Below are 107,474 nucleotides of genomic sequence, written 5' to 3'. Positions count from 1 at the left end.
CAAATATGTAACTGTTCCATTACTGCCTAACAGCACTTCAGGCTTATATAAACTCTCCAGTCTCTCCTGGTTCTGCATCTTTTCCTTTCTGGAAGCATGTGTATGTTTTTACAGCTAACCAGCTTGGCACTGAACCTGCATCATGACCAAAAGCTTCAGTATCTCCAAAGGCCTGTGCTGACAGGTTCACTCCTATAGCTGTCTGTGGAGCTGACTGTCCACAATTTCTCCTAGAAGGCGGTGCCATCTGTTTCTTCTTTTGTTTTACTATATCTGCTTAGCAGTGACAAGAATTACACAGGAGACTGGAAGCGAAGTTTCAGTTTGCTTCTCTGCCTGGAAGGTTTAAACCTACATGTGGTGCCTGGCTGAGTGTGCCAGGCCGTTCCTGACACACTGTGCCCACTTTGCAGCACTGCTGCTGCAGTAGCACTGCTGTTGCAGAAAGGAATGGAGAGGCAGTGGTTTGGTCTGCAGAACCCTGGTGAGTGCTGGCACGCTGCAGCAGCCCGGTGCTGTGTTAAGACATGCTGGAGGCTCCTTGTCGCTCACCGACCGCTTCTGGGTAGCTCCCCTAGGTGCAGTGAGCAGCACTCCCTTCTGTGCTGGCACTCCAGGATCCCTGTGAGGTGGCTGGTAATCCCACTGCTGTTCGGGGTGTTTGTGTACCTCCTGCTGTGTTCTCAATGCCCCGCTGCTGTTTGCTGCAAATCTGGACACCTTGTAGGACTGGGAAAGGAACAGAACTGTCTTGGGTCTTTTATCAGCGCCTACAATGCATTCAGAGTTTTTTGCAGGCTTCAGGAAAGTGTTTTTTCCCTACAGTGTTCCTCGTCTTGCACTTGTCAGTGAATGCAATTTAGCCATAGTAAAGGTTACAAGGGAAATAAATTTTTCAAAGGGTAATTTTGTGGTCAGAACACGGTCAGACTCAACAGATAAGATGTGTATTTATTTTTTTTTTAATATGAATTTTTAAAGCAGTTGATAGTTTTCCATTAAAGAATTGTTTTTCAGATCCCTGTCTGTATACATGACATGGCAGCTCTGAGTAATGGCAAGTACTGTGTAAAAAGCTGCATGGTATTTAATAGCTGAGCTAGCATTGAGACAAGATGCAGCACTGAATACTGCCATTTCACACTTTAGTACTGCTTTCAAGTTGCTAAATAGATACTTAAGCATGTAGGGGCAGGGAGTGGATACAGGAGCATAGAGGTCAGTATGTAATAGGTAGGTCCCAAAGGTGCTTACAGCTGTGTTTTTCAAACAGGCTTAGGAGCAATGGACTCGATGGGACTGTTTTCCCTTGAGTATTAAATGTATCTTGTTCATCACCATTGTGAGATGTAGTTAGGGTAGGAATAAAACAGGAGTACTGGAAGGTCTTTGTGAACACACGAGACTTGGGATGTCATCTTGTGGTTGTTCAAAGAAATGCAAGAACAGCTTGTAAGTGTGCCTGAGTTTACTGCCTCTTTACAATGGGCTGGTATAGGTGCAAGTTTCTCCAAATATTTGATCCTGAATTACACGGTGGCTCTTTCTTTGTAAAGTACGTGACAGTAGTTGTTAACTTCCTTACAGCCCATGCCAGTAGTCAGGGTTTGGGGTGACTACAGTGGGAGGAAGTCATATGCTGCTTGGATGCCTGAGTGCATCAAAGAGTGCAGCCACTGGTGTTTGAACCTATGTGACGGCAGAGGCAGGAGGACTCTGACATACTGCTGCTAGTTACCCATTTTTTCTTATAAGTACCTTCAGTTTAGCTTTAGACTTTCCCTGGCTGTTCCAGCTGACTGGCAAAACAAGCTCATAGGAGGAAGAATTCCCGGGGTTAAGTAATTTCCTGCAATAAGGAGGAGTGGTATCAGGCACATCTACATTCTGCCCTCTTTTCTGTGGCCTCACAGGCCATTTGCCTCAGCTGCTGGCAACTGGAGTGGTTCAGAGCTGGACTGGCCAAAGTGAACATCCCAGTCATCGGTGCACAGTGGGAGCAGCACCAGGTTGCTCCTGACACAGGGCTAAACCTCTGGTAACTGTTCCAGCTAGACAAAAACCTGTTGCATATTGGAGTCATGCACAGCAGCTGTACCAGGGCTTACAGATTTGACTAGCATTGTATGGAAATAGAAATTATTACCTTTTCTTTCTTGTGAAGATGTGCTGTTTTTTGTTTGTTACTAGGGCAGGCTGGCAGACAGAATGGCTTCTCAGACTTTCAGTTATGTTTTTAATAGCACTGCCTAATTGAAGTGAAACGATCAAGCCTATGCATGCTTGAACAAAAAGGCATCTGGAAGAGGGTGAACTCCACTCAGAAGGGCAGTACCTGCCACTCTTCAAATGTTCTGTGAACAGGCTTGCTTGGATGTCTGCTCTTTGCTCTTTGAAGTTAAATGCTTTCTAATTACAACCCTTAGAAGCAACACACTTTCTTGTCTTGCATGAAAATAAGTTCGCTGTGATTTTTACCGTTTGTCAGATTTATGGCATTGATTGAGACAGATTTTAATAGTGGATGATCAAACATTAGCTCATGCAAATTGCTGGTTATTTCTGGAGTGCTATTTCATCATTAGTGGAGGGACAATCCATCTGGATGGTGATTAGTTCCAGCTCTAAGCTCTCACTCAAGGCTCAAGATGCTTGAGAGTTTCTCGACAACAAAAAAACTAAGGGTGGTGTTATGTTTTTGACAGGGTGACTGCTGCTTGCTCCACTCTAGCCACTGGAACTTCACATGATGGAAGTTATTTAATGTTAGACCTTTACCCTAACTCCTCCAACAGAATAAGGTTACTTATTTTGCCTGACAAGTACATGCTTTTTATTTTACAGTACTGTGTTATAAGAAAGTGTATAGTATTTAACTGAATACAATGAAAGAAGTTTTTAAATACTAATTAAATTTTGTAGTTATTTTTGACATCTTTAAAAGGCATCTGAAGTCTTTATCTATTCAAAAATGTGACAATCACACCAAATGCTGATTTCAGGTTTTGCTGCAGATTTCCTTTATTTCAAGGACCAAAGGATGTCCAGAGGTGCTTCTGCATCAGCCCTCCGTAAAAGTGAGATAGAATCACAGAACATAACCTGATTTTAAGTGCAGGTCATATTTTATTCTGTCTTGGGGGAAGAGATTGAAGCAAAATTAGGTACTTCCCATGTGCAGATCAAACAAGGGTTGATTCACAAGGGTCTCCTGTGTTTTGACTGATAATCATCTCTAAATACAAGGAGTATAGTGAAAATAGTCAATATATTTCTTTATTAATTTTCTAATTAATGAATAGATTAATGAGAACTTTGTGCAGAAGTATTTCCTTGTTCTTCACTGTGCAAATAACAGTAAAATACCTTAAATTCCAGGTATGTGACATTACATCTTCTGATAGATCTTACACAAGTCCTAATACACTGTAGTTTTGTAATAGTTGAAGAAAACTGGAAACTTGCATTTTACTTGTGGATATGTTTATTTAAAATTTTGTAATTATGCTAAAAAAACAATGTATAATTAATTACTATGTTTGTTAACTTGTCAGGATACATATATAGTGTTGTCAAGTCTACAGCATGGCAAATAAGAATTTTAATTCAGCATGATGATGAAAATTTGGAACTAGAAACAATGTATGACCCTTTAGTTCCACTGTGATGTTTCTGTGGTAGACATAAGGAATGTTTGTTTTCCTTTAATTTAAAATGCAGGGTTTCAAAGTGTGCCCAACGAAAAGGATTCTCAAAAGGAAGTATATGTTAAAAACCAGAGACAGCAATAGCTGGCAGCCTCTGAGTGAGGCTTTCTTTAAAAGCAAAGTCAGAGCTTCACCATAGATACCACTGAAGTAAAAAAAAATGGGGGTTGTGGGTTATTCCTTGTTTTTAAAAAACACCTTCCATGACCTCTTGAACCTTGGCTAACCTTATTGAGAGTCTTAATTATCTATTTTACCATTCTAAATACAAGCAGATACAAAGGATGGAGAGCCTTGCTGATTTTGGTCCACAGCCTGGGGCAAAATTTCAGCACTATTTAAAAACACGAGGTAAAAAATCTTCCTTATATTGGTTTCACAATCTTCATAGACAAATAATTCTGTTGGGAGAGGAGGAAGGAAACAAGAGAGGTAAAATGATGTAGACAAAATACTTCAGTGTAGTTTTGAAAAAGACATTTCAAATATTAAAATGGATCAAAATGTATTTAGGGTGTGGTGATTCAGTTAAAATACAGTGAAAAGAGGTAGTTTTTTTTCAGACTAATGTCAACTCTAGGCCAACTATTAGTTAGTTTAATTGTGCAGGTTATTAACTCTTCTAAAGCAGTTCCTTGTTCCATCTTTAGTTAATAGGTTAGTTTTAACCTAAATTTTAATTTTTTCTCAATAAAAAACAGTTTAATTTTTTTATAGCTATAAGGATATAATCCCTATCTTCTTCTAAAACAGAGATGATAAACTCTGAGTCAGGAGTGTATCCTGTTGACGACTCCTGGTTGATAAGCTCAACCCACAGCTGAGGAACAGTAAAATTCAGAAATTCTTACCGGCAGGGAATAGAGGAGCACTGCTACAAACAGGAAGAGGATCAGCAAGATGATAAGGCCTATGAAGAGCCATTTAAACCTGCGCCACACGATAAATTTCATGGTCTTGCAGGGATTTGTAAACCAAAGGAAGGAAGTATCTGGCCGGCTGTATTTTGAAAGAAGTAAGTATTATTTATACTCTAAAACCATGGAATATTTAAGCGTGAGATTATATCACTTTAATACATGCTGGTCTGGAGGTTGAAGAAAACAGATAGGTTTGAAATGCAAGATAGCAGCAGTACTGAAACCACCTTGCATTTTATCTTAACGCTTACAGGAGGAAACAAGATTGGATTTTATAAACGGAGTTTTGCAAAGGATAACTGATGACTAATATATTACTGCATGCATCAGAGTAGCTAGATATTGGGTATTTCTAAAGGTAGTGGGATAAAAATATCTTACTTTGGTAGATCTAGTTTGGGGTTCATGTTGGGTTCATCTCTTCCTTTACCAGCTGGCCTTTCCTCAGCTTCTTTTTCATTGACAACTTCCAATGTCATTTCAACTTTACCCTTCAGAACAAAGTAGTGGCACGAGACAAGCATCTTATTGAAATTGCACTAATAGGACTTGCTTGGTTTTTATACAGAATAGCTGGGATCAGCTCATGGGGTACATGTGTGTTTCTGATTTCCTCCTTGAAATATACTGATTTGTGTACTATGATGGTGTCACAACACAGTATCAGGAAAAGACGTAGAAAAACTAAATCACTGGACATAAAATTGTTCTGCTAAAACATCTTTAGTTCTAAGCTGTAACTTTTTTTTCCAATTTAGCAAAACAAAGCCAGTTCTTCTTTTCTTTCAAGAGTAACCCAAGGACTGCATATTTTCCAAATGATCATGCATCTAATTTTTCATATTGCTGTGGCTTATGAATGCTTCTGAATTTTTTTTCCTCACTGCAAATTATAAATATACATTTATATTCTTTGTAGAACAAGTTAGAATGTTTTTGGTCTTCTGATTGCATACATAATCACAAAGCTACTCTGGATTCTCAGTAGAGAGATTATGTTTGCTGTGTACAAAACTCCTTTGTATTTAAACATTCTCCTTTCATCTTTAGTGCATTTGGGATGTCTCTGATGTTCTTCTGAGCAATAATGTGATAAAGAATCACACAATCATTTAGGTTGGAAAAGACTTCTAAGATCACCAAATCCATCTTGTCAACTAGACCATGGCACTAAGTGCCACATCCAGTCCTTTCCTGAACACCTCCAGGGATGGTGACTCCACCACCTCCCTGTGCAGTCATTCCACTTCTTAATACCCCTTTCTGTGAAGAAATTTTTCTTGATGTCCAAGCCAAATCTCCCCTGGCACAGCTTGAGGCTATGCATTCATTCACAGGACTTCATCAGCTGCTGATTCATCATCAGTTGATGATGAATGCTTTGCTTCATCATCAACGCAACCTGGCACCACAGTCTTTCAAGTTAAACGAAGTAAGCAAGAAACTACATAAATGAAGTATTAAACTCACATTATAAAACAAAAAAATTGTTGCTGCACCAATTTCCTGGACTTGTGCATGGAATGTCCTATTTACCCCTCCTCTGTCTATCCACTGAAAGCTAACAGCTAAGTGGGAGTCTTCCTTTGAAATTTGAAAAGTAAGGTGAGCACGTTTAAAGTACTTTTAAAAGAAGTAATAACCTTACCGCTAAAATGCGGGAGCCATCCTTTTCAACATAACACGGCCACCATCCTTTCATGGATTTCTGTTCAAAGAGAGAGGCAGTTCTGGGAGCCTTCTGAACACTGTCTGCCTTGTATTCTGGAATCATGTCTATATTACACTTCTCAGGAACTTTTGCTGGAATGATTGTTTTGTGTAAATCAAGTTCCACAAAGCCTAGGAGGATAAAACAAACACTGCGTAACACAACCAACCATACAGCACAGCAGCTCAACATCAACCCTTACTATCTCTAAACATAGACATAGAGGAACTACAGGAAAGGCAATCAACAGACACATTATATTCTTGCTTGTCTAAAGATGTTGTGAGGTAGGGAAGTGGGACACATTGTGTTTAAGCCCCTCTTGCTGGTGTTGATAAATTGGATTCAGCAAGATGGACTCCCCCTTCTTTAATGCAAAACTGTTGGATTTTTTTAATAGAAGGGTTTTTTATCCCCACACATTTAAATGGAAGATGCCCAAATACAGCAATGTAATAAGTAATTTCTGACAGTTAAATGCATAATTTAGCAAACTTTAATAGTGGTTATAAATCAACTACTTGTTTTCAGATTTTGAGACCTATATAGTTTGTATGCAAGCTAAAGACTTTGGAGCAGTTCTTAATGCAGGGCAGAGAATCTCATGCAGAGCAGTATCTCTAGAAAAGGTAGGGATTAAGAACAATGTGAAGTAGATGCTTAAACCTAAATTATGTGCTACTGTCAATACTCTTATTTAGGACTTGTGAAGTGGCCTTGTTTAAGTATTTTTACTTAAAGAAAGAAGCAAAGTAAATTTTCATGCATGCTAACATTTCATATGCTTTGTGAGAGGGTTTACCTGAATAAAAAGTATCTTGGTTTACCTGCCAGTAGGCCTTTACTGAGTGAATACTTATTCATTCAGTAAGCCTGTACTGTGAAGGAAAGCTGGAGTATATTTCCACACTCATTGTCTCACTGTAAATGCAATCCTTATGTGATAATTTAAAATGGTTCACTTTGATATCCTGCTTTGAGACAATAGTAACTATTTTCATTCAAAATCTTACCCAGATAGTCATCCAAGGAGAACTTATCATTATCCCATATTTGAATGATCAGTTTGGGTGGGATTCTGAATTCTGTCTTGTCAAGACTCCAAAAGTGTTCCTAAAATTTTTAAAAACAAATACCAAGCACTTTTAAAAATTATTTACAGAAATTCAAATCTGGGAGTTAGTACTTGTAGTACTGGGATCTAGTACAAGCCACTTGTGAATTCTGGGGCTGGTGGAAGTATTAAAAGATTTAATCTTGCCCTGCTAAAAGCAGACTGCTCTTGTTGCCAGCGTGTTGTTCCAAAATGAATCTGTTCACAACAGCAGTGTGAGAAAGTATATGGAACTGAGCCATATTGTCTCTTTCAATATGTAGGTACAAATTACCAGGCTAGAATCTGTATTCTAAGCATTGGAATCTTTAGAAATACTTACCTTTTTGGAAACTAAACAGAGTTGCTCTGCTGGGAGATAGTCAAAAGGAAAAACAAATCTCCAGTTAAAGTTCCCTTCGCCATCTAATGATCGGTAGTGAACATCAGTTTTCTGTTTATTTTCTTCATTACCAGGCATCCATCTGAAAATATGGAGAGATGTGTCTGGTATTTGCAGTGAGACAGCACTGGTGCCTGTTTGTACTGGAACTGTGTCATTAAAGGGTTGCACACAAGCTGTAAGACTTGCTCACAGAGGGCTGTGGAGTTTTTCACGCCCCATTGCAGTTTGGTTCCAATTTGGCACTGTAAATAGGAACATCTGAACTGAATTTCTGATCTAAGACCCGTTGCTGTATCAGCGCAGGTCTTTTTTAGTAAGTTCTTTTTTAGTGAGAAATTAGGTCTGCCTGGTAGTATATTTCTCTGATTTCTATTGGGTTTTTTTGTATTAAGACTAGTGAATGTAAAAATTAAGAATTCAAGCTATGCTGCACCAAAGCTAACCCTCTGCCTTTTCAATTGCTGTCCATCTCAAAAGATTAAATTCTGGGATCTTTCACCACACATTAACTGGTTGTGCTTTATCTCATAACACTTCTGTACTTCTCTGAGGTTAGCATTTGACTTGGTTGAACCAAATAATATTTGAAACCCATGGTCAAGGTATTCCCAGGACATTCTGAATGCTGTTAACTTTAAGTGTTACATGAGAGAATGCTCTTACCCCTTCACATAAATGTCACTCATTTCTTCTCCTGTGATGCTCTTTTCATCCAGAAGGACATCCTTGGTGTTCCAGATGATCACACGCAAGATATACCTAAGAGAGAAGTTTTGGGCAAGAGATTTGGAGTGCTTTGTCAAGGCTGCCAGAGGGTATGTAGTATGTGGGGATACTCACTTCTTGGCTTTTCGGGGAGTGATGTTGAACGGAGGGCCTGGCGGACCTAAGCTTTTGGGGAAAACATCCACCCACATCTGCAGCTTTCCCTGCAGCAGTGAAGAAGATAGATGAGGGATTGTTTGCTGTATATAGGTTTGTCACAGCCCCTTAATTTTTCAGATAAGTTTTCTTGTTTCTACAGAAACTTTCTTTAAAAAGCTGTTTTTTGTTATGTTTCTAGACCAACCTGCTTTACATTTTAAGCCAAGCATTAATGATTTGTAGCCCTCTTCCCCTGGAGAGATACCACACCATTAACAATATGACATGAATTCCAGAATGCTCCATTTCTGCTTTCAAGAAACCATAACCAAGCCAGTTCACAGTACCTGGGAGATGTTGGGCTGGAAAGTGCTATATAAGGTTCTTGTTTCCACATGTTCGGGTACCAAACCCTGGGTTCTGAGGATATGAAGGGCTAACCGCTCTTCACACGGACCAAGATGCTGATGCAAGATTTTGTTAGCTTCTGAAATAGAAGACATGGGAAAAAAGCAGGGGCCTATGAACTAGAATTTGCATTTGAACTTAAAGAAATAATTAAAACCAGATGTTTAAAATTGAGCGTAAAAGTGTGTTCAGCTTGGAGAAAAATCAAAGATATTTTTCTAGTACTCCATAAACAAATGGAAAGTTTTATATTTTATTAATTTAAGACATACAAATAAAATATAAAAACATATGAAATAAGTGAATCAACTCACCAGCTTCCTCCAAAGTATAGTCTTGACCCCCGTAGTTAATCTTTCTGCCATTCTCAGAGAGGACAGGAGGAGCATAGCCTTTAAACCTGGCTACATTTTGCAGTAACTGGGTGGGTTTTAGTTGATCACGCCAGGTATTCACACCTGAACTTTTATGAAAGCAAAAGAAACATACCCTAAAATTATTCACCATTCAGGGCATTTACACATCATGTAAAATGTATTCATTAAACTAGCTCAGAAAGAGCAGCACTGTAACTGCCTAGATTGAGGGCTCTGGAGTTTGATACAGTGACATAATTTTGTATCAGCTCAATTACCTTCCAAGACAGAGTGTTTTTTTCTTTAGTTATCAAAATAATTTACACTCACAGATGCTTTCATATTTAATTGCAACGGTAGGTCAGAAAATTATGTTAAGCATGAGTACTCTGGACAGAAATAACATACATTACTGTATTAAGAAAATATTAAAATATTTGATGCCATGGTTTTGGGTAAAGGCTGTTCTGAAGTTTTACAGCTTCACTTGGAATTTAGATGTTAGAACAAGCACAAAAAATATCCTTGAGAAGCCACAGCATTGTTTTTTAACCATAGAATTAAGGTTTTTTTAGAGATTGAGTACTAGGTCTTACAGATAAAAATTTTCAACAGACAAAATTACTTACATCCAGTACTGCTGGGGGATGCCACAGTGAGATCCATAACGAGAAAGGAATCTGTTTTCCAGATCAATTATGGTTTCACCTACTTTTTCATCACGAGTCAATGTGTCATAATCATAGACTGAAATTTTCAGATCCTTTTCTTGAGGCAAGAAGCAGCTGAGTTCATACATTCTAAACATAAAATTTCCCCATTAAGGCTATTGCTCTATTGAGAAATGCTACTTATTTTCAAACTTAAAAATACAAATTGAAAAAAGCACTTACTAATTTATTTTTGAGCAATAGCCTTTAGAAGGTATTAAAAGGATGCTTCCAGTGCTGGTAAATCTAGCAGCAGTTCTTATCTTTTATGCTCCAATTTCTCTTTGCACTTATAAATAATTTCATTTTTACTCTTCTGGTTATAACCTCCTTCCTTTCTGCACAATGTATTACTTAGATATTTTCTGTGCATCAGCATGAATTGGGACTGAGGAAGGAAGTTACTCTGTCTGTAATCATGTATTTTTGCTGTCTATTTCTTTGCATAATCTGAACAATTGAAAAACTGTAGCACATCATTGTAAATTATGCTTTTCGAACCCTTTACAATCCTTCTACTCCTCCTCTCTGAACCTCCTAAGTTATCAAAATCCTCGTACAACTCTAAACCAGACCATAATTTCATAGTAATTATGCAGATGATGTAACTTTTCATTCCTAACTAGTATTATTTTCATGTATTTCAGTGGTGTCATTAACTTCTGATGGAAAGACCAGTGTACTGGGAATGTATGCTAAGCTGATTACTTCTGAGATCCATCTAGTTTTCAGAGTTAAAACTTTTTCCATATTCCATAAGCATATTTTGTTGTTCTTATATGCCTAACACAGGCTGGTTTTCAGATATATACATTGTTTTACTTTGTGCAGTTTACCCACATGACAAAGAAAATCTATGGATTAGCCAAACATCTGTTTTTTCCAATGATTTTAAGGAAAACACCTTATGCAATTTTACTCACAATTAACTGTCAGTATATAACTGAATAGAGCACTGGATATTTCAAGTAATGGTTTACCTTGAAAAATAGGAAAACATTCTAAAATGCAGTAAATTGAAAATACAGAAAAATATGTTACCTGCCAAAGATTGGGTTGAGGGTATTAGGCACATAATGATCTCTGTCTTCAATTACTTTTTTGCTTAGAGATATTTTTATATAAGGATCACACTATTTAAAATAAGAAAGAAGAATATTGTTAAGAAATAGTTATCAAGACTAACTTTATTTGAAGTATAGGAGAGCAGTTAGCTGTCAGACAAAAGCAAACAGCCTCACCAGCCCGTTGTTGTCCTGGGGCTGGAGCTGCAGGGCTCGGATGATGTAGATTCTCACGATGCACTCCTGGGGCCCGCTGTCCGGCAGCTCTCGGAACTGCCGCGGAGGAGCTGGAATAGCCGGATCGTCAGGCAGTGCATAGATCTTAAATGATCCCTAAAACACAGTATGAAGTCTTGGTCAAGATAAATGTAGAGAAATCACTCTGCTAAATCTGGTTTTTCTTATTTATCCTGCACGTACACACTCCGTTTTACATAGGAATAGCAGAATTATAGCCTAATCCACAGTGACTTAGAATTGTTTTGTTTTATTTTGGTGGGTTTTGGTTGATAAGACTAAAAAGACAAGGTTATATCCTTTGCCAATTTAACTCAATTCAGGTTTTTGATGTCAACACAATTACTCAGTTTTGCTCTGGCTAAGAATATGTAACAGATACTTTGTATTTGTTTCTCTCTCCAAAAATATAATTTAAAGTTTGAAGATTTTTTGAGTGGTTGGTTGGTTTTATGTACATTAGCATTATTTTAATCTATAAAAGTCACAGAAACAGAAACACAGAAATAGTACAAAATATCTTTTCAAAATCATTCTAAAAATGTACTTTTTGGAATTTTAGTCCTGTTTGAGAGGTTATCTGGGAAGGTTCTGTCCCATGGTTACTGGGGAAGATTACACTAGCAGGAATTATATTTATTTTCAATTAACATGTAGCATATCTAGTGTGAGCAATGTGTAGTACTTTCCTTGAAAAAGATGGGCCTGTAGCTAAGTACTTATGAATATCTGTTGCCCCTACTAATGTACACGTCTATATTTAAATTGAAATGCTTGCATGTAGATCTACTTCAATAACCACTTACATACAAAACAAAAATGCAACTAGCATTTATTTGCTGCAAATCATTTGAAATTTACCTTGAATTCCCCGACCACTGATGGATCATCACTCTCCTCAGATTTCCCTCTGTATAGTTTAAATGTATCACAGAAGTCTGTTAAGTTATTGAATTCAGGTACTTTTTCCAATTCACAGTCATACACCTTGAAAAAATTAAAAAGGAAGGTTTAGAAATTATCAAATATATCGGCTCCACCATAGTGGCACTGCAAAGTATTTTATGTTTGATGGAATATTTTAGGGAACCAAACCTTTTGGAACTATTTTTATATCAAAGTAGAGCAAATGCAGTGTTTTGGAGAACATGTGATAAAGCTTCATTTAGGCTTGGTTAAAACCAAAGTAAGTAGCATGTCATAAACTTATCTTTACTTTCTTTGTTAGCTGTATTAGATAAGAAATGAAAGGAGTCTCACTTTAAATTTTAGACAACAGTAAAAGTACTTATTCTCTGTGCTCCTACTTTCTTAATGTGTATGTTTAGGACCTGCCTGGCACACAAAGAAGTCAAGAGTAAAATTCCCTTTGACTGAAAGTGAACCTTTATAGAAAATCACGTATAGTTAAATTTTGAAGAGCATTAAAAAAAAAAAGGGGGGACAGTTTTGATCAGGTCTTGGGCCTATAAACTCTGAAATATGTTAACTTATTTTTTCCTGAGTAATACCTTTAAAGTGTCATATCCTTTTTTAATGTACTGTCCACATTTCTCGTATTCTCCTATTGAAGCATAAAATTTGCTCCACCAGTCAACAATTTCTTCCTCCTTAAAGAAAAACAAATTAAAAAAGCTTTTATTGGGATATAAAGACTCTCTCCTGTTATACCACACAGCAGAAATAATGAAAAATTAAGAATAGTAACAAATAATATACTCTAAAACTTATTATCAGATAGGTAATATTAAAGCTTAATCTGAAAGAAAATTAGAATATAATAATTAAGGCAGTTGCAGATCTACCTCATTGTTAATCAAATGCAGTTGAAAAGTAGTTCACTCTTGCTTCTTAAAAATAGTACTTCAATGAATCTCATGTCATCTAGATACTAGCAATCTATACATTCTACTAATACAGTATTTCTATGGGGTTTTTTTATTTTTATTTATTTAAGTCTGATAATCACTCTTTAAGAAGGTGCTATTTTCTGTATTCTCAGGGATTGTATAATATAATTATTTTCCCCTGAAAACAAACTTCCACTGGTAATAAATAGCATTCATTCTCTATGAATAAACAGAATAAATATGTTCATCCATATTTTTTTTTAAGATTGTTTGGACTTATAGAAAATCTTAAAAATCATAATCTTAATTAATCTTAAAATATTATGAAGATCATTAATGGTGAGGGTTTGTTTGGGCTGTTTTGGGTTTGTTGGGGTGTTTTTTTATATATAGGGCTTCCTATTTCAGTCTTGCATATTTTTCTAAATTTACCATGTTACAATGGTAATATAGGTTTTTATATCAAACACTTTCAGAGATTACTGTTCTCACCCACATGCTTAAAATACTGCTGATTTGTAGGCAGTATTGAGATACCGATTTTCAGTTGGAGAAAGCAATGTGTAGATTTTTTAAAAGTAGTGTACGTTACCTTTTCTGTGAGCTGCTCGAGAGGACCAAGTCATAAAAAAAGAGCAAAATAAAAGCAATGGTAAGGATATGATTTGTAAAATTTTATACAGCTAAATAGGCTTTAAATGTTTAGGAGTTTGTATATGTAAGTGTGCAAAGTAAGTTACTAACATTAATAATTTAGAAATGCTTTTGAAGAATATTGAGACACCATGTGTTTTATTTGATTTTTTTTTTTTTTTTTTTTGGGTTGTCAGAAAAGTAGAATGTTCTAGATATTGAACTGGAGCATGCATATATGTATATACACATATATATATATATACATACATATACATACATATATATGTGTGTGTATATATATTCATATATTTATATATATTTACACACATTTTAGAAAGTGGGTTTTCTGGACTGTAAGACCTGTGCTTTGTTCTTCACATAAAAAAAAAAAAAAAAAGAATGGTGTCTATAGACTTATCCATGTAAGTGTAAAAACAACGTGCACAATCCAAAATGCTTCAGCTGTTAAATCACAGACACCATAATTTCAACCCACTAGTTCATATAAGAGCAAGCATCATGCATCCCATCTGGAAGCCATGATTAGCAAGTGTCATTTCTGCTACTTCTGATACATTATACCTTATGTTTTCATTTAAAAGCATTAGCAATGAATTTTTGTGCAAAGCAGAAGAAAAATGTAAAACATTTTATTAATACAAGCCAAATGCATCAATAGGTCAGGACATCACTCTGCTATATCATTCTCATTTATTCCCATTGCTGTTCTGTTAAGTAATTATTTTGCTGGGATGTTCAGGTCTGTCATATTATACTTGTCTTTTCTACCTTCAAATCATAAATACAGCATATTCTTACCAGATTAGCATGGGACTGTCATTTTCTAAAGACAGTTGGAGTGATTTTTTTGTGGAAACGACATCATTAGTGATTTGGAAAACTTACTGGCAGAATTCGTGAGGTAATTTCAAATAGTTTGCCATATTTTAATATCACTGTATTTAAATACTGGTTTGTAATGTTGACAATGCAAAGGTTAGCTTGCATAATTATGCAATCATAATTAAAGACCAAATTTAAAACCTTTTAACAAAATATACTGTGTAGAACTCTGAATCTTTCATCATAAAGATTTCATCTTTCATTTCAGCATAATGTTGGAAGAGTTTAAGTCAGATGTTATGTTTTGGGTTTGTATTTTTTTTCCCTTGATAGACCTTCATATGTCTCTTCAAATAATGCACTTGGTAGTTTTGGGAAGAAGTAGTTAAGGAAAAAAAGAAATCAAAAACTTGAGATCTTCTTTAAAAATTCCCAGAGCAAATAATAGTCTTCAATATTCAGATATTATTGTTACTAAAAGTTGTAATCAGGATGTGCTCACAGAATGCCAAAACACAGAATAAAATGCCATATGATAAATTAGAGATTTTGGAGTGAAATATTCTCATGGTAAAACAATGTAATGTTACTCTCCTTTTTAAAATGTACCCAGTAAATTCACTGTAGATTGTTTTACATGAATCTATCTAGACATTAACATTGTTAATGGAAAAATCTGGAATTACGGACAAAAATCTAAGATACAGTGGATCCCTAGAAAAGTCTGAGTTAGAATTTTTTAAATTTAATTTGTAATTTTATTTTCCAGCCTTCTAAACAAAGTTTAAATATTAATAGCAATAATTCCTGTTCCTTATTTTTTTGCTTTTATCACACAGATTCTAGGTAAGCTGACACACAAAAGAAGTTTTTAGTAGTTCATACATATTGTATATGCATAGTAAGATTTTCAGAACAAGGATACCTTAATATAACTAATCCTACTGGACTTGTGAGCATCATCTCCTCCAAAATCTCTCTCTGGTAGAATTTCCAAGTACCCCCTCAAGGCCCCATAGGTTAATGTTCCTCCCCATCCAACCCATCCTGTTCACCTGCATGCATCAGTTTGGTACATACATGCACTGTTGTTGGAGAAGCCATTTTGCTGAGTGCTGTTGACATACTGCTTAAACACTGGAAATTGGAATGTAATTGATGAAATTTTTGGCATTTTGTGTCCCCAGGGTGTTGTCTGCATATCACTTACTTACACTTTCCACAGTTTTACTTATTTGAATTCAGATTGTTCTGAGTTTTCATTCCTCATGGATGCTTTCACTGTATCTTAATGTTATATTTGACTTGGGTGATGTCAGGCAAAAAGAAGTTGTGTTTTTGCTTATGTAATATTTAAAATTTTCCCTTTTTAGTTGAAATAAACTACATAAATATAATCAATTTTACCAGTGACTTTGAAGTGCTAAGTCTCCTTTATTTTCTAAATATTTCCTTATAATTTTTAAAGAAAATTACAGTTCTCTGTTCCAGCTTTATATTAGAAGAGAAAACCTATTTCAGATAAAAGTTAGAAACTTCTAAATTAAGTATTAATAAGAATTTGCATGCCTGAAAAATTACTATATATTAAAGGGCATAACTTCTCTACTTCCTTTAATGTAACATCCATCAGAAATCTATGAAAACACCTTTTAGGCAAAGGGAAGGTTTTACAGTCATAAAATAATTAACAATTTTTCCTTAAAAATGTACTGCTTGGAATCTATCTTCAGTCATGTTTCAGCTCAAGAGTAAAATTTTGTAAGCAGAATTACTTTTTACCTGGAAAGTAAAACTGTATTGTGGTGGTTCCAAAAGAATCAAAACAGTAAAGAGACAAGGCACAACAGAAAAGGAAAAGAAGTATTAGTGCAGAAAAGAATTGTTTCAGTGGTATTGGGTTGGGTGGCTCCAAGGTAAGAGAGGCCAAGCCGTGATTGTGATAAAATGGAGGGCTGAAGGACCAGAGCATACACCTACTTCTAACTCCTTTATCTAGAACTGGTCAGTCTGTACAAAATCAGTCTGCTCTAAACACCATCAGTGGGAACTGGTGATGTTCTATCACGTGTTTTCAGTAGCTATTGAATAAGTGAATTAATCCTTAAGCTACTGGTGAATTTGACCAAGGACTAAGTGCTATAGTTTGGTGTTTACTATATGAAAACAAAGATTAAAATTATTAACAAATTTCCTTTGCTTTCCTTTCACCAAGTAACTTTCTCCCATCTGGCTTTCCAGAGAGTTGCATATGTTTCTGTCAATTTTGCTGTCTAGGTAGTTCCTTAGAAATCAGAGATCTTAAGAACAAAGTCAAGCATCAAATTTCAAAGATTACCTGAGCTGTTAGCAGAGGCTGTGTGTCTTCCATATCAATTACTGTATCCTGGCGAGGTGCAGCAGAGAGCAGACTAACTGTAAGCCAAAGGTTTTATTAAGGCAATATGGTGTAGAAAAAATAATCTTACTAAACAGTTTCATCAGATTTAAGTCCAGACAGTTATAGAAGATGTAAAATAATTCATTTGCTATATGCTTGATCCTCTAAAGAAAGCAATTCCTTGCCACTTTTTGCTGGAAACAAAATACTTTTGTGTAGGATATGCAAACATTTCTCAAATATATAGAAATAAAATTAAGAGTAAAACTCAAAAAAATGTAGAGGAAACATCACCATTGTATCCAGACCATATTTGCTGGAATACTGGATGATTTCTTTGACACTAGTGCTGAGGTGATCTGCAGGTAGTTAACTTCCAAGTTGGTACTAAGGAGGAGCTTCAAGGAATGAGCACAAGTCCAAGAGTGGACTCGCCTTTACGTTATGCCCTCTTAGGCTTCACAGATTGTTACACTAATTAATACTCTGTTAGATGTTTTTCCTTTCAGATAATATTATTTCCACCTAAGTGCACAACTCAAGATGGCTGTTCATCAGTACAGCATGCAGAGTAAATGGGCAGGTAATTCTAGCATTTCACAAGAAAGTAGAACTTTTCATTTTCCAGCTTTCTACCTTTCAGTTGTGGTGCAATGTCGTGTTTAGTAGTGTAGGGGTCACAGCGAAAGCTTTCCAGTAAATCAATAGTACATTGTCCCACGATGGGCTTCCGTCCAAATGGTCTGTGGTCTATTACTTTGATAACAAGAGATGGACTATATAACTCCTCTTTTGGTAAAAGCTAAAAATAGAAAGTTAGAGGGTTTTTTACAGTGCAAACAGAAGAAAAAGAAAGAATAAAAATTTCCCCTCTGAACTAGAGCTGTTACTTCATTTATTTAATATTGAACTACTATGTTCTATGGCTGTATGGTGAATGCAAATTTCTAATCTTCTCAGTCAATAAAAGTCCATAAGAATAATTGCCCCAAATCTTGAATATTCTTGACTCTTGCACAGCACCCATCCTAGCAATAGGAAAGTAGCCAGTCATCTATAGGTAAATTGATGCCTTTTCAAATAAAAAATAACATATACTGCACTAGATAGTGCATATAAAACTGTGCAACCTACCAGTGACTGTACAGACATATTTACATGATATTTATTACAGTTTTCAGGCTCATAAATTGCTTATGGTAAATGAAAAAAGGATGTGAGTTTTTCTACTCAGAACAAATCCTTGACTTTTTAAGCTATGGAGGAACTTATTTCGCTAAGATAGCTGGCATGTAGGTTTTTATAACTTACAACTTTCATGAAGAGAACAGAAGATGGAAAATTCGGTGTCTTTTTGAGGTTTTTGATCACCACAGATTCCACCATTTCACCCCCACATTCCACAATTAGACTTGGAGACATAACAGGTGCCAGTTGGTAGTTTTTCATGTTTCGCAACCCCCAGGCCAGAATCTGTAAAATAAAATCCAATATAAGCAGAAGTGGGAAAGGATATCAATATGCTTAATACAATACTCAGAAAGTAGGAAAGAAGAACTGAAACATTTTCAGTAATAACATTTGTCTGGAAAAATATTTCAAGATTCTAATTCTAGGAAAGTTAACAAAAACAGTGAGCTCCACAAACACTTAGGGAAAAGAGTATTTCTCACTATGAATTTTTTTTTTGTCTTCTGTATGTAAATACACAAACTTTTTGTCTAGAGGATGGGAAGACTGCACTTGTATGCTGTTAGTTTAAGAGTAACCATACCTCAACAGCAGTGAGTTGAACTACTGGTCTGATTCCTTGAGGGACCATGTAAAGCTTTGGTGCCCTTTGTGATGGAAGAATTGGAAGGTTGGTACCACTCTGTTAAGACACAAGCATAAGTACTAGTTTCTCTCATCTTTCTTAGATGAAATATCTTGCAAGCACTAATACAGTTCTTCCAGTAATGTCTCACCATGAAAGAATATATTTTGCATCTTATTATATTACACATAGACATACACATTATTATATACACATACAAAAAAGAAATACATACCTTGTCTCTCAAAATAAGCTCTGCAGCAAAAAGAATGTCTCCACTAGCTTTGCCATTATTTGTTACAGGATACCAGAGCAGTTTTGGTGTGATGTCATCTTCTGGGATTAACTTGACCATGGGGGAACAAACACTTCTTCCAAGGAATTCATCTTTACCCTGCAACCAAAAATAGCAAAAATAACAATTAATGTACTGTCAACTAATATAAATAAATAAAAAAGCAATCAGGGTAAAAGGGTTTCACCTACCACTTGGTCACTGTCAAAAAGTTCAATAACAACATTAGGTGGATTTTGGGCAATTGACTGTGGGTCCCCATAGATCTCAATTTCATTAAATATGAGAGTTTGGTCCCATGTAGGATTTAGAGTTGAATGAATGATCTCAGTTGTTTTGCTTTGATGGAGGAAAGAAACATGAGCATACGGATCTGAAATATCATACAAAGATTGAAAGCACAGAGTTACAGACAAATAAAAGCACATCAAGCCATAAGGCACACGAGCACATATTTTATCAAATATGTTGTTTTTCTACTGTTACCAGTTCTATAAGCCATTCTATGTAAAACAAAAATGAACACATATACATAATTTACATTTAATAGAGCAATTTCCATTTGATTACTAAATCACTTTCTTCATAAAGGGCTTGATTAACAGAGTAATAAATGAAAATGATAAAATATCTTGCAAAGCAGAAAAAGAACCAGAAATCTAAAATGAAACACTGTGTATACTAATCTTGTCTTAAATCTTGTCTGTCAAAACTCTTCTTTGTTTTCTCCATTGATATACAACAGTACAGCCTCATAAATAATAGAAAGAAATAATTCAAGTTCTGACTAGTTGCCAAACAACAAATTCTCCCAGGGTATATTGCTCAGATCATGGTTAGGTTTCAAACATGCTTATTTATAGCAACCTCTTCTTGTGAAATAGCTGAATGATTGAAGTGGTCTAGGCCCAGTATTTGGCAGGCCTTTAAATCATCAAGAGCTCTGTAGAAGGTATCTGATGATGGCCATTAATGTTTCCTGTACAAATTGCAATTACTAAAGACTAAAGGCAATTTTAAAGTTATCTTTAGGTCAGTTTCAATAGATTCTGAAAAGGTACATGATCAGCACTTTACAAAATTTGGCCAATTCTTCAAACTAATTTTAGAGGAAAATAAAATGTAGATGAGCTAATTTATGTATGACTGTATCTGAGATGCCTGTCCTGAATTATCCATACACAATTCAAAGGCATTTGTAATTGTTTCGTTGCTTTGCTTTTAAGTGCTGCATATTGAAATAAGACCAAATTGACAGGCAGCCATACAAAACCCTCCTCATTTTAGAAAATATCACTAAATTTGCAAAGCACTATATCAGCACTGTAACAGAGGCATTACACTTACTCAATTACAGGGAGAAAAGGAAGGATACAAATGGAGGGTAATGGAGAAAGAAAATTCATTTTAGCTTTGTCTTTTGCTGAACTTCCTTAAAGGAAGTGTAAAGTCATATTCTTACTGAATATAAATTCAATTTGCTCTGTGACTTTCCAGTGAAATTTTGATTTGAGTTAGGAAAACTTGAGAACTGGGTATTATCCTGACTACAAAGATGCCAGATGGACACAACATTGCTGGAATACCTAAGAGCAGGAAATAAACATGTATAAACAAATAAGAGACATGCTTATTGGTAAGGCACAGTGTAGCTTTCTGCAAGTTCATTTCTGTAATGAATTAATATAAAACACTGAACACTGTTAGGCACTTGGTGACATAACCAATGAAGAAACCATCCAGCTTTCTTCATCCTTGCTTTTGTGCAAGCTTCCTGCTGGACAAAATTGCATGTAGGCTTTGATTAGAAAGAGAGTCCAAGGCAAAAGGAAGGACCTGGTCATGTGATATTCAGACCTCATCTGAAATCCAATTCCCTCACTGAGAATTCACTGGCAGAAGCTGGTACAGGACATATAGAGCACTTTGCTTGCAGCAGCCTCTGGGTCACTAGTAACCAAATTCAGATAATATGTAACAAACCTGAGACTTCCTTTACAGCATAGTTTCAGTAGCTGGGACCTACACACAGACCTTAAGGAGTTAATATATTCTACAGCCAAATAAATCAAGATACAAATTCATGGCAAAAGTGCGTTTTCTGCACCTTTGAAAAGATTTTTCCATACCTGAAAAACTGTCTTTGTCTAAAGCCATGAGGTTTCTTGCCTGGTAGATGTAACAGCGAAGGTGGTAAGTATATACTCCTGTATCAAATAAATAAAACCAGTTCAACTGCATTATACAGGCTTCTTTTCTGTGATGAAGGTATTTTGAGTTTATACAAATGCCTTACACATTTCAACACAAGCACTGTAGTAACATTTTTGCTTTTCATGTGATGAGTGTATTAATACCGATGAGCTAGTACCTGAGACCATTTGTTCCAACACAAAGCAGAAATGCAAAAAAAAAATCACTAATGGTATTTGGGCTTTTTTCACCATACAATTATCTAAAAATCCTTCTATTCAAAAATTTCTGTTCGAAACAGTGTGATAATCTAGCTCATCCAAAGAGAATCAAGAACTGGGCACTCCTTTGCTTAATTTAAGCATTCACTACAGCACTTCCAAGGTCCGGGGTGTTTCATATTTTTAGCTTTTAGCCAAGAAAGTTATTCTAATTGCAACTCTGTTACTTTGATTAGAAGTTTCAAAAAAAATAAACCACTACATGTTAGGTGGAATAACTTAAAAAAAAAGACAGATGTGAGTGGCCCAAACCCAGGACTGTGTGGGGCTAATTTACTACAGCTTTTCTTTAAAAGATGTCAGGTGTAAGTCTTTCAGCTCTTGAAAAAATCTGAGCACTATATAGTCTCATTGGGCTGAAACCTCTGACCCCTGTCAAGAAAAAGTGCCAATTTCTTCCAGCTATGGTCATTATTAAAAAGAAGCTTCAACAATGTTTCCCAAGTTCTGAAATATTTAAGATTTAGACACCCATTCTCAGCAGGTTGAGCAAGTTCTGCAGAGCTCAAATAAAGACCATTGCTCAGTCAGAGGTCGTCAAAACGGATGTTAAGTCCCAGGATTGGCCTCTGTTCCTGTTAACTAGCACTGGTGGCTCCTATCTCAACATCCCTGCTTTTGTGATTCACATTACAGTGATTACAAAGAATTTAAAACCCATCCAGGTTGGCAAAGTTACAGTTTTGTTCACTTTGCCAACTCAAGTACATGGTACTGCTTCCTCTGGGCCAGGCGCTGTCTGATCCTGCACTGAGCTGGTCAAGTGACCTGAACCAACAAAAAAGTTAAATTTAGCATTGAAATTCCTGTCCCATACAGGTTTTAAAAATATGTGTGTGACAGTGGACTGAAATACTGAAATTCCTAACTATAATTTTTCTTGAATAACTTAAATAGGATCCAATCAAGGGTCTGATAGTAATTACTACAGAAGCTAGCTACATAAAGCTGGATGTAAACCACGAAGATTTATGATTCTGTTTGAGACCAAAATGAAACAGACATGACTTTTGAGAAAGGAATTGTTAAAGAACCTACTGTCAAAATAGCAGGAAACCATTGGTGTATTGGCACCAAACACCATTGTAGCTGACTCCTTGGTTCTGTCTGAACTCTTCCCTTCTCCATCATCAACACTATTGTCTGCTCCCTGAAATTACATATAGAGAAAAGTTATTGAGTATTTACAAACATAGAAGGAACTTGATAGAAATGGACTATGTGGGGGAATTTATGGGTTTCAATCTCTCTTCCAGCACAAGGAGAAATCTACTTCTGTGAGTAAATGTACTTTACAAGATGTTTGCTCATGTCCAGAGGTCATTTCCAGTTGCCAATTGGAGCTATGCAGAAATCGTTTGCAGTCATTTCATCTTACTTCCAGAATGTCTTATCTCTGGAGATATCTAGCTACCTATCAGCTCATAGTGGAGGAAAGGTCACAGGTCTCCTGCACTGTGCTGTGCCAGAGAACTGCTCTAAGGCTTTAGCCCAGCCCAGGAATTATAGCAGTTAGTGAAACCAAAATAGGAATTATTGAACTCAGAGCAACCAGATTAACTGGAGAAAGAAAATTCTATCAGAGAATCCTTTGTAAAAAGATTTGATGCAAAAAAGAGAAACAAACCGAGAAAAAAGTGCAAAGTTTTGTTAATGCTATACACTCTGAATTATTATATATTTTGTAAAATCAAAGGAGCCTTCTCACATGACTTGCTACAGTTTGTATTTTGGTAAATACTGGTTATTTGTGAAGCTGTGTTAACCTCCAAACTTGAGGAATAACTGCATCCTGCTCATCTGTCTGTGTCATATGAAATTCTGGTTTCTCCAACATTTTGTTTTCTTTTCTTGTGTTTTTTTTTTTTACTATCTTCTCTTGTGTTTGGTTGTTTATACAAACAAATATTCATCGGGGCAGCTTTTTCCAAGCCTGTTGTCTTTTGTGCTGATGTTAAAACATAACAAATATAAATTACATGCATGAAAATCTTGAGCTATCTTTTCACTTTACTTTCAGGAGGCTCATCTAGTAATCTAGCCTTTTGAGCTAAACCTCTGATAATACAAAAATAAAAATAATTGGAAAATAAAGTAATAAATAATATTTAAAAATAGAAAACAAATAATATACAATGTGATCTATAATACTGCATATGTAATAAAAATATAAAAAATAAGTAATAATACAAGAATCTCTACCCCAACTTTAATGGCCCTTTCCACCTAAATGATTTAAACAATGTACACTGTATTAGCTTCTCAATTATATACTAGTTTAACAATTCAGGGGCTAGAATGTCTGATATATTTGCTTATTTACTGCAAATTAACAGGTTGACCTTTGAAAGATGTTTTTCACAGTGTCCCTTACCAAAGCACCTTCAAGTTTAAAGATAGCTGCAGCACCATGTGTCTCTGAGGGAGCCATTTTTCGTCTCCATCGTCTTCGACGGAAAGTATCAGAGCTGCGTTGCTCCCAGTGGAATTTCCAGCCAATCAAGGAAGCATATTCCCATCCCTCTTGATCTTCATATGATGACCTTCCCTTGAAGATATAAATTGCTGTTATCCACAGTGTAGTGAAAAAGAGCAGTGTTTCCTCTGGCAGGCTCCCTTATAAACCTCTTCAAAAACCAAAGCTAGAAACATCAATGTACAAAAAGATAAAAAAAGGGAATATAATGAAAACATAAAAGGTTGTTCTAAATTTTTTTTGGTTGGTATTACATTTTTTTCTTCATTCAGGTAATGAGTAATCTCATGCAGATTTAAAAAAACAAAAACCAAAAACCAAAAACCTCAAACTGTTGCAATGTGCAGGTCCCTGACTGGATCTCTCTTTACTTACCCTTCCTGCTGTCACTCCTTCAGACAGTTCCCTCCTACGTTTCCGCACCAATCTTCGCCGTCGATGTGTGTGGTACATTTTCTCTGCAGCAACCCATGACTTGGGTTTAGTGTCTGGAGGAATAGTAATTCCATATTCCCACCCTAAAACAGAATTGATGAGTTGTTATATTTTCAGAAATACAAGCAAGATACAAAGAAGAAAAACATGGGGAGTAGAGTGACTGTACCTACAGTCAGTGAAGCTTTATCACACAAGACTATTCAGCACTGCAGACTCTTGCAGCCCAATAGTCAGGGGGCCACTGATGACGTTTTATAATGATGCTGTGTAGTAATATATGTGACAATAAAAATCTCAACATTAAAATAGATACAATAAATTTCAAGCTCTTTTCTTTCCATTTTTGTTTCCTCAGATGCTGATATCACATTTTCACCACTGCAGGAAAATCTAACCCTTAATTTTAAACAAGAGTCGAATGTTCTGTGCACTCTTGTGACTCCAGCAGCTTTTCATTGATCAGAGTTCACATGAACTCTGATAATAAAACTTTAAGAACTGATAAGCCTGTTACTGTATTTTTGGTCTATGTATAATTCAGTTGCCGAGCATCTAAGACTCAGAATTTAATTTAAATTAATCTCATATAAAACTTACTGCAGACTCTTACCAGAAATTCTAATTAAGACACGTGTCAGTACTCTAGATAAATATAAGGTTTTTTTTCTACTCTAATAGCTAGCTATTTTTTTTATTTAGAAGCAGTAACTATTTGAGAGTTTTTGTTTTGTTTAGAACAAAACAAAAATTTCTTATCATATATTCTTGGTGCAATTACAGAGGTTTCAGGTCTCAGGTTTCTAACTTCTCTAAAAACCCCTCAATTGCTGCTACTAAACCATTAAAATGGAAATAGAAACAGATGCAGACAGTGAACACTTTCTCAATGTCGTATTATCTGATTCCTTAAGCAGCTTTATCCAAATATTTCCTTGGTATTTTTCCATAGGGCAGCCAATATCACACCCAGAACGTTGCTACAGTTTTGACATGTGTCCTCCTTCATTATGAATTACAGCAGATTGTCCTAATATCAGCAGATAAACAGTAAATCTTACCATGTTCATCCACTGCTCGATTTAAGTCGGATTTCCAAGCATCATCTTCCCACACCCATCCAAAAGGACATGTGAATTCACGTGGAGGTGGGGCTTTTTCTCCATTCTTTTATATAAGGGAGATACAACAGTTTTCTGCATTAGTAGGGTAAATACACTGTGTAGCAAAACATAGTACTCCTTCTCTTAAACATTTACTTATCCATTGAAAAATTTAACTCTCACCACATCTGTGAAACTTTCCTCAGCTGCTTTCCATTCCCCTCCAGGATAGCGACTCTCATTTTCATACACTTCATCAGTAAACTCAGTATGACCAGCATCAGCTTCAGTCAATAGACTGCACATCAAAATAAAATACAGTAATAAATACTTAGTTCACCACAGAAAACATATAGAAACATAGTACAGGATGTGCACACATGGGGTATTCTGGATTGTCCAGCTACACAAAGGAAACTTAGAGGAAAACACTGAAGAAACTCCAGTAGTAGTAAGCAATAGGAGGAACATTACTCATAAATATGAGTGACTAGCAACAATGTTTAACTGCTGTTTTATTCAGGATCTGCTTTCAATGCATTCTCTTGGAAAAAAATACCACTAATTTTAGTATAGGGGACACAGACTGTGTATGAATTACATGCATCTCTAAAGCACATGCATCTATGAATACACTAAAATTTGACAATGTACTTAATTTTATTTCCATTTGCTGACATTTTGTTTCCAGTTCGACATGACATATGTTTCCAGTTATGTTGACAAGGCAAGCAATCAGTTGGCTAATATTTTTCTAATTTGCAAGTAAAAGAAATAGGAGCACATTAAATAAGATAAAAGCCTTTTGCTATCCCTTGGTGGTTCCCTGTGGTTCAGAAGGCACCAAAGTGTGTTCCACACTGCCATTTGCTGGCCAAATTGAGCCACAGATCATCTCCCAGTGGAAGCAGATGCATGGCAGAAATATGCATTTCAACAGGATCTGATGCATTATCTTCATGTCATGTAATTCATAAAAACTACTGATTTAATATAAACGAAACCTCATCCATTCATACCTATAACTGAGAAAATTTTAAAATGGATCAAATAATAGCGCATATTTTTCTCACACAGTTTTTCTATAGCAACAGTTCTGTATCTTTTTCACCATCAGAACACAAGAATTTAAAATGGACAAAATATTTTCTTCTGGGAAGAAAGAAAACAGTCTGATTCTCATACTGATTTTTGTTTATGAAACAAATAATGTTTCCAGTCTGTTTTAAAGTGTGGCAACACAGTTGGACTGGCACAACTCCAGAACTGAAAACCTCCGGCAGAGCAAGAGTGAACCTGTCAGAGCTGAGCAAGGACTGACACTTCATGAATTTTGTCTGCCAGGGGAGGAGCTGCCACATGGCACCACAACCTTCTGCTGAAAACAATGCCTGCCTTCAGCCAGTTTGAGAAATAACCTGTATCAGTAGTTTAGCAATGGAACTTTTCACCATTTAATGAAATAAACACAAAAAACCATCCAGTGCTAGTGAATGCCCATGCAAATGCTGTAATGGTGTTGCTGCAGCATGAACTGCAGGTTTGTACTGGATGCCAGAGTTAAGTTTCTATCCAGGGAAGATCCACCAATCCAAGGGTCTTCTCTGAAACCATCACAGCAGGATCTGTGGATCTCACACAGACATGTGTAAGCCTCATAGTAGCTTCTGAGGCATGACATGCTAGTATTATCCCTTTTAAAAAGGTGAAGCACTGAGACCCAGAGAATATAAGCAATCTAGCCATCGTAACATGGGGACTGCAAAAACCATAAGCTAGTTCTTAGAAATGGATGTTTTCTTTCTGTTGCCTGTTTTGTTATACTTTTGAAAAAGGTAATGTTAATTTTAGCACTATTAACTAGCTTTGACTCTTGGCTGGTTTTTGCGGTGCTGGAATATTCAGCTTAAAATCCCTTTCTCATCCAAGAAAACAGAGAGAAGCTTTTACTCAACACCACAAATGCCTTTATTCCTACCTGCATAAAATTAAAAAAAATCTGACCTTCTTTCAGGATCAACCATCCATTCTCCTTCCCAGTCCCAGCCCTTTGGGGGTAGAAAGTACTCTCTTTTCAGTTTGATTTTTCCTGTAACATCAGAAAACTTGTGGCGACCAACAAGTCCTGAGGTACCCCACTTTCCAAAAAGGAGAGCTTGATTTTCATACTGTGTGGGAAGAAAGCAAAAATCCCATTATTATTTAGGAATAATAAACAGCTTTTGGGAGAAAAAAAAAATTATGTGACTATCACTGAAACTCTTTACTATAAATTTACTTCCACTGAAATTAAGTACTCCCTTTCCACATTACTCTGCAATGTCATCATCAATTTCTTTCTTTTATTTTCTTCTGTGTTGCCTGATAAACAATCTTAATGTAATGCCTCCCTACAACTACAACTACAATTACAGTAAAATTTTCTCAGAATTAAAGCTCTGTTAAATAAAATTTGGTTACATTACTCAAAGAAGTTCCTCCTCTTCCCTAAAAGCATTATTCTGTCATTCTTTTCCATCTCAAATCTCCTCCTATTTAAAATCTTCACTTTTGTAATGTGTCAGACTGAATCAAAAGCTAATCATAGTAGCTACCAGGGGTGTGAGTTTGATGTCAGCCCAGTCTATTTCCCCTCCTGGGATTATTTGTAGTTTATGGTGGTCTTGAGTTTTCTGCCCTTATTCCTGTAAAGCTGTTGGATTGTTGAAGACCAACAAATGAGACATTCAATAGTCTCTTAAACTGTATACTTAAATAACGGCTTTGGACACCCATTGCTTTAAGTGACTTAGTATAGCACTACCAAATATTTAAGCATAGGTGCAACAGTGACATCACTGTAAAAATGTATTTTCATTAGCTATTTGACTGATACTTTTACTGATCACATTAGGTGATGTGGCATATAAAACACACCTACTACCGTTACCATTCAAAACCTCTATTATATGCTGTGGGACTATTTCAAGCATTTGTACTTGGAATTTGTTAACTCTTCTCATTGAAATGTTATCATATTACAGCATTTTGTCAGCAATGGTAAATTTTCCACTGCTACAAAAGAACCATTATTAAGCAAAACCACTCATATTAAAGTATAATTTGTAGAAGTGAAGAAGCAATTAAAAAAAAAATAGGTTATTCACATGCCAAAACATAATAGTTTAGATCTCAATCTTAATTACACTGAAAAAAATCTAAAATAAACGTATTTGAAATCACTGGAGTTAACCAGATTTGTACCTGACTAACCAGTTCAGAATCTGGTCTGCTGAAGTTCATCTGGTAGGCACAATGGACTTGATTATTAATTGCCTTGAATGGGTTCTACTTGTTTCCTTATAATAAACACTTCTCTCTCTCTGTCTGGCATGCAAGGAAATTCAATAGAGCTCCAACTGCATTGAGTTGAATTGCATTGAATGAATTCCCAACACTCACATCCAAGTTTAAAGCAAGAAAGCAATGATGGACATACCATTTCTGCATAAACACTGAATGTTCCCTCAGCAAAGCTATTAAACTTCTTTTCAACAGCACTGAGGCCCAGCCAAATGTTAATTCGCAACTCTGCAGGCATTTTGACATCTTTAGTCTTGTCCTGTGGGTACTGGCACACAAACAAAAATGTTATTATTTCTTATGTTATGCAGGTATCATAGCTTTCAGTAAATTATATATAATAACAAAGAGATATAAGTAACAATACATATTTATTTATCTCTTCCTGTACTGCTTTTTCTCAAAAGCCAGTAATAAGTAGTTCAGGACGAAAACATTCTTTAAATGATACCTGCCTAGGGCATGTAAAAACCAAACACACTAACAGTAGTATTATCCCTGTTCCTGTATATTCTCTCCCAAGTTTCATTCAGCAATGAGGTTTTGGCAATAACTTAAAACTTCAGTGTTGATATTTGAGTTTCTTGTTGGGAGACTGGAAAAGCAGAGGTGAGCAGGGATGGTTCAGTAAAGCCGAATCAATAGGGGTTTGAATAAAACCATGAAGATACGGTCTTGTCTGCATTGAGGCATTTATGAATATAATTACTAGTAAAATGACAAACTCTGTCATTGCTATTGTTTTACTGTCAGATTGCTTCTTTCTGGTTTATTTCAATTGAACACAATGCCAGCTTGGATGGAGAAAGACATTCCCATTCAAGAGTAAGACTCAATTCAGAGAGACAGCTTTTGGGTGTAGACATGATTTATTGCTTACAGAAAACCTTCCAAAATTTTGTATAGGTTTTTGGAACTTCTCAGACTTACACTTATTATTCCCTCTGAAAGTTTCAATTCATGTCCAATCCCCAAATACCAACTCCAGTAACACTTTAAAAGTTCTATCACAATTTTGAGCTCTTTTAGAAAGGTCTTAGATAGGGGACAATACTGGTTCTAACTGGCTTATGATAAACTTAAAAATTCTCTGATATTTTGAAGTAACTATATGCAGTTGGCTTCTAATCTGTCCTGAGTTGGACACCTCATTGCTCATAGCCCTTTTGCATGTCTCACACTCATGTCAGATGGCATCTCAATTTAGGGAGTTAATTATTTCTTAAGGAGAAAAAAAATAGTACCTTTAAGAAGATTGTTTGGGTCTTTCCACAATATTTACCAGATGATTCAGGGCTTGCTGTGGAGTACAGCACTTGGTGTGCAGGAACACGAGCATAGGCCAGTCTTTTCTCCCCTCGGATCATCCATATGATTACATCAGGCATACTGTTTTGTGGCTGAGGATTATTGGTGGGGAAAGTAGAGTTAAGAGTAATTAATAGAAAAATGAACTAATCTAGAGTTTAGAAAAGAGAAACACAAATAAGGAATTATGTCAAAGGATTTATCATTTAGAATCATGAATCATGACATACTTATGAATAATAGAGGGAATTGTTTTGCTTTGCAAGTAAGCCAATATACTGAAAGAAACATAGATGATACCATTGGGAATTTTGGAAAGCAAAATAAGTTTTATTAAAAAAAACAATCCTTACATATTTTGTAAATTTTTCTAAAGACAGTTTGTATCTCGATTCCCTTATGGTGATGATAATGGCTGGATGCCATATGCTGGTGCTTTGGACAGACCTGCTACATATTAAAGTGCTTGTGATGCTTCCACATTAAGGGTATGTCATTGTAAGACTTTTAGCAGAAGACCTTTTTGGAGTTCTGTGTCCACCTTTGTGAGCTAGCTGCAAGTCTGCCCAATTAATTGTTCTTTTTTTTTTTCTAATCAGTAGCTCTAGAGATCAGAAGCAACAAATTAAAAATAAAACCATGTCTAAAATGTGAAAACCAGTTATGAGATAGCCAAGATGAAAACATAAAACATTGCTGAAAATTAAAAAAAAATAAATCCACAGAAAGAGATTTAACTCTGTTAGAACTGATTACTATGACTAGCAATCTGTGGAAATCCAACATATACCCTTGCAGTCCCTGAACCAGAAAAGTGACTTGCAACTTTGGAAGAAAAGAAAGGACAGAATAGTCATTTAAACAGAGTAGGTTCTGTTCTACCAATTACAATAATCAATTACCCAACACACATTCTCAGTGAGAGCAGCTAACACATGAGTTCTGTTTAAGTAAATTGCAGTTACAGAGGGGAACATGTTTACCTTCACAACATCTAAAATTACTATTCTATGGAGAGTGGATATTGCTTGATCAGCAGTGAACTTTACACCCATTTGTGTTAGACAGGTATTGCTAAACTAGCCAGTACTGCTAAGCCAATCACCAGTGCTGTGAAGCACTAACCTCTTCACTCAGTTGCAGTAATCTATCCAACCAATCCTCAATTTCTGTCAGAGTGGCCTTCACGTCAGTAGCTTCACTTCTCATCCTCGCTGCTGCTTCTCCAATCTGTTTGAGAGACTTGAGGCGCAGTTTTTCTATCTGAGTGTCAAGGACTGTAATATTAGATTTGCCTTCTATGAGGGGAAATGGTTTACTGAAAAGAGAACATTTGTTATGGTTAATAATCTAAGTGGATTTTATTTAGCTATACTCTAAATGCAGACATGCAAACAGTGGCAATGGATTGAGTGCCATCATTTCCTGTGATTGAAAACCGCTGAAAAAGTGCTATTGCATCTATTTCTGCAGAGATTTTCACCTCACAAGGTATTTATAGTAAGCAAGGGAAAGGCTGTACTTACATAGCAAGCACCAAGGTAGAACACCTTGAGGTGTTTGCTTTAATGTAATTGCTGCAAATCAAGCCAAGGGAAATCCATTTCTCTATATATTCACAGTAAGAATTATTGTCTCAGAATATACATCTCAAAACTGAAACCAGAGCCTTCAGACCAAGATTAGGTTTCTTTCCTTCACTGGAAACTGTATATTCTCAGAAACTCAATATACAAACATGGCTTGTGGCTATGACTAGATTTATCTAACCCTCTGGCAAGAAAACATCAAAGAACTCTAAAAGAAATCTATGACACAGAACTTCTGAGTCAGCAGAGGGCAGAGTAACTATTCAATAGAACCAAGAAATCGTGGAATCTTGAGTTAGGAGGGACTCTCAAGGATCACTGAGCCCTGCCTCTGCAGAGAATAACCCCAAAAAATCACACCATGTATCTGAGAGTGCTGTCCAATTCTGTGACAAAAATGAAAGGAGGTTTGAGGAAAAGGCAGCTTTTCAATGACCAATGTATCCCTTTAGCAGAGTTCATTAATATTTCTTTAATATGATATTTTACAAAAAGTTTCAAAGATTTCCAAAGACGCTGCCTAGTTTGAAAAGACCAACTCTTCTTTAACCTACATTTAATGACTTGCTATGAACTTCTAAGGGCTTTGATTCTGTAAAACCTTGATACTGACTATTGTGCCTTCCACTACATTAATTCTACTAATATGAATGCAAGGGCTGTCTGCCCTGGGAGCTACTTAGACATGAATCAAATGCACCAGATCAGAACCTTCAGAAACCTTCAGAACCTTCAGAAAATCACGTCATTTTAGGTTTAAGTAGTGAACTGAAAATTTTCTCAAACTCTTAACTCATTTAAACCACAGTACAGCAAGGAAAAATCTTCTATGAATTCAACACCGGGAACTATGTCTTTGATGAAGGTTTTTTGAGTTTGCTGAAAAAAACCCAAATAGAGTATTATATCCCATGAGCAACATGAAGTTCATTTGGTGGTTTATCTAAGTGCTATTGGTCCATAATTGTTGAATGATATTTTATAAAATAATGGTCTGAATTAATAACAGTGGAAACGTGTCAGGAACTGACCTGAAGTTTCCACACTGGCTAGATGGCTCCATGTGACAATAGTTTGCCCTTCACATTTTAATTTCCTAAAGTTTGTCAGTCCTTTCTCTCTGCTTTCTTTCAGATCACAGCATTCTATGAAGTTATTACTTTATATTTTTGCGTAAGCTTTCTATCATGTAATTCTTTGCTAGTATATACTGATCTCCACTGTTTGTTTTTCTTCTGCTTACTTTTATACTGGCTCTACAACTTGATGAATTTGGTCTCTCATTTCATGTTCTTTGTTATTTCCTCTTATGGATAATAACTGTTCTGTCATTTTCCCTTTCCTTTTCCTGTGCTGCTTTATCACCCACTTGTTTACTCTCCCACTCTCAATAGCCCCGTTTTTAATGTCTCTTTCTCTACAATTCATTCCTCTCTATTTAGAATTTGTTCTCTTTCAAAACTCTAAATGCTGACTCCCTTTTGCCTTCTCTGAACACCCCTACACATACAGACATATTGACTAGAGGCTTATTCAAAATTATGATCTTTATGGCCCATAATCCCTGCATACCTTTTGACTTTTTCATTTTGGGCTTACCAGTAAAGTACTTGACTTCCCTCTTCAGGAGAAGTTTCAGAAATAACATTGAAACACAGGTAAAGCAAAGGTACATGAGGAATTCTAAAGAAGGGTGGATGGAAGAAAGGCAACAGAGTGACCTAATAGCTATTTTCAGAACAGTCCTCCCTCAGATTTTTTTCAAGGTACTGTTTTGTCTTATCACTGTCAGTAATAAAACTATCCTGAGATAATGGAGAATTACACAACTACATGGATTATTTGATTTGCAATATCCATGATGTTTTACTACTTTCTGACACTTTTGGAATTTCAGTCCTTAGGTCAATTCATGGGATTAGTCAGTTTTATAGTCCTCAGAATTTGTTTTCTGACTTAGCAGAGGCAATAATGAAGATTCTGAGCAGGCCTGGAATGATAACATAAGACATAAAAAAGTTCTTTTACCTTATATCTTCTGTAAGTTCGTCAATCAGTTTCAACCACATCTCAGCTAATCGGTTTTCCGACACTTTAGCCTGCATTCCTGATTTTAAAGTGGCTAAGTTGGATTGCTGAGGAATTTAAAAGAAAAGAATTTGCACTTACAAACTGCCATTGTGGTTTATGGTCAGTAGGAATTTCAAGATTCTGATCTTATTTATTTGTCTGTGTAAAGGCCAAACCAAAAAAACACTCATGTTTAAACTTAGTTTGTATTTAACAGGGCTATTCTGATGTTCTCCCCCACTGTATTTAACAAAACATGCAAATGACAGTCCCACAGACTTAACATGCTCCTAACCAACACTGAGGACTCTTCCTTCCCTTGGGAATTCCCTGTGGATTCAAGGAGTGTATTGAGCCTTGCTAAAATACAGGCCTATGATTAACAGTGCCATTTGTTACACTAAGCAACTTTTGACTAAGAAAAAAAGGAGAGGAGGTATCACAAAATCTCCATTATTTGCTCAAAATGTCACTTTTTGATTACACCTCTAAATGAAAAAGAATAAAAATTAAAATCCTATCAGAATAAGAAAGATTTTAAATGTCTTACCAGTCTTTCAGCCATGTATAGGATTACATTCACAGGGTCTAATCTATGACTTATGTCCTCCCAAAAAGAAGTCAGCGTTACAACTGGCTTTGTGTTTGCCCATGGCAAGTAGTAATAATAATTACCTGGTGTGAAACATTTGTATGTAAGATTTAGAATTCATGCCAGGAATACATACTGTACACTCTTGCTACATTCATATAATTTATATACTACAAATCATTAAGGACATACAAGCTACTCCAAATTCACAAAAGGATTTGTATTTTCAAGCCACTATAGCATCTGCTGAATGGTAAACACTCACTTCAAATTTTTTCAAATTGTTTCAAAATCCAACAGATTTTAAAAAGTAAATTAGTTGTTAACATATTATTTCCCATAATATAGTGATGTAGATGGCACATTAATATAACTTTCTCTTTTAAATAAAATATTAAAATAATCATTTTCTGAAGTGAGTCTGATTATTTAATTTAATACACAGGAAAAAAACCAACAACTATTCTTTGCAGTTAATAAACAAACTATAGCCAAAATGTATTTTCCTGTGATCTAGCTAATTTGTTTCTTTCTAGGCTGAGAGATGTATGGTTAAAAAACATGTTATTATTTTATTCCAAATTGGGATATTCAAAGTGCGTTTTCCCCACTTAATTCTAGATACCTCAAAAATAACTTGATTTCTTTTCCTTGCAGAACTTGTGCATATCTAGCACATGGTCTAAAGATTTTACTGAATTCTGTCAAAATTTTATTGATAACCTCAGCAGGCCTTGCAGCACGTATTCCATAAATGTAACTTCATCTCAAAAGCTGTGAAGAGCCACACGCTCTTTTCTGTCGCATTTTCAGGAGGTGCTCAGTGCAGTTTGGGCTGACATTCCAAAGCTATAAACAGCACTTCCAAAAGACAATTTTAGAATACTTCATCCCCAAACCAGAGCATCCTTACCATCAAAAACAGCACGGCTGTACTGGGTCGTTGATGCCAGAGGTTTACAGGTGGTGTCAAACTTGTTGCCGTAGTTGCCAATGCTCACCTCGAACTGGATGGGCTCGCCCGTGTCTTGCAGCATGGTGGCAGAATGGAACACAGCAGCCAAGCAGAACTTCCTCCTGCGCTGGTACTTCTACCAAAACAACCTTTTCAGTTGTATTTCAAAACAGGATCCACAATTATAGAAAACAATAGCAATATCTAAATGGAAATATTAACCCTAATATTTTCACTATTTTCTGAGAAGAAACCAAAAAATATAGCATGTATAATAAATTACTGCATTTGATATTATAAAATATTATGTTTTTATATTATATAACTTATATATAATATATAATAAATCACATAATATAAAATAATATTATGCATTATATACTCTATAGTATATATTATATGTTATACATTACATACTCTATATATTATATATTTTTTATATAATACTCTACTATTTATCTAATATTCTACAAAAAGATAAAACAATTTTCCTGGCAAATTAACACAGAGTCATTGTCTGGGAGCTGGCCCAAATAATGTACAAATTTTCTGTAATTTTACAATTACAATTGTAATTAATATTATAAAATATTATAATATAATACAATATCACATATAATATATTCTATTTGATATTATAAAATATGTTTCAGATTAACACTTCTTGCTACAAGGGCACGACATTTTTGTAGCTACTACTCCTCAGCCACCAGTAACCATCTCTCTTAACTTGGGGGTTGCACTTTGTTGTACTGATTTTAGTGAGTTAGATCACTCTCTAGAAACAACCAGCCAAGGCACATCTCCACTACCAACAGTGACAATAAAACAAGGACCTACCTCGACAACCAGTAAGTCATCATTAGGAATCATTTCTAATTTTTTATTAACAGGCTTGCTTTCAGATATTGTAGATAGTTCAACCAGAATCCTCCCTCTATAAGCAACTCCTTCTCCCTGTAACACAGACACATACCAAATCAAACTTTATATATTTGCCCTAAAGAAGTGTATATTTTTTCAGCTGTACATGATTCTGGCTTCACTGAAGTGTTCTCAAAACTCCTGCAGAGGCATGGATGTACATATTGGAACAAGTAAAATAAAGCAGTTGGCTTAATGCTAGAAGTCAAAAACATATTTATGCAAACAAGGAAAGAAGAAATACAAATGCATGCAAAGGTACAGTTAGTGAAAATCATCAAAATCATTGCTGCTCCTTCAAAAATATCTTTAAAAGAAAAACAGGAATGGAAAATACTGTCATACTTCCTTATTAATCATAAATATAAACTAATATTCAAAAATAAAGAGAAAGAGGTGTTTAATGTAAAATAACCACATTAAAATGAATAAATTAATTTATTAAAAAGAATTGGGTTAATTCTTTTATGAAAAACAATTAATAAAGAAACTTACCTTTCCAAAGTTTAATTCATCATATGGGTCTGGGAATCCAGTGTATTCTCTTGGACTTCCATAAAAGTTTAGGTAACAAGGCCCAAATGTTGGTAAAAAGCCAACTTCAGTTTCTCCAGAGTTTACTAACAGAAGACATTATCATGATAGCTTTGTTAATTACCATACTGAGGCAGAAAGAAACTAATAACATGACTATCAAATCCATTAGAAGAAATGTTAGATATTAGTTAGGTATTAGTAATATAAGAACACTTTACTCTCTGGATATACCATATGAATTTAAAGTAATTATACTACTGACTGTACTTGTACCTAACTTCTTTCTTCACTGTACAACATTTACACTAAATACTGCTTCATGCAGCAAAAATCCCACAGAATAAGAATTTATGTCACACTCCAAATATATGGTTTTAATTTATGTGCATGGGTAATATGTTCTTATGCTAATAGAAAGCATGTTTTCTAGAAGAAAATGAAACTGTGTAAAACATTTACAATCACTTAAATGCACTGTGAGGCCAATGATCCAACTAAACAGCCACACAAAAGATGCACACTCTAGCAGAAAAAAAAGATGAGAAACAGGTCAACTTTGCCTGGAGTGATCTGCAGCACAGGGAGGGATGCAATTATTTCTCACAGGGAAGAAGGCTGAGGTAAAACAGTGACAATAAAGGGTTGTGCCTTGTGTGACTCTGCCAGTGCTGAGTGACACAAGTGGATTATAAAAGTGATGTCTTGATGCAATTTCCTGTCAACACAAAGTCATGTATAACCTGCACAATATAAAATAAAGATTTGCAGTTCTTTATTTGCATTTGGATACTTTCACATCCTTACCTCTGAATCAGAAACAATTCAAAATTGGAATGAAAAAAAAAAATCATTGGAATAATATCCAATTTTTAAAAAATTCTAAGACTAAACTGCTCACACTAGACCTCAGTATGACTAGGTTTAAGAAACAGAAATGTGTTAAATCAATGCATTCACTACTTACTGACACCAATCAATTAAACAGAATATAAATTTAAAAACATATAGACAACAAAAAATACCTCCCAAAACTGGAATAAAAATAATTTATTTTCTGGGTTTTTTTTTTAAATTTAAAATTCAATTGTTTACTTTTAGAAGACTAATGATCATGTATAATAGAAAGTGACTCTGAGAAATCATTTCAGCCTTTAACTTAACATTACTTTATTAAGAAAGAAGGATAGTAAATGAAGTACCATGTGGATGAATGTTGATTACCTTTCAACTTCATTTCAGTTGTATTTATTTCATACTACTTAAATATTTACTAGAAAGTCTTTCAAACCTGGATGTCAACCTAGACAGTTATGGAAAAACTCATTTTGTTTACATATCTTGTTAAGCATAAGCAAAACAGCCACTAATTATTTTAAGCAGTTATTTACTTCTGCAGGGCTCTGCAGGTGCAAATATGCCTGTGATCCCATAGCTAAGTTAAAAATTTCAAGCCACTGTTAGACTTAGCACTCTGCAATTGAAGCGACTACATGCTCATCTCTAACACACAGCTTGAAGCATCAGCCAAACAGAAATATTTTCAAACCAATTCCAGTGCCAAAACTGGTTTATAGAATTAGTTTTGTTTGATACTCTTTAATCACAATGGTCAAATCTTTTAGACAAACAATTATTAAAAATACTTTTAAGCTGATGGAGTATCTTAGGCAATGCTTTTCAGTTTGGGCAATGGAACAGAAAATCAGTAACAGGTGAAGATATAAACCTTCATATGATGAAGCCCCTGTTCCTGAAGATGAAAAATCTATATTATGGAAAAAGAAGTAGTTATATGACAAGTGACAATAGCATTTAAAAAAAAACTCACATTACAAAGCAATCTTTTAAAATAAAGTTGAAAGCTTGAGAAAAAATAAAGATCGTATCAGCTAGAATTTTGCTTCTGGTTAATATGTGAAGTTATTACTCTTCCTCTACAAATTCCAAAGGGGATAAAAACAGCACGTATCTGACAAAATATCTTGTTTTAGCACTTATTTTTCAGCTTTGTACAATTCTCATCCACACAAAATACAGATTTATTTTTAAAACAACTTTTAAAATCTTGAGGACATTTTAGAAACCCTAAATTAGGGTTTCTAATTTACATTTCTAAATTAGAATTTACAATTAATTACATTTAAAATACATTTTAAATTACATTTCAGGGCCCCTTAGGGTATCTACATTTACATTTACTGAGGACTATAGGCTAGTTCAGTTTCACAATCCTTTAGAAGCCAGAACAGGCTTCAGGCAGAGCACTAAAGAGAAGATAACAGAAATGGCTATTCCAATGTCAATACCTCAGTAGAGAGAGCAACCAAAGCAATCTCCCCAGTTACTGAGTGCCTGTGTTTGAAGTGTAAATGTGCTGTGACTCAGCTGCAGTTCAGGATACACACTCATATGGGAAGTACAATGATCTCTCCAGAGCTGAATTTTCCCCAACAGCCCAACCCTTCTGTCTTGGCTTTCCCACTGCCCTTTCCTTTTGCTTCTGCCTTTGCATAGGATATATATAAAGAATGTTTGCATGAAGTCTTACTTCAACAGCAGTCCTTCTAAGAGAACTACATTATAAGCTTTTATGTGACTGAAAATACAGTTCCATCCAATTCTTGCCTCGAGTCACTATAGTATTGGAGCCACTAACTTCGTTTTTAAACACCTGATATAGCCACCACCTTAAGGACAAATTTGTCTGTCTCAGACAAGGACATATACATATTATCAGTACAAGAGAGAAAATTACTAATTTAGATTCTTATTGCGACAATGGTGAAAAGGTTCTGAGACAGTGCCCTTGAAAATAGCATAGACAGCCAGATAAATACATGTTAAGCCTGATTAACGTTGAGCTTTGCAATTATGTATGGATAACTAATATGCCAAACTATGTTTATTAAAAAGATAAAACAATTTTTCTGGCAAATTAACACAGAATCCTAGCCTGGGAGCCTGCCCAACTGTATGAAAGATCTTGCTATATAAAGAGGTGATTATAGATATAGATCACAAAGAAATGATCAGTAATCACAAGATTATATTAGAATATTGCATCTGAAAGCAGCCTAGTGGTGTCCAGGAAGTGAGTATGTGGTTCTAGATAGTTCCTTTAGGCTAACTACTCAGGAACATTCCACAGCTTCTAGGTTCTCTTCTCAGAGACAGAACAGATACTCTTCTAAGGTAGCAAAAGGAGTCATGTTTACCAGTGTCCAAAGAAGAAGTGGTTCTGAAGCAGTGACTCCAGGTTGTCTTGAAATTAAATTTCTCATTAAACATCTAAGTAAATTTTCATATCTTACACATGGTAGATTGTGATATCACATCATTTTCTGAACTTGGGAAAGTACTCACAAATGTCCTTAGTTCATTAACATACATACATATACATATATATATATATATAAATAAATATAATGGAAAACTAAGTATTGAATCACTGCCATTTCCATGATGATGTGGTTTAATCGTTAAAATTTTAATACTTTGCTTTTAAAAGTCCCATAGAATGTTTTCTAGGAGAATTGTTTTGAAAATTTCATGAACAGACAATCCTGTTGCCAGAGAATTGAGAAGCTGTAGATAAATATATACTTTCTTAGAGCACTGATCTTTCCCATTCTGTGTAACACAAGAGAAGATAGTGTGTTACACACTGCTCAAGCAATTACCTTCAATCTCTCCTCCAGAAGAAGCAATTTTTGAAAGACTTAAATATGTTGTTCCGACTACATCATTTTTTGTAAGTCGATCCCTACAAAAAAAGAAAAAAATAAATATTTTATTTAAATATAATGCTGGTCATCACACAAAGTGGCAAGCTACTAGTACACACATTTTCTATGACCCAAAATGCTTCAGTATTACTAACAAAACCAGTAATGGCAAGTTACAAAAGTGGGCTGTAGACAATGAAGAAGTCACCTGACTTTTACACTATCATTAAACAGTGACAGTGTTCAATTCTCACTGCACACAATTAAAATAATCTGTTACACTAATCAGATCTCTTGTAAAGAAACCATAAAGGTACTTAAACACTTGCTTAAATACTGTCAGGCACTGTAAAAATACCTGACATCTATAGAACCAGATTTTTCTCTGCTTATCATCATTTAGCTTCTCAAGTAATTTGATTAAAAGTCGTAACTCACCAGTCAACAACTGAAAGTTTTATTTTCTCACACATCGAGGGAAACTGAAATAAAAAAACAATGAAAGTAAAATAATTCATTACTTTTTTTACCTCTTTAATATCAATGCCCTGAGTTCCAAAAAAAGGCTTTCTACAGAAACAAGGGTAAAAAACTGACCTTGATTTGAAGATAAATAATTTGATTCCATTCTGGATTAGCATTTTTCTCAATTATATTTGTGCAAACCTGCCAAAAATGAAACCAAATATACAAGACATCAAAGGTAAAACAAACAAAAGCATTTACTAGCTATGATTTAGGACACATCACTATCCAATTGGAAAAATTAGGGATAGTAGTCACTGAATCCTGAATTAATGCTGCAATGAGCCATTGATGCTCAATGAGTTTTCCACTGATAACTACTGTTAGAGTAATCTGCTTATGCAGCATTAATGACTTTTGGAGGAAAAGAAAATATTGAAACAGTGTTTAAACTTGAATTTGGGTTATGCTACCTTTTGTTTTCACTAGCTACGACTAAATGAAATTATTAAAGCTTGTTATTTCCACAAGCTACAATTAACGTGCTTTTATCACAGCAGAGAAACGAGATGAAGGAATAACTTGATTCCAGCTTTCTTTATGCAGATTTTAGCATAGATGAAGAATATTTTGTAGGGTAGAGGCTGCATTATTTGCTAGTCATGTCTTCTAAAGATCATCCACACTACTGGTTGTAGAAAAATTTACTACAGGTTGTTGTACTATAGGTTATTTTATAGGTTGTGCAATTGTGATCCAGATCAACTTTGGCATTCTAAGGAACACTTTATTATTTAAATGAACAAATGTGGTCAATCTGCCCAGAAAGATCTGTACCACCAATTACTAAAAGCAATCAGGAACAACTGGTAGGTGAGCAATCTGGCATATGTCAGTTCTAGCCTTTAGTCATACATTCCTTTCATTAGTCATCAGTTTTACACCCTTTCTATTGTACCTTGAAGTCTGTCATTTTACAAAGTGTTAATAAAGTTAACAAAGTTTAAAAGTTTATGAAGTTAAATAAAGTTAACTTTATTTTTTCATTTTTTTTATTTCCATAATTCCAGTAAACTTAAACATTCATGTTGGCATATGAAATCTGTTCTCAGGACTACAGTTAGAATACAAAGGTTCAGATATTTACCAAATTACCTTTTTCCCAGCAAAAGAAACTTCTACAAATGGATCTACCAGGTTTTTCTTGTCTGCTTCTCCTCCAAATATTTCCTTGACAGTTTGTGCAAAAGCATCATCCACTGGAGAGGTGTCAAAGATTAAATTCAGGTTATTATTATTATTAAGTGTTGCAGGTAAAAAATTAAGAATTTTAGCTTAGGATCAATTTTAAGAATATAAATTTTTTTCAAACATCATAAGAGTTCTGATGTGCTCCTGAATTTAAAGGCATCACTGTATTTGAAAAACATGATACATATATTTGAAGACATTGCTATTTGGCACAGATATAGGTGAGAAAGTATGCTAGTAAGGGATAAAAAGTCACCTATATTCTCTTCTAAACAGCTACCACAAGTAACTATTTCTAATGGTATTCAAACACCAATGGACAAGTAGGGAGAAGCTACATACTCTGTGGAATGTCCTCGGCTCTGTAGATCTTGAGAAGGAAAGTGACCCATCGAAGTGCAATCCCAGCAGGTAATAAAAGATTGCTCTCCACATCATCACTTTCATTATCTCTCTCCCTTTTTTCAACCTGTTGGGGGATACAGTTGCAGACAAAAAAAGACAAGGCAATGTACAGAATTAGGATTAAGGTGATTAGCTAAACTTCTGTTGATTAGCTAAAGACTGTTGTCAGTTTCATGATAAATGAGACTGTATCAAATTATCAAGCCACAAAAAAATTGATTCTGGCTAAACTATTTTACTTTCAGTTTTATCTCCAAAGTACTGAGGAGCCCGCTATAATCACACTTTCAAAATCATCACCATCAGACAATGATGACTTTGGCACATGTACAATGCCAACTTCATCCAAATTTCATACTCGTCTCAAGAGAAGGCATTTACTACAATTAGCAAAGGCTTACAAGTCTGATATAACTTACCAGAACTTACTGCTTCCTCCTTTAAAAATAAACACACCACTAATAACTACACATATCCTTGTGATTTCAAGAATCATAAGGATAGCAGAGAGGAACAGTTAATAAGAAACTAAAAGGCAATCTGCCATGGTTCTGGGCATTACATTTAACCAAGGAGTAACAATATGCAAAAAATATCAGACAGGAAGAAAAGCAGAACTTAAAATACAGGTAATGGTCAGGTAAGAAAAGTATTTCTAGAAAAAAATCACTGTTTTTCACCTTGACAGAACAGCAGACAGTGAAGGTTGGATTGTTAAAACTACCTACTGCTTTTATCCACATCAAATCACTTGTGCCTGACTTGTAATTATTGAGGGGTCTGATCCTCATCAGGAAAAATTTGGAGCTTTCTAGCACTCTGGTTTCTCTATGGGCTTGTCTATGTTTTGTGGTAGTGGAGACATTCCTGACTTAGTCCTGGAACTGGTATCAGTGTTACTCTGCCTGCTTAGCTATGCTAAGGAGAATTACATATTAGCTTGCATGCAAAACCAGGCTAACAGATCTCTACTTCCAGTATGTGAAGGAGTATCCACAAATCATAGAGGTTGCTAAACTGAGCAGAATAACAAAACAAGCTTTGAGTTAGCCACTTAGTATAGGATGCCCCAGAAACCACTTGTAAATTCTGTCTTATAAATACTGCTCACAGAGCAAATTATACAGTAGTAAAAGTGTTGGGGGAACGCAAATAAATAAATATCAGTGGGGATGGAGAGGGGAAGAAAAACATTTTAATTAAACTTACTGGTGGCTCATCCCCAGTTCCCAGGACAAACATGCTGACTTTCATATAGCCTTTGGCTCCTGAATTTGTATCCTCAGGATCACTCAGCAAAAGCCATTTTCTCATAACTGCATGGCCTGAAATAAAACAAACATCATCATCGGCCCCAGTAATATCCATTAAAAAATGCCAGACATCATATAAGCAGTGAGCTATTTCAAAAGTATGCTTTATTGTAAATTACCTCAATTATTTAACAAAATAATCCTGTCCTAAACAGGTCTCAATAGTGCCATCCAAAACAAGAAATCTGGTGTTAAACTGTTTTGGCATACTAATTCAGGGATACAGTTATCCAACATTTTTTGCATTATTTTTCAAATTTTAAGTCTTTGATATAAAAGGGGCTTGTACCTCATTGTGAATTCACTGAAAAGAGTTATATACTGAAGTTGAGTTATATATTGAAGTTAATACTTAAGGCAGCAAACTTTAATAATTTTACATTAAGTTTCTTCTTTTACTTTAGAAATTTAATGAAATGTTTCAACTTGCAGTTTCAAGGCAAGAAGTTCTGAAGTAACCATTACTTACCAGGCTCATCATAAACATAGCCAATGTCAATCTGAAATAAAGATCAAAAAGAAGAAGAAATTTCTGAAGAAATACCAAGACAGAAAAATGGTTGGGCAACTCCCCCCATGTTTTTCATGGACAATACTACATTGTTCTCTTATCACAAAGAAAAGACAGTATACATAGAATATTACTAGGAGAAAGAGAAAATGCCTTACACTGAAAAATGAGGGATTTCAAATGGATAGAGCAGCCAAAAAGAAAATGCAAAAAAAGATGTGTTAGAAATACCACATGTAGTTATTTTGTTGTTTTCTTGCATCCCTAGATTTTTCATTTACCAGAGACACAAGATGGGGCTGGCTTACTGCTTCTTGAATTCCTTATGCTCACTCATTATTTTATGTTCACACAGGCTTTTCAGAACACTTCTGTTCCTTCTTCCTGCTCAACATCTCATCCTTCAGGTCCAGAAATGAGACTTGTTTTTTTTTGTTTTTTAAATTAATAATTTCCTTTTTCTTATTAAGAATATGACTGTTTCTTTCCCCAGTGTGTCAAATCTGGACAAGATTGCCTCATTCATTGTATCAGACTTTAAACATGTTCAGGAATGTAAGTATGTTTGCTCATGGCAGTTGGGGCTAGTATCCCTTGCAGGTACAGTCTGAAAGGGTGATTTTTCTAGACAGAATTATGCTTGTGGTTTCCTGTTGGAATGTGTGCCTGCAGGAACAGAAAGCAGCTGAGTGATGTGCTGTCACCTGCTTAGCAAATATTCAAACTTCCACAGAGAAATACACCACTGACTGAATCACCAGAAATCACAAAGAAAATAAGCAGTGAGAAGAAAAAACAACCAGCTTCGTGGCAGAAAGTGTTTCATTTAGAAAAGAACACTCCTCCCTCTTTGCATATTTTTGTAAAAAGCTGGTCCTATTGAATTTATGCAGTACCAAATAAGTAAGCAGAAAAGCAGAAAAGACAGCCAGCACTGATACTGGAAGTGTAGTAACAGTGGATCCCAGTAGCCATTACAATTGCCATGGGAATTCTTGGCAGGCAGATGTCTACTTCCCAAAGCTGACCATAACAAATCCAGATAAAGACCATCTCACTAATATCATCAGAACCACAGGAACTACTTTAAATAAGTTAATTTTCCACCATTGTTTTTACTTCACTTCTGACTAAAGGAACACGTCTCCACATAATTTGAAAATGTGTATCTTTACACCGCCATATATATCACGATTCTGCCTATTAGCTATCTAATAAAATCATCTCTTCAAACCCTACCTCATATAAAATAATCACCTGACCACAAAAGAAGGAGTTACCTGGATGCAAATTAGAGAAATTGGTATAAAAACCACACAAATTTCTTTAATAATAGTCTTCTACTCAAATAAAAAAACCTGCTTACTAGTGCTTTGAGCAAACGGTTTCTAGCTTGAGAAGAAAGACATCATCAGATAATTATTTGGCCCCATGAAAAAGAAGTATAAATGTAAACATTTAAAACTAGCACTTAAAATTTTTCTCTAGTTTTATTTAATTTAGTCCAGATATGGAGCTTACTTCATACCCACCTTAAATTCGCCCATTAGACAGTCTGCTCGTAGAGAGTGAGAATCATACACCTAAAAAGACAGAGGAACATGAAACTGGAATGTTCCTAAACAACCTGGTGAAATGGCCAGAGGATGCTACAGGTATCCAGCAGCCTTGTGAATATGCACTGGTTTTTCTTACCCGAATGCTAACTGTTTCATCAAGCAGCTCTAAAGGAGTCATGTGGACATTGTAGAAAAATATCTGTCAAGGTAAAAACAAACAAAAAACCCTGTCTTAAAATGATAAACACAATTACTTGAACATAAAATGCAAAAGCATTATTTTAGGAGCCATGTGAAGCATGCCTGATACAGTACTTTTACCTTGCTTCCTTGCTGGACATTTTATGTGGTAATTTAGTGCAGAATGAAAACCAGAAATTAGTAAGTTGACTCAGTACACCACAGGCAAGACAGTCACAGCTTCCATTTGAACTAACACTGTCAGCATAACTGTGCTGCATCTTCCAGCACTGCCCTTTGCTCCTTGCTCTGCACTTCATATTTTTCTCAGGGAACAACTCCAGAAACTGTAAAGTTCATTTGCCACAGCACTAAATCCTGGTGTAACCATCTCTGTTGTGTTTTTCAGAGCCCTTGTTTAGAGTTAGTGGTGATAGTGGTTGTAATTATCTGAATTTTTGAAATTCAAGGCCATAGTAATCAATCTGATAGTTTGATAGCATGAAGATATATATACTATATATTAGTTTGTTATCATAACAGATCATGCCTCACTAAGCTTGGTCTTTGATCCCAGCTATATTCTAGTCAGTATTTTATAAAAAAAGAATGGAAGGGTATGTAAACCTGGTCCCTCCTATTCCAGTTTTAGACTACTATGGATATTGAGACTGCCAAGGAATTGTTTCAATAAAAGGTGCAATCAACTTTCTGCCCTCCCTATTTTTCCCATGGTTTCATAAATCTTGACTGCTACCTACAGGTTAGTTCAAGTTTCAAAGTTTTGTAAATTCCTTGGTCTTGTCTCTGTGTGTTAAACATGCCTGCCATGTTCCAAAAGCTTCTGAATTTTCCACACATGCCCAGACAATGAGAGTTACCCTCAGCATTTTCTCTATTACACTTTAATTTTGCAGCATTAGCCTTCCAGCCATGGGATCATTCTCGTGTCCCTTAGATGGCTTTGAATTCTCTCCTGTATTTCAGTGTGTTTGATATACAGACCCCCTGTCTGGATAGAGAAATCTAGTTGTGCTTTTACAAATCATGGGTAGAAAGGCAGTGACATTTCCAGATTCTGTGGCAGTCCTATGGAATTGCTCTGAGCACTCATCTGCACACACCACAAAGATCTACAATGATTTCTAATTAATCTTTCTATAATTTTTATAACCTGCACACATACTATCCAAAGTGATTCTGTCACACGGCCAATTGCACCAAAGAAAATGTTCCATATGTCTCATACAAAGCTTGACTTCCTTCTAGGCAGTTTTATCTGCTAAGACTGTCAGTGACAGAGATGTGTTCAGTGATGTGAATACATAAAGAAAAGGACTAGGGATGTCATAATGCATGTTAGCCATAATTACCCATAAACATTAGTAAATTCTTGATCATAAAAATTCTTGAAATTGATCATAATGAAAGCTGTATGAACTATTTCTCTACATTTGATAGCCCCAACACTTCAGCTAGTGTGTTCTCACACCACTTACTTCATCAAAAAATGGGTTATTTCCTCTTTTTATTCTTGTCCGGTGTGTCTGACCACAAACATGAACTTTGACTACTGGTTTTATGTTATTTCCAGGCAACTGACGACCTTCAATGATTCGAACACGAATCTGAAAAAAAAAAAAAAAATCAAATATTTGTACTAATTCATTCTCTATATTATCTGTGATCCTGATCAAAACAGTTGCTTATTTCACCACCAAAAATGTTACCCAACACCTGAAGTAGCTGACAGATATGAACCAGACTTTGCAATCTTTATTATGACAGTAAATAATTTCACAAGACAAGTTAGGGTTAATTATTTCACTAGAGCTTTTTCACTTGCCTTTACCATTTTTTTTTAAAGCTGCTACAGTAGTCTGAAATCTATACAACCATACAGTAAATAAGGTTCATCCCCGTTTCAGTCAGAACTGTACAAAATCATACATCTCAGTAACAGGAACATTTAAGGAATAATTTTGAAATACTGGCTTTCAAATGCAGTGGCTAATTATCTCTGTGGTGCATTTGATAAGATGATATTAAATTATGCTCAGGCTATGTAAAAGAAGTATTATGCTTAGCAGAAAAAGGGAACATACAAGATTTAACAAACCTATTACCTGAAAATCTTGTGGTTTGTTAGAGAGGATTCTCCGTGTTTTCTTTCCTTTGGTGATGCGTTTAGCTAGCTGGGCTTCCTTTGTGCCACTTGGCATTGTTGGTGTGATACCACCAACTGCACCATCCAACCCATCCTCGTAACCTCCATCATCTTCTCCATCTCATACAGCAAAAAACAGTGCAATTAATAAATAAATAGCAGAACTTGTTATTCAAGTTACAGGAGTAAGAGTCTGATATCCAAGAGTTCCACTAAAATTCTATTATTAGCTCACATCAACAATTTTTTTGCCAACTACATTCTTCCATCTCCTTTTGAAAGCTAGTTGTTTTAGCCTGCTTAAGAACAAGTTTATATCCTAAACAAATTAACTCTAGATCTGTCTCTCTTCTGGATGCAGAGTGTCTAATACAATTCCCATACATTTTTTTAATTGACCAATTGTAGCAAAGTTCAGCTGACATCATCCCCCAACTAGTTCACAATTCCACACCACAAGGGATTAATTTTATTCCAGTTGGATAAACATTGCTGTTTAATGAATCTTGCTGTTTCCCATCAGCAAGACTAGGCTATAGCACAGCATTGTTTTTTAGTTCAGAATCTTGAATGCATTAATACATTCAGGGTCTGCCATCCAAAATAAGATGTAATCCTTCTCCACAACATTTAACTGTGGATTAAGTTTTTCAGTAAGGCTCTTTGACAGTTCTGAAATCAGCAAACCCTTGTGGAAGACAGTTCTACAGCCACATGACACTACAATACTGAATCTTACTCTGAGATTCCAGTATTGCAAAATAGGATCCATAAATATCTAGACCACAAAAGCGGTGACTCCCTTGTGTTTCCAGCTTTTCTTAACTGGACAGTGACTATGGTAAAATTTAGAGGAAGAATGAGCTGTGTCTCTGGTGGTTGGCATTAACAGAATGTACACTAACTTCATAAATTACAGCTGATTATCACCTTGTACAATTAAGTCCTCCATGGTTCTTGTAAGAAATGTATAAAACCAGACTGACATACCATGGATTTTACAAGCAGAAGGCTCCACCCACCTCTCTAACATCTCTCAAAATGCATTTGACTGAATGGATCCATGCAGCTAAATGATTACATACCCTAGCACTTAACTTTTCATTTCTGAAATTGACTCATAGCTATCTCAGGAAAAGCGATTTCATTTCATGGGAAATTGGTATTTATAATAACTAACTAAGGTGTGTTAGGTAATTCACACTGAAATAATTTTCATGCAGTTGCTGTGTACCAAAAATCTGCCATTTATATATCTTACAATTCAAAAACATTTTAACAGCTATCAAAATAATCTCATAAAAATGAATTTGCATTTTTAGCCTTCAAGTCCACATTTCTATAAAATTACTTTGAAGTGCAGAATTTAACACAGTTTTTGTGTTAATATTACTTATCCTTCCACTCTCCAAGAACACCTCTGAGAGAACCCAGTGCAATCAAAATTTCTCTCCAGAAGACTCCCGATTTCAATTTTTTCCTTCTTATGTTATTATCTATCACCAAATAATGATCAAACTGATTTACTTCTCAAACACAAAACATTTATTAAACTTCTTTCTGTCTGCACAAACACAGCTTTGATATTAGGCTTATTATTTTCCAGTGTACTGCAAAAGCTTGTTATTTCACAGCTATTTTAAGAGTCTGGAAAACCAGATCTCAAAAATGCTCTTAGCCAAAGCCTAGTTAATATGATATATGGAGAGACCAAAGAATATTCCCTACTGATCACAATATTTCATTAGCTAGTCAAATATCAACCTAATATAAACCAGTTTCTTCCAAACCTTAATTTTTCTAAAAGGGAAAAGACCTTTAATTATTCAGTAATTTTTTTTCACAAAGTTCCCTCACATTGAAAGTAATAGATGGGACTTCTCTGCTTTTTGGACAGCCCTAGAATTGCAGCAGATAATCACTGTTAATAACTGATATAACTGATAATAACTGATAATAACTGTTTACTTGAACATTCAAAAACCTTTCTTTCCTAAACAAAAGCCATTTTGAAAATTTTTAAGCAAATAGAGAAAATTATATTAAAATCCACTTTATGTCAGGAAATGCAAATTTTTTTCTTAGCTTCTGAATCATCCTTAATTTCTTTAAAATCACTTCCTGGCAGTCTTGACATGCTTGCATCTGCTGAACAGTGCTGCTGGATGGCTTTCTTGCCTTACGTTAAACAGCCACAGGAGCTTTTAACAATAATGTTCTGAGAAAAGTTTGAAATACCTTCCTGTGCACTGGTCCCTCCTGGATCAGTTGGATTTGCAGGTCCAGCTGGTGGCTCATATCCTACTACCAAATCAATTGTTGCCTATAGAGAAATAGTTTTTTATGTAGCCCACAGTATTCACAACAGCTGATTTAAAGCAGTAAGTTGTTCTAACATTGTGCTTTAACAGTTAACTCTTCATGGGAACAATACTTTTATAATATTCAGCTACTAGTAAATTAATAAACTATTATTAAGAATATTAAGCTATATATATACATACATACAAACAATAATTCACAGCTAATGGACCGAGTTCTAAAATAATATCTAAAAAATGGAATTACTGTGTTTATATTTAGAAAATCTGTCACAATACAAGCATGTAAGATGTTCTACAAATGTTTAGTTCCACAATATTCATGGCAGACAAGGTGAAATCCTAAATTTGCTGACAGAAAAACAAACAGAGTAGAGAACACTCTCTCATCAACAAATTAACAAGTCTGAACCATAAGTAAAATTTCCTATCTGACTTCTCTAATTGCTTGTGCATACCTCCATCCTGGAAGAAAAACACTATGTCATTTCCCATTCTAATTATAGAACCGTCTTTTTTGTGCTTGACTGTGGTTTTGGATTATTGAACAAACCAGTTGCCAGAGTAACATGAGAAGTCAGCAAAAAAAGCCCAACCCTGTGACCAACTAATCATGATATTAAAATACAGCTGATGAGATACTGAAATTAATGCTTAGAGCCTCTCATTATTGAAGTGTACTAGAATGCAGTATGAAGTGCCTTTACAGCTGCACTGCACAAACACAGTAAGGTCCCAGGTTCCAAAAACTACTTAATTAATAACTAAGTTAATAACCATTTAAATCTAAACATGTGCTAAATCAAGTTAAGCAAGTTCTTGTGTAACTTTCTGAACGGAGCTGGCAGTGAACATGCACATGACCACGTGCTTTCCAGAACCAGTGCTGTGACAACAGGCAGCTAAAGCTAAACAGGTTACAAAGCATAGGGCAAAAAAAAGGGCATATGGAGCTTGGAAAATGCACCTTTTCAACATCAGACTGATTTTCATGCATACTCTGTGGCCCATAATATTTATAACACATATATACAAATACATAATATATACAGAGAAAACAAAATTGTATAGACATATACATATATATGTCTGGTTATAAATTTCTTCTGTCTGGAACTTTTGCTAGAAATTTACAAGAATTAAATTGATATTAGCCCTATTGCTGGAGCATTTTGATCAAGAATCCAGTAAAATAAGAAAATGTAAGTCACTCACTCCAATTTCTTGTCCCCTTTCATTCAGTAGAGGTATGAGTTTGAAGGGAAAAGATCTGCTTTGGTTGCCTACAAGATCTTTAAGTGCTACGGATGCACTTCCAATTAATCTGAAATTAAATAAAAATAATTATTAGAATGCAACTATACATCAGATGTTCCCATTTGTCTTTTGCTAGTATCTGTTTGTCAATCAAGTACCTCCAGCCATGACTTGAAAACTCAAAGCACAACAAAAGACTATTACAAATATCATGTAATGATTGTGTACTGCTAAGTTTTAATTTCTGTTTCATTACACTCAAATGTTCAGTACACTCAAATGTTCTTTCTGGCAGCCAGAGCTTTAACCTAGAAGATGTTAGAAAATGAAATTATTTTTCATGTATTTTTGAAAATAATCTTCTGTATAACTTTCAACAGCCATGTCACTTATTTCCACCACTGGATTCTCATTGGTAAACTAAAGAATATAAAAATTTCTTTCCATACACTGATTTGCAAACTCTCCGGTGAGAAGTAGTGAATATGAACTAGGTATAAGAGCTGTTGTACTACACAGAAAGAGATGCAAAACCAGACATATTCATATCTTTGTAAAGAAAACAGTGAAAGAGAACAAATGCAATTAATGTGCTTATTAGAGGATTACAAAATTAATCTTCTTGTCCATACTCTGCGTTTTGGAATAGGTTCATCTTCTTGCCTTTAAATTCTCAGAATGTTTCTAGTGGTTCTAGAGCAGTCTACCAAAGGAAGGTTTCAAAGGGGTCTGACAAGTGACAGACTTCTGAGCTACTTCTGCCTGCTTTGGGACTGCATCAGTCACTCCCACCCTCTCCCAGAAAGATGAAAATCACATGTACTTTTAACCTGAGAGACTACTTCTAGTTTTGGCAACATTTCTTAGTGTGATACTGATCTCATGATACCCCGCACTGGCACTGTATTTCATTCCCATGGTATGTAGTAGCAGTTTACTCCCATATTGAAGTGGATTACTGGAATAACTGGGATTTTTTTCTATTAAAAAAAAAAAAAAAAGCCAAGATAATTTTACCCTATAAATATTTAAAAGAATATGTGTTACAAATAAAATACCAGCTTTGCTGCCAAAGCAAAAAAAAGATCTGTACACAGAGAACCTAACTGAGGTCCCCTGAAGTTACAGAGTTTTTTCATGGAGCAGCTAAGGATGCAAGGGTATTTTTTGACATGGAGCATTATAGCTACTCTTGCATACTGTGTCACAAGAACATAAATTAATTTTTTGCAAAGTGCATTAGGATAAAGAAGTATAAAACATCAATTTCCTGCAAATATACCTTCCAGGTATTGCACATCACAATTTGTTTAGTTGCAGAAACTTACATATTTTGAGGTGCCATAGAAGGGAAAAACCCAACAAGTCTACCCATAAGCAGCTAGGCCAAATCAGATTCTAGAGAAAGAAAATATTTTCGTATGCACATTTGTAGAAAATTTATGTAGACCTGACCTTTTGATTTGATATGAGCTGGAGTGACTTAACTTCAAAAAAACCAATTCAGAATCCACCCAAAGTAATCTCAAATCATCAGGATGAATGTTTCATCAACCACACCCTCCTATCTGGTGACATTAACTCAAGAATTTCTGTTCACCTGTAGTGCTTTTGAAATTTTCCACTGTATATTTTCATTTCTACATCCTCATCTGCCCTGTACAAATGATAACTGCACACATTTGAATGCATAGTAACCATTTTTAAAATAGTGACCACCTTCAGCTGACTGAAAAGGGAATCAGTAACATAGACTTCTTGCTTGCAACCAGCTGCCTCTATATTTATATTTTATTTCTTTATTTCTTCTTTTATTTCCCCCTCCTTTAGCAGGTTAGGCAACAACTGTCTCCAGTCTTTTTCCACTCTACCAAGACTGAGAAATTTAATATTCAGTCTATAAACTACCTTAGTCCACTTCTAGATGTTAGCCAAATTCTAAGCTTTGGGCACTATTTTGTCTTTCCCAAAGTCATCCTCTTCCCTGGATTTGGGAGGTTTCACCCCTCCTTTATCAGAACCACAGAAGTGATGAGGCTGGAAGGAATCACTCAGGATCAGTCCAGTACCTCTGCTCAAACTTAGTCAGCTAGAACAGGTTACCCAGGACTATGTCTAGTCTGGTTTTTATCATACATCTACTCAACAACTGAAGTAATACATTCCAAAGTTACAAGAAATGACTCAAAATCATCCTTAGGTCTCATCTTTGTCACTTTGTAAAGTCTTAGAGAAAGCCTTTTTTTCTGACATGCTACTCTTGGGTTTTTAATCTTTGGGCTAAGTCAGCTAAGACAGACCTCAGGGGCTGTTGTGAGATCATGTCCATCACCAGTTCATTGATGTTTAGTGCTTTGCTGCAAGGTCTGCTCCCTCTGACAGGTAACTAGACACCAGTTCTCTGCATGGCTACTGTGAAGTTGCTGGGTTCCTCTGAACTTTGAAGACTTTTCATCTTCAGGCAGGATTGTATGTGATTTCCATCTGAAGTCATGACTTACAAGATGATAAGGAATCCTTTCCTTCCAGCATAGCTGAAAAGAGTTTTTAGCACCTATTCATCATCAAAGGACACTGTTATTTGCTGGTCCTATTTCAGCTTTCTTCTTCTTGCCTGAGCAGATCAACATTTGTCCATCTAATTCCAGATCACACTAGTATCTTGACACCATCAAGGGGGACAGTTTCTGCTACTGGAACAGCTTAATGCACCCTCTGACCTTTTGCTTATCAGCTGTTTTAGCAGAAGACCAAAGCAAATGAATATTGTTTCTTAAATGTTTCAGTACCTTTTTGGCCATCCCTAAGACTTCTACAGGTATAATGCCCAATCAGCCTGGCCTCTTAAACTTTTCCATTTGCAGGAGTAAAGCAAAAACCCTGTCTTGCCACAAGCAGTTTAAACATTCTGGTCTACCACTGGAGACAACACCAAAAATTAATGCAAAGTCCCTATTCAGAAGATGATTTTGAACTTTACCAGGCTTATGACAGTTTCCCCAGTGATCAAAGGAAAACACCTACCTTATAAGCATGAAATCAATGAACTACTGGTGACCAGCTATTAAACACTGAGTTGCATTTGTGCCAAAGCTAATTAATCCGTTAGTGCTGTGGTTAGCACTTCCTGTTAGCTGCCCAAATAACCAAGCGAAGTGAAACTTCACACCCATTTCTGGATCAGGAAGTGTTAACTCACAGTACCAACCACTTTATTATTCCTCTTGGTTTGAAGGTAGCAATCTATACTAAATTCTTTAGCCTCTCATGGCCTCTAGCTGCTTACATGCTACTTCTACTGGAAGACCCAAGGTTTCAATTACTCAAGAGTCAAGCATTTAAATTATTTTCATCTATTTTTAAGGGTTTATTTTGGAAGAGGTTTATATTTATGATTCTCATCAGCAAACTTGATTCTATGCTGCAGTTATAATTATATACTCAACCTTTCTCAATGTGTATATTTCATTATAGATTATGCTACAAGACCAAAAACCCACCTTCTGTTATTCCTGCTATGTTTAACTCTTTTTATTAAGAAAAACCTCTATTTTATCTTTACTTATTTGATAATACTCTTTGCAAGAACAAACTTCAAAAGATAAACAAAATATTGATACTGTTTTCAGCAAGGAAGAAAAGCCCAAAACTGAATCTTAAACTGTCTAGATCTTGCATACAGTGGATGCAAGGAAAGCCTACAACTATGTACAGTCACACTGATGTGGAAAAGAATTCACACAAAAGGGTACAGCTGTAGGAGGATTTAAGCAATCTGGAAATTATTTAACTATGAGAAATCCTTAGTAATGATTAAATAATTTGCTGCACTGCTCATTTGTAGCTGCATTTTTCTGTTAGAGCAAAGGGTGTGCCCAATCTGTTTTTCCTGTCTCACTAGGTTACTAACTACACAAAGGACACGGTGAAGCACATAATCCCAGCTCATTCTCTTAACTTCACAGGGACAACTGACATTACTGTGGGGGTTTTGAGATTTTTTTAGCTGCACAAAGATTTGGAAGAATTTTAAATCTTTCTACTAACAGTATGAGATGTAATAGAAAACAGATGTGCTCTCTTTTCAAACATCTTTATGCTGGAAAATCTAACTAAGCATGAATCATCAAGTCCTCTGGTTTATTCCTATCATGGTCTGTCTGTATACAGTGGTTGCTTTATTTTTCTTTTCCACTTAATGTGACTTTTCACCATGATGAGCTCTCATTAACCTATCTGCAAAAGTTTAGCAATCCTGTAAATGAAGCAGTAAATTTTCTCTCCAGGAAAACAAAGAAATGGAAAAATATCCAAATGTTCTTTCAGGCTTAATTTACAAAAACATACCAAAGCAATGAGTTCAGTGCCTTGGCACAGTGTAAAAGCAGAATAACATCCACTGTACTCCTTCTCCTGCATGTTTAAAAACAGACTGGATGAACAGTTATATCAACTTTTAGGAGCTGGAACAAATAATGTCTTATATTGCAATCTTCTACTCTGTTGTCCAGAGGGTAGTGCAGGTTCTGTAGTCACCTCTTGGGCATAGCAACAGACCAGGTGTCTGGAACTAGCCAGGAGTAAGAGTGCATGGGACAGCAGAGTGTGTTGGCCAGGAGCTGTGGGAGTGAGCAGCCAGGGAGGGAGGCTGGCTGAGAAACCCAGTGCTCTGCTCCTGGCCTATAGACAGACAGTAGCAGAACACTTGAGCAAAAGTTGTCACTACCTTGAATGTGGCAACAGCAATCCCCACTGCTTATTTTCCTCCAGAAGAAAGAAAATAAAGCCAAAGACATGGTGTAGGTTCTTTTCATCGCTTGTTCTCAGGCAACAGAGGCCCCTAGACATACTCTTTACACTCAAAAACGAAATTCAAATTCAATCTTGATTTTAAAATAAAATATATGAGAACATGAATCTCTAAAGGGATGATTGTTGATTTCAACTCGAATCCCACTTTGCTTAGACACCTACACCTCCCAGGTTAATGGGTCTGCTTGTAAACATCAAAAGCAAACACTGGGTTTCTTAAACTGTCATTAGAATAGCCCTCAGTAGTAAGGACTTTAGATAGGCATTGTGCTCCACCTTTCCAACCCTGAACTAGCATGCAGACAAACCATAGAAGTGCTATTTGCACACTCTTCCACTGAGCACTCTTCTGAAATGCTGCAGCACTTCAGAGGTGCATTTAATTATAGACTTTTTCTTAAGTATTAAAAGAGGATACCTTGTAAAAGTAGCAGATCTATGATATGGTAGTCCTAAATCTCTCTCCAACTCAGTAAATAGAATAGTAGCTCTACAGAAATACAGGTTATGCATACATGCAATTGGTAGGGGAGAAACTTATCCATGTTCCCTCCTTTCATGTACTCTTCCATCTAAATGTGAATGCTCATAATACCAAATCTCTTATTTTCAAAGAGCCTGACTTTGAAGCTGTTACTCTGGCTTTGGTGTGAATAACTTTCTGTACATAAACCCAAGCAAAGCAAACAGGCATTTGCACAAGCTGGGGGTTAAGATACAAATATGAGTCTAGATGGTATTTACAAATACAATGTGAAGAAAACCAACCATATGACTGTTTAACTTTGAGCCCATATACAGAGTGAAACATTTTAGGTGATTCAGATTATCACTTTCCTTTAGTTTCTGATGCATTATTAAGTCCATTACAAAATTCTGATTACTGATAAGTTTTCCTATCTCAAGTTTCGAAATCTCCCTAAGTCAGAGGCCTGCAATACATTCCTGCCTATCTGACCTGCAGGAATCTCAAGAATGAGAGACCTGAGGGCACTGGCTTGATTCACAGTTTATCACAGAGCTGTTAGAGTATTGTAAAAAACAGAATCCACATGCTGGGATGAGGCAGAGAGTAGTAAAGAAAAGCTAACAGTGGAATTGGGCTACTATGAGTAAACATGAATGTTTGCCTAACACACATGAAATCTGCCATGAAAAAAATAGAAAAGATTACATGAGTGTACTTCCTTTCAGAATAGCAACAGAGAACACTACTTGGCATTGACAGAAAAGAGAGAGCACAGCAAACAGCAGCTATCAGTTCCATTTTCCCCCTGTACTTTTTAAATTAAAGTTGTGTTTAATGCTGAGGTGGGAGTGGGTAGGGAGAGGAAAATAAGTAACATACTTGTTTTGTCCAATTGTTTCAAAATCCTTCACAATAATTGTTAGGGAAGATGAATTATCCAGAGCAATTCCTTTCAAGTCAAATTCAACAATCTGAACAACAACAAAAAAAAAAATGGACCAAATACAAATTATAATGACAAGTTATGTAAAAAATTAACAGCAGAGTAGCATATACAACAAAATTATTCTGAAATAAATTTTTCATTTAGTGAGAGACCAAATCCAGCTTACATTTGCAAAAGTTAAGTAAAAAATGCTCATAACATGTATTTGATTTGCTAATTACTGGCAACAATAGCACAATTAAATAGTTTCATAGTGAGCCATCATTTATTTTGCAGTTCCACTTCCTCACACTAACATATGTATTGTCTTGTCATTCATAATAGCTGATATTAATCCCCTCCAATATTGGCTGAACTCGGTTGCTATTGAATTTAAACAAATAGCTGTGTGTTCCCTTTCTTTATCATTCTAATTACAAAATGTAAGAAAAATCTTTAATTTTCATTTATCATTGTGAAAAAAACACTGCAAATAAAACTTTTTCCCCAATAAAAATATTACTGAAAATGCAACATAAGACAAGGCCTACAGATAAACCATGAGGACTGGCAATACACAATTCCTTTTAATTTTGTGTGGTTTTCACTGGTACATAACAAATTATCCCATCATGTTCCCATACGTGTGGCTAAACAATGGCTGAATTGAATTTTGATCAAAAGAAACTGGGAACAAAACCAGGCCACAAACTCATCAGTGATCCATCTAATTTGACATTAACACATTACTAATGAATTGTAATACATGTTGAAGGTGTATCCATTCCCCTGCATTTACTAACGCCTTGAAAGAACACAGAGCACTAGATCCCCTTTCCAACAACATGCTCAGCTCTTGAAACTGACTTAATGACCTTACAAGCATTGTCTTAAAATGACTAAGGATTTATTTAAAAAAAAATTACCTCATTCCAAACAGGATTGAGTTCATTTTCAATTTTCTTTGTTTTCTTTTTTTCATCTGCAAATACAAACAAAGCCTGATTATTTGTTTTTGCTAAAGCACTACAAAAATATCATATTTTTTCCTTTCACTTTTCTAGAGAAGGTTTGAACTTTAAACCAAACGTTCCAATTCTTTTTACCTCTTCCAGAAGTAACACGTTTTACAATCAAGAAGTCCCCTGGGCAATTTTAGTAGTTGAAGTTTTTCATTGCTTTGTTTAAGCATAGCTAGATGTATTTCCAAAAAAGCAAAATAAATATTTAGGTTTTGCAACCTTTTATGACCCTTAGCTTCACCTTCAATAATGATGAAAAAACACAGACTAAAATACTTAGAGACATCAAACCAAACACAACCTCTAAGTAATAGCAGTAAAATACTACTTCTGAAAGTAGTAAAGAGTGTGTGTTACATATTTACCATATTTGAGTTACAAAACATTTTTGAATGTTTAGCTCTGGAATAAAATCACATGGAAAAAAAATCTTAAGAAAATATGCTTACAGTGTCAGCACTGTCTGTTTTAAATGAGCAAATATTAGAAGAAATACTCATGACTAAGAGAAAATGCAATCCTTCCTGAAAAAATGATTTCCAGAGGTTATGCAGATGTGACTTTACTGAACTTACTGTGGCCTAAAAACTAACAAAAATTACAAAATTTCCATACTTCATGGTAAAATTTGCATTTGGGCAAGCTAAAAATTATGAGAATGTGGGGTGTGGTGCAAATGATACATAGCTTGGCATTATTTTTCCTGTTCAGTTAAAACATTTGTATATAGCTCCAATGAAGGACAAGTCTTTTGACACTCAGAAGCACAAAAAAACACAGACAAACACACAGCTCTTTGAACAGAAATTGCATATATTTGTGATAACAAATGAGCATCTTTAAGTATAGAGTGTAAAGCAGCTGCTGATCTCCAAAACGCTCGGCCACCACAAGAGGTCCAAGCTTCAGACACACTCCATATCTATAAGGACTCCAGTAAAGATAACTGCACTTTTGTTATTTGAAGTTATGACTGTACTTAGCCTGGAAAATGTTGCAAAGGCCTGGGAAGAAAGAGTAAAGATATGCCAAAAGGGCAAGCTCATATACCCACTAGTCAGGCTGCCGACTGTGTGGCTCTTTTTATTGGATGAGAGTGGGATGCACTGAAAAAGTCATCTGCCCATGCTGCAGATTACAAGAACTGACTCCCATTTATGTAACAGGAATTGTCTACAATTCACACAGGATATTGACTCATTGTAGGACAAAGGAAAAAGCTTTCATAACGTACCATACTGTGGCCTGACATTTTGCAGAACCCAGCACTAATTAACAAGCTAGTGAGAGAAATTCAACTTAATGCTATCTAATAGGAGACAAAGCATTTACAAAACTGGATATCCCAGACATCTGGGGTTGGGCACTGATACTCCAAGTCCCTCTAGAAGCTGGGAGATGAAATGATGTTTTCACTGCCAGTGAAAAAAAGAAACAGTTACAGCTGTTTGTAAAGAGGATAGTAAATTACAGACCTGATTCTGATGGCACTAATGGATAAAAGTCCTATGGTCCCTGCCAAAGCTAAAATGTAACTCTCTAAGGTGAGTCCTCGCTTGAGCAATAGTCAGAACAGTTCTTGACTGGTCCTAAATTTTCCACTCTGAATTATTCATTTTCACAAAAGCAAGATTTATGTTTCCACTAATACACATATTCTAGATTACACTGAGAAAAAAAAAACCTTTTCCTGTTATCAGTCTTTGTGAAAGCTGGATGAAAAAACACTGGAAAGCACAGTTTACATTGGGTTTTAGTTGTAATTTTAGCCAGAGTGTGACATTCACATTCCTCAAGGAAATATTTTGCATATATTCTCGTCTCTTTACTGACTTCCTTTTTATTACACCTTTATCGGTATTTTAATGCACTGGGTGGTGGTAGTATTTGTTTTTAAGCTCTTGGCAAAGCTCCTTCTTCTTCCAATCAAAAATCCCCGCTGCCAAGCAGGGTGAGGTGGATTGCTCAGTTATTCCAGGAGCTCACAAAAGTTTCAGGTCCTCAGGCTGTTTTCCTCTGCTGGTATGCAGCTATAGCAACCAAGACTAAACCACATCAGGATAAACTGTGCAATGGGGCCAGTCACAATTTTTAGTGTGGCCCTACCATGAAATAAGAAATTACAGTGGATACAGGTAGAACACTCTATACTAGTTTCTTTAAAAACTAACTACAGTAACTGTGGTACTGTAGAAGAAATCACTGTTTACTTTGTCTTGATGGAGACGTTATACTACCTTATATTATAACATGCTAGCTAATATTCTCAGGTGGAAATGACTATAATAAAAATTTAATGGCTTGATGTCCAAAAAAAATTAAGTGAGCAGTTTAAATAATAACAGTTCCATCATTAAAAATATTACATTATAGCAAAACACTTAATGTTTCCATTTTAATCTTTTTTCCTATTATAACTACATTTTAATCAACATAGGCAGGTGGGGAATAGCAGAAGCAAACATTATCTTTTACAACAGTCCTAAGTCTAAGATTCAAGAGAGAATCACATTCTCTCTTTAGTCAACTAAATATCCCATAAAACTTTTGTCAAAGGAGAATTAAGATTGCATGGTGGCAGCAAGTGCAGGATCAAAAGGGCAGACCTCCAAAACCCTGGAAATTAAATTCAGATAATTTAACTTTCTGCGAAACAGAAAATTTAAATCTAGTGAATAATTACACTCTAAAACTATTTTCTTTCACAGACTGAAATATAAACTAAAATAGCTTTGAACTACTTCAGGCCTGCTGAAAAGCTCTTAGATTAAGCACAAATGGAATCAAGTTGGATCAATCAAATTAAATGCCATTTCACCTCAGTTTTTACTGCATAAAGTGGAATGAGGCAGCCACAATGAATGATCAGAACACTAAATGTGCTAGCATTGACTGCAATTGAATCAGTTTTTACACACTGAGACAAGAGTCTAACAAACCAAAACAATTAAACTGATTTAATCATTATCACTTAGTGTCAGTTTAGCAAATGGCAACAGTTTTTTGTATTGATTTGACTAATTAATTGTCTCACATTGAGTGACAAACTCAGAATTCTGCAAGAACAGCACCCAGTTCCAGATAGCGATATTCGTTTACTCTCGGGGCGTAGTTCTCTTTGAACTGTGAGCTGTTCTTAAAGTAAATAAAAGTTCCATCCCATTGGACTGGACATAAATGTGTAAAAAAAAAAAAGGGAATTGCTTGCACAAAACTCCTCTGCTATATCAGAACAGAAACAGCTGCCTATTTCTTCCTAATATGCAGCTAATATGTATCACTGTAGCAATTATATTAACTCCCTAGTCTGTAGCCTGCTTAGTTAAACAAATTGGATGAAATCTATTCTATTCATAGATGAAACCATATTAACTTACATGTCTCAATATATAAAACATTTTCAGTCACTTTCATACTAACAGTTACAGGATCATGAGCTTTTACTTCACAGCATGGCTGTAAAAGTCTGAGACTGAAAGACTGTTTCCTTGGGAGGCTCAAATTTACTGAACCTGGCACCAGCAAAGGCTCTGTAAATTAAAATTTGAACAAAATACTTTGAAAATACATAGAAATATGTTCTAATGAAATGCCAGCTTCCACAGCAGTCTTCTTTCAAATGAGTATTTTCACTAAGACTTCACCAAGAATACTCCAGTCCAACAAGAACATGAAAATATGTGGCAGGGCCATGGCCATAGTCCTGCAAATTCTTGAGTTTTTCCCAGTCTAGAACATGCACTCCCAAACATGTTTTTATGTCCCCCAGGATTTACACTGGGTAGGGACTAAAGTTAAAGATTAATGCCCTTTGACATAATCTTCCCAAAATAAAACTTTTTTTATCTCTACACATTAACATGGTGAGGGGTTAACCAGCAGTGTATATTAAAAAAAAATCTATAAACATAAACAGCTAGAAGTGGAACATATTTCAGATTTAACTCTATGCCCTTGTGCTTGGTAACCAGGCAATCCACTTGCAAATTAAATCAGATCTGGTAATAGCTGGTAAAAGCCTGATACTTTCTGTCTCACTTGAATCATTCTGGAGAAGAAGCAAAAATCAGACTGTTGGTATGTAGTAAAATCACATAAATGGAAGTGGCAGGATAAGGAGAAATTAAATATCCTATTGTAAACCTGTCACAATTACAAAGCTGACACTGGTTAAGCATGTTTGAGAACATTAAAAATGCCAATTATAGTACATAAAGGATAAATGTAGATTAATTCCTTTAATGTCTGCTGTCCAATTTGGATTCATTTGGATATCTGAAGGACTGAAAAACAAATCCAGCAACAAAGAAAAAAAAAATCTGTAACATATTTACCAGGTAAAAGTGAACTGCATTAGAGCACATAGAAGGAAGAAAAGGTTACAAGGAGGGATTAAACAGATACTTAAGCAAAAATCAGCTGTGGAGTTCCAAACTGCAGGAACAGAGGCAACACAGAAAGGCAAAACTGGCAGGAAAGCAAAGAAAAACAAGGAACTGGAAAGAGAAAATGGATAATTAAGAGGAAACAGAATGTGAAACAAACCAGAGAAATTACAGTATATTCACTTCTTGCAGGGCAAGTAAAATCATATTTTAAGAATTATGGTGTTCCAAAATGTATCGAGACAGGCTCTGCCACTTGTTCTAACAGACAGGGTGGCTAAAAAAACCAAAACAACAAACCTTGAAAAAAAGGAGGAAACTACAGTGAATATAACAATTTCACATCTTTCTGATGCTGAAATAAATGTATCTGAAAACTTGTTACTTTGAAGGTTAAGATTCTGCACGTACAGTGCCTTTTCCAGCCTACAGCTGTCATGATTTCAGGTTTGGTTTCTAAATGTGACAAACTCCTGTAAGGATTTTTCACACTTTAAAATACCATTTGGATTTCAGTGCACAGTTAGGAAACCAGGTCCCCTAGCAGGAGATAAGACGCCTGCTTGTCAAAGTTTGGTTTGATGTATTACATGATCCAAAATTGCTTAAAGGTTTTGGCACCTTAAAATCAATACAGAAATCGAGTTCCTGTAGTCTAGCCAAGTGAGGTAATGATGGCAACAGGTTAAGTATACTGTAAAACATAATTAGCTTTACATATAAATGCTAGTTTTATCACAGTCTATAACTGATGAGCAATGAAAGTGAAAAATACAGTTTCCTTCCAAAATCTTGTAATTAAATAATCTCAACAGACAAAATTTTGATGTGGAATTCTGTTTGTGAAAAAAACCCAAAAAAACAACATCTCCACACCAAACTAAAACAAAATCAAATACCTTCAGAAATAGTACTACTGTTTTTCAACGTAACTTGTCACTTGTAACAATAAATCATATTTTTATTGTATGTATGTAACAGTGAGCAGTGTCTGTTCAAAGAAATCAAGACAGGAATGATTTTTCAGATGGAAAACAAGGTAATCTTCAATATCAGTATTAAAAGTGGGTTCATTTATGCAGTTATATTTGTTTTTAAACAACAGGCTAATCCTTTGGAAAAGCTTGTAAAATGTGGATCCTGAAACAGAAGCACAGCTGGTCAGAACAGCCCAATGCGCTCCACCCAGTTCAAACTTCATTTAGGTAACTCCTGTCTCTAATTTAAGTTTTCCCTAAAAATTACATCAGATGTAATTTCAGGAAAACATGTTTCCCTAGATTTTCAAATACTTACAAAGGGCACTATCTTTTACAAAACTTCTTCCCAGACTACGTTTATGACAGTTTTGCTTACCTTTAAAAATAACAGAAACGATAGGATCTGGTTTCCCAAACTTGGTTTTAGGGATATTGGTAGCAGATTCCACAATCACCCGAAGCATTGTTTCCCGTCTTGCCTAAATGTTGACTGCCCCTGAAGGAATTAAATCCTCAGTTTCACAGTCCTTAACTTCTGGACCGAAATGCTAGAAGGAAGAGGAGGCAGGGAATTACTGGTTTACAGCAAAGGAGGTCTATGGGTGGATCTATGACGGACTAGGTACTCAAAAGCTCTGGGAAAAAAAGAGTCCTGTAAATTGACACCAGGTTCTGTCTTGCTGCACAGAGAGAGCTCTCGCTAATGAAATCCTGTAACAGAAAGGGCACGCTGCAAAAACTCCGATTTCTTGTTGCTGCTTTTACTCTTAAACTGCTCAATAGATCTGTCGTCAGAAACCAAGGCAAGAATTAAGCAACATGAACTTTAAGCACGACTCTGGAACTCGAGCTAAATCACATCTGCCTCTCGGTATACCAAGGTATGAAATTTTAAGATGGCTTTTATTTTTTTCCCCCCTGATTTTTAGAACTTCATTGCTCGCAAATGCTTTTGGCTTGTCTCCGTGCCAGCCTAGTCACAAACTGGCGATGATCCCAAAAACCAGTGTAAGTCCTCCCCCTCCTGTTGTATTGTGGAACAACGACACTGCAGCCTCCCCACGGAACGTCCTGGATATTGTAGGTTTCTTGAGGAATTATTGAAACTGTTATAAATTTGTATTGTGATATTGGCTTTCGCAGATGAATATTATATGTTAAATACTTTTTAGCTATGTATGTACTTTTTTCTTGCTAACAAGTCTTAAGCTTAAAAGAATTTCCTAGGTACAAGGCAAGGAAACCCCAGAGGGCAAGGACAGTGGGGCCCAAACTCTTATCAAGAGAACAATAGAGGCCAAACTGTTATCAGCGGAAGATATGAAACCCAGCTGTCTCAGGGGAAGAATGATGGCCCCGGACTGTTATCTGCCCTGACCATTTGCAAAAAGAAAGGAAACCAAACTCCAGAATAATGCTGACCAGCAAGAATAATAAGAATAATGATGACAAGCAAAAAATATATGTTAACCAGCAGAAAATAAAACTGTGAACAGCATGATCCAAAAAGGCAGAACCAGGGAGGGGACATGCTTGAATATGCATTAACCCCTCACAGCAAGGAGGGGATAAAAAGGGTATCCCTGAGATACCAGGTGTGTTCCTGGCAAGGCGCCAGGGCGCCTGGCCGTTTTAACCCTTTGCTTTATTTCTTTTGTCTCCTAATTGTCTTTTTATTTATATTAAATTCTTTTTATAATTTATTAAGTGAATCTCGTTTTTAAGAAAACATACATCCATAACTAAAAATTTAAGAGTATTAAGGAAATGCGTGAAAAAAATAAATTAAAAGTGACATATATTGCTTGGAGGCATATGAATCTTTTGTCTTAACAAACGCTCTGGTATGAACTAGGTAACATTTACAGGACAAGCACAAGAGCTCTGAGCTCCCCGTGCTCGGCGTTAGTTTTTCTCAGCTGTGAACAGATGTAAAATCTCGAGAGGTTCACGCTGCCACTGCCACACGTGTCCCCGTGTCCCCAGGGCAGAGGAGAGGGGAAGCCAGAAAGATGGAGCAAAACGAGTCACAAGTGAGCGCACTTCAGCCTAGTTTTTACATGGTCACACGAGACCTATCCTAGCTTACTTTGTAATTTCTAAAATTATTAGATTTGGGGTAGATGAAGAGGATTTCTGGAGAAGGGAGTCACAAGCGTTCAGGAAGAAACGAGGACACAGACACGTAAGAGACAGCACTGAGCGGGCACTGAGCCATCCGAGCAGCACGGTGCACCGCTCCGCGCCCCAGCACCGCGGGCCGAGCCCTGCCGCTGACACCCGCCCGGGAGCCCGGCGGCGGAGGGTAGGGACGCGACATGAGGGGAGGGACGCGACATGAGGGGGCGGTGACACCGGGGGCGGTGACACCACGGGACACCGCCTCTGCCGCCCCGCGGGGACATCCGGAAAGGCCGGAAGTGACGGTCCGGAGCCGCGGGATTCAAACTCCCGGAAGCGGCGCGGGCCGGGCCCGGACGGAGCCGTGTCCCCGCTCCGGGCCGTGTCCCCGCTCCGTCACTCGCGGCCCCTCTGGGCCCCGCGGGGTCGGGGAAGGTCCGCGCAGCCTGCGCTCGACTCCAGCTGTCGGAAGGCTTGTCCTGGCCGCTAGAAGGGATCGCTGTTCCGTAGCGCATCGTTTGGTTTGTACAGGCGCCTAAAGATGAACGCCAAGACGGCCATAGATCGAATTATGGGCAAGGGGGGGCTGAAGTCGGGCAACTCCAGAGCTGACAGCGGGCTCGAGAAGGGTAAGCAGGAGGGCGCTGCCCCGCGGAAATCCATGGAGGAGGTGGCGGCAGGCAGAGTGACGGAGCCGGAGAGGAGCGGGCTCCTGCAGGTGAGCCGGGCTCCCCCCGGGCCAGCGCCGGCCCTGTCCCACCGACACGGCGCTCGGCCTCGGGAGCCGGAGCCCAACCCTTCCTCTCAAAACTTTTGATGTCACGGCTGGTTTAGTAGCGTTAGACAGTTTAGACCAACTTTTCGTTTCACACTTTCATTCTCAGATATTTTTCAATGACAGCTGAGCTACTAAAATCACACTCATCTGACAAAGCTGGTAAATACAAAGACTTGAGGCCAGAGGTGCCAGTTAGTCCATTAAGACCCGTCCTCACGTGCCCAATAGAGCACGTCTCAGAGAAGTATTTTAAGCACTTCCTGCAGAGAATTTGACGTTTGCAAACGTTTGATTAAAAACATGCCGAAAGGCGCAGAGTGTTTGAATTGTCAAGCTCCCGCTCAGCTATAGGTAAATGAAAGTGTAATTGTGTTGCTACATTATCTTCCTTTGCAACTAAAGAGCAGAAATTAAGATGCTGCAAGGTATTGAAGCGTCTGTATGTCTATATGACTCTTCCACTCGAGGTAAACCTGTGGTTGAAAGTGAGAAGTTCAAGACTTAACATATGACCTAGTCCTAGGTTGTCAGGCTTCCCAGAAGGACAGAGAAACTTCAGATAGACACTAGAAAAGGGTACAACTAATGTAGAATAGACATACTAATATATCTACGGCACTTTTTTTAACCAAAGGGCTTGTCATGTGTCTGTGCCACAATGTCAGTTGAGAGCCAAGGATGAGCTGTGGCTGGGCAGTTCATGCACAGTTTTGTCTAAATTCCTTAGGGTATTTGCTGAGTCTTTTGGTGTTTGCTGTTTGCTTGGTGTTCGTAATTTAATACTGGTTTCCTATAAACTTAGAAAAACCGGTGGAAAATCACCATCATGTTTGATATGCCAGATACTCTTTGGTATTTAAATAATATTAATTTTAATATTCATTTTACTTTTAGTGAGCAGTGGTGTTCAACCATTCCATAAATGAGGCTCTCTCAAATTCACTTTCTTTCTGTTTCTCTTTCTAATGACTTGTCTTTCCAATGTCAACATGCAGGATTTCAACATCAGCCCTTCTCAGCAGAATTAAATGCTATCACATCTGACGTTCATACAGAGCCCCATGGCATCTTAAATGCGGTACTTATTCTGTGTAATGATGACCTGTGCTGGAGGCCTACTGGAAAAAGAGTGCATGGTGAAAATATCTACTAAGCACATTTTGAAACTACAGGCCCAGATAATATGGAAAACAGGATCCTTTTCCTGAATGCTTTATTATAACTTTTGTAACTCACTGTCATGTAGTTTGCAAGAAGGCTCTGCCGCTTCCCCAAAGCTAACAAATATGATAAGAAATATACTAAGAAATGTAGCACCAACCTCTTTGCTGGAAGTGTTTTGGAGTTCTTATACTGCTTTTGATTTAGGATTCATATACTGTAGTGATCTTTATTCATATGCAAAACTGAGTACCTACCAAACCTGTGAAACTTGGCTCTTTGCATTCTCTCCTCGTTTCATCTATTTCAGATTGGTTTTACTTGAAATATTTCATATGATTGCTCCAGTATTGTCTGCTTTGAGTTAAAAGTAATTTTCTCAGTGAATTAAAGGCTAAGAGAGAACTTTGAAAGTGAGCATCATAGAAAGGGTTGGGCAGGAAGACACCTTAAAGATCACCTAGTTCAAACCCCCCTGCCATGCACAGGGACACCTTCCACTAGACCCTGCTGCTCAGATCATCTCCAACTGCTGTAAACTTACTAATGCATTTGATGCATACAGTAACATTTACTCTTTTTTATTCTGTTTCATTTAGAAAGTACTTTCCCTTGAGAAAGAAAAAGAAAAATACAATCACCTTCTTGGAGAGAAGGACAAAGAAATCCAAAACCTGAAAAACAAGCTCAGGTCCAAAACCAAGAACAGTGAAGTCTCCTTACTACAAAATCAGCTAGAGGAAAAAACAAAGGAAGCAGAAAAGAGAGAACAGCTACTTTGTTCTCTATCAGAAGAAATGAACCGGTTAAAATGTAATTTATCTGCAGCCATGGCAAAATGCTCTGATCTTGAGAACAAAACCAGTAGTACTTCTCAGGCAGCCCAGGTAAGCACTGAAGAAATATTGCAATTGCATATTGGAATCTGTGCCCGCTAAACACCAATACCTGTTACAAAATAGGATGTTTTTAAAATTTTCTTACAAGCTGTGTTGTATGCTGAAATATTGTTGTATGAAGGGAGATGGTATCCAGATTGAACTGTAAATGAGGGACAGTCAGAGACCACACTTCAGGCAACACATCTGGGGAGGAGGGAATGCTCTCCTGCTCTATTGCAAGGTCCCTTGTTCAAGTTCACACACGGGTAGTGTGTCTTATGATACTATGTGGGATGATCCACTGTTGCTTAGGCAGGCACTGTGCCCTTCTCAGATTTGTGTGCTCAGTGATTAGACAGAGTGAGAAGGCAGCAGTGGTAAGAGATGTGGGGCACTAATAAAGACAAACTAAGCTGCTCACCTAATTCAGTTTCAGTCCTGGGAATATCTTTCTTCTCTCTGCTCTTATGAATCCTCATTTGTGTCTCAGTTGTTAAAACTAACTGTCTTTACCTTCTATGGTATCACACATGGTAAATTCTTAAATGGACACAGGATAGGACAAGATTAATGAGTTTCTCCCCTCATTAAGTGGTTGATAGGTATCTTGCCAATCCTTGACAGTGTTTACAAGTCCATTAATGATTCTACAGCTGTTTTTCCACCCCTGCTCTGTTCTAATGTTCTTTGGAAAATGCAGTAGTATCTCTATGAGGGGCACAGGGAAGTTGTTTAGGCACAGGTACCTAAAAATAGGTGGCTGTCTTTCTTTTCCAGCTTTTGACCTGCAGATGGTGCTGGTTCCCTGTGCTCTACAAGGGAGTTGAGCAATTTCTAGAAATTCTGCTGTAGCCAAATAACAGACTATTTTTATCTACTGCTTTTGAATAACACATGTATATATAGTACTTCTAATAATGCAGTTTATTGAGAAATATCACTTTAAATGCAGTGTATTTATTTTAAATTTTAAGACACTTCAAACTTCATTAAAGGTATTAAAATGTATATTGAGTCAACAGATTTTCATCATATTTTTGTCGATAAACCACCAAAATATGTATTACTTTAAAACCGTAATTTTCTTTTAAATTTTTAACTGACTTATCAACAGAGGATAATGATGTATTGACTGGATGTCTTGGAGAACTTGAAAACAAGTCTAGCAATAGCCTCTTGAAACTGCTTGGTGGCATATGAGCTCTGAAATGGAAACAACAGTTTTATGACATAATTTTGGGAAAGATTTTACTGAGGCAGGACTCTGATGTTCATAGAAACAAGTTCAGTGTCTCTAAATACTATTTTTATTAGGAAGTGTTTAAGTTTATTAATTACATTCAAAGTTCTGTATTTTTCAGCTATAATTTCTTCCAAGATCTGTAGAAAAATGTTGGAAAAAATGTGGTTTGGATTTGGGTAGTAGTCTACTTTTTTTTTCACAGTGAAGTTCCCTCTGACTTACACCTACACAATTTTATAACCACTTTGCATCATTTAGAGAAGATACATGTCAGAGAGGAAGAAATATGTCTGTGTAACTCTCTGCTCTCCAGTTTTAGATGGGTCTCAAGAACTCTTCTACTCATATGTGTACAAAAGTCATACTCACTGTACCGGGGATCAGGTCTCAGAAAATCAAGCAGTCTGTCCTTATGCTTCCAGACAGGCCTGCACAATTACCCAGATGTTTACAGTCTTCCTGTTACCCCAGAGAAGCACCAAGGTCTCTGTCTTTCCCCAACAACTTCTGTATGTCTGGGTCATTGCCATATGTATGAGGATACAAAAAGAGAAGAAAGATTTACCTCTCCTTGTACTTAAATGATACCCTTCAAGTATCTTCATTTTTCAAAAGCTCTTTGCAGAACACTCTTCAGGACTTCCAAGACAGCAGTTCAGCAAAAAACACATTATAGTTTCCTTAGGAAATGTTTTAATGTAAATACGAGTTGCAGACTTATGGAATAAATTCCATGTAAATCTTTGTCCTGTATTTTGCAGGAGAGTCTATTTTAAATACATTAAATGCCTTTCTATGTAACTTGGATCCTTCAAAAAAACGTCAGCAACCAACTATAAAGATCTTTAAACACAAAAGGCACATCTGTTTCAATTTTTAAATGCATCTGTTTTAATTTTTAAAATATTCTTATGCTACTTATGTGAGATTAATAGTTGTACAGGAGTAGCTTTGCTGTTTCAGCCATGTATTTTAAACACCATTAACAAGTTGTTCTTTGTCCTCAGGAAGGTGCAACAAACAGCACTGAAGTTGAAAGACAATTGAAAGATGTAAGTTTCCTGTAAATTTCAAGCACATATCACCTGTATTGAAATGCAGAATAATGTAAATTATCATCATGTACATTTTTGGGTAGTATGAGACCTCAGAGGGTATGTTTCTCTCGAAAATATAATACCTAAAATTATTTAGTGATATGGCAATAATTTAAATTTAGAAACCCAAAAACTTGCAAAAGAAAAAAAAATTAAGATTTCCATCATCTTTGAAAAAGCTTGCTTGGAACATCAGAACAAAGTGGTTGCTGACCAGTCAGGAGCCTGTAGGAACCTGACACTGCCTGGGATAGCATGAGGTTGGATCAGAAACCTCTTGAGGTTCCTTCCAAGCTGAGTAAGTCTATGAGCCAAGCAGCTAAAACATCCATGTCCTTGTTCTTACAAACTAAATTGCAATGATACTGTTTTATTTTATTCCATTTTCAAGGTCTGTTATTTTATATTTCATTTTTTATTTGAGATTGAAAAGCTAATTCTTCATAATCTAGGCACAACTCATGGAAGCCTTTCTTCTTCTTTAAGTAATTTTCCCATTGCTGCACTTTTAACTTATGCTCAGCATCCTGAATTAACTTTCCAAATGAAGATGGATTTATTTATTTATTGTACCAATTACTACAATTTGCATCAGACTTAACTAGCTTATCTTTAAACTGTCCAATATATAACTTTTAATATTTTTAAGATGCAAGACAAATACTTCTAAAAGCTGATTAATTACCAGAGTCTTTTTTGTTGTTGTTCTGTTTCTTTTTATGAAGGCTCTTGAGAAAAACCAGCAGTGGCTACTGTATGACCAGCAACGGGAAGCATATGTCAGGGGATTGCTTGGAAGGATCTTTGAACTTGAACAGAAGACAGAAATAGTTAGCCGGCAAGAACCTAGATCAAATTCAGAAGGTATCAACTTTATTTTTACCCCCACAAGTGACCCAAACCATAATTATCTATAGAATAAATTTTCTGAAAACAAATTGTAGCACATTTAAAATCAAGGCTTTGTTCTCAACACTTTGGCTGCTTAATGGTAAACTTGGTTAAATACTATTTCTCTGCTTGCTGTTATCTACCTATGTTACTTGACCAACAGTACTTCCTGCTCTTACCCACTTCAAAGATGGTTTTTAACAGCCTTGACACTCTATTAGCAACCTATCTGTTTGTGGAAAGTGTTGGGGCAAATAGATGTACATCTCCCATCCTTCAAAGTACACTTTCAGTCAACATAATGGAAGCATTAAGGATTTATTAGCTAGGTGTGGATCAGATTTTTTTAAATTTACTTTTTTCAAAATAAATATTATAAAAATGACTCAAGATTGCCATGTTCTTTACTCACCTGAACAGTTGTTACAGGACAAGAAAGCCTGTGATAGGTTTTGGCACCTCTCCAAAGCAGTGTTTCACAATAAGGATCTGGCCAGCTCCAGCTCACTTCCTTGCTGTGCAGTTCCTCAATAAGGCACACCCTCTCAGTATTAATAAAATTAAAATCATATTGAGCAGAAGAACCAGAAGGAATTGACTTGCTTTTCTTATTACCAAATTGCTAATTTCATACATGCTGCAACTGACCTGCAAGGTAAAAATGACTAAACAGAACTAGCATCATGTGGAGTAAGAGCATACTCACAGACTTGCAATAGTAATTCGAGGGCAGTGGATTGGTTTCTGTATTGCTGTTTGAATCTTTCTGGAAAACAGTGATATATCATCATAATCTTGTTTTGGTGCTGTTCAGAAATCTGTGAACAGTATTTTTAGAGGGAGGCAGACTCAGCTCACCAGGAAATGCACCCCAGAGTTACTGCAGTCAAAGCTTTGCCAGAAGAGCAGCCAGGAGACTTGAAGTCAGGGTGTTAGAAAGTTCCTCTCTTCAATCAGCTAGGCAGTAGCAGAACTCCAAGTTTCTAAGAATCTAGCTATACAAGTTAAAAGTATATATGAAAACCTTTTCCAAGGAAAAACTTGGCCTCTCTCTGAGAATGTCAGTGCTATAAAGGAGTATTGCTAATGAGAAGCTAGGGCTTAGTTTATAGCTGAGGGAAGGGAAAACTGTCAAGCAGGAAACTCTCCCTAGTAAATTATACTTTGAAGAATTAGTCCAAGTCTTCAATAGGAAAAGTATCAAAGTCACAAAACTTACAGTACTAAAAATCAGCAAAGCCCATGAAATTCTACATCCATTGTTCTGCTTCTAGATATATTTTGTATGGCTCCTGATTTTTTGCATTCTGCCTCTTAATTTTTTCCTACTTATTAAACCTTTCTTGGGTCAACAAGCAGAAATTTTCTAGCACTGCTTTAAATAATAGTTGCTACCCAAGAAGCGAGCATTTTAAATCAAAATAAATATCCTAGTCCTTTCTATTTGCTGTTTAGAAGTAAATTATGGCATACTATTTGGAGAAGATGATCTACAAAAGACAATGGAAGGTCTGGCTATGGTTAACAAGGTTGAAGTAGAATCTGTCACATCCCAAGAGTATCCTCAGGGAGGGAGTAATGCCAGCAGCTTGGCTAAAGAGCCTAAAAGTGGAAGTAGGAATACAGTGTCTTTGGGTCAGATTCCCATGAGTCAGTGTAATGCATGAGGCCTTAGAAGAATAGTGTTTTCCAGTATGCTGGTAAGGAGACTTAACGTATTATAAATACTGAAAGCTGTTTCAACCGAAGTTTAGTTCTATTCTGAGCTCTGCAATGGCAGACTATGTCAATTTCTATTAATTAGCCTTAAAATGCTGTTCAAGATCTACTTCTATGATTTTTAAGTGGATTTTATTTTTTTAACATTACTAATTCAATTATTTCTGACTCATTAAGGTCATCTACAAAGGGAAAAGCAAGAATACCATGACCAGCTGTTACTAGCTGCTAGGAATGATCATGAGACTGAAAGACGCACTATAACCCAGCTGAGATTTGAACTTGATGAACTTAAAAAGACATATGAAGAAACACAAGGGGAAATGATGAGTTTAAATGCCTTATTGCAGTCACAACGGGTTGCTGAATTGAAGACTCAAGAAAATGAAAATAAAATGAAAGAGGAAGCACAAAGACTAAAAGAAGAAAATGAAACTATCAAAGAACAGCTCAGAGAAGAAAAAGAAAAGTCTGAGGAACTTTTATGTCAGGTAAGTGGATGGATTTGGAGGTTTGAGGTCATTAGCAAAGAATCAAGAGAGATGAAAATTCATAGTTAATCAGAATGGACCATGCCTCTCTCTGGTAACTGTTCTTCACATAGATCTAGACTCGTGTCCTTCTGGTTAAAACTGAATTGTTTAAACAAGAAACTTTGTTCATTTATTTCTCTGGTCTTAAGGGACACAAAAGAGAAAGGAGAAAATATTGAATTGATTCTGATGTAGTTTATCCTTGAGACTAATAGTGAATGAGAACAAGAAAGCTAAAAATTCATTTTATTATGTGCTCCCAACTATGGAAGACCAATAATATCTGCTGTCACCTGGAAGCTAAAATACAGCTGATATTTGAAATAAGAAAATAAAATTTACTAAACACCAAAGTATGCCAAAGCCAGAACAACAATTAAGCATTCTAAAGACAGGCTGGCTGTCACTGGTTAATAATTATTAAAAGAAGTTTATTTTATTTTGTTTTATTATTTGTTTTATTATTATTATTTTTTGAAGCTGAACAACAGCATTATCGTAAAAGTTGATACATGCTGAAAGCAGAGGGTATTTTAATGTATGCATTTACTTATTATTATGATATAGCACTTTCTGACCCTTAAACTTCTTCTCTTATATTAAAAAAATTGCATTGTTTGTTTTTATTAACATCATGTCATGTGAGTGCAAACAGGTTTTGTGAGTATATTTTTGTCAGCATCCTGGCAATCACCTAGGAGGCTTCAGTTTTTGTTTTTTTTAACAATAACATCATCCTGCATTCCCCCTTCTCAGTGCAATAATAATTTTTCAGTGGAGTTTTTCCTGGGGAAATAGTGGTTTGAATTGAGTTTGGTTCTTGCATAACAGGCATACATTTTCTGTTGTCATAGGAATGTAAGAGTTTACTTCGATCCCATTATAAATTAGTTCTTTTTAAGCTTATTAACTATAGTATATGGAAGTTGTTTGTTACAAGTGTTAATCTGCCTTGTAGGTGCAACTTCTTCGTAAATCATTGCTCAGACAGGAGGCGGAACACACAAGAATAGCTTTGTTGGAACAACAGGTACAAAATTATGTGCTAAAGTGCTGATATTTAATCTGTGTTAGGCACAAAGTCTTTCCAGACTAACTTCACATTTAAGAATGATTAGTGTATTAAATAAAGTAATGCTAGGCAGGAATATTCAACAGTGCATAATCTCTTGATGCTTTCAAAAATTTTGAAACATCTGTCAGGAGGAAAATCTGTAACCTTCTACTGATAAGAGGGTATGATCAAACCTGGTGCTATTTTCTCCACAATCACTGTTCAACATGTAAAGCCTCAGATAAGGCACAGGAAATATTCTAAAACTAATCACGTAATTAAAGTTTTGTAATATATTTTTTATATAGAAATAATTGCATTGCCATATTTTCTATTTTCTTTATTTGAAATTGAAACACCCACCAAACAAAATAACTTTAAACTGCACCTCTGCTAAGGGAGATTTTAATAATTGGGCATATGTGAATTTCACTGTAATGAAAGCAACAGCAATTTTTAATTTTTCATTTAAATTTTCCTTTTAATCCCATTTTAAGATGTTATTGCAGAGCAAAACTGACTTTAAATATATAAATAGGAAATATTCCTCCTGATTCATACTAACTTTGACTTCAGTTTTTCACTTTGTTGGGCTGCCAGATCCAGATATGCACCACGGACTTAGAGAATGGAAAGCTTGACCGCCAGAACTTGAAGCATGAGTTAAACCATGTTCTCAAGGAGTTGCGCAAGGCCAAGGAGAAAATAACCCGTCTGGAGCCTCTGGTATGTACTGAAAAACTTGCAGGTGAATTTAGTCAGGGATTTTGCATAAACACACATCCTCTTGCTTTGGGTTCTTATTCCAAGCATTGAGTAAGTGTCCCTCCATCCTTTGTATCTTTCCCCAAGGTGCAGAGCCTTGTGCCAGGCAGGCAGGCACTGCTTTTCTCTCCAGCAAGCATGGAGCGGGAGTGCTGCAGCAGGAGCTCCAGAACAGTCACGGTGCTGAGCAGGGAACACTCTGTATTTTGTATCACAGTGTGTGACCCAGTTTTGTCTTGCACCATGACAAAGCTGCAATGTGCTTCCACTCAGACTTGTTGCTGGTGAACAGTCCTTCGTGCTGTAACACACCCAAGGCTTGTGTGCCATGAAACCTTAATGTATTTTCCCACAGCATTTGATTAGTGCATGCATGCCCCAGTCTTACAGTGAAGCTCCTCCTTTTCCAGAAACTCCGAGAATCTGGACATATGGAATCACAAGAAGATTTGCAAGCTGTATTTGACAAGAAGCTGACCACATATGACAGAAGTCCTCCCCTGAAACATTCCAGCTGCCTTGATGAAAGTTTTCTCGAGTGTCCCAGATGTAAAGTGCCATATCCAACGAGCCAGCATAGAGAATTACTAGCACACATTGACTTCTGTACAGCTTGAGCTCCAAATGAACTTACTATCTTTGCTTCATATATGCTGCCAATATGCTTGGCAAAAGATCTTTTAAAGCTTATTTCTTACAGTTGTATAAATGACAAAACGATAATTCAGTTCCACACAAACAGTATTAACATTATAATTTGGCCTCAGTATTTTACCTCATGTTTTTGAAAAACAGCTCCTGCATTTTCTAGTTGCAAACAGAAATATTTTTAGAATTAGGAATATTTTAAATAGTAAACTACTGGCCTTTTTTTTTTTTTTTTCTTTTTGCACTATTAAATGTAAGAATAGTAAAAGCACAATTATTGTGTCAGACTATATTTTAGTTTTGGCATACCCAGTTCTTGGTTGTTGAATCCTGATGATTGTGCTTGTACCTTAACTGACAAGAATAGCTGCAAAAGATTTTTGGCCCTCAAAGGTGCACTATATATATATCTATCTATCTATATATATATATTTATTTATACATGGTGTGTGTACATATGTGTAGTGTGTAGAGTATATACATACATCTGTTATATATATGTGGAATAGATCAACATCTTGATACATAAAAACTCAGGAGGGCCATGTTAGATCTTTGCTGCTTAAGACTGATGGTCAAAACATCAATCTGAAGTAGCTGATTATCCAGAACCACCATCAGGGGTGGCTAAATTGTTGACCAAGGTTTAATCTCAGAAAAACCAACTTCCTGGTAAACATAAACTTCCTTGGTGCCGAAGAAAGATTATATTTCAGAGAATGTCAGAGGCCATTTTTGAATTTTGGGTATATAATTACTCTGAATTAAACTTGTTTTGCTTCCGTATTTTAGAGGTTAAAGTTGAGAAATGTCAGTTATTCAACCTTAGATTTGACAAATGTCCCAAAGTGCAGTTTTCAACAAATTGCTCTAGTGGATTTGAAGTGTCGCTGTATTTTGGTATTAATACAAAACACAAGTTAATGTCAAATTCTGGCAACAAATTAGAAACTGGCAAAAAAAAATCCCTGATGGATTTACAATTGCAAATTGCAATCTCTAGCACCTACTGTAAGTTTGAATGGATTGTGAGCATTTTGTTCCTTGCATATGTAGTGAAGTCCCAACAGGAAGTTGCTTCATGGAAATTATTCAAATGTGGAAATTTTGCAAAGATACACTAGTTAAGAATAAATTTGCACATTTTACAAGTTTGTGGTTTGCTGAGGACACACAAGTACCCAAGGTGTATGTTTCTCTGGCCTGCTGATTCTGATTGCTAGCTGGTATCAGCTTTCTCCATTTGCTTTATTGCAAAACTGCACGCATTTACCCCATAATGTTCACCTTAATCCCTGATGTTACATTTTTATTCTTAAATATGAAGGTGTTTTCCTATTTGTTGAAAATAACTGATAGTATCGAGTGATGTTATTCTCAATTAAATCCAGTGTTCATGAGACAGAAAATATTAAAAGATATTATCTTTATATCTGAAATATCTCTGCCAGATTTATTGTATTAGCCACTCCCTATCCACTTTTCAATTTCACTGACCATGTCTCAGGCTAATCTTTGTATTTGACAATTTGCTGAACTGCTAGCAACAGTTTTTCTGACCAAAGATATGATAAGCTAAGGAGTAAAACAGAAATTGTGATTCAGAATCTCAAGGTTTTTCCATGAGAGAAATTGTCTTAATTTCATATATTTTTACAAATCTTTTAGTTCAGGATAATAACTATGCTTTTCATTGCAGCCTAATAATTTTAATCTCTAATTAAACTACTTTTGAAAGTTTGTCTTTTAACAACAGCTTAATCAGCTAGTATTCTATTTCCAGCTGCATACTCAGCATAGTTTCTGCAAAAGGAAATCCTGATCTTTTATGTATTATAAATGAAATAAGTTTGCCTACTACAGGTCAGCACTCTTCAGTAGTTCTGAGGCTTTCTTAAATTAGCATAAAACACTTCTACTTTAGAAACTGGTACTGTAGAGGGAGACTTGGAAAGTTCATGATGTGATAAAAAGTTTTGTTCGTTCTACCTTTAATGAACTTTAACAATGGATTTAGTCCTACCTGATAAATACTACCAAAAAACCCTCTTGCTGATAAATTTATACAGGTCATTATTGTGGTGTATGTTGCAAAATACCAAAATTACATTTCAGTGAAGTAAAACACTTACTTTGAACGCAGACCCACAAATACTATTGTCATCACCTACATGTAATTAAAACCAGCTATAAAACTCCAACTTCATACGGTATGCAGATCATATCACTGCTTTTTTTCCATTCCTTAGAAGCTAAGAAATCTCAGAATTTTTTTTTCCTGAAAATTAAAAAAGGAGATCTGCTGCTCCTCTCTTTAGTTATATGTAGAAAAGAGAAGTTTGTGCCTAACATGCTTTCCTTACTGATAAGAATTAATTAGCTGTAAGTCTAATTATTTGTAAGGCAGGAAGCAACAGTAATGTTTTCATTACTTCAAGCACTTTGGATTTACAATGTCAGGAGCCTTTTTCTGTTATGTCCCCTTCAAGTAATTGAATTTCAACCTACCAGAAAGACTGTTATTTGAAGTTGCTGATCCAGGGAAACCTGGGGGCTAATACAATGGTTTACCAATATTTAGTAGCATATTTATAAATCCTAGCTTTCATACTGTTCTTTTTAAACAGCAAATTAAGTGCATTTGATGTCATTCATGTTGGGTAGCTGGAAAGACAGCTAAAACTCCACAATTTTTTTCCATAAGGAGAGCTGCTTGTGAAATAAAAACTGAAAGACGGCTCTGTTATTTTTCTTAGATCCATGAATCAACTTCTGGTATTCTCCTTGCTTGTGTAGCTTTTAGTCTCAGTTTTGATAATCATCTTTCACGTGGTTATGTTGATTTTGAGTATTGTACTTCAAGAACAATTCAGACTAATATGAATGTAGTAGAAGTCTTTCAGACTTCTGATCAAATTCAAGGAAGAACCTACAATGCTCAGTGAGAAGAGTAACGTTCAAAAGTGCAAAAGATAAGGAAGATCTTTCTGGTGGTTGGAGTAGATGAGCAGTGAAACATATTGCTTACAGAGGCTGTGAAATCTCCACCACTGGAGATTTATCGGGACACTTATGTAACTACCTAAACCACCCCTGACAGGCGAGGCTGCCTTGGCTCAGGGACATCAGCCACTGATTTCTCACAGTGCCTTGAAGCCCTGTTTTTAATGGCACATGAAGACCTGCAAAATTTAAATAAAAAAGCCACAATGGGTCTTCTGCATTGACTCTTCATCTTATTCTTTAGAATGTATTGTTATTTCACTACATACTAAATTAGTAGCTACTGCACCAGAAGTCATTAAAACTCATCTCATGTTTCTCAACTAGAAAATTACTGGTATTCCTATGTCTGTATGAACTTCTAGTCTAAGCAGATATAGAATACCATAGAATACTGCTTCAAATCAATATTTGCACTCATGCATTGCTATCTGCTGAAAAACAAGATAAATGACACAGCACAACTTGATGTCACTTAATTCCTGATTATGAGAAGTGCATCATTCCCACATTGTTTCAACAAACCGCACCAGTGTGTCTGGTACCTGGGGAGTTTAGGCTCCCCTCCATAAGGTGCTCCAGGAAGGAGATTCAGAAAGCTGGTGTCCTGAGTGGGAGGTGGCCGTGCCAGCCAGTGAGAGACATAACTGGTCATAACTAGAGGAGCCACAGATGTAAATTCTCTTCTAACATTGTCAATGTCAAACGTGTCTCTTGCAAAGAAAGCATTCTTCAAACAGGACATGTATCGATGAAGTGAGACCTCCCCTCACACCCAGTCCCCCTTCAGACCTGGAGCAGAGCTCCCCACCAGCAGTCTGGGACAGATATTCATTTGGTGGTCTCTATGGCCAACCAATTTTCTGTATTTTATACTGAATTAATAGTTCCAGAAAGATAGACCAAGATAACGTATTTCAAAGTATCCTGTAAGAAGGAAGCCTGGGACCTTATCATGGTGATATCCAGCTGGCTTCTCGATGGATGTGTAACCAGGTTTAATTTCCCTGATCAATTCGAAACTGGTGAATGTCTACACTGTGCCAGTGAAAGTGATAGTTTTATCCATGTAACCAGCTTGATAGGGATGGCATTATCTCATGCAACTAGACAGAAAACTACAGCCTAATTAAGGCATACATGCATGCCAGACTCCGTTTATGGGAAGCTCAAAGTCACATCTTATCAGTCATCTCAAATGGCCACTGATAATGAAAACCATAAACAGTGTGGGAAATAACATGATTAGCATTAATTAGGGAAGCCAGAAGGGTTTACAGCAGAATTTAAAATGTTATTTGAACTTACATTGCTTTTGCAAAATTGATTTTTCTGTTTCCCCAGCCCTAGCTTAATGCTAGCTAAGGAGAAGCCTGACAATATAGACAGATGTTCTTTGCAGCAGACAGGCACTGTAGACCTTTCTTCAGAAATATGTGGCTTTTAAAAGTAAAGCTGCTGTCCTAGTTTGGAGCTGAAGAACCCCTTTTGCTCTCAAGTTACTCTTCTGAGACATCAGGGAAAGAAAAGGGCCGATTCTCCTTAAACTTTATGAAGAGCATTCTCTAATCACTGGGTTCTCAACTATAAGAGGAAACAATAGTACCTGTGATCTCTGCACAGTGTACAATCCAGCAGACCAATGTGTTAAGGGAATGTCTGAGTGCATTTCCTGAGCATGAGAGGCTGGTGACTAGTTTGTAAATCCTTCAGACATTCACCACAGCTTTGATGTCCCTGCATCAAAGCTCATTAGCAGGAATGTAACTTTATGCATACCTGAAAGTTAAGCAAAGGTCCCCTGGCACTTTCACATCCGAAAAAAAAATGTCATTTAAGTTCATTAAGTTGGTAAGTGTTCTACCAGATCCTGCAACGTCCAAACAAACCACTCTGATACTCTGTATTCACTGACAAACTCCCTAAATCCATGGGCTAGGTGTCTAAGTGTAATACAGTTTCTAAAACTGTTAAGAAACAACCTAATTTAGTTGTAAGAGTTTAGCTGGAGCCGAGTCACTCTGATGAAGCTTGGTTAACATGCAGCAAAACAGAAAATGTGATCATCCAGGGAAAGTCTGTGTAACATGGATTATGTTCTTAATTTGTACTTGGTTCAGAGAGAAATCCTTCCTTACTGCAAGCCACCATGCTGATGTTGGCAAAACTTCTGGTGGTCTTGATGACTAAAGGCTTACCCAGCTTTTACTAGAAAGCACATCTGACAGTATTATTGGCAGCTCTGCTTTTGGCTGAGGCCTTGGTCAGTAATGCTGCTGCTTCAGCTTGAAACTACAGCACCACTGGCACTTATCCCAGGAAGCATGCCAGCTTCTGATGGGTACTGACCACAGCAAAATGAGACTTCCCAGAAGAAACTGTGACTTGCTCATGTCCCAGAAGAAACAGGGATTATTTTTTGACACGATGACATAAGTGAAGCATCTAGCTATTTTCAGTAGACACTGGAATGTGTGTGATATGTAAACAAACAGATGCATTTATATTTGCACTAAAAGTTTAAAACTGTCCCTCACACATTGGTGTAAAGGCTTTGGATCATTGATATGAAAGTACAAAATGGGTGAGCAGTCAGAAAACTTCCTAAAAAACAAAATAAATCTAAACAGATTTGTATTTGAAACATACCTTACAACGGTATAACATCTGCTAAACAGGATTCAAACTATCTAGAAGCAGAACAGCTGCAGTGTGATATATAAGAGCAAAAATGAAAATAGAAAGCTAACCTTGGTTGAAACTTACGATAAACATCTTATTGTGCAGACACGTGAATCATCTACAAGCTTGCAATCTCTCTTGTGAAGACAAAGAGACAACATTTCTAATGAAATGAACTTACATCACTTAGCAAACATTAAATGTGCAATACATCTGTTACAAAAGTCAGTGCTATTTACCCAGTGTGACACAGGTGCACAAAAATACACCCAAAGACTTAAACCACCAATCTAATTGCAAGAAGATGCATAAATAAGGCAAAAACTTTTACTAGATCATGTCCAAATGGAACAAGAACTCCCATCTCCTAGAGTCACCTACCCAAGTGGTCCCTCTCTCTGGGAATATTTCTTAATGCTCAAGATATAAATAAGCTGATCGATCCCCATCTGTCACGACAGTTCATGGTTGCCAGGGGAACAATCTGAAAAGCAGAGCTTGACTAATGGTATCAGGTAACACAGCCCTTACCTGAAACAGAGAAGGCCAAACCTTGGGCTTTCATTAGGGATGAAGGAAACACCCATGAAAAAAGAAGCAAGATTTTTCCCTGCTAGGTTGGGCAAACCAGCTCTACAGAGATCTCTGCAGCTTTCATTTAACTCAGAGCAATGAAATCTTAGCTGTCTCTATGTTTGAGCATAAAAGCAAACATAGGTTGAAAAAATTATATAGGTTAAGCAATCATAACAGGTTTCCAGGCATTCTGTTAATCACTTCCTTGTCACAAGCATGTGGTACACATACCACACACAGCATCCACCTATTACAGTAAAGCAAGAGTAGCTCTGTGGAGGTTACAACTCTGCTTTTCCTCAGATTTCATGTTGTAATGGTTGCTATGATTAAATGTACCCAATAGCAAATACAACTTTTGTACTTCATGGGAGGGAAAAGAAAGTTACTCTTTTAGATAATGGATCCATTCAGCCCATAAGTAATAAGACTATTTTTACTCCTGCAAGGAGCCCCCACTTGTTTGATCAAACCTGATGGAAAGAAGCGTGTTTCTTCACACCTCTGCTGTCCCCAGGCACAAGATTTTGTACAGAGGTCAGTGTGAAGTTCACTCATTAACAGCATACTAAAAGCAGCATTTTACTTTGGTTCTCCTGAGCAAACAACAGGCTTATGCCAAGTAAGGTTCTCACTCACACCTAATGACCAAAGCTAAAGGTGATCCTTTCTAAATAAGATCAAAGATCTACCCAGACACTTCTACACATCATCTCATTTTCAAACCTTCTTGTCCTCTAGCAATTCCTTTCCTCCCTGACTACAAGTAACTTAATTTCTTCAATAATACAGCTTCGAATGTTTTACTCCCTGATTCCTTTCCCCTATTCTGTTTCAAATATGTTTACTTTTACCTTTAATTGACAGGGCCAGTTTCTAATTTAACTTTCCACTAATGTGAAAGGGGTAAAGATTTTATTCATTACAAAATTTGCATTTATCTGTTCTACCATTTCCAGCTGTCCCACCTCCACTCCCCCTGTCCTCTTAATGCCTTCCACATGTTTTCACGCATGTACAACCAGACTGTTAACAATAGCTCTTTCCCAAATCCCTGCCATTATTTAGAGCTGACCACACCACTGCTACTGCCAGCTGCCCAGAACTTTGGGGCTAGTCTTTCAGCTTGTAAAAAGTCCCAGACTGGTGAGGTTGTGGAACCAGGAAGATGTTGCTATGTTTCAACATACCCTAATCATTTTAAAGAATCAGTTCATAGCACAGCCAACATAAATTGTGGCTAGATGTGCCAAACATTGATCATAAATGCTAGTAAAAAATCAGTAGGTCTATAAAATTTACTGAAACTTTTGTAATATGTATGCAGATTTTTTTCTTTCATCAAATGATGTAGAATGAAGTATCTATATCAAGACACTTGCCAGTCACTTGTGTCGCATGCTGAAAAAAGCCCCAATCTTTCAGGTTTTCGTATTGTCTTCACTTGAGTTCATAGCTCATCCCACTAAACAGCAATTGTACCCACATTTCATACAGTCATCAGTCAGCAGGAGTGAGCAGGAGCATTTCATCCACCTGTTTAGGCTGTCCTGCAAACTCCTTGTTTGATGAGACTGCATAAATAGTTAGAATCACTTATAATTCAGGAGAAAACATGCAAATTTTGCACAGGCAAAGATGTGGGAAGCAGTCCAGGAAAGATGTCACTCTTGTCATCTCTCATTAGGTGATTGCCCCTTCAAAGGACCGAGTTTCTGGAATCCCCGCTAATCTGGAATCCCCCGCTAATGCTGTTGCGTAAATGGTTGGTGGCAGGGTCACACCCAGGGTACTGCAGAATCACTGCCTGTCACCTGCTCCCCGTGGCACATCAGTTTGGAATAACTCTCACCTAATCAAAAGGTGTAGGTCCACACTCTGAGCCTGTAAGTGCACCCTTGAGCGCCTGCACTGGCACTCAGCCAAACGAATTCACCCAGAGCTGTCTAAAGTTATACAACTGTTTACATATTTTATGAAAACATTTTATCTTCTTTTATGAGACATTATCTGCCTGTCTGTGGCAATTTATGTGCTTCACTCCCAGCCCATTTCTAAATCATCTGGAGTGAAGAGCCTAAGTGGAAAGCCGTACTTTCATTTACAATCTGAGCAACTGCTTCTAGTAATTGAAGTTCAGAGAAAATAAGTTATTTTCTAGGTTTGTCTTTAACAGGCTTCTCCAGCAAGCACTCATAATATAGGCAAGATTTTAGATCAATTTTGTAAACAGATCCCCGAAATTATGTTGTGACACTTTTCCATCGTTAGGACAAGCAATGCACAGGTCTGCTGTTTCCAAGTGCCACTGTCAGTACAGGATAGGTAAATTCCTCTTTATTTTTTTTTTTCCCCCCTAGATTAGTCTGGTCGTCCCAGGCTCCTGAGGAGAGCTCTCAGAGTGGTGTGGCAGCCACCCATGTTTCTAAGCCATGCACTCCCCACTGAATGGGAGCAGACTGGGCGCCTCCCAGGGTCACTGGCACCCCAGGGGCCTGCCTGGAGAGCCGAGCAGACCAGGGCTGGCACTCGATGGGGTGGCTGGGCCTGGGCATGAAGATGCCAGCGTGCTGACCACACCCTGCCCAGGGAGGTGTCGGGCAGCCCCTCACTGCCGCCCCACGCACTGCGGCCTCGCCTTTGTGTGAGCTCCACCGTGTTTACTCTCCCACTTCCTTGTTCCAGTCCAGTGTGAGGGCCATAAACCGCCCGGCTGGCACGGCTGAGCCCTTGGTAGCAGGGGCAGGAGGAAGAGGAGGGAGGGGGATGGCGGTCATCCCCTGGCTCTGTGCTGGGAGGGTACCCCAGGTGCCGCCGTGGTGGTTGGGAGCGCAGCCCTTCCTCTAGGGCTGGTGCCGCCATCCACGGTGGGTCTCTCATGCCCACTGGCCACCCTCATGCCGGTGTCCAGGGGCACACCAGGAGAGAACAGGACCTATTTCCCCTTCTTCTCGGACTTCAGGGGCCACAATGTGACGGCCCTGCGCATCGGCGAGTCATCTGCCCTGGCCTTCATCTTCCTGCTGTCGTTGGCGGGAAACATCTGGGGCATCTGCCTGCTGGTGAGGCGGCACCGCCGGCTCTGCGCCGCCAACTGCCTCGTCCTCAACCTCTTCTGCGCCGACCTGCTCTTCATCACCGCCATGCCCATCATCGCCGTCGTGCGCTGGACCGAGTCCTGGCTGCTGGGCAACGTCGTCTGCCACCTGCTCTTCTATGTGGTGAGCCTGAGCGGCACCGTCATCATCCTCTCCCTGACGGCCGTCAGCCTGGAGCGCGTCGTCAGCATCGCCCGGCTGCGCCACGCCGCCTTCCGCCGCCGCAAGGTGCTGGCCGCCGCCTTGCTCCTCATCTGGGGCTTCGCCGCCCTCGCCACCCTCCCGCTCTGCTGCTTCTTCACCGTGGTGCGGCTGCCCGCCCCCGCCGGCCAGGTAAGGCTCGTCCGGCTCTGCCGCGGCGGGGGCACAGCGGGCAGCGAGGAGATCTCTGGCAGGGCGGGCAGCGCTCTGTGTGCGGGGCAGGTGCGAGGCTGTGCCCGCAGGAGCCCCCGGCCCGCTCTCCCGGCACACAGTCCCGTCAGATGGGAAACGCGCACCGGCTGGCATTCTCTTTGCGTTCCTCAGTGCGGCTCAGAGATCCCCTTTTCAGCTCACTTCCCCTTTCCGAGGGATCAGCATCCTGGGAGAGCTGCCCTGCACCCGCAGCCCCCTCTGTGACTGTGTGCAGATTTTTCTGCCCAATGTTTTGAAATGCTTTCAAAAGTGCACCCGAAGTGACACTTGAAAAAATAGTTAAGTTTGGGGTCTGTAAGTTTCAATTTTAAAGCTGCCATTACCATTTGATATTAAATTAATGGGAGTATTCCAGTTGTGGACATATCTATTTGTAATTGTATGGGCTATTAAAACCATCAAGTAATATATTACTGGACTGCTTTGGCTAAGTAGAAAGTTTTCACAAATGACTTGGTTTAGCCATTTTTTTTCCATAAGCATAGAGGGAGATAAGAACAATGCTGTACTGAAAATAATGGTACAATATTACCTTTCTTCTTAATTTTTTGCAAATAGGACATTCAGATTTGCACCCTGGATTGGCCCAGCACTGCAGGAGAAACAGTCTGGGATATGACCTTTGCCATTGTTTTCTTTCTGATACCAGGATTCATCATTGTCATCAGTTACTCAAAAATCTTACAGGTATGTTTTTCCTTTAAATTTTGTTGTAAAACAAAGGGAAGTAAACAGTAAACTCACTAGTCATCAGCATATTGTCACTGAATACAAATACATGTTAAGGGAACAGGCATCACTTGTTCAATATAATATGTGATATAAAATGAAGCATTTCAATCTGCACATAACAGCCTATACATTTCAATTAAGAACATGCTTCAACAGCACATTACCACAGACTCAACACATGGTTTGTCTTCTTATAGATAGTATTAAATACACTTCTTCATTTATGTACTGTTCATATTTAAAGACTGTCAATCTCCTAAATGCTGAAAGAGTCAAGCATTTGAAATAACTAAAACTAGGTTTTGCTTTTCTTGAAGCTAAACTCTAGTCATAAGGGATTTGTAAGAAAGCAAAAAAAGGCAGGATTAGAAAAAAAATAAAAATCTACTTTTTGATCTATTGGCTTTCTGCACGTGTCTTTAGTACACAGATCTCATTAAATTATAGTTAATCCTCCACAACTTCAAATATTGTAAATAAAACCTGTAAATTGAACACTCTGCTTCCACTTTCTTTCTAAGTGGATGATGTTTAACATATATGAAATACAAAACAAGCTACCCAGCACCACAGAGTTTTAATCTATAGTCGAGCAAGCATTATATTAGCATCTAAATTCCTTTTAAACTATCCAAAACCAGAGTGAAAAAAATCTAGAAATCTTCAAATCAAGCACTTCAAACTAGTCACTGCAATGCCTAGTTTTTATCAATCTCCCACAAGATCCTCGATTCCTTTATTGGGCAATTAAACTTCTCATAATATGTATAAGAATATTATAGGTTTTGGAAAGGAACCTCAGCATACATGGATTATTGAGCAAGGAGTTAATTGATGAAATGCTGAGCACCAAGGGGCTGTGGATGCACATGCCAGAGCTGGATGTAGGTATAAAACGAACCTAGGACCTAGAATCTGGTCTCCACACATCCTTGCCTATTGATCAAACTTAAACTTGTAGTAAAAGTCATCAGCCTGTAGCTTCTGTACTGTCTATCAGCTCACTATAACCTTGAGGCAAATGCATTAGGTGAACCTCTTCTAGTGAAGTAAAGCACTTGCAACCACATATTGCTGTAGACAAAGAGTGTAGAGCAACTTAGTGGAGAGTATGAGTCCTTTGAAAGAACTGCAAAGTACTACAGGCCAAGGAAAGCCACAGTTCTTGGTCAGAGGCCAGGACAGGAATGCTGTTTGTCATGTCCTTGCAGACTCCAGATTATAGGAAAATTTATAAAACAAAATGGCACATAGGGAGCTAGAAACCAAAAGCAGTGTTTGGAATACTGGATTACAAGACATCCCTGTGCTGCTCTGCTCCATTTTATTTTCTAACTTGTTAACAGAAATGCAAAACTACATTACCATTTCCCCTGAAATTAAGAAGGCTTGAGGCCCATAGCAGGATATAATTGAGCCTTCTCTCTCTCCAGGAAGCAACCAGAACTGAACTGGAGAATATCTCCATCCCTGAGTCATACCCAAGAGCAAACTCACTCTAACTTTGTGAGAATGCTCCAATATGCCAGTGCACACATAGCATGATTCTCAGTATTGCTGGAAGCAGTGACAAACATTCACGTATTCATCTTACAACATTGATGATGATGAGGATGATAATGACTGACTACAGATACAAGACCTGAAATTTTTTAACAATATACACTACTACAAATGTACTTCACAATTTAGTCTGAAACTGAGTATTATTTTTACATAACACTTCCCAGAACCCTGGCAAAATTATACATTACAATGATCTGTAATTTATTTAGTTTTCAATTGTTCTGTCTCTCAGGCAAGACTTTGTCAGAGGCTAGAGCTGGGGAAGATCTCTGTGTTCTGAAAGTGACATGCTTTTATATATATATATCTGACTTCCAAGTTCCTGTTTGTCTAAGTGTGGTCCAGATGCTCAGGATAGGTATCTATACTGGGCAGACCAAAAAGGGATCTACAACGTACCACTGCCACCCCATTTCTCTTGAACACTTTCTTAAGATGCAGTTGTCTCTTTTTTACCACAGTCCTGGTGATTCTTAGTTCTAGGCAGTGCAGCTCCTGCAGGAAAGACAGAAAGTTAAATACCTTCATAGGACAGATAAAAATTTATCTGATGAGGACATTCTGTAGCAGGTTTGAAAAGTGCACACAATGCAGTTTTCCTACTTTTATGTTAGAAGTGGATATTAGTGCTTTGCATTTTGTGAAACCTTCATTCTTACTAAGATAGGTTAGAGTATCTCTGAGAACAGCTCTGTTTGGACTGTTTGGAGGAGTTAACCCAGTTTCTGGATTCCAGATGGTACAGCAGAAGATCATCAAGCTGGAATAGTTTTATATGCTCAGGACATCAGGATTCTCTGGTCCTTTTAAATCAGGGAAGCAGTGATACTGTCCCCTTCTCAGTCTCAGATGCTGCTAAGAAACCCATTTTGATTTATGGGTTTTCATTTATACACCAACATTCTACTGAAATACTTAGAAGACGTCTAGATTCTAACTGGGTATTTATCTCTGACAAATTCAGAAAACTGCAAACAGAATGACGAATTACTGTTTCTCTATCTAAACGTTTTATCCTTATCTGTACCAGGAAGTTAAAAGGTGTTGCTAGTACTAGAGTTATCCTTCCTGTAGTTTCTGCTAAGGGGAAAAACGGCAGGAGAAGTCTTACATTTTGACTTTCCTATGTAGACAGCTAATTGATCAAGGCTTTTGAAAATGTTTGAAAACAACCCTTCTTTATGCATGCAGGGGATAAAGTGGCATCTCAGTTATTTAGCACAAATCTTTCTTTGCTAGATATTTAAATTTTATTTTATTTGCATCAGATGAATGAATGTAACAAACTATATTGTGCCATGCCAACTTCAGGGAAGACAGAGATATAGAGCAGGGGATTTAGTTTTCTGCAAGCCACTGGGTTCAATATTCTGCCTAATGACAGATGATGCACACCCATGAATACTAGGTTTCCAAGCTACCCATAGTCTAGTTTATTACATCAGAGAGTACTTTTACAAGACACAGATTTTTATAGTGACTGTAAGGATCTGTAAGATTTCATGTTCATTCATAGAAAGTAATTGTGATTACTGTCTGAAAAGCTAAGTGTGTCACAAAACAATGCAGTCTCATTCACATTTAAAATTATTTATTATAATAAATTCATGCTCCTTCTAATACCTACCTTATAATATCAGCATGGCTGTAAGAGAATTGGATCACACTCCCTCTTGAGCATCAACAGGTTTGTTAACTATGTTCCAGTTTGCATTTGTGAAGAAAATCAATGGGTTTCTTTAGATAGAACAAATGAGGTAATAATTTGAATTTAATGGGATTTCATGAGTAATTAAGACTGTTTTATGCTGAAAAGTATTTGTGACTGGTAGAGAGCCATGGAAAGAACAACGCTTTGCCAGAACTTGGAGATGAGTTCACAGCTGAGAGGAAAAAGAATTGCTAGTGAACTGAAAACATTTGAAATGGAACCATTGACAAAAAGTACAAATGAATTCTGCAATGCATTTTTTTGTAGTCGCTTTTCAAAAGAAAATATCATGTGCCAAGATTTATTTTTTCACTTGTAGAAATGTGTTTCAGTGAAAGTTACTTTCTTCTCTTTTACTGCAGATTACAAAAGCATCAAGAAGAAGTTTAAATGCTGGTTTAGCCTACTCAGAACATCATCAGATTCGTGTTTCCCGGCAAGACTACAAACTATTCCGAGCCCTTTTTCTGTTGATGATCTCTTTTTTCATTATGTGGAGCCCAATAATAGTAATTATTTTTTTAATTTTAGTTCAGAACTTCAAAAAGGATTTAAATATTTTGCCATCAGTTTTCTTCTGGATAGCATTATTCACTTTTGCCAACTCTGCTGTCAATCCAATTCTGTATAATGTTTCCCATTTCAGACGTAAATGTCAGGAAATTCTTCTCTGTTGTACAAGGAACCCTGAGAGGCATGGAGCAGGTACAGAAACCACTGCAAGAAGAAGTAACCGTGAACAGCCACATTTGTCTTTCATTACCAGATAATTATTTAAAGTCTGAGCTGCGCCACACTTTGGATTTTGTCTATGCTATCCCAGGTCACATAGGTCATTATGTTATAGTATTACATGCCAGCAGAGGAGGAAAAAAAGCTAAATGCATATTTTTAATTCCTGCAAGTAAAATTCTCTTGACTTCATTTGCTTTTCCTTAGTAAGGTTTGGACAATTTAATCCAATGGATTGGATTCTCCTCTTATGCTGAAATAAATAGAAATATGGCAGTGAACTTGGTGAATGTAAAATAGTTTAATTAAGTACTTTTAATTTTCTAGTGAAAATGTTCACCCTCAGAAGGTATCTGCTTTTTTTTATAATCCAGTTTTTAGAGGGAACTTGATTAAACACTTCAATAGTTGACTGCCTGAACACATGTTTGAGCAAACTAACTGAAACAAGGTAATCAACATGTTATCACCAAGTAAATGACCAGTTTGGTTCCATCTCAAATTAAAAATAAGGACTTAATACATGTGAATTTACAAGTAAAGAATAAATAAATAAATGGTTGTCATGTGTAAAATAGTTCTTTTTAAAATATGCTTATTTTTAATGTTCACTAGTCATATAATAAAGTTCATTAGTGATATATAGGGTCACTGAAATTCCTTTCTCTTTTCTAAATGATTTCCAGTATTTTATAGAGAAAATTTAGTGTTCTATTTGGAAAGAAAATACATATGCTTGGAAGTTCATGATAAATACTCTTTTAGTCAGAAATTGAAACCACTAAAAAAAGCAAGATTAAATTCTTGATTATCACCATGTGTCACCAGCTCAAAACATTGCACTAAGATAACAGGCTACTAATGAAACCATTAGGTAGTGTCTACCTACATACAGATTTACATACAATTTGCATCCCCTGTAATCCAAGTTTATTAAAATGTTTCATTGGTTTATTAACAAGGTGAGCTACACAGCTCAGATAAATATATTGAAAATCTAAATGAAGCCATTTAAAGCATTTTCCAGAGAACACATGATCAATGTGTTAACTTTACATCCGTGGTGCTGTTACGTGGTTTCTTGCCACAGGGTTGGATCTCCTTAAGAGCAAAATCCTGAAACACACAAAAATCACAGTTGTGTTTGTCAATCTAGACAAAATTTAATTACATGAACTTTCACCAAATTTAAAATGCATACATATCTAATTTCTTTAAAATGCTCTTGAGTCTAGTAGTCTGTTACTTGTAATAATAATGCCATTACCTTTTTCTGTAGATTGTAATTCCTAGGAAATTTCAACTCAGAACAAAACAGGAATTCATCCAATCTGTCACCCCTCTCCTGAGCATTTTAATACTTTTGCAGACAAGGTACTGGGCAGATCAGTGGTAAAAGAGTATCTTGCAGTGATAGGAGTCTATTCTTTAACAAACTTCTAGTTATTTGCTTAAAAATAATCAATTTAAGGACGTCATTCCACAAAGTAAGAATCTCCTGACTCCCAAAACTTCTAATGGCAATAGTAAATTAGCAGAAGGAACATGCCACTCTTTATTTTACAGTTTTTCCTTCTACCAAATACTAACAGCAGATGCAGCTTTCAATTCTACTGACATGACACTATTTACAAGTACTCTGACTTAATATTGACACTGACATCACACAGCTTAAAGTTACTTGAGCTATTACTCTGAGAGAGTAAATGTGTGTATATATATGCATATATATAAAAATGTATGCATACATGCGTATTTATATATATTATATATAAATGAGTATTTAAAATAAATATTATTTTAATATTTAAAATATAACTAAAATATAAATATAAATAGAAATATAAATATTTATATATATATATTTATAATAAATTAAAAATAGCTTGATCTATATTTGAGAAGCAACTACCATCATGCAGCGCAAGTTAGAACAAAAAACTTTAATTTCCTAGGCTTCTCTTTTGCCTTGAAGAGCCAGTACAGATATTTTAATTTTTTTTTAAATCAAGTTAAGTTTTATACATCTATTAGTTGAGGGGGTACACACATATGTGCACACACACACACACACACACACACAGTCTCTTAATTAGCTTCAAGACATAAGGCAGAGTGTGCACAATTAGCAACAGATACCAGCCTATTCTTGCAGCATTTACTAATATCAGTCAGAATTTTATCACGGTAACAATGGCATACAGGTCAGTGCAGACAATTGAAGTTGGTTTGTTTTGGTAGTAATTCTGTAGCTCTTAATATCAGATTTAAAATTAAAGTAGTAGGGCTTCCAATCCACACATAAGGAATTAAGCAAATTTTGTAAGGGTCTATGATATGAAGCTTCCAAGATTTTTATTTTTTTTTCCAGTTTAGCTCACAATCATTCCCTCAGTCCCAAATGTGCTTGCTTTGCAGGAAGTTTAGCTTAATGATACTGGAGAATTCAGAATCGACTAATAATAGGGTCCTGATCAATAAAGGGAAATGCAAATTGCTGTCTTTAAGCTTTAGGCTTATAAACTCTGGCATAATCCTTAATAAAAATGTACCCAGGCTCCTATTTTTCATTTGCAAACCACAGAACTCACACAGTCATATCAGACACTGCACTCAGCACCTAACATCTGAGTATGAATTAGGATAGCAAACAAAGAAGAGTGTGACTTGATAGATTAGATATTTGATATCTATAACAAACTATAGGAAGCATGATCAACTTTTAAATTATCTTAGATTAATAGAATATCCCTTAACATCTGATTATTTGGCTTTCTCATTTCCAGAAATTTTTATTCTTGAAAAGCAGGGAATGCAGGATGCAAAACAGAAAAGTATAACCAATTTATATAATGACATTGTTTCTTTTCTATCCTAACATTTATGCAGTCATACAAATCATTCATAGAAGCTGATTCAATTTGCATTTATGATGTCTCTTATTCTTGACTGTTCTAAGCCTTAACTGACGTACATTGTCTCCAAATTCTCATTCAAGACAAATTTTTTTTTTCATTGCTGTCAGGAACTTTTCCTGGGTCACTGATCATTACTGTAAACACTACCTACTTTAGCAGAGTAGGTGGCACCCTGTTCTTCAAGGCACCCTGTTATCAGCACACTACTTTACAACACAGCAATATATTACTCTGTGTTTGTGGCTCAGATGAACAGATAATAGAGACATGACAGCTGACTTTGCTCATCTGTTATGACTTTCTTTATATGACACAAAAGTTCCTTCAGTCAATCCCAGTTTGTTCTATCATGTCATTGAGAAAAGCCTTTAATCTTGATTTACAGATTTCAGTGATGAAGAACATACAACAGCTCTTGGTAAACTGTTCCAAAGGTTAATGACCTTTGGAGTTAAACAAATGGCTGTTTATTTCTGCTCTGAATGTGTCCAGTTTAAAGTTCCATCCCTTTAAATTTATTATTTCTGTGTTTGCAAGTCTTTTTCTATCCAATTCCTTACTGCTTGTGTGGAAAAGCACAGACATTGTTCAGGTCACCCCTTAACCTCTTTCTAATGAGAAAGATTAGGATCTTTGAAGCACTCACTAGAGGACGCATTTTACAAATTTTCAATCATTTTCTCTGCTCTTCTTTGAAACTTCTAATTTATCCTCAATACTTTTTCCAGTTATGCTTGCCACTAAAATGTGACATAGCAATTAGGCCTATGCCAAGCAAAACAATCTCATTGTTTGGTCTTGGTTTATGCGTCCAAGAATCGTATTAACTCTTTTGCTCACATCATTACGTTGGGAGTTCCCATTCAGCTGATTCAACAGCCAAGTCTTTCATAGATAACACGTCTTCCAGGATGTGAGGGGTGGGGAGGGAGTAGGGAGAGGTACTACTATTTTATTTGTTCTAAATATTTTGATTTTTCTCATTCACTCTTTACAATTCCCCACTTTGGGTGTAATTCTTATCAGTAAGTACATTATGGTTTCTTCTAGATTTTACCATTTGGCCTTTCGTAATATACCTGTGCACAAGTGAGCTAATTCCCTGTGTTGTAAGCTCAGCCTGACTATGTGACTCAAGATAGTGTCATACTTCCAATATGAGGGCTATGTCCCTCTTCCACAGCTCTTTATGAAACAGCTGGCATGAGGACTTGTGAGAAAGGGTCTTCTAAAAGGTATCCTTTCCAAGACTTCTATTTTCCTTAAAAGCCTTTCTGAGGAATCTCCTAAAGAAGTATTTGAACAAAGGCAAAGACATCTGATGAAAGCTACCCAATTATTTTTACCACAGCTATGAAGTTTATCCTTCCCATGTTTACTCACTCTACATTGATTTAATTGTTTTACAACTTCCTCTAATTACTGTTTCAGCTGATCTGATATGCTGCATGAAAATCTATGCATCTCAACTCTCCTTCAGATAAGGGAAGTAAAAGTTGGAAATAATTTAAAACAAGCTCCAGTTTTCAAAAGACATTGTTACAGCCACTAAGTAAGACTTTATGCATTTCATATGTAGTGAGCAAGAGAATCTCAGTGCTTTAGTCACTAAAACCCTGAAATAAAATTCTTCAGAAAAAAAGTTTCTCACCATTGTGAGCGATAACTCTGTATTTTCTGTCCAAACAGAGGTCTATCTGCCTTTGTCTGACAATTTTCAGTGCATCTGGAGGCAATCCCTTGGGGTCCCGGGAGAACACAAAGGAGTAGCTGTCAGCACAAGTGCCATCTGCATTTAGTTGGCGGCAGGAGTAGTGAAGAGCGTATGTATCATAATCTGTGTCCACTACCCAGTGATCATCATCTGGAAGAAACCATAACAAAGAAGGAAAAGTGTTAGAGATACCAGTGAAATCTAGTAAATCAGAAAGTATTGCTGCCATAACTCTGTAAAGAAAATACTAAGATGAAGACTGGTACAAATTATAACAGATTAGCTTTTCATTTATTCCTGCATTCAGTATTTAATTCCATGTTTATTTTTTAAAAGAAAATAAAGACAGACATGCTAGGCCTGCTCAAGATGACTCAAACCCATAAATATTTTCCTACCAGGGGTGTTACTTAGACAGCATTTGTAAGGAAAAAGAGTATCATGCAGTTTGCATGCGTATTAGAAGTGTATTTGCAAGAAGTTCTGCTATAAACCCTATTCTTAAAACACAGTTACAACTTCAGAGAATTCTTAACTATTCAGCTTTGTAACCTGACCAAAACCTGGTCACACAGGCACTCTGTTCTAAAAGAAGCAAGGCTGTTTCAGTGTTTGCAGTAAAACCTGACATATCTGCACCTTCCTCTCCCGGAGCAAAAGGTTCTCCCTTGCAGTACATCTGCACTGAAGGCAACACACTGTTGTCTTCCCCTTCTCTCCTGTGGGGGACACCAGACATTTTAGAAGGGTAGAGTTTGGGGTCAGCCAGCAATCTAAAGAACCCATGATGCAGCAGCATATTGTGAGGAGACCTGGGAACTATTTAAGACGAATTGGCATCCAAAACATGCTTTGTAACTGTATCTTTGGATGGAATGGAGCTCCTGTCAGTTCCAAATTCTACCTGCTTCTTTTGGAAACAATCCAAGGAAATGTCTTGAGCTACAAAGTGTCCGAATCTCTACTTGGCTCAAGGAACTAATTTTGCATAGGGTGTGAGAGATGACATAAAGGTATGAATATATCAATATATACATATGATCATATTTGTCTCTTAAAACAGATAAATCCCTACATTTGCAGACACAAGACCAAACAAAATAACATTTTCTAAATCCTCTTTCCTTCTTGGCCAGCTCTGACATCAGGCTTCAGAGAAAACAGAAACTGAGTTCTGAACTAAAACAAGTCTTAAAATACTTCATCTGCCTTTCATTTCTTTCCAAACAGTGGCCTTCAATTACGTTGTTGGGTAACAAACAAAAGAAATACAAGATACACAAAGGCCAGGTCTTCACTTGTTTAAAGAAAGCCAACCAGCTGTCCCATATAAAAAGTAGTGATTACCTTGCTCACATTAAGCCTTGCAGTATGATAGTTATTATGTTTTAAATGTGTTTAAGAAATTCAACAGTACTTTTTCCTTCCCCAGCATGGACATACAACATAACTAGTCTTCCAAGAAGCTCTGTATCTTCTATAATTAAGTACTCACTTCCTTTCTGAAGAAAAGAGGCGACACCCCAGTACTTCATCTTGAACTTGGCAGGATCCTCTGTGTCAGTGAAAGAGCCGATCATGTCAGCACAGACATCCCAGTTACTGTAGCCAGAGACAATCAAAAAAAACACTTTCCAATCTAAGAGCACAGGTTCAGTGTGACTAGCACAGGGGCAGCAGGTAGTATTGGAGCAGTAGCTTAGTGAAATGGAACAAGAGGAGAATGGCAAACAACTTACTTGAAGAGTCTGACTCTGCCCTTTGCAGTGGCAGTCATTTGTCCATTCTCATCTACAGTGAACTGGGCTACCACATTGTCCTGCAGAAACAGCCCCTCAGGATCTTTTTTTGCCATAGCATACCAGGTGCCACTGTACTGCAAGGAAATAAGAAAGGCTTCAGTTAGACCCAGAACAATGGAAACATTACAACCAGACAGTACAGAATAGGGGAGGTGACAGAGGGAAGAGCATGCAGATCTTTGACACCATGCCTCAAAGGTGTACCCAAGAAACAAATCTAGCTGTTTCAACAGCATAAACCCCTCAAATACATCCTACTGCACTCATAATTTGTGGAAATACAGACTTCTTTTTGATAATCTTACTTGTATCTGCAGCTGTCCCGTATAAGGAACACAAAATTGAGTGGAAAAAGGAATAACAAATGGCAGATCTTGACAGATCTATGTATATTTTTTTTCCTTGCAATGGTGTCTGAAAACACTGGACTATTAATTTTTCATAGAAACAACCAAGTCAATACACTCCTTCTGCTTATACCCTACAGTTTGAGACCATTCTGCTAAAACTCAGTTTCTGCAGTATTCCTTTATCAGGTGCATCAGGATCCAGCATCTGTAGAGGTGTGGACATCACACACTTTAGCTGTTTCTCAGTATTACAGTCTGTGACTTTGAAATGTGACCACACTGGTGCTACTGAATGCCAAATTTTGTAGCCTGGAAAGAGTTATGCAAGACATCACAGATCCAGGAGAGTAAAGAAGATTTACCCTGGTCTTGTCGAAGTTCTCCTTGACTTTGAAGCTGCTTACTCGGCAGTCCCGCTCTGCAGTGCTGCTGCCCAGCAAGGACAGTGACAGCAGCAGCAGCCAGGGCAGAGCTCTCTCTGTGTGAGCCATCCTGTCCCTGCAGCAAACAGAGAATAGCATCAGAAACAGGCTCTGTTACACAAGTGAAGGGAGGAAGGCTGCTCTGATAAGTCGCCAGGGTGTCATGCAGCTTTCCCTGATGCATGTGCAGGCAAGGAACCTGGTTGTCCCCAGCCCACAACAGCAGGGTTCCTTACAGACAGTGCTGGTTCCTGGAGCTTCTTGAGAGCCCAAATGTTGATGGTGGTGGCACTGCCCAGACAAGGACAGCTTTATGTACTCCTGGGGCTTTCGCAACCTGCTGAGCCACAGAGCCTGCATTGGAGAAGGCAGCAGGGAGGTGGGTTGATGGATGCTGCAGGCTGGGGCCCCTTCATAACAGCTTCTTGCGTAACACCCATGGGCTCAGGTGGTCTTTGACCCTGATCTGCAGCCAAGCAGGCTCTAGGAACAAAGGCCTCTCTTTGCTTTTCCCAACCCAAAAGCAGAGCTCACACCTGGGGGAAGGGGTGTGCACACTGTGGGAAGTACAAATGGAATGAGAGGCATCCCACCTTTGAATTGGGGGAGAGTGAACTGCCTCCACCTCCTCTGTGATTTTACACACTGCAGTCCAAAATCCATCTTACCCAATATGCTCAACTCAGTTACAAGGTGCAGACTTGTTTCCTCCACCTCCTCCCCAAAGTCCTTTCCTCTTTTACCCTGATAAACAGTGGAAAACATAATACTTGCAAGTTTCTGCTCATGTTTCTGAAAGCCTGGTCATTCCAGAACCTCTTCAGGTCTTCATGACTGGTTCCTTCTTGCTTCTAAAAGGCTCTCTTGGGTGCTAAATCATCTCCCGAACAGCTCCCAGCAACAGGAAGGGGGGTCCTGCAGATCCTTAGGATGCTGAAAGTGCCTAACTGTGCCTAGACTTAACTGTGGCCTGCAAATACCCAAGTGCATGTGCATACCACATCAGGCCGTTCTGACATCTGATGAATTTTAAATCAGATATTCCATAGTTTTTATTCTGTTTTTGGCAAACTGTTTTCAGTTATATAAACCATTATTTTCTCCTGTCCAGGCAAGTTTTGCAGCCTCTCAGTCAATATTTGTTCTCTAGTTTCAACATCTTTAGGAAGCATTAGAGAAAATCTGTTAATTATTTTCTAGGCATGTAACCAGAGCAGGATAGGAATGATTGCTACCAAGAGAACTACTTCACCTGCTTTTTTCACCTTCCATTTTTTTAAAGAATAAAGACAGAAGCCTGTTATTTGAAAGGCCAGTATTCATTACTTTAAAAATCCAGTAAAAATATAATTTAAATATGGAGATACCAATGTAGTACAAAAAAATACCTCATTAGTAGCCAATGTACAGCTTTAACCAATTTTTTCAGCATGGCCTTTCCCAGAAGTTTACTTAATATTCCTTTCATACATTCATAAAAATATTAGACTTCTTACTGTTACTGTTGCTGTCTTTTACAATCTCTTCTCATATACAATGCAAACAATCTCATTGATTTATCTTCCTTTTCTGCTTTGTGTTGGAGGCTTTTTGCACAGTGAGTATGTTTTGTTCACTTTCTCAAACATCTATTGCTCAGGGCTGTTCCATGTCTGCCTTTGATTTCCTGAATAACATCAGACACTAAAAATTCCACTACATTTAGTATTAAGTTTCTATTCATATTAAAGAACATATTTAACACAGGGAACCAGAAGGGTATATGTATATTAATTTTCCTGAAACTTTCAGTGGTAGCTTTGCAATAAGTCAACATTTCCATTTTTAAGCTGAGATTTTTAAATTTGCTAATTCCTACAAAGACTGGAGAGAAAAAATTAAACTCCATTCTTCCGGTGATTTTCAGAATCTTGCTTTAGTCTGGCAATGGTGATACCAGTGATACATACACATTTTTATAAAACCTTTGCAAAACACTCACGGGTCTTAATATATGAATTCATCATATGAATTCAACTGAATCAACTAGGATTTTTGTTCAATGTCTCACATGACTGATAACAATAAGATGGATTATAGCTTAATTCATAAGCTTTGAATCTATTACTTTATTTAATACCAAAGAAAACAACTATTTATTTATTCTCTGCCATTTTGTGAAATATTATCCTTTCTCCTGTTTGTCCTGTTCAAAAATCTGCATACTGCTTTATATTACTAGAGAGGTTCTTGCAGGATCAAATTTTTCCTATAAAATTTTTTCAATAGCATAATTGTCTATGAAGTTTTCAGAGGAGTCTACAGTCACTCATCCACATAAGTCAAAACCTGCTGAGATTTGATCACCTCTGAAAATCCAGGTTAGTATTCCTGTTACACATACTGCTGTTGTCAGAAGATTTACAGATGGGAAATGAAACCAGGTGTCAATGAAACAAAAATTTACTTCTGTTAATAAGTTTTAATAAAATCAGTTCTAAATGCATGCAAGAGTTATTACAGTCTCCTAAATTAATCTGATATAATAAATCTAAATCAGAAATGTGTAATTTTGTATAAGCCATGGCACAGCATTTCTTTAATTGTGTACCTCTACTGCTCTCTGCAATATTTGGCAACTCATATCTGGTGGAGGTTCCTGACAGGTTCAGTAATTAAAATATCCACTCATTCAGGTCTTCAAGTCTGGGATGTCTACAAACTCTAGACAATGCCCAAGGAAACTCTTCTTTTGATGTGTTATCATTGGGAATTTGGGGCAGTGCAGCTACAGTGAAATCACACCAGGATTTCCAGTCAGATTTTGACAAGTGCAGAAGAGAAGCTGGGCAAGTCAGAATGACATGAAGGTCACACAAGAAGTTGGGCTCTCTCCCTCCTCTGCTTTAGCTATACCTCCCATACTGCCTACCAGAGACAGAGCTTACATTGATGAAGTCCTTTCAGAGCTGCAGACGAAGCACTTCCTTGGTTCAGTGGGACAAGGTTTTTAGGCAAAAAGGCTGCTCTGTTGTTGGTTACATCTAGATCAGGGTGTGTTGGGGGAGGAATGGAAGGTTTCTGGTAGTCAAGCATCGCTATGGCAATTCAAGGGTGAATTCTTCCTCAGTCCTAAGAGATACAGTGGTGCCAGCAGAACTGTGTAAACCATAAACAGTGTAAACTTTGCTTCAGTTAAATACCATTTGGATTGATTGGGCTCTGGGTTTGCTTGAGAAATGATGTCAGTGAGTGATCCTCATCCAGACCTAGATATTCACCTCGTAGATTTATACTTCTCATGCAAATGGAAAGGCACTTGGGCCAGTATTTCAATTGAATCTGAGAGGAATCTACAAGATCAAGTCAATGATATCCAAAGATTTCTAGGTTCTGGGAAAGCTCAGACAATTATATTCAAGAGAATTATTAAAATATTGATTACTGATTTAAATATTGCTAAGTTTCATACATGATTTCTGATACCTGAGGGTGGCAGCATATTATGAATATTACAGAATTTTTTTTTAAAGTCACAATGTATTTTTTTGAACTACATTTAATGAAAGGGAAAGAAGGTCTTCTACCTTTGAATTTTGTCAAGAGGACAGAAATGGAGTAATTTCTGGCAGTGATTCTGTCACTGGATTATTTTCTACATTAATAGCATGTAAAATTTTGCAATATTCTCTGTTAGGTATAGCAAGGAAAAAATATGGAAGGAAATGGCTGGAAAAGAAGTTTCATTGTAGGAATTATTTTATTGTTATTTATGATTTTTTTTTTAAAAGGAAGAAATTATTCAAATTACTATTTAAAACATTTTTAATGCTGTAACTTTCAAGCTTTACATATCAGAAGGACTAAAATTTTATTTTTGTTCACAAGACTAAGTCAAACTCTTAGGAGAAAGTTGACTCAAAAAACTACTAGTAGGAAATGGATCATCCATTTCCAGCCAGACTAACATAGATTGAAAGATTTTTTGCTGTCTTCTCTTGATTGTTTATTTATAGAATGCCATTCACAAACATGGGTATCCATTAAACTCTCAGAGGTAGATTTGCAGGCAAATGAATGACCACTGTGTGCACAGAGCCGGGGATGCAAGTGCAGCCACTGTCCTCTGAATCCAGACTCATATCAACAACAAATGGCATGAGCTGAGCCAAGGAGCTCCGGGTACTTTGTAAGGGACAACAGTGTACACTGTCGCCATCACAACTGTTCCTCTTGGTGGCAGTCTGAGTACAGAGGTCAAGGACAGAACGGAATAGAAAGGATTGCCCTTTGCTCCATGCCAGCCTGTGTACTGCCTGTTTTTGTAATTTAATGACGCGACATTTTGTTTAGGGAGTAAATTTACACTGAACTCTTTACAAACAGTATTTACTAACAAAACCATATTAAAATGGCACCTCTATTTTCTTTAGCAAGTCTTTCTGAGGGTTGCAATTATGAATTGAATTTTTTTTTCTGGGCATATTACTAAAATGGAAACAATTTGAAACAAAGACCTGAAGTTTTTCAACACGGTCGCCAGCCAGGTGAGAATCTAAATCATCTAAATCATAAATGATGGAAGACACAGACATGATGAAGTAAGTCCAGCAATGAACCACAAAGATCACAAAGCAATAGGAGAATCTGACAAAAATAGAGGCTGAGAGAGCTGGGACTCTTCGGCCCAAAAAGGTTTGAGGGGATCTCAACAACATGCATACTGACAGGAGGACATGAAGAAGAGAGTCAGACCCTCCTTGGCAGTGCTGAATAAACATTCTCAATAGTAAAAACTTGTCAAGTAACCTAAAATCACCAGGGAGTAAGTGTGAGAATGGCTGAGATGAAAACACTTCTGCCTTTTCCCTTAGTCTGTGCACTAAAATTCATGCCAAGCTATGAAGAAATCCATGCTTTTGGTCAAAGCTGCAGCGCATCTGGCAACCCAGGTTAACCCCTTTACACTAGACTCTCCCCCAGAGTCTATAATCTCTGTTGATTATTAATTTCATGATCCCCTAGAGCTAATAATTGTTAGTTTTATGAAAACATAAACATTTGCAGCTCTATGGAAAAAGCAGTGAACTTACTACCTTCAGCATTTATGTTTTTAAGATTGTTTCTGTAAGGAAAGGGATAGAGAATTATTATAAAGGAAACATGAAATTAAGGACATTTATAAGGGTTCCCAGAAGATACCGAGTCAGTGACACCAAAACATTTCAGCATTAAAACCCGGCTATGTTAGGGTCACAGAGTACCTGTTGTAAAAAACCTACAGAATCCGTTCTCACAACCTATCCATTTAGTAAAAAAACCCAAATAACCCTAAACATTAATTTCTTGACTCTCCAATGTCCAGACAGTGACCACGATATTAACCCCATCAAAAGTCATGCAATTGAAATAAGCATGTTTGATCTGCGTTTTTTCAGAAAATCTTAACTGAATAAACCACATTAACTGCTACCAGGATGGGCAGAGACATTCAGATACAAACATTGAGCTGAACTGGGAAACCTTATAAATACCTTTGACATTTACGTGCTGCCTGAATCTATTTAAATAACCATGTCTGTCAGTTATCCTTCTTAGGAGTTTCCATGTATCACAAGGGCTCAGGAACGGTCTACTACTAAGAACTACTCCATAAATAGTTTGATTTCTGTAGGTACTACAAACGTCAAAGGCAAACGACATCACATGTATTAAAATCACAAAGCAAACATACTATTGAGAGTCTCTGAAATTAAATTAAGTTTAAATACAAATGTGAATTAGCTTTAATAAAGATAAAATGTTCAATACTGTGGAAAAAAAGGATAGTAAAGGAGACGGAACAGAAAATAAATGTCATATTCCAGCAGAGAAACTTAAAAATTCATTACAACATTTCAAAACTAACTTCTATTGGTTTCTGATGTTTCTTTCCATGTCATTTCACATTTGACAGTGCAAGAGTGCAATTTTAAGACTGAATCTAAATTAAGGAAAATACAATAACAACTGCTTTATGATACAAGAATGATTATGGGACAGCCCAGCTACATCTAAAATATTTTATTACAAAGAAAATGTATCACCTTACAGTAGTACTTAATTAAAAAATTCTCTTTATTTGTTATGTCAAGGTAAAAATACTGTAGTTTATCCTTTGTAAGAACAGATCAGCATGAGGGAGATTTTGTGGAAGAATGATAAGCATTTTAGGTGATCTTGCAGATCGAAAAAAGTGATAATAAAATTATATTAAATTTGTTAGTTTACAAAAATGTAAACCCCCAACCTTCCTGCCCCAAAAGAAAATGGTATCACCTGGTCAGGTTGCCTGTATTCACTTATTCTCTCTCCAGAGAGTGACATGCCACTCTATTTCACTGAATTAATGTGATGACAATATAAATAATTGATGTTTAAACTGATTTATCATATGTGATAAAGATAAATGTGGAAGTCTTACACAGAAGTTAATTTTTTAGAATTTTTTAGCTGGGCATGAGACAGATCCTTTATAGGCGCCATCTACTTCAAAGAAATTACTATGTGGAATGTTCTAAAGTCAGTAAAAAAATATGACTGAATGCATAATGTAAAAAATGTTACTATTCCTTCACATTATTTCATTGAGGCTCTTCAACATCCTCTTCTTTTAAAACAGAATGAAAAGTAATGAGCTAGAAATTAGGAAGAGGACAAGAAATAATTTAGCTCTATGTAGTCATATACAAAATTCTTTTTAAGTCTCTACTGCTTTTATATGTATTGATCAAATATTGAAACTACTAATATTGAAATTGAGTAAGAATAAATGTGCCTTTCTTCTGCTGTTTTCTTGCAAACTCTGTGTGTATATAATGGTGAGAACACTCTGCTGTGCTGCCACAAGTTACTATCACTGGGTCACCTGTCAAGAAGTTGCTGCAAACTCACACACCCACCAGGGAGGGACCTGTCCCTGAGGCTGCTGGGGGCAGCAACACAGTCAGAGAAAATGAGCCAGGCCAAAATGTGTTTGTAATGCGCTGATTCTCACGTACCTTTTAAAATCTGTAGAGCATCTGTACTCTGGCAAAAATTAGTGCCATACACAGTGTTTCATATCATGGTCAGAGGGAAAAGTAATGTTAGGTGTCATTGAGCATCTATCAGTGACCTGTTCTTTGTGCTCGACAGTATCTGTGTCAGTTGTCCATGTTGATTCTTTGAGATCTGTTGATAAAAACAAATGTCGACACACTGTGGCTTCTGGCAGACAGATGATGTTGTACTTTGGCAATACTCTTTTCAAATTTAGAATGGCCAAAGGGTGAATGTTTTATTTTCTTACACCAAGAATCTCTCATTTCTGATTTGGACGCTATAAACAGAAGAAAGATTAATTGCAGTCCTCCTACTGTGCTGGAATTCAGATCCGTTTCAATGAAAACAGATCATTTACTGTCATAGTTGACACTTAAATTAGGCCTTCTCACACATGTAGATTTGGAATGTTTGCTCCTCAGATTCAACATATTTTCCACCATTCCTTTTCCATTCATGTGTGTAACGTAAAACTTCTAATGACAGGAAACTTCAAACATGTATAACCATATATCTGTATCTATACAGATACATGGTTATCTATGGTATATCTATGACCAAACTCAAGATTCTCTCTTTGCCTAGTATTTGTCAGTTAGTTTACTTTTAGTGCTATTTAATAGAACAGACATCTCCAACTTTTTCTGAAGAAAGTGTAGACCCTGACTGGATATTCATGCTTATCAAATAAAAACTTTACTGTTTCCTCAACTCAGTTTGAATTTAACCAGTTTTCTGATTTTATTCTTTCTTTTGGCTCTCTTCTTTTGAAGGAAAAAAACCCCACAAAAACCAAGCCATATCTGGCTGTGCTAAGTCAAATTCTAATTCTTTTATTCCATCGTCACCTAGATAAATCATTGGAGTGCTTGAGGATTTCACACATTTTATTCATATAGCTTTACAATTGTTTACTTTTAGTAATCCAATTTCTATCATCTCCTGACTATTTC

At 36.7% G+C, this 107,474-nt stretch overlaps 4 protein-coding genes across 8 annotated transcripts; 2 read left to right on the top strand and 2 right to left on the bottom strand.

Annotated features, from left to right (window-relative positions):
* Positions 1-2,996: 2,996 nt before the first annotated feature.
* MYOF (myoferlin) lies at positions 2,997-67,045 on the bottom strand. 4 transcript variants are annotated; one of them, XM_014250427.2, is made up of 56 exons: positions 66,938-67,045; positions 65,225-65,396; positions 59,388-59,443; positions 58,416-58,507; positions 52,214-52,322; positions 50,916-51,000; positions 48,637-48,797; positions 48,010-48,138; positions 46,467-46,529; positions 46,304-46,354; positions 44,730-44,760; positions 44,157-44,272; positions 42,885-43,011; positions 42,447-42,550; positions 41,424-41,492; positions 41,265-41,308; positions 40,782-40,864; positions 38,828-38,866; positions 37,060-37,184; positions 36,481-36,597; positions 35,599-35,776; positions 34,644-34,768; positions 34,052-34,158; positions 31,560-31,752; positions 30,371-30,526; positions 29,263-29,394; positions 27,789-27,952; positions 25,968-26,082; positions 25,743-25,848; positions 24,622-24,764; positions 24,145-24,318; positions 22,809-22,920; positions 21,426-21,503; positions 19,488-19,669; positions 19,237-19,395; positions 18,960-19,058; positions 18,497-18,658; positions 17,822-17,987; positions 17,144-17,220; positions 15,886-15,942; positions 13,919-13,930; positions 12,988-13,086; positions 12,338-12,463; positions 11,417-11,572; positions 11,217-11,308; positions 10,095-10,265; positions 9,424-9,572; positions 9,049-9,188; positions 8,678-8,766; positions 8,501-8,596; positions 7,775-7,916; positions 7,352-7,451; positions 6,276-6,469; positions 5,009-5,118; positions 4,559-4,706; positions 2,997-4,108 (listed from the first exon to the last, which is right to left on the bottom strand). In XM_014250427.2, exons 2-56 carry the CDS (start codon positions 65,310-65,312, stop codon positions 4,073-4,075), a joined length of 6,234 nt encoding a protein of 2,077 aa, XP_014105902.1. In that variant the 5' UTR covers positions 65,313-65,396; positions 66,938-67,045; the 3' UTR covers positions 2,997-4,072. The 4 variants fall into 4 exon arrangements, 3 of the variants coding, with proteins under 3 accessions (XP_014105902.1, XP_005520683.1, XP_014105904.1); XM_005520626.3 differs by lacking the exon at positions 15,886-15,942; XM_014250429.2 differs by lacking the exons at positions 15,886-15,942; positions 38,828-38,866.
* A 281-nt stretch (positions 67,046-67,326) lies between these two features.
* CEP55 (centrosomal protein 55) lies at positions 67,327-79,180 on the top strand. Of its 2 annotated transcripts, none has more exons than XM_005520625.3 (8): positions 67,327-67,687; positions 69,508-69,795; positions 72,040-72,084; positions 72,855-72,993; positions 74,917-75,230; positions 76,231-76,302; positions 76,927-77,052; positions 77,502-79,180. In XM_005520625.3, the coding sequence occupies exons 1-8, from the start codon at positions 67,511-67,513 to the stop codon at positions 77,706-77,708; spliced, it is 1,368 nt and encodes a 455-aa protein (XP_005520682.2). In that variant the 5' UTR covers positions 67,327-67,510; the 3' UTR covers positions 77,709-79,180. The 2 variants fall into 2 exon arrangements, with proteins under 2 accessions (XP_005520682.2, XP_014105616.2); XM_014250141.2 differs by having other exon boundaries at positions 76,903-77,052.
* Positions 79,181-86,738: 7,558 nt separating this feature from the next.
* FFAR4 (free fatty acid receptor 4) lies at positions 86,739-92,703 on the top strand. The gene is made up of 3 exons (XM_005520623.3): positions 86,739-87,431; positions 88,071-88,199; positions 91,884-92,703. Exons 1-3 carry the CDS (start codon positions 86,898-86,900, stop codon positions 92,289-92,291), a joined length of 1,071 nt encoding a protein of 356 aa, XP_005520680.1. The 5' UTR covers positions 86,739-86,897; the 3' UTR covers positions 92,292-92,703.
* A 463-nt stretch (positions 92,704-93,166) lies between these two features.
* On the bottom strand, positions 93,167-99,850 carry RBP4 (retinol binding protein 4). Its single transcript, XM_005520622.3, has 6 exons — positions 99,696-99,850; positions 99,400-99,535; positions 98,625-98,761; positions 98,381-98,487; positions 96,823-97,035; positions 93,167-93,369 (listed from the first exon to the last, which is right to left on the bottom strand). Exons 2-6 carry the CDS (start codon positions 99,526-99,528, stop codon positions 93,356-93,358), a joined length of 600 nt encoding a protein of 199 aa, XP_005520679.1. The 5' UTR covers positions 99,529-99,535; positions 99,696-99,850; the 3' UTR covers positions 93,167-93,355.
* Between the last annotated feature and the right edge of the window lie 7,624 nt (positions 99,851-107,474).

Source organism: Pseudopodoces humilis, chromosome 9 (genome assembly GCF_049639895.1).
Source record: "Pseudopodoces humilis isolate 2021_Gansu_Grassland_sample_001 chromosome 9, ASM4963989v1, whole genome shotgun sequence".
Classification (NCBI taxonomy): domain Eukaryota; kingdom Metazoa; phylum Chordata; class Aves; order Passeriformes; family Paridae; genus Pseudopodoces; species Pseudopodoces humilis.
This window is presented reverse-complemented; position numbering and strand designations above follow the sequence as displayed.

Excerpts from the sequence above, each read along its gene's own strand:
- MYOF (XM_014250427.2), bottom strand. The coding sequence starts at position 65,312 with ATGCTTCGGGTGATTGTGGAATCTGCTACCAATATCCCTAAAACCAAG. Across the intron at positions 58,508-59,387 it reads TCAATCCTGTTTGGAATGAG|ATTGTTGAATTTGACTTGAA; the intron begins GTAATTTTTTTT and ends GTTGTTGTTCAG. Across the intron at positions 11,573-12,337 it reads CAGTGGTCGGGGAATTCAAG|GGATCATTTAAGATCTATGC; the intron begins GTAAATTTCAAA and ends ACTGTGTTTTAG.
- CEP55 (XM_014250141.2), top strand. The coding sequence starts at position 67,511 with ATGAACGCCAAGACGGCCATAGATCGAATTATGGGCAAGGGGGGGCTG. Across the intron at positions 75,231-76,230 it reads CTGAGGAACTTTTATGTCAG|GTGCAACTTCTTCGTAAATC; the intron begins GTAAGTGGATGG and ends TCTGCCTTGTAG. Across the intron at positions 76,303-76,902 it reads TAGCTTTGTTGGAACAACAG|TTTTTCACTTTGTTGGGCTG; the intron begins GTACAAAATTAT and ends CTTTGACTTCAG.
- FFAR4 (XM_005520623.3), top strand. The coding sequence starts at position 86,898 with ATGCCGGTGTCCAGGGGCACACCAGGAGAGAACAGGACCTATTTCCCC. Across the intron at positions 87,432-88,070 it reads TGCCCGCCCCCGCCGGCCAG|GACATTCAGATTTGCACCCT; the intron begins GTAAGGCTCGTC and ends TTTTGCAAATAG. Across the intron at positions 88,200-91,883 it reads GTTACTCAAAAATCTTACAG|ATTACAAAAGCATCAAGAAG; the intron begins GTATGTTTTTCC and ends CTTTTACTGCAG.
- RBP4 (XM_005520622.3), bottom strand. The coding sequence starts at position 99,528 with ATGGCTCACACAGAGAGAGCTCTGCCCTGGCTGCTGCTGCTGTCACTG. Across the intron at positions 98,762-99,399 it reads AGAACTTCGACAAGACCAGG|TACAGTGGCACCTGGTATGC; the intron begins GTAAATCTTCTT and ends ATTTCCTTGCAG. Across the intron at positions 97,036-98,380 it reads CTCTTTTCTTCAGAAAGGAA|ATGATGATCACTGGGTAGTG; the intron begins GTGAGTACTTAA and ends GGTTTCTTCCAG.